General features: G+C 48.9%; 1 protein-coding gene across 1 annotated transcript; it reads left to right on the top strand.

Annotated features, from left to right (window-relative positions):
- Positions 1–11,640: 11,640 nt before the first annotated feature.
- Positions 11,641–109,936, top strand: PHF2 (PHD finger protein 2). Its single transcript, XM_066257436.1, has 22 exons — positions 11,641–12,174; positions 66,534–66,619; positions 71,673–71,787; positions 78,349–78,509; positions 82,351–82,492; positions 85,677–85,863; positions 87,354–87,516; positions 88,427–88,514; positions 88,918–89,024; positions 91,137–91,228; positions 92,824–92,913; positions 93,934–94,302; positions 95,167–95,286; positions 95,803–95,921; positions 97,491–97,669; positions 97,801–97,871; positions 98,630–98,793; positions 104,048–104,322; positions 105,918–106,013; positions 106,470–106,579; positions 107,328–107,775; positions 108,563–109,936. Exons 1-22 carry the CDS (start codon positions 12,077–12,079, stop codon positions 108,649–108,651), a joined length of 3,369 nt encoding a protein of 1,122 aa, XP_066113533.1. The 5' UTR covers positions 11,641–12,076; the 3' UTR covers positions 108,652–109,936.
- The last annotated feature ends 22,289 nt before the right edge of the window (positions 109,937–132,225 follow it).

Here is a 132,225-nt window from a genome sequence, read left to right as displayed (position 1 = left end):
GTCCCATCTCCTCAGGCTCTTGTCTGTGATTGTTTCTCAGACTGTCCTTGTTTTTGACAGTTTTGAGGAGGGGCTTATATATAAGGTATTTTGTTGATTGTCCCTCAGTTGGAATAGGTCTGATGTTTTTCTCATGGGTCAGTTAGGGTATATACACAGTTAACACTACTTACCACCTTTGAGTGACCTTGGTCATCTGGCTGTGTTGGTCAGGTTTCTTCGCTGTAAGATTGCCCCCACCCCTTTCTCTCTTCTTTGGAAGAGTCAGTGCAGGGCCCACACTGGGAGTGGGGAGTTATGCTTAAGTATTTACATAAATTATTTGGAGTTATTGTGCATGGTAGATTTGTGTCTTCTCCCCCATTTCACCATGTGTTTTTACATCAGTGAGTGCTGAGTGCCTGGCACAAAGACAGGGTGACAGTAGGCACGAAATACGTTTTTCCTGGTTCCCGTTTTCTGACACCTCAGTTGTCAATTTCTCATGTCCTAATGACTTCAATAATGGTGCTAAATTGGAAATGCTACCCTAGGAGCCCTATTGTGGGTGTATTAGCTCATTGAATCCTTAGAGCAAGCAATCCTATCAAAACGACAGTCATCACCAGTAAAGACGCTTTTGAACCTCATCTATGGTGACCCGGCTAGAAAGCGGCAGAGGCGGCACCCAGTCCGTGCTGCCGGCTCGAGCCCACACTCAAAGCCGCAGAGCTGGACTTCCAGGATGTCCCGTGCCCTCGGCCTGGCCTGCTGAGCTAGCCCTGAGCGAACCTCTGGTAGGTCGCTCTTGGCAGTGTGGCTGTGGCGTCACCTCTGCACCGACTACGGGCACGCGCTCGGCGCCTGCTGCGCGGAACGCGAGGCCGGAACAGAACCTGGCAGGACCAGCTAGCAGAGACGCCTGCCTCGGCTCCGGCTGCTAGGCAGTCGGAGAAGGATGCAACGCGAAGCGGCCAAGGCCGCCTGCTTCCTCCCACTGCGCTGAAAAGTAGTCCCACGTGGGGCGGGGCCTGCGAGGGACGGGGACCTGCGTCAGATGGGCGTGGCCTGCGTAGGGTGCTGCAGGGCCTTTGCCTAGGGCGGGGCGGGGCGGGTCCGTACGCTGACTGTGCGGAGCCTTGCGTAAGGCGGGGCGTGGCCGGCGCGCGAGCGGGCGGGGCGGGGCGGGGCGGGGCGGGGTGGCTCTGTGAAGCTCCCTCCGCCCTGCTGGCGTTGCGCGCGCACTCTCCCTGGAGTCCCGCGGTCTTGCTCCCCTTCTGCGCACCGCCCCCCTCACCCTCCTCCCCGGTTGCTGCTCAGGCTAGGTTGGCTGAGGCGGTGGCGTCGTTCGCACCCCCGGGGCCAAAGTAGAGCCAGACGACAGTCCGACAGTGTTTTCGGGACGGTAGGGGCGGGTGGGGCCCTTCCTGCTCCGTCACTGCTCAAGTCCTAGTTCCTGCTACCCTGCCACAGAAGACCCGAGCCGCTGCACCGCCCCGGCTTCGGGGTGGCGGTGACAGCTGGGATCGATGGGGACCCGTAGCTCCCGCCGCTTCTCCCTGACCCGTTGGTTTCGGTGCTGGTCCCGCCACCGTTCAGGGACGAGGGTTTGAAACCCCGGCGCTCACACTGCGCCATGTCCACAGCCCCGCTGTGGCAGTTGGGGGGCCCGGCTCCGTCCACAGACCCTCAGCTAGCTGGACGGCCACCTCGTCCGTGCAGTCCCCCTTCAGTCCGGTGTCACCGCAGGCCGTCTGTGGCGGACCGTGCTGCCGAGGCCTGCATGCCGCCCTGCCACGAGCCGCGCGGCCCTCTCCCTCTCAGGGCAGGGCCACCGCCTGGAGAGCAGCCCGCGTGGTGCAGACCCGGCGGGAAGCACAGGGACTGCCCACATCACCAGGACTGGACCAGGGCTTGGACGGAATTCTGACTCGGCATTGACCCTTTCTTTTCTTCCCTTAATAAAATAGCTTTTACTGATTCTTTTTCTCATTTCACAAGTAATATTTATTGTAGTAACTTTTTAAAATATAAGTAAACAAAAGGGAAAAGACGTCACCGGTAATTCTTCCATCCTAGGACACTTGTTAATATTTGCTCTTTATTTTTCCCTTTTCTATGCAAGATATAGATGTGTGTGTGTGTGTGTGTTTAAATGCTAAGAAAGAGTGACAGGGAGAAGGTGAGAAGCATGAACTCGTAGCTGCTTCTACTTTCCTTGTGCGTTGAGCTTCTGGTTTGTTCCTTGACAGGTGTGCCAGTGTCCCCTGGCCCGAGCCAGCAATCTGGCTTTTCGTGCCAGCAATCCCACAATAAGGAGCACAGCTCAGAGCCAGCAACCTTGGGGTTTCAAACTGCAACCTCAGGGTTCCAGGTGAATGGTTTATCCACTGTGCCATTACGTCAGTTTTTGTTTCCTTTGCAGAAAATAATCAAGTTGTCCATATTTTGTAATATTTTTTTCCTACATATCATGGTTTTGACTGTCTCTTCCTTTCATGCCATATTGTGTCACCACCCACAACTCTAGTGGTGGCTGCACCATGATATACCGGCCCTGCCCACCCAGTGTGGCTGGGCATGGTTTTACTCCAGCATTCCCAGTAGTGATTGTCCATGTCAGGCCCAGCTCCAGGCCCAGGGTGCAGAGACAGGCAAGGGTCCTCACTACATGGCCTTTATGGGGGAGGGGCAGTATACATGTGTACGAATAAGATTATTTCAGGTAAAGTGAGGAAAATCAAATGAGGTGATATAGCGTTTGGCAGGGAGGACCTATGGGACCAGGGGTCCTAAGAAGGGTGATCTGTGTGGAGAGAAGTCATACTCAGACCCAGGTGGGAAGCAGTAGATGGAGAGAACCCAGGAGTGAGTGGTGAAGCCACCATTGCAGGGTGAGGGTTCTGGGCTTTCGAGTGGCCCTTGGAAGGTTATAAGTGGTCTCCAAGTGGTCACTGAAGGGGGGTGAATGTATGCCCTGCAGGCAATTAGCATTTTGACATAAGGAATGCAGAGGGTGGGAGGCTTTGGGAAGGACCTCTTGGTTCTCAGCACTGATGACACCTCTCCCATGTCTTTGTCAGGATTATGGAAAAATGATTTCTGGTTCTCACATGCCTCCATTGCCAATGAGGGTGGCATTTCCCTTCCTATATTTACTGTGCCTTCAGTTTCTCCATTTTTCAATCAACAGAGAACCTCTAATGCCCTGGTTCTTTTATGAGGCTAAAATCCCAGGCCAAGGTGTGAACTTTAAGAAACAATTCACCGTCTGTCCCCTCATTTATATCATCACCTGCAAGGACACAGAGAGCGTGCCATCCTTTCCTGATGTGAGTATCCTCATGACCGGCTCTCTTCCAGTGAGCTTATTTTACCCTCAGTTCTTCTGAGAATGTCTAACTTATTGCCCTTCTTTACTCCTTACTCTGTACTTGGTAGGGTGACCCTTGTAGAGGCGACTTTGCTTGGACCCACCTTCACTTTCCCCACATGGGTTCAGTCTGTGGGATGCAGGGCTTCCCTTCATGTCCTGTTAGCTTCCCTAGCACAGCCTGGGCCACAGACCTCTGGACAGGGCCAAAGCAAGCTGTGCATGAGGCACCTCACCCTGGTGCTGTGGGCTGGACTATGTCTCCCAAATTCATGTTGGAGTCCTGACTGCAGTCCCTCAGAATGGGAACTTAAATAGGGTTGTGGCAGGTGTAATTAGGCTGAAGTCATTCCAGAATGGGGTGGGCCCTAATCCAACAGGATTTGTTTCCCTATAAAAAGGGGGAATTTGGACACAGACAGATACACACAAGGGGACAAAACAACTTTGTGAAGATTGGAGTGATGCTGCCACAAGCCAAGAAACTGCTAGAAGCTAGAGAGTCCTGGAACAGACCCTGCCTAGCACCTCTGGAGGGAGTGAGGCCCTGCTAGCACCTTGATCTCAGACTTCTGTTGGGTGGGATAGAGGAAGGTGTCAGGGAGTCTCTTTCGAGGAGTGACCTGAAGGTCAGGTGGGAATTACCCGGGCAGAGCTCAAGGCACTTAAGGGCAGGGGCCTGGACAGACTTGACCTGCTGTGGCAGCTCATGAAGCAAACAGCTGGAGGCACCCTTGGCACACCTAAAATATCACACTGTGCCCACTCCTGGGATTTATGCCTGTCTATCCCTGCAAACATGGCAGACCCCAGTATGGGCTATGGGAAGGTCATTCTGGTCCCAGTTTGCCTGGAAAAGCCTGTTTACATGTGTTCTGGTATTTTATTAACAGCACCCTTTTGGATAGTAAATTATATGGTCACCCAGCTGGGGAGATTTTGTCTACAAATTCAGTACTTCCAAACACCACAGGGCCATCCTAGAGGTGGTCTACAAGAAAGGGCAAATTTTCATGCCTATAAGGAAAATAAGGCTTCCAGAGTTCCCATGGATTACTGTTTATTTGAATCAGTTCTGTATCAAGCTTGACTGGTCTGGTACCTCAAGAAGGGCCCACTCTTAGAACTCTTTGTATTCTCTAGATGGATTCTTCTGTTATAAAAACACACATCCAGCATTGACCTAGTATCTTTTTTCTGACATTTCCCCCTACCACACAGACAGTTATTGGCTGTCTGTCTTCTGCTCTGGCATACAAGGTCCTTGGAGGTAGAAAATGTGTCTCCCTTGTTCACTGCTCTAAAACCTGCACTAGTTGTACACCAACACATCAGATAACTTAGATGAAATGGACAAATTCCCAGAAACACACAACCTACAAAACTGAATTGTGAAAAAATGGAACATCTCAATAGACCTATTAAGGAGAGTGTAGCAATAATAAAATAACTACCCCAAAAGAGAAAAGCCCAGGACCAGATGGTTTTACTGGTGAATTCACAAATAAAGTTAACACTAGTCCTTCTTAAACATCCTAAAAATTGAAGAGGGAATCCTTCCTAACTCTTTCTATGAAGCTCACATTACCCTGACTGATAGAAAAAGCAGACAAAAACTCTACAAGAAAAAGAAAACTGCAAAACAATATTCCTTATGAACACTGATGCAAAATTCTCAACAAAATACCAGAAAAACATATTTAATAGCATATTAAAAGAAATGTATACCATGACCAAATGGAATTTGTTCCTGAAATGTAGGAATAGTTCAACATCTTTTAAATCAATAAAAATCAGTCAATGTAATCACACTACATTAATAGAATGAAGGGGAAGAAATACATGATCATCTTAATTGATGAAGAAAAAGCATTTGACAAAATTCAACACCCTTCCATGATAAAAAATACTCAACAAAAATAGAATAAAACTTTTCAACATAGTAAAGGCCTTATATAAAAAACCCTAAGCAAATTTCATAATGGTGAAAGACTATAGACAGCCAAAGAAAAACCCCTTTCCCCTAAAATCAGGAATAAGAAAGATGCCCCACTTCTATCAACAGTATTGGAAGTTTTAGCCAGAGCAATTGGGCAAGAAAAAGAAATAAAAGGTATCCAAATAAGAAACGAAGAAGTAAAATTCTTTTCATAGATGACATGATTTTATATAATGTAAAATCATCAAGATTTAGGAACTCTAAAGATTCCACAAAAAACTGCTAGAATTAATAAATTCAGCAAAGTTGTAGGATACTGCATCAACACACACAAAAAAATGAGTTTTGTTTCTACACACACATTGGAATGAACAATCCAAAAAGGAAATTAGGAATATAATTCCATTTACATTACCATAAAAAATGTAAAATATTGGCCCTGGCTGGTTGCTCAATGGGTAGAGTATCAGCTTCTCTTCCCTTTCCTCTCCCCCTTCTCTCTTTTTTCCTCTCTCACAGCCAGTGGCTTGATTGGTTTGAGCGTTAGCCCTGGGTGCTGAAGATAGATAGCTCAGCTGGTCTGAGTGTCGGCCTCAAGCACTGAGGATGGCTCCTTTGATTTGAGCATCAGCCCCAGATGGGGGTTGCTGGGTGGATCCTGGTGGGGGTGCATGTAGGAGTCTGTCTATCTCCCCTCCTCTCACTTAAAAAAAACCCCAAAAACATATATATATACACACACACACACACACACACACACACACACATACATATACATATATATAAATACCTAGGAATAAACTTAACCAAGGAGATGAAAGACTTGTACACCAAACTCTACAAAATATTGCTGAAAGCAATTAAAGAAAACAGAACAAATGGAAATATATCCCATATTTATGAATCATAAAACTGTTTAAGATGTCAATACCACCCAAAACCATGTCAGATCCAATGTGATCCCTGTCAAAATCTCCATAGCGTTTTTTTGCAGAAATGGAGAAGCCAATTCTCAAATTCATGTGGAACTGTAAGCCAAAACAATCTTGAAAGAGAAGAACAAAGTTGGAGGACTCAGTTCTTGATTTCAAAACTTCCTACAAAGCTACCATAGTCAAATGCATCGTACTGGCATAAAATAGACATACAGGTACAGACCAATGAAATACAATAAGAGAGCCCAGAGATAAACCCTTGTCTATATGGTCATACTATTTTTAACAAGGCTGTCATGACCATTCCACAGGGAAAGGACAGTGTTTGTAACAATTGGTGCCAGGAAAATTGGATATCCATGTGCAAAAGAATGAAGTTGGACTCTTGCCTCACACCATATACAAAAATGAACTCAAAATAGATCAAAGACCTAAATTTAAGAACTGAAACTATAAAACTCTCAAAAAGAAACAGGGTGGAGGAGAAGAAAAGATATAGATGGCCAATAAGCTCATAAAAAGATGTCAATGTCACTAATCATTGGAGAAATATAAATCAAAACCACAATGATTATGGAGTTCTAGTGAAACCAAAAAACAAATGAAACAAAAATACCACAATTTTCATTGACAACAGTTCACACAATGGTAGAATGGCTGTCATAAAAAATAAACACACACAAATGAGAAAATAGTGTTGATGAAGATGTGGAGACATGAGAACCCTTGTGCACTGTTGATGGGAATGCAAAAAGGTGCAGCTGCTGTGGGAAACAGTATGTGGTTCCTCAGACAGTTAAAAATAGAACTACCATATGATTTAGCAATTCCAATACTGGGTATATATATGTACACACAAAAGTGAACACAGGGACTTGAGCAGATATTTGTGCACCCATGTTTACAGCAGAGTAATTCACTATATCCAAAACGTAGGAACGATCCAAGTATCCATCAACAATGAATGGATAAATCAAATGGGATATACACATACAATATAGGACTACTCAACTTTAAAAAAGCAAGTTCTGACACATGCTAACAACATGGATGAACCTTGAGGACATTAGACTAAGTGAAATAAGCCAGTCATTAAAGGACAAATACTGTGTGATTCCACTTATATGAGGTAGGTAGAGTTGTCAAGGTCATACAGAGAGTAGAATGGTAGTTTCCAGGGGTTAGGGACAGGGGGTGATGAGAAGTTCGTGTTTAGTGGGAACAGTTTCAGTTTGGGAAGATGCTCTGGAGATGGATGATAGTGATGACTGCACAACAATGTGAATGTACTTAATGCCACTAAGCAGTACACTTAAAAATGGTAAATTTTATGGTGTATGTTACAATTAAAAAAAATTCCTGTACTAGCATTCAGTGCACTTTGTTGAGTGAGTGACTGGAACGTGCTGTTTTCCTTTGGGCAACGTGAACAGGTCTTGGCTTCAGAGGCTCGTGGCTAGATACACAGTACTACAGTTGTGCTTCATTGGTGTGCCAGGGTCAAGGGCAGCTTGGGAGCCCACCCCTTCGCTCCTGCAGCAGGCCAGGCCACTTGGAATGAGTGGTGAGGTCTTGATGCTCAGACTCCTGAATGCTGTGCCCTGGGGAATGGGGCAGACTTGGCGAGTGGGTATTGAGGCAAAGGCAAACCACGTGAAGAGGCCACCAAGCTCAGGGCAGCAGAGTTCCAGCTATACCTGTGGCCAGAGAGGATGTCTGGACCTCTGAAGCTACAGGTCTACTTTCTGGGTCCCCCTGGGAAGTTCCCTTTGCTGTACTTCCCTTCTCTGCATGGCCTTGCCTGGTTGGTCTAGGCCTCTGCTCCAGGTCACCTCTGTCCACCCCTCAACTTGGGCCAGTGTCCCCAGGACACAGTGGCACCCAGTCCACGAGTACTTCCATATGTATCGCTGTCTCCCTTTACTGCAGTACGAGCTCCACAGGACTTGGGACTGCTCAGTGCTCCACAGGGCTACAAAGTGGATAGCACTGCTGGGCACACAGCAGGTGCTCAATACCTGCTTAAGTAAATGAATGAGACACAGGGGCACATAGGGAAAAGGAAGGCTTTCTGATGAGAGAATAGGGAAGTCATAGGGAGAAGCCCAACTGAGGAGGAGTTTGGGATCCATGAGCAAGGCTTATTTTAGTCCAGTGGTTCACAAAGTGTGCTTCAGGGCGCACTGGTGTGCCTTAGAAGATTTCCAGGTGCGCACTGTGGTATTCCAGAGAAGTATGTGCCTGTTTGGGACCAAAAAATCCAACAGGGTTTTTGGAGTTTAGATTTTTGGGGACAGAGGTGTGGGGAATTGGCTGTAAGCTGACAGTCTGCCCAATCCCCCACCTTACTTGCCTGAGTAGGTTGCAAAAGGCTGTTAAGCTGTGGTGCTGGATTGTTTATACTACCCTCCATGTTCCCCAGAAAGACTGGAGGCAAGTTTCTTCTTTGTTTAGTGTAAAGTTAAGATGATATGTATGGTGGGGGTTTTCAGCACTCAACACAATTAAGAGTAAAAAGAGAGGAATTCTTCAATGTATTGACAAGGAAATAAGAGTTTGCCTTTCAAATATATGCCCAAACACTGAAGAAATCGCTAGGACACATCAGGCTCATGTTTCTCATAAACGCAAGAATGAAAAAACTTAACACATTTGTGCCGGGACCTGCTGAATTTACTAAATCTTACTAAGAATATATCTATATATATAAAGAGATAACTTTTTTGTTGTTTTTAAACTTTTAACCCCTTTTTTATGAATTCTAAAAAGCATTAACTCAAAAAATGTAACATAAAAATGTTTTCTAACATCAGAATAAATTTAATTCTATTGTATTTATTTTGTTTAGTTACCTTACAGCACGGTTGGACTTTATATATATTTTTTTAATATTTGACTTAATTATTATAACATACTTCTCAGAAATTTGTATATAATGTGCCTACAACTATTTGTAGGATTTTAAATACACCCGGACTTCAAAAGTTTGAGAAACACTGTTTTAGTCTATATAGTCAAGCAGGCAGCCATAGAAGAAGTCTGAATAACAGCAAAGTCTCAGTTGACACTTTCAGATGTAGGCAGACTCTACAAGGTCAGCAATGAATGACTGGGGGTGGGATACAGACTCCCAGGTTATTTTGTGTGCTTAGGGCAACTTGGGGGTGGTCAAGGGGTGCAGCATTGGTTCTGGTTCTGGATTTAGCCTCGGTCTTGGCTTGCTCCCCCATCACCCCAACCAGCTGACCTCCTTCGTGAGGCATTTAACTCCTCTGAGCCTTAGTTTTCACTTCTGGAAATGGCAACAATCCTATCCAATTATGACAACTATCTACATACTTATCTCTAAAATGGCAGCACTAACACCTTAGGTGTCAGTGTGAGAGTTGAGTATGTAATCACCACCCAGGGGACATTCTAAGCAGTTGGGTGAGTGCCAGTCTGCATCTGCGAAGAACTAAGCACAGTGCCCTGTACCTACCTCGTGAGCATTTGATAAGTGCTGGGTAACTTTATATTACCATTATGTGTAAACAAGGAAATGGAAGTGTCAGAGATGAGGACTGCCCACAGTCAGGGTGGCTTCCCTGGCACCACAGTGGCTTCCAGAAGTTTCTGGCTTTAGTGGACCACACATGGGTGGATGTGGACCCTGCTGGTTTGAGTACTTCAGTACTGCGGGAGGGGAAGGTAAGGGCAGGCAGGCTCTCTTGGGTCTGCTTGAAGACTCGACCTGCAGGCTGAGCACTGTTTATCTACCCTAATTCACTGCAGGGTGTCAATGGATCAATAATTATTCCCTTTTCAGGGCCATTCTGGTAGGCTCTAGGAGGAATAACTCAGGAGGGGAGGGTAACAGCTGGAATTCAGGTAGGAAGGTCTTGGCTTCAGACCTTGAGCAGCTCACCAAAGTATAAAAGGGTGAGGGGAAAGCTTATCCCTCTCCCAGCTTACTCTTTCTCCAGCTTCTTTTTCCCACTCTCACCTTGCTCATGCTTGACCCTTCCAGCTAAGGCACTGCTGAGATTGTGGTCCAGGAGTCACCTGTTGGGGGAGGATGGCTGACTATGTGAGGGCAGATTTTGACGCAATTAGGAATGAGGACTTCAACTGAGCTGCTTGCAAGTGGAGCAAGTGGCCCTTAGAGGCCGCTGGCTGCAGCTGAGGGCCTGTCAAGGATACCGCTGTGAGGTGGTCTGGACCAGACTTCCTGGCCCAGGTCTGTAATTCTGAGTTTGCAGTGGCCAAGACAGAACAGTGAGAGGGAGCACATATACAGGTTTCTTACTCCAGTTTAGGAGCCCACTCTGCTCTGGCTCCCTGAGATGAGCATGGAGAACACAGCGTGCAGTAGCTGGGAGGGGCAGGAAGGGGCTGCCAAGGGATGCTTTGAGAAAAGATCCCTGCCAGCTGAGGGCCCACCCATACAGGCCCAAGACCCTGACCAGCCAGGTGAAGAGGGTGGACTACTTCAGGGCAAAGGCTAGGGTCCCCAGAGTATGGTTACAGCACCTCTACACCTTCCCTCCCCAGCCACCAGTGTGGCTCAGTTATCTGGGACACAAACAGGAGGCTGAGGACCTGCTGCTGTCCCCGCCCCTTAGGTCACCCAGGCCCTGGGGGCTCTGACCAGTGTTCGCTGGCAGCTCAATTTTAGATGATCGCTCTTTTTACAGAGCTGACATGTGCCAATGCTCCTGGGACCCTGAGTTCTGTCCTCCTCTTGGGCCATGCATCAGGGAAGTCCAGAAGTAGTACAAGGTAGGGTGGGGTGTCCCCAGCCAGGAATGCGGGGTGGGGGAGAGTGGGGGGAGGCAGGAGCAAAGAGAGCAGGAAAGAAGGCATTGGAGAAACCTCCTGCCCACTGCTGGGTCAGACCAAAGTTAGAGACAAGTAGTCTCTCCTCTACTTTCTCAACAGAAAGGGCATCCAGTGGGGATCTCGCCAGGCACTCAAGGGTTTCCTGTACCCCCAGCCCACCCTCTCACCTCCACCCCGTGTCCCCGCCCCCTTCTCTCCATCCCAACGTTCTTCCCCACATACCCTGGCCCACCTTTCCCTGGCACGGTACCCTGTCCGCCTTCTCCTCAGGAAGTCTCCAGGGGTCTATTTCTCCCCCACCCTTTCCTTCCCCCGTGGGTCCCCGGGCGCACTTTCTCTCCTGGAGGGTCCCCCAGCTCACCTTCTCTCCTGGGGAGATCCCCAGGCCTATCTTCTGCCCTGGCAAATCTCCAAGCCCACCTTCTCCCCCTTCCCAGGGGTCCCGGTCCCACCGTTTCCCCCGGACGAGTCCCCAGGCCCCCTTTCTCTTCTCCGGCTTCCCGGCCCATCTTCTCCCTCGGAGGGGTCCCCAGCCCACCTGTCCCCTGTAAGGGTCCTCAGGCCCACCTTCTCCCCTGCAGGTTCCGGACCCATCTTCTCCCCGGCAGGTCCCCGGCCCGCCTTCCCTGCGGTCCCCGGCCCGCCTTCCCGCGGCGGGAGCGGCGGCCAGGCCGCGGGCGGAGGCGGCGCCACCCGGGGCGCTGACGTAGAGGCCGCTCGGCGGCCGGGGGTCCCTTCGGTGGGGCTGCGGCTCCCCGCCCGCCCGCCGCCCCCGCGCGTCCATTCCCTTTTGTGTCCCGCGCGCGGGCCCCGCGCACACTCGCGCCCTGCGCCCCCGGGCCGGCGGGCGGCTCCCGTGGCCTGCGCGCGCCCCGCTTTGTGTGGACGCGCCGCGGGTGCGCGCGGGCTGTCGTGCGCCCCCGGCCCGTCCCCGGCCCCGGCCCCGGCCCGCCCGGCCCCCGCCCGGCCCGGCCCGCCCGGCCCGACCCGGAGCGCAGCGCGGGCGGCGGGCGGGCGGGCGGCGCGAACATGGCGACGGTGCCGGTGTACTGCGTCTGCCGGCTGCCCTACGATGTTACCCGCTTCATGATCGAGTGCGACGCCTGCAAGGACTGGTTCCACGGCAGGTGAGCGTGGTCCGGCCCCCGGCCCCGGCCCCGGCTCCTCGGCCCGGCCCGTGCGCCGCAGGCCCGGCCCCGCCGCCGCCGGCCGCGCGCCCTTTTGTGCCCGGGGCGGGGGCCAGGCCTGCGGGCGCCCCTCGCCGCCGCGCACAAAGCGGGCCTGGGGGCCGGGAGACGGGCGGGAGTCGGGGCGCCGGCTGCCTGGCGGCTGACCGCGGGCTCAGGCCGGCTCCGAGGCCCAGGCCGGCCACTGCCTCCCCCGCGAAGTTGCAGGAACTTTCCCCGCGCGGCCCGGGGAGGCGCGAGCCGCGGGCTTGGACGCCGGCGGGGCTTGGCTGACGCGGACCCGGGGAGGGGGCGGCTGGCGCGCCCACCCTGCTCCGCGGCTGGAGCTCCCGGGCCTCGTTTTAGCCGCGGGACCCCTGCCCGGCCCTACGGGCTCCTGGACCCGGCGGCCTGCTCGTCCCTGGTTGGGAGTGGGTGACAGAACGCTGTCTGTGCGGGTGGGGGTGTTGTGGCTTTGCTGCCTCCTCCCTGGCCGGCACCTTTCCCCTTACTCCTCTTGTCTGCTCCAGACAGGGACACCCAGGTTTTGACTTGAACCTTATGCTCTCTGAGGAAGATAGGGTTGAGGAGGTGAAGTTTATCCCTTGCCCATGGCCATGACCTGGCCCTGCGCCTAGTTTTCAAAAGCCGAGGTCCCTTCCCACCCAGAAGTTAATGGAGGGGAGGAAGAGGAGGCAGCACTGCTGCCCAAACTGCTCCAACAGGTTTTCATGTGTTTGGGCCTGGGCAGGAAGGGCTAGGGGCTGGCCAGGGCTGTATGCCCTCTGAGACCGCCAGGAACAGGGCTCTGGGCAAGAGAGGACTATGTGCTAGTGGGTGGTCCCTGATCCCCGAACGTGAAACTATGTTTAAACATTGGCTGCGGGGTCTAGTCCTGCCAGTTCACATGTGCAGAGCCAGGCAGCCAGATGTAACAGGGCCTGTTCAGACTGGTCAGCACCAGGCCTGAATCCCTGTGACAGGGACCCTAGTGAGGAGAGAAGCAGGGATACCTACTGAAATCTCCTGGGCCTCCCAGGCTACCTTCCTGCCGGTGTCCAGGGCTAGAGAGACTGCCCCCCCTCCCCAGAGCATCAGAGCCTGGGGTGTGAACTCTGGGCTATGCACACCCACCAGTTGGCATCCTCTCAAAGTCCGTAGTCAGACCAAGGGTGAGAGCTGCCATATGATCCCTCACATCTCTACATCCCTTCAGTTTCAGAGAAGCTGAGAAGGTAGCCCTCAGTGCCCTCTCCCTCTTCCCTACCCCAACTGGGGACTGCAGAGCTCCCAGGGTGCCCAGGTTGGGGGCAGTGTGAAGGCCTGGGTGGACTTTTGTCTGGTTGGTCAGGGGCCCTCTCCAATGCACTGGGAAGGCAAGGCCAGGTCTGAGCTAGACTTTGCAATAGGGAGGGCAGGGGATTGTGGCTGGCGGCTGGCCTGAGGGGCTGGTGGCATTTGCTGGATTGTCCTGGGTTGAGGCCAGGATAGATATAAGTCCTAACACCTTAACAGGGCTGTTTTAGGGAGGCTTTATCTCATTATTTCTGGCCTGAGGTCTTTGATTTGATCCCACACAAGCACAGATTATTTGATCAGCACAGATTCATGTCCACTTATGTGGATTGGCCTTGGGACCTGAAAGGGACACCCCCCCCCCCCCGTCAGAGGGGGCACATCTTCTGTACATCTCATTAAGGGTCACTTGCAGAAGTGAGCCCTGAGACTAGACTGCCTCCTGGGGTCCTCTACCCCTCCACCCACAGCAGAGCCCTAACAGTCCTAGACCAGGAAGGTGTGTGACATGATCCTGTGTTTCCTCACCTCCAGATATTCCTGGATGACCCTCTGCTCTGTCCAGAGCCACTTACCAACTGTACTGTTGTTTACTTAGTATTCAACAGCTCAACTCACTTCTTAAAAGTTTGAATACTTTGTAACTTTTTATTTAGAGAGAATTTTAGACTTACAGAAGAGTTACAAAAATGGTACAGTTTCCCCATGTCCCATCTCTCCTGAAGTTAAAGTCTCACTAGATCATGGTGCGAGCATGGAAACTGAGGTAGAAACACAGGGCAGTATGTATCCAGACTACAGGCCTCAGTGGGTTTATTTCACCAGGTTTCCCCCTAACTGTCCATTTCCTGTTCCAGGGCTTACAGTGCCTTTCACATCCATGTCTCCTTACTCTCTGGAATATTTCCTTTAGAAGGAAGCTTTGTATCATTCCCTGAAGTGGGACTTTAGTATCATTTGCCATAAATAGTACCTGTAAGAATAAGGGTAACTCTTAAAGTAACAGGCTCTTCTTGTCCTACCTATGGTCCACCACGTCTCTCCATCATACCACATTTTGGGGGGAGGTTAGAAGGGGGGCTCTGAGGTTACCCACATCCATGCCAGTGGAGCATGCCAGCCAAGAACATGGTTGTGGCAGCTCTTTTGTAGGGGCAAAGCCCGTGCCCATGGTACAACCCCTTTAGCACCCAAGTGCCCCTGCCCAGGTTCCCTGGGGAGGCCTCTGCGCTGGGTGGGCTAGAAGTGTGGTCAGTCAGGAAGCCAGGAGTCCATGTTCCACCCCATCTTCACTGTGGCTGGTCACTCTTGAGTCAGGGCACCTTGTCAGCCCATCTAGCCATCATGAGCTTTGACTGGGCCTCACCTGGGAGTTGGCTTTGACTGGGAAGGGATGGATTTTGTTGCTAGTCACCTGGTGAGCTGTTTCGTTTGTGTGTTTAGTAGGGAAGTGTGGCACCACATCAGCCTTAGGGAACTCCCTCCCCAGTTAGGGTGCCACAGAGCCACTTGGGCCAAGCACTGGACAGCTTCTTCCGTCTTCCACCAGACCCCCTGCCCATGGTGAGGTGTCTGGCCTCTGTGGACCAGTCGCTCTAAGAAATGACCCAGGTGGCTTCTCTTGTTACTATCCTGATATGAAAAGTATCTGTCTCTGGGAACAGGCTGTTTCTGTTAAAGCATCAGACACCCTAAAGCTCCCTCCCTGGCCCTCTTTCAGTCAGTCGCCTGTTCTGTTGGGTGTGAAGGGCTTTTGGAGGCAAGTCAGTAAAATTGATTTTAAAGAGTTTGAAAGCTGAAGTTGCTGTGTAAGTCCTTCAGTGACAAGTTTCACTTATTACTCGGAAAACATTTATGGGGCGCATGTGCTGTGTAGGCTGCCCGATGGGCTGTGGGGTCCCTGGGATAACAGGGTCCATCCCTTGTCTCTTATGGAAGTGAGACTTGTTGACTGGGAGTTCCAAGCCTGCCTGTGGCCCCCTGTCCAAGTCGTGAGGAAGAGTGGTGGGGGTAGAAAGTGGGGGTAGGCAAGGAGGTCCCATCAGGGACAACCTGCAGTGTGGCTGGGAGGCAGGAGCCATGTTAGAGGCTCTGAGAAAAGGAGTGGCGGGAGGGGACTAGGATTTTGCAGGGTCCCTTTGGTTGCCATGGGGACAATTGGTGGGTGGCAAAGGTAAGGGTGAGAGACACTCCAGGTGAAAGATTCTGGGTAGGCCGGGGGTGGAGGGGACTAGGGTGGTGAGAAGAGGCCAGGTTCTGGCATGGACCCCCTCCAATCCCTGTGTGTTCGTCCATGTGTCTGAGCTCTGCTTGCCCTCCTTGCCAGGGCCCTGTCTCTGTGCCCATTGCCTCCCCAGGGCTTGTCAGCCTTTCTGGGATCTTGCAGCACCCCCACTCTACCCAGCCTTAAGATTCTTGGGGGAGAGGCACAACTGGAGGTCCTTGGCTTTCATAGAGGCCTGGTGACACAGTGGGGCTCATGGCCAGCTTTGTTGGCCAGCGTAGCATGTGTGTGCTTGGAGGGAAAGGAGGGCCCACCAGAGGTCAAGCTTCAGCATCGCAATCTGGGTGATCAGATCTGACAGTTAAATCCTAGAACCTGAGATTCCTAAATACCAGGGGAAGGGCCATCCACACGAAGATGGAATTGTGGCCTGGTTGATGTGTTTAGAGATAACAGTCATTTTAAAACAAAGAATTCTTACTGTGTAAGTTTAAGAAGTTCTGGAGGAGGTGGGAAAAATGCCAACTTCTAGAGGGCAGAGCAGAGGCGCCCTGTCCATTTGCCCTTTCCAAGGGAGGTGAGTTCGAGTAGGTTCTTTATAATTACCAGACTGTGTGCTTTCATTGACAATATTGGGCTAGAAATGTGCTTGATGGGAACCTTTCCCCTGCAGCCCACATTTATGTGGGGCCACTTGGGCTGAGGTGTGGCTGCTGATGCCCTGAATTGGGGCAAAGGTTTGGGGATCTTGGTATGGACCCTGCCACCCCAGGCACCCTCTCTTCTGGGGCCATCCCCTCGCCTCCGTATCTGTGGCACCTGGCCACAGGGCAGGCCTTATTCTCAAAGAATGTGGAGATTTGCTGTTGGGAGTGAGTATTGGCCAGAAAAGAACGTTCCACACTGAATGTGCTGGAAGAATCTAACTCCTGAATTCTGTGGGAAAAGCAGAGTGGTCACTTGGCTTCTGAATGATTGATATGATAATAGTGCTGCAGGGCTCACACTGGGGCTGGCCTTTCTGGCCTCAGAGTCTACTGACGGTCATCCTCTTATTGGTTCTCAGAGTGACCTGGGTGGTAGGCCGGGTGGGCCATGGTGTCCTCCCTTCTAGCAAAGAGGGGGAGTCCTGCCTCCTCACCCTCTGGAGGTAGAAACTCCTCTGCCACGGTTCAGGGGCAGGGATGACGTCTGGCTTAAGTTATTCTGGCACAAGGGTCTGAGAAAATACCAGGTGCTGACAATGCCATTCGTGTGCATGGTTCCTCAAATAATGTGAATGGGAACATCTTTACAGCAGGAAGGTGACATGCAGTGCCAGGTGAGAAAGTGAGGCTCTCTATAGTGCCATCTGTGTCTCTGGTGTGCCCAGCGTCCTGCCAGCCTCTCACTGTATCTCCATCTATGCACCTCTCCTCTTGCTCCACTGTCATTCCCTGCTGCTGCCTGCCTTGCTTCTCAGCTTTTTGACTTTGTGGGTGAACCTAACCGTGGAATGGGTTTGGCCCTGTGCTTTAAGTGTTTAGTGTCTGGCCTATCTGGTGGTGGCACAGTGGGTAGAGCATTGACCTGGAATGCTGAAGTTCCAGGTTGGAAATCCTGAAGTCGCCAGCTTGAGTACAGGCTCACCAGCTTGCACTCAGGGTCACTGGCTTGCATGTGGGTCATTCAAATGATCCCATGGTCACTGGTTTGTGCCCGAGGTTGCTGGCTTGAACCCAAGGCTGCTAGCTTGAGCAAGGGGTCACTGGCTTGGTTGTAGCCCCCAGGTCAAGGCACGTATGAAAGCAATCAGTGAACAACTAAAGTGACACAACTATGAGTTGATGCTTCTCATCTCTCTCCCTTCCTGTCTGTCTGTCTCACTTAAAAAAAAAAGTTTAGTGTCTTTTCATTTCTTTTCAAAGTGGTGGATCATCCATGGAAAAACATAGAATTCCAATCAGTGCCTGGCTTTGACCTCAAAACGTGAAAACTGAAGGTTCTTGCGGTGTTTGTCCTGGCAAGTGGAGAAACCAGCCTTTTATCTCTTTTTTAAAAAATTGGGGTGAGCCCTGACTGGACAGCTTGGTTGGTTAGAGCGTCGTTCTGATACTAAGAGGTGGTGGGTTCCATCCCTGGTCAGGGCACATATAGGAACAGATTGATGTTTCTATCTGTCTCTCTCTCCCTCCTCTCCCCCTTAAAAAAGTCAATAAATAAATTTTTAAAAATTGAGGTGAAATTCACATACCATGAAATTATCCATTTTAAAGTGTACAGTTTATGGCATTTAGTGCATTCAAAGTATTATGCAACCATGACTTCTATCTAGTTCCTAAACATTTTTATCACCCCATAAGAATACCCTAAACCCATCAAACAACAGCTTCCTATCCTCTTTCCCACAGCCCTGGACGACTATCTGTTTAATGTCCCTATAGAGTTATCTATTCTGGACATTTTATATGAATGGAATCATACAATGTGAAACCTTTTGTGTCTGGCTTCTTTCACTTAGCATAATGTTTTTTAGGTTTCTCCATGTTGTAACATGTATCAGAAGTTCATTAATTATTTTTTTTGTGGTAGAATAATACTCCATTGTATGGGTAGACCACAGTTTATGTATCCATTCACGTGTTCATGGATATTAGGGCTTTTCCCACCTATGGCTGTTGTCGATAGTGCTGCCATGAACATTCACATACAAATATTTGTTTGAAGACCTCTTTTCAATTTTTTTAGGGATTGTTGGGTCATATGATCATTACCTTTTTGATAATTTTACATTCTTAACCACCAATGTAGGAGTGATCTGATTTCTTCCGATCCTCACCAATACTTGTCATTTTCCATTTTAAAAATGATAGCCATCCTGTGGGTGTGAGGTAGTATCACATTATGGTTTTGACCTGCATTTTCCTAATGATTAATGATGTTGAACATATTTTCATGTGCTTGCTGTCCATTTGTGTATCTTCTTTGGAGAAATGTCTATTGAAACACTTTGCCCATTTGTAAATTGGTTTATTTTGTCTTTTTATTTTTGAATTATAAGTGTTCTTTACATAGTCTAGAAACTAGATTCTTATCAGATATGTGATTTATAAATATTTTCCCATTTGTTGGTTGTCTTTTCACTTTTGTGGTAATGTCCATTGATGCATAAAAGTTTTACATTTTACTTTTTCTTTAGTTGCTTATGCTCTTGGTGTAAAATCTAAGAATTCATTGCCAAACCCAAGGTCATGACAGTTTACTTCTTTGCTTTTTTTTCTAAGAGTTTTATTGTTTTAGCTCTTATATTTAGTTTTTAAAGTTTATTTTCAGTTAATTTTTGTATGTGATTTGAGGTAGGATCCAATCTCATTTATTCGCATGTGGATATCCGGTTGCCCGAACACCATTGTTGAAAAGAATATTCTTTCCCTTTTGAAATCTTGGTGGCTTTGTTGAAAGTCGTTTGACCATCCGTATAAGCTCGGGACTCTACTCTATTCCATTGGTCTGTATGTCTCTCCTGTGCCAGTACCACGTTGTCTCAACTACTGTAGCTTTGCAGTAAGCTTTGAAATGAAGAAGTGTGACACCTCCAGCTTTTTAAAATATATTATTTTGGCTTTTTGGGGCTTCTTATAGTTCGCTATACATTTGAGGATTGCCTTCTCCACTTCTACAAAATAGGCTGATGGAATTTTGATGGGGATCACATTGAAGATCACATTGTAGATTATGTGGGGTGGTAGTGACATGTTAACAATAGTATGTCTTCTGATCCATGAGCATGGGATGCCTATTTATTTAGATTTAGGTCTTTGAGTTTTTTCACCAATGTGTTGTAGTTTTCATTGCTTGAGTCTTTCATGCCTTGATTAAGTTTATTTCTAGGTATTTTATTCCTTTGAATGCAGTTATAAATGGGATCATTTTTGTTATTTCCTTTTTGGATTGTTTATTGCTGGCACTTTTACCCTTTTTTGTTGTTTGTTTTAAGATTTTATTTATTGATTTCAGAGAGAGGAGAGAGAAAGGTGGGGTGGGGCAGAAGCAGGAAGCATCAACTCGTAGTTACTTCTCATCTGTGCCTTGACTGTGCAAGCTCAGGGCCTCAAACCAGCAACCTCAGCATTCCAGGTCAATGCTTTATCCACTGCGCCACCACAGGACAGGCACACTTTTGCTCTTATTAAAAAAAAAATCACCTTTTAATGTGTGGTGACTGATTTTCCAGAACCAGACAGGTGCAGGGTGCAGGTGTTTGTGTACATGCTGGGGTGTGCACACATTCAGCTGCGTGTCTGTAGACGCTATGTGACCAGAGTGTGTCTGCATGCCTGGGGGAGGGGTACTGCTTTCCTTTTTAACCTGAGTATTTGTTGAGCCTTGCCTCTGTTATATCCTGGGCTAGGGATTTTCCCTACACATGTGAGTGGCTCCTTGTATTGTATGTGGGTGTCTATCTCTTTTACCCTAATTATAATATTAAGAAAGCCATGATGTGGTGGATCAGGGACCACTGCTGGGTGTGTTGCATGTGGCTTTTCTACTTCCCACTGCCCCTGGGGGCTTGGTGGTAGATGGTTGTTGTGGTTGGGAGGACCAGCAAACTGAGGCTGGAGAGGTCAGCTTGCAGAGATCAACAGGACAACATGATGGGCTGGATGGCAGTGGTATGTCTGTCCCAGAACTACCCTACTAGCGCCCTTTCGCTGGTGAGACTGATGGGGAAGTGCCAGGGACCCCAGCAGGCAGGCGAGTCCCAGCATCCCAAACCTGCAGGATGGGCCAGCACTGGCCCCTGGGCTGAGCTGTGTTCCTAAGAAAGATTTGGGTGGCCTCTGTCTGTGTGCAGCCCAGGCTGGGTACCGTGCGCAGGGTGCCATTTTCTGCTTCAGGCAGATATGCACAGCAAGCCTCATTTCTTCTTATGAGACACACCGTGAGTTGAGCACGAGTCCCACGGTGCTGGACAGTGAAACAGTGTGAACATCCAGATGGGCCTTGGAGAGGTCTGAGCCCCATTAGTGCCAACTCCTGGGGCAGCCAGACTCAGCTTGGTTCCCCGACCGCCTCCACCCTCAGCCACAATCCCAGATGAACATGTGAGTAGCCCATAGCCTAGTTTTACGAACTCTGGTACTTGAAGATCTTGTTACTTTTCAAATTTGCCCCTTGTTTTACTTTCCCCTTAGAAACCTCCTTAAGGTAGAGTATGGGTGCAAGTCTCCAGGAAACTGAGCTGAGCAGGAAGGGCAGTGAGAACGTGGAATGTGAGTGTGGCCCAGCAGGGCACGGGCCCTTCCCTGCCCAGGACTCATCTCCTGTGCTGACCTTCCTTTGGCTGGAGAGATGACACCGATTTGGGGACTCAGCCTCCATTTTCCTGCAGGAGAGACTGAGGCATGGGTTCTGGTGCAAAGTGACACTTAGCACCCTGAAAAAAATCCAGACTACAGCCTGATCCAGTCTGCCTCCCAGATGAACGGGGTGGGGGGCCGGTGGGGCTTCCCGAGAGCTGCCCGGACCCTGTGGCACCCCATGAAGCAGCGCAGGGGTTCATGTTGGAAGGAGGTGGGTTCTGCCTAAATTTCCTTCTGCCTATGTTTGTGAAACTTGGAGAATTAGTTGCCCTTGGTGCTTGTGAGAGCCTCTTTCCTAGAATTCCTCACAACTCTGGCTAATCTCTTCCCAGCTGTTTGGAGGGGCAGCTCATAGAGAAAGAGGAGGGGCGTTTCCTGCCACTTGTTGCACCCAGCACCAGGCACTTTCTGTTGTCCCTGCCTCTTCCCTCAGCAGCTCCTAAGGGCACTGTGCATGGGTCTGCTGAGGAGGACCTGTCTGGGAGAGGGCCAACAGCTGGCCTGGGTCACCAGCTGATAACTGGTCCAACAGGCTTTGCCCAGATCTGGGGAGCCTCCCTGCTCCACTCTTCAATCCAACCATAGTGAGCAGCCATGGCTGTTTTGTGCTGTTCCTGGTTGTGCATGCATACTGTGCTCACGTTCAAGGCCAGAGTAGCTGGGAATCCCCAGTCTCAGGAGGCTAGGGCGTTGCACACAGCCCGCAATGGGAGTCATGGGGGTGGTGCCTCGCCTGCCAAGTGAGGGAGCCCATCAGTCTGTCCAGCTAAGCACCTTGGGGTGCTAGGCTCCGGTCTTAGCATCTGGATCCAGACCGAGGAAGGCGCTGTGTCCCTAGGCAGCACATGCCGGCGGCCTGCCAGAGAGACTGAGGCCTGGGGTTCTGGGGCGTCAGGGCAGTGGACACCGGTGACTCAGAATGCGTTGTGCAGGAGGGCAGATGTGGGGATGCACCTGGGCTGTAGGCCAGGAGTGGGAGTTCCCATTGTATCCTCAAGGCAGCATCCAGATGGGGGCATGACATTGTCTGCTTTTCCAAATTCTCCTAGAGCACTGTGTACCCTGTATGTAAGGGCTGGATGGAGAGACCAGAGATCAGCGAGGGGGCCTGGGGATGGTAAACCAACAGGGGAATGTCTGGCTCTGGCTCTCCACCTTGCATGCCCCTTGGAAGGGTCAGAGCCAGCCATACATCGCTCCTGCCCCAAGCTCCAGCCCTGTTCCTGGAGGGTGAATATTACCTTCTGTGTGGTTCCCAGGTTCCATGTCATAGTGGTGACCCTCTGATCCCATCTGGAGGCTTGTCTGGTTCTGGCACATTAGGCATTTGTGTTTCGGTCCCAACCCTGGACGCAGAGGTGAGCGTGGGAGGCGGTGCTGTGATCAGACATCTGAGGGCTGAACTGTGTCTTCCCCTTCTCTGAACTGCAGCTGGGTGCTGGACTAGGGCTCTGAGAACCTCTTACCTGGCTTCCTGCCTCCAAGGACAGGAGCAAATGCTTTCTGTCTGAGTTTGAGCCTCCAAAAATCTCTTCAGGGCTCTGAAGGCAGTGCTGGCAGTGATTCAGTTTGGAAGTCCTTCTGACTACCTGGGGTGGGTTGAGGAGAGACCTTGGAGTAGGCAGCCGTGAAGCCACTGTCCCAGGACCCTGAACGCCAGTCCTGCCCCTTCTGTGTCCTCCTCCAGTGATACAGGGCATGTGGCTTTCCTCTCCTCTCTGTGAACCACGTGCTCACAGAGACATGAAACAGAAGAGGGACCGGAGTGCACCCTATGATTTTGCTCCTACTGGTACTTGGCAGCTGTCCTTGCCTCAGGCTATGAAGGAACCTAGGGCTGGATTAAAGCTTAGAAAAGGAGGCAGACAGATTTGGGTTCAGTTTGAGAAATAACTTGAATAATTGAAATGGGCCCCAGACCAGGCAAATGCGGGGGAATAATATGTTGTTAGACCAGGGTTTCTCAGCCCAGCCCTGTGGACCCTGAGGCTGGGGAGGCTGCAGGCAGGATGTGCAGCTGGCCCTGGCCGCCACCCACTGCACTAAACCAGGACAGTGTGTCACCTGTCCACTCTGCTGTTTCTAGTTGCACTGGGAGCAGGATGTGCGAGTGGGACATCCCAGAGGGCACTGGGTCCAAGCCCCTCTTTCACAGATGGGAAACGGAGGCTGCACACCAGTCTCCCCTCAGCCTGGTGCCCTTTGCAGACCCTACAGTGTCCCTACAGAAGGGCTGGACCCTCGGGGTTTGTTCCGTACTTGGGGAAGGGCCCCCAGGCTCCAAGCAACACACATTGAGTGTGGGATCCTGTGTCTCCTTGACTTTGTGAGTGATGCCTGGGGGCCCCCACTCTTGTATCCTCAATATGTGACCTGGCTACCTGTCTGCAGGGAGGCTGCGCCAACTGGACTTGAGGTTCTGGGAAAAGGACATGGCCTGGTGCCTGTACGAGTTCAGGCTTGCCGCAGTCACCCTGCTGGGGCCCTCTTCCCTGCTGGCTGGTTTATATCTTTCAAGGGGCCTTTGTGTTACCAAGGGACCCAGCCAGCTCTTTGAGGTCCTGAGCCCTGCTCCCCCATTGAAACTATGGGTCAGGAGCCAGCCTATTATCAGCCTTCTTTGGAGCCAGTGGCTGGAGACTTAAAGGGCCACAGAGCTGGCCTGGTTGTCTCCTGACTCGCATGTCCCTTTGGACACTCTAGGACTCCAGGATTCAGGTCTGTTCTTATATTCCCAGGGGATCCCTGTGCGGACAGTTCTTATGCTGGAGCCTCTGGTCTGTCCCAGTGGATGCAAGAGGACATACCTGAGTGTCTGCTCCTGGGGAGTGTACTGTCACTCCTGTCTCTGGCATGTCAGTGTGACCTCCACGTACACTGGTTGGTGAAGGAGAAGGCTCTTGATGAAGTCACCCAGTGACACTTGGCAGCCTTCCCATCTTACCCACTACTTGGCAAGAGAATCCTTTCAGGCCCTTCCAGAAGTGTCCCATCTTCAGTGTGGAACGTATGGATGACGCATAATTCTGTGCTCTTTGGTGTCTGATGGTGATTGTCCCTTGGATGGATGGAAGGCCCTGGTGCTCCCTGTGCATGAGGTCTGTGTGTGGGCCTGGTCTTGTCCTCCGATGGCTCTGCGAGCCCGTGGGGTCCTGAGATAGGGATGGGAGCACTGATGCTCAGAGCAGCTCAGGAGCTGTAGGCACACGCTGCTAGGTTGGAGGTGGCCTGGCACAGCCAGTGTCCTTTCACCACACTCACTGGCTCTTGGCTGGTGCTGCCTTCTGTCAATGTGTCCCCGGAGGCCCAGCTTGTGCCATCCTAGCCTTGGAGTCCCTGTGACCTTGGGGCTGGGGACCCATCAGAAGGCACTCACCCCAGGGGGCCACAGTGCTGCTTCTGCTCCAGGTCTCACACCCGGCAGTTTTGGTCTCTGGGGTCTGGAGCAGGGCCAGCCAGAGCCCGTCCACGTTGCCATATCTTCATCTTTGCTTTTCTTGTTCTTTGGAGGTGGGCATGGGGATGTGGGGGTGGGGAGACAAAGAATGCATCATAAAGTGTTCCAGTAGGACAGGACCTTGGAGAGCACCAGTCTCTCCCCTCTCCAGATGCAGCAGCTGTGGGGACCCAGCCAACCTTTCTTTCCAGGGCTGCCCCCTGGATGTTCGCAGCCTAGAGCTGGTCCCCTGCCCCCACCCCCAAGCAGAAGGCTGATGCCCTCAGGGGTGTGGTGGAACCTATGGACAGGGGCCTCACCTCCCTTGGTCTAGAGTCTGTATTTCTGTTTGTATAACCTTGGATTACACTTATTTGCTCTTGGGTCAAATTTGTCTCCCCAGTGACCTAGTGTGTCTCTCGGGGCTTTCAGTCCGGGTGGAAGGCTGTGATTCCCGCAGCTTCCAGGCAGAGGTGCTTGCTCTGCGTCTGTACACAAGTGATTTCCCTAGAAACTGCCGAAATAGATATTCTGAAACCTGCTTCTGGTTGGTGTTTAAAGCAACCCGTGTCTCCTCCCGGAATATCTGTTCAAAATCCACTGAAACAGCTTTAAAAATATAGGAAGAGACATTTAAACATTTATTTACTGTATCAAGGATTCTGGACTCTTAGATGATAGAGTTTAGGGGATGATTAAGTAAGTCATGACATACACAATAGAAAATTATGTAGTCAACAATGAATTTTGCAACCAGGTTTTAATGATATATGGAAACGTTTGTCATAACATTGAATGGGAAAGAAAAAAGCAAAAGCAAGATTCAACATAATCTCTATGGTCTGATAGTTGGTGTCCAGTAGTTAAAATAGGAAAATACTGGAAGGAAAGGTGCCCACATGCCAAAGGGCTAAGAGTACTTTTTTTTCCTATGCTTTTATGCCTTTCCTCACTTTCCAACTTGTTTTTCAGGAGGATAAAATTACTTTTATAGTCAAAACTAATATTTTCAGAGTGTATAGGCCATCTTGCCCAGCCTCCCTCTTTACAGATTTTTGTAGACTGGGGGTTTTATTGACACTGTGGCTGAGTGTCTCCCAACTCACAGCCACCAAGGACAGGAAGGGGATGTGTAGTTCAGGACTCCTTATTCTAAAGGCTGGGGTGGGGATGTCTTTGCCCTGTGGGCACCCCTTCTTCTGACCCTCCCAGTAATACACATTAGCCTGGCCTGTAGCCTGTCTGCTGAGAAGGGGCCCCATTAACACACATGGCCAGAGCTGCCCTGAGGGTTCCTGTGCAGGTGTAGTTTTAAGGTTCCAAGGACCCTGCCCAGTCAAAGCCCCATCCCCGCCTTTGGGACCACCCCAGGGGTGGGGGCCTTAGGCTGATAGGTTGGGGATAGCACCACCGCTACATTGGGTGGAGCAACTGAGGCCCATGACTGTGTGCCAGAGCAGCAGAACCATCCTGTCATCAGTTACTCTTGTGCCCAAGCGTTACACCCAAGTGCACAGCCAACTTATAACACCACAGGCTTAGGAGCCTGGCTCCCTCTGGTCGTCCTGACATTTTCCTGCTCATACCGGCAGCTAAGCTCCAGTTGCTGCCTCCACACAAGGGGAGATTGTGTCTGGCCTCCTCCGCAGAGTGGGGTCTGACCCCAGTGGGGGCCCTTGGGGAGAGCCCGTCAGACACCAGCCTCACCAACAGGTGGAAGGCCTGGGCCAGTACAGGTTAGTTCCAGTCTGAGATGTTAAAACACTGCCCTGGCCCTGGTAGATTGGCTCAGTGGTGGAGTGTTGGCCTGGCGTGCAGATGTCCTGGGTGTGATTCCTGGACAGGGCACGCAGGAGGGGCGCACATCTGCTTTTCCACCCCTCCCCCTCTCGTTTCTCTCTCTTTCTCCCTCTTCTTCTCCCCTCCTGCAGCCTTGGCTCAATTGGAGCAAGATGGCCCCAGATGCTGAGGATGGCTCTATGGCCTCCGCCTCAGGCGCTAAAATATGTCTCTGGTTGCAATGGAGCAAGGGCCCCAGATGGGCAGAGCATTGCCCCCTAGTAGGCTTGCCGGGTGTATTCCAGTCGGAGTGTGTGCAGGAGTCTGTCTCTGCCTCCCCTCCTCTGACTAAAATAAATAAATAAACAAACAAATACATAAAACACTGCCTTGAAGGTGGGGAGCCCTCCAGCATGGGCCATTGAACCATTAGGTATAGATACAAAACTGTTACTTGTATACATTTGGATACTTACAGAAACTAAATTATTATCTATAAGTGCTCCACCTGGAGGTAGAGAGTAGGGCAACCTAAGGTCTAAATATGGGGAGCCACGTCCAATTGGATCTACTTTGGGAATGACAGTGAAGAATTCTGAAAATATAATGTAAACCCCGAGGCATTTAGGATTTTATGTCACAAAAGATAATCTCTGACCACATTCATGGTGTGGCGATTCATTTCCGCAGTGCGCATTCTGGAATGCCCCAAGAACACTATGACTGTTTGTGCACTTGTCCTTTCTAAGTGTGCCAGGTGTACTTTGTGCCGCACAGGGATGCACGGGGCTGCAGATGCACCATTGGGCACAGAAGTTTAATCCCGTGCGTGTCCACACATCTGGTCTGCACCACACCTTCGTGTCCTAAGATACCGTTCTTTTCTTTTTCTTACACAGATTACAAGGTTTAGTTTTATTTTTCCAGCCTTATTGAAGTATACTTGACAAATAAAATTGTAATAGGTATGAAGTGTACACCGTGATGGTTCAATGTCATTGTACATTGTGGAAGGATTCCTCCCATGTCACCATCACCACCCTTTCTATTTATTTATTTACTTACTGATTGATTGATTGATTGATGAGGATGCTAAACTTTTACTACTGCCTTGGCATTTTTTTTTTTTTACAGAGACACAGAGAGAGTCAGAGATAGAGACACACAAACAGGAACAGAGAGAGATGAGAAGCATCAATCATCAGTTTTTTGTTGCTACACCTTAGTTGTTCATTGATTGCTTTCTCATATGTGCCTTGACCACGGGCCTTCAACAGACTGAGTAACCCCTTGCTCGAGACAGCGACCTTGGGGCCAAGCTGGTGAGCTTTGCTCAAACCAGATGAGCCCGCTCTTAAGCTGACGACCTCGGGGTCTTGAACCTGGGTCCTCCACATCCAGTCCGACACTTTATCCACTGCGCCACCACCTGGTCAGGCTGCCTTGGCATATTTTAAGCACATAATATAGTGTTATGAACTCTAGGCTGCATTTCTGTACATCAGATCCTCAGACCTTATCTTGTTGCTGAATGTTTGTGTCTCTCCCCATGTCCCTCCCCCCCAAAGGTGCCTCGTTTTTAGTGGACCTAGGGTTCTACAAAGGATTCCAACATACGGGGTCAACATCCTGAAGTTGACCTGGTTGCTTTACTTCACTGAGCGTTGTATTAATTTAGTTTTACTCGCATCATGCAAGACAGGGTCGTACTGTGGTATTTCAGATTTGACACGTCTTCTCTGTTTGAATTGTCATGTGCACAGTGGCCAGCAGCGTGGCACATTTCCCAGTGACTCATTTACCAGCTGTCCAACCTGCTGGGCAAGGTTCCTGACCCTTCTGTTTAGCAGGGCTGCACCTCCCCTGTTTTCTGGTCAGTCTGGGGTCTTTGCTGAGATAGCTTTAGGATACTTTTGAAGCCTAAGGTCAAGTGGGTGGTAGTCCTGGAGGGCAACTTTGGACAGCTGCGTCACGGTTTCCTTGTTTTTGTTGGGATCTCGTGCCCAGAGCAGGTTGTATTTTTTTTAAATTATTTTTTTAATTTATTAATTTTAGAGAAGAGAGCTAGAGAGAGATAGAGAAGTGGGGGAGGAGCAGGAAGCATCAACTCCCATATGTGCCTTGGCCCGGCAAGCCCAGGGTTTTGAACCGGCGACCTCAGCATTCCAGATCCACTCTTGATCCACTGCGCCACCACAGGTCAGGCAACTGGTTGTATTTAACACCTGATGGCACCACCTCTCAGTTTTGGCACCTCCTGTATAGCTCAGTTCACTGGCTGCTGCACTCCGCTCCCCTCCCCCCACTGCAGTCCCCCCACCCCACTGAAACCCTCAGTTGCTCATCCCCTTGGGTAGGGGGCTTGCTGCCTGTGGTGACCACCAAGCAGAGGGCCCTGGAGAAGTCCAGATGCCACTAAGGGGAGATGGGAAAGCCTGACTTACCTGGGCTCCTGTTTATCCCGATAGGTGGAATCAATTGTGTCCATGATGCCACAACTCCCCTGAATGTATCCCAGTGTTTGATGGGTGCCTGCCAACTTCCTTGTCTCCAGAACCTTGAGACTTGGCTCCCATCCCACTGGAAAGGCTATGGGGAGGGATGTTGGGTATTTTCAAGGGACAGGCAGTCAGCGGGTGTGCAGGGGATGGACTGAAACTTCCACAAGGGGCAGTGTTGAGCAGGAAGGCTGGAAGGGGCAGTGCCCATCAATCCCAGCCCTTTCGGCCCACACAACTGCTGAATGAGGGTCCTCGGGTCCTGGCACTGCCTGGAGGGACCCACTGCCTTGCAGACTGTGGGAAGGCCCTCGAGGTTGGTTCTGAGGCTGGGAGAGTGTCCTGCTGGTTGGGGAGGGTCTTCCATGAGGCCTTCCAGGATGGGGTGGCTCCACTGTGGGCATGGGTCTTGGCTTCCAAGTGGTTGTTCTCAGTGTTCAGGTGCATTCTGTCCCTGAGAGCAGCACCCCTGCTGCTGGCCCAGGTCCCTGGGTTTCTCTGCCACAGGATTGGCTGTGGTCCAGGACAGCCTAGCAGGCGTTCTGTTGGCCCGAAGCCTCAGGAAGTGCAGCCCTTCTCAGAGGAGTCACCTGAGGGTGTGTGCCCCTGGAGCGTGTTGGGGTGGGCTAGCCATCAGGACGCCAGCAGAGAGCCCGCACAGCAGTCCTCATGCAGGGAACTTGAAACCACAAGTTTCAAGGGGGTACTCGGGAGGGCATTTCCCTGGGAAGCTGGATCCACTTCTTCCCGTTGCCCCCCCCCCACAAGCCCCCACTCCCCCATGTGTTTGCCCTTGGACTCAGTTTTATTGTACATGTTGTTCCTGAGTGATTTCATCTACACCAGTTGTTCTGTAGCCCGTTTCTTCCCTTTCACACAGGCCTCAGTGAGCCTATCCTCTGGATACTCTCGTTGTGAGGTCCCAGGGGTGGGGTCTGTTGAGCATCCCGCTATGGGGAGGTGGGGTGGCTCAGGCACTCGTCTTCACATACCCTGCAGAGGCTCCTGAGGGTGGTGCCAGGGGCTCTGGAGGGGCTGGGGATGTGCTCAGGGCCCGTGAACAGTTGTGGGGGACTTGGCTACCCCCGGCAACACTTGATGACCATCCTTGCATTTCACCTTTCCTGGACTGGCCTAAAGCAGGAGACATCACAGCTGGACAGAGGATCCGTCCTTCACTGCATCTCTAAGAGACTTAGAGATGCAGATAAGGGTACCAGATAAACACCAGAGTTTGTTTATCTGACATTCAAATTTAACTGGATGCCATGTATTTTATATGCTAATTATAACCTAGGGGCAGACCAGCCCTGTATCTTTGTCAGTAAGATGACACAAAGGAGGGACTTCCAGGGCCCCAGCACTTCTGGGGTGGGGGTGGGGAGCCTGGCTGCTGGGAAGTCCTGTGCCGCTCAGCTCTGTCTAGGCTGCATTTTGTGAGAAGAACCCTGCAGTGTGTGTGTGTGTGTGGTGCATGTGTGGGGTGTGTGTGAGTGATGTGTGAGTGATGTGTGGCAGCCAGAGAGCAGTGGGGTAGGACGTGGTAGCCTGTGTTCGGCATTTGGAGGACAATTTGGGGGAGGCCCCGATGAACCCTCAAGCCCATTGAAGCCACATGCTTTGTTCTGAGAGGAAAGCAGCCGCACTAGCAGGGGTGGGTCCACTTTCCTGGAGCTTCCCCTGTGTGGTTCTCTCAGTCTGAACTCTGTCCTGACTGTGGGAGCCCCGCACTGCAGACCCGCCGCTCTGTTCGTCTTCCTGCAGCCTCAGATCCCAGTGGCCACCTCCAGCATGAGGCCTGTGTGAGCCCCTCACCGGTCCAGCCTCTGCCTTCTCACCTGTAAAGTGAAAATGACAGGGACACTTTGCAGTTTGCAAAGAGTATTGAGGCCCAGGTCAGTGGCCACTCTGTGGCTTTGTCCTGGCACCCCATTAGGCCCAGCGCTCTGGTAGGAAGCTGCAGATTGGGATGGACAAGGTCTCAGTCCTCTTCCCCACCCAGGCCCAGAGGTGCGCTTCCAGAGTAGATGGCAGGAGAGACAGGGAAGCCGGTGCCCAGCCCCTGACCAGCTGGGGACTCGTGCTCTGTGGGGGAGCTGGACCTTCTGATATGAGTATTCATCTGCTGTGTTTGAGGGACAGTGACTCGTGTACTCCAGGATTCATGAGAGAATATGAAGGATGACCTCGGATAAGTAATTCTCTTGCAATAATTATGCAGCTGCATTCAGGTGTTTCTAGAACTTTGTGGAAATCATGCATATTGGCCAGTGTGGGTCCCCGAGCAGAGCCTACCTGGGATGGGCTGTCCCTGTACACCAGCCCGGGGAAGGAGCTGCTCTGTTGTCAGAGGAGAAATTGTAAGGAGCATCACTTTGTAAAATAGTTCATTTAAAGTTAAAAAACAAAATTTAATTGTAAAATAGCTCAGGCCTGAGAGAGGAAAGGAATACCATGACCGAGGAATGCTGAATTTACAGACAGGCTATGACTGGTGGAGAACACACCAAAGTGGCCCAATCTTCCCTGCCCCCCCCCTCCGTCCTTATTTGGTAAAGAAGAGAAGTTAGCTTATTATATGGTTAAAGAGTCAGTGTGTGTATTACTCAGCATTTTATACTTAAGGAGTCTGTATTACTCAGCATTTCGGGAGGGGTATTTGTGTCCAGGCAGGAGGGCTCATACCCTGGCTGCTCACACTGTTGCCAGGAGGTGCTCTATGGCCCTGAAGGGATGTAGGAGGCAGAGCAGCCCCTGCACCTAATGGACACGCTATAGGGGCCTACCAGCTGTTCCGGAGGACAAAGGGCTTGCCCCAGTACTTTCCAGGAGGGAAGATGGAGGCAGCAGCGGCAGGTGTGTCGTGGAGAATGGGAACAGGGCCCTGGTCGAGGCATGCAGCGGTGAGATCGGGGTGTGCTTCTGCACCTACTTGACGTCCCTCCCACTGCGAACTGAGCCAGGTCTCCCCTCAACGCTGGGTAGCCCTTGGCCACATCTCCCCTGACCTCCTGGAGCTGTTTTGACTTGTGTTGGGCTTTCTACTTCTCTTCCATTTACCCTGCTCTCTCTGTGTGTCACATTCTGGATGACTCCAAGTTCACCAGTTCTCTGAACTTGATGGAAGTATTACACAAATGTATTGGATGTGTTGCTTAAACAGTTAGTGGAGTTTTAGTTTTTAAGGTCATTTTTCATTTCTCCTTTAAAACTTTTATTTCAATTTAATTTTTTTCATTTTTTATTTCTATAAGTTCTTGTTTTCTAGATTTATCTCATCATTTTTTAAGCATATGTTTTACACTTTTGAATCTTCTTTCCTACAATTCTTTAAAACAACTTTATTTCCTCTATTAGATCACTATTATGTGGTGAACTTAGGGATTTAGTCCTACTTTTGCTTAGAGTTGATCATCGTGTGTTTGGAAATTTGAGACTTGGGGAGAAGGCCTGTCCTCTTGCAGTCCTGATAGGGAGGCCACCGCCCTCACCCAGGTCTCTCCAAGCACGGCTCGCACACACCTGCCCCAAGCATCATTTCTCAGGGGGCACTGGAGCCTCTGGCACGGTCCCCGAAGGCCTTCAGGGATTTGGTACCACAGTGAGCAGTCTGGGACTGTGGAAAGAGGTATTGGTCAGCAAAGTTGCTGGCATCGTGGTCAGGGGAAATGAGGCCCAGCAGCATGTCCACCCACGGCCCACTGTGGCCTGTGGCCCCACTTTTCCTCCATGGCATTTAGGTGCACATGCCGTGTCCACACAGCTGGACACGTGTCCCCGTGTGCTACACATTTCAGCATTTCCCCACAGCCTCAGGTTTCCTGGGGTGTGACTGCCCAGGAGTCCCTAGGCTTGAGGCAACTCTGACTCGGGCCTCCCTTTGTGGGGCAGCGGGTGCATCAGGAATCACCAGAACCATCCTCTTCTGTGTTTTTTGAATCACTGTCTTTGGGCAGAGTCCCTGCAGTGAGGTTATTTGGTCAGAGGGCCTGAGACTGGTTGGATAGCTCACGTATGGCGATGTCGCCCTGCAGGGCTCTCAGGTGTGGCGCCTGTGCTCTGACAGGCTGCTGAGGCTGGGGGAAGAAGGAACTTTCTAGTTCTCCCAGAGCTGGGGCAGCAGACCCTTCTCAGGAGTCTCTCCAGTGGGGACGGGGGACTGCAGAGCTAAGGGGATCCTGAGTCACCTGGGCCACTGGGGGCACAGCTGTGGGAAGGAAACCAAGAAGTGGATAAGGACACTCAGGACTGCAACCCCCCCACCCTGGAGGCCCCTGCAGAGGCAGCTGGCCCTGAGGCTGGTTCTCAGTGCACAGGTAGGACAAGGCCCGACCTGAATCCCCCCCCCCCCCCCCCCGGGCCCTTCCGTTCTTGGTGGGAACAGCCAGGTCTGGAAAGGCACAGTGGTTCCTGGCTGGAGCTGGCACTTCCAGCCACAGACCACAGATGCTCTGAGGCGGTGGACACAGTCTGTCCTGTGGTTGTTTCTGAGGTGCCATAGGCCCCTCAGAGGTACTGCTGGTGCCGGATTCCTGCTGTTCACACAGCTGGGTTATGAACCACCCCATCCTCCAACTCACACCCCAGCCTGGCCCTCACCTCTGCTTCTGGGGCCTTTGCAGTTGGTATGCATCTGTGTCCACTGCCAGAACATTCCCCTACAGGGCCCACCCCTGGGGTCCAGGATGCTCCCATCATCTGGAAATTCAAGTGGCAACCTCGTCCTGTATCGGGTCATGCTGGCTGCACCCAAAGTCCCTGCCAGCCTTTTGGGCCAGAACCTCACGGGCTTATTGGTGTACCCTGCACCTTTGCCCTGTGGTGCCCCCTACTTGCACACCTGCCTGTGGAAGGAGGCCTTCCTCATTTTCTTCTGCAAGCTTGCCCCAGATGCTGCTCTAATGTGACTCTGCTAGTGTCCCATGTGGTTGTGTGTGGGTCTGGCACATTGCACGCACCTTAAATGCTCAGCTTGATATCACCCATCAGTCAGCACCTGGTGCTGTGGCAGCCACCTCTGCATCCCCCAGCCCGAGACCAGGCTGTCTGTGCTTGTCCCAGATGCCCACTGGACAAGGGGCATTTCTGCTGACTCGGGAGAACACCCTGGTCCTGGTCTGGGAGCAAATGGGGGAGTGTTGGGAGCACCAAGGGGGAATCCTGAAATAAGGAGGCCCCTCTGAGATGGGTGAAAGCTGACGGTGCTCCCGACCTAGAAGAGGACTAGCCAGGAAGGGGTGATTAGGAGTGGTAGGGGTGGGGCGGGGGGTAGAGGTCTCACTTGCCAGGGGCTGAGCACCTCCTTGCCTAGAGCCTGAGTCCTGCTCCTGGTGTCAAGGAGCAGGAGAGGGGTGGCCTTGGTGGGTGGCAGGGAAGTAGGAGTCCTTGCTTTTAAATTTAGAGAGATGACAATTCTGTACTTTTGCATAGGATTCTAAAATTAAATAGCAGCATGCTTCAGGATCTTATCAGCCAGCCAGCCAGTATTTTGTATGTCCTAGTCGTTCTTCATTTGCTTGCTTCTAAGTGTTATCTGGAACAGATATTGTTCCTGTAAATTTTTATTGGTGTTTTTGTTCAGAATGTTTTCCCATTTTGGCAGCTTTTCCCCAGAATTCTCACCAGATGACCCCACATGTTTCTCTAGGATCTCTGTTACTAAGTGTGCAGACACACATGGAACTTTTCCTTTTTGATTAAAATAAGTGGACTTAATTTTTTAGTAGTTTTAGGTTTGTAGAAAGATTGAGTGGCAAGTGCAGAGTTTCCGCGTACCCCTTGCATCAGTGTAGTACATTTGTTACAATTCATGAGCTGATGTTGGTATGTTATTATTAACTAAAGTCCACAGTTTACATGGGGTCACTCTTGATATTGTACACTTTGTGTGCTTGGTCACATGGATAATGACATGCTTCCTCCCATCATTATATCATACAGAATAGTTTCACTGTCCCCCAAATCCCACGTAGTCCTTTCTCCCAATCCCTGGTGACCACTGACCTTTTTCTGTCTCCATAGTTTATGCTTTTCCAGAATGTCATATAGTTGGAATCGTACAGCACATAGCCTTTTCAGACTGACGTTTTTCACTTAGTAATACGCATTTCAGGTACCTTCCTGTATTTTAAAATCTTAATAGTTCATTTCTTTTTAAAAATCAATAACATTCCATTGTTTGGGTGTACCACAGTTTATCCCCTCACCTACTGAAGGATGTATTGGTTGCTTCTATGTTTTGGCAATTATGAACAAAGCTTCTGTAGACGACCATTGGCAGGTTTTTGTGTGGTTATAAGTTTTCAGCTTATTTAAGTAAATATCAAGGAGTACAATTTCTGGATAACATGTCAAAAGTACATTTAGTTTGGTAAGATGTTGCCAGCTGTCTTCCAAAATGACTGCACCATTTTGCATTCCCACTGGCCATATATGAGAGTTCCTGTTCTACACACTTACCAGCACTGGGTGTTGTTGGTGTTCCAGATTTTTGCCATTCTAATAGGTGCATATGGCACCTCATTGTTGTTGTAATTTGCATTTCCCTGATGATATATGATGTGAAGCATCCTTTCATATATTTATTTGACATCTGCATATCTCCTTTCCTGAGGTATCTTTTAGGTATTTGGGCCATTTTTAAAGTTGGGTTGTTAGTTTTTTTGTTGTTGAGTTTTTAAGAGTTATTTTTATATTTTTGGATACTAGTTATTTATCAGATACAAATATTGATCGACTTACAACCTATGCAACTTATGACCATTTGACTTTACTACCACAATCACTAGCCACGACTGCTCTGCGTCTGGCAGCACAAGCGGTGCCCAGCTGGGCGTAGGACAGGGCGGACCAGCTTCCGGCAGCACTACCATCTCCGCGTGCGCTATTTCAACTGTTATCCCAGACTCGGTACAGCAATTTGTGTTTTGTGTCTTGGATATTTTTCATCAAACCCCTCCCAAGATGTCTACCAAGAGGAAATTGTCTTTGCAAATATTAAACCAGTTGTACTGGTAATGCAGTGTTTTACTTAAACCTGACGAATGTAAAAATAAGAAACAAAATGGTGTAGAGATGATACAAATGGCATAAAATGAACAAAGAAAATTATGATATATAACAATAATGAAAGAAAATTATGATAAAATATGACTTAAAGATTTTTATAATATCATTTCACAGTACTGTACATATAGCCTACTCAACTTACGACCAAATCGTGTTACGACCAGTCTGTCGGAACCAATCGTGGTTGTAAGTCGAGCACTAGCTGTATATGTTTTGCAAAGATTTGCTGTGTAGCTTTTCTTTCATTCTCTGAAAGACATCTTTTGGCCCTGGTGGGGTGGTTCGGTTGGTTAGAACATTGTTCTGAAGTGCAGAGGTTGCTGGTTCAATCTCTTGTCAGGGCACATACAGGAGCGGATTCTGACAATATTGACTCTTCCTATCCATGAATATACACATCTCTCCATTTATTTAGTTCTCTGATTTTGTTCATCAGAGTTTTGTAGCTTGCCTTATATAGATCTTAATACATATTTTGTTAGATAGTTATATAAGTATTTAATTTTGTGGGTGCTAATGTAAAAGGTGTTGTGTTTTGTGTTTTTTTAAATTTTTTAAGACTTTATTCATTTTAGGGAACAGAGAGAGAGAGAGAGAGAGAGGGTGGGAGGAGCAGGAAGCATCAACTCCCATATGTGCCTTGACCAGGCAAGTCCAGGGTTTTGTACCTACAACCTCAGCATTCCAGGTTGACGCTTTATCCATTGCGCCACCACAGGTCTGGCAAAGGTGTTTTGTTTTTTTTTAATTTATTTATTAAATTTAATGCAGTGACATTGATAAATCAGGGTACATATGTTGAGAGAAAACATCTCTAGATTATTTTGACATTTGATTGTGCTGTGTACCCCTCTGGCTCAGTGGAAAGGTGTTGTTTTTAATTTAAAATTCCAGCTGTTCATTGCTGGAAATAAAAAATGGAAAATTTGCTTTTGTATATTAACCTTGTATCCCACAACCTTGTTATAATCACTGATAATCACTGATAGTTCCAGGACTTTTTTGGTTGATTGGGATTTTCTACATAGAAGATTTGTCATCTGCAAAGGAAGACAGTTTTTATTTCTTCCTTTCCAATATATACATTTTTTATTTTCTTCTCTTGTCTCATTTAATGAGCTAGGACTTCCTTTACCATGTTGAATAGGAGTAGTAATAATGAATATCCTTGCTTTTTCCTGATCTTTGGGGGAAAAAAATCTAATTTCTCATACTAAGTATAATGTTAACTGTAGGTTTCGGTAGTTTTCTTTTTTTTTTTTAAGAAGTAGAAGAAGTTCCCCTCTATTTCTAGTTTGCTGTGAATTTTTATCATGAAGGAATGTTGGATTTTGTCAAATATTTTTTCTGCATCTGTTGATATGAGCATATGATTCTCTACTTTAGCCCGTGTATGGGATGATTTACATGAATTGATTATACATCATGATCAAGAGGGAGTTATTGCATATCTGGAATAAATCCCTCTTGACCATGATGTATAATTCATTTCACACAGTGTTGAATTTTAATTGTGAATGTCTTGAACAAGATTTTTGCATTTATGTTCATGAGACATATGGGTCTGTAATTTTCCTTTTTGTCTTTGTCTGGTCTTCTTTCTGTCTGTCTGGTTTTCCTTTCTCTGTCCTTGTCTGATTTTGGTATTAAGGTAATGCTGTGCCTCATAGAATGAGTTAGGAAGTATTTACTCTACTTCTAATTTCTGCATGAGATTGTAGAGAATTGGTATGATATCGTTCTTAAATCTTTGGTAGAATTAATCACAGAACCCATTTAAGCCTGCTGTTTTCTGTTTTCGAAGGCTATATTAATAATTGATTCAATTTCCTTATTTAGTAGAGAGGCCTAATCAGATTCTTTGTTTCTCCTTGTGTGAATTTTGATAGATTGAATCATTCAAGGACTTGGTTAATTTAATCTAGGTTATCAATTTTGTGACCATAGAATTGTTAATAATAACTCTTTATTGTCCTTTTAATGTCCATGGGATCTGTAATGATCACCTCTCTTTCATTTCTGACAGCAGTCATTTGTGTCCACGTTCTCTCTCTCTCTCTCTCTTTCTCTCTCTTTTCTATTAACCTAGCTAAAGGCTTATCAATTGATTGTTCTTTTCAAAGAATAATCTTTTGCTTTCATTGCTTTCTCTGTTTATTTGCTGTTTTCACTTTTATTTATTTCTGCTCTGATTTTTTTATATCTTTTTCCTTCTGCTTACTTTGGATTTAGTTTTATTTTTCTAGTTTTCTTAGATGGAAATTGAGATTATTATTTTATTTATTTATTTTCTGAGTGAAAGCAAGGAAGTGAAAGCAAGGAAGGGAGAGAGAGAGAGAGAGAGAGAAGTATTAACTTGTTGCTCCACTTAGTTGTGCATTGATTACTTCTCATACTCAGAAATGTCTTAAGACACAGTCTTAAAAACTGTGTCTTAAGACAGTTTTCCACAGTAGTTGCACCAGTCTGCATTGCCACCAATAGTGCACCAGGGTCCCTTTTTCTCCACATTTTTTGCCAGCACTTGCCATTTGTTGATTTATTGATGATAGCCATCTGATAAGTGAGAGGTAGTGTGGTATCTCATTGTGGTTTTAATTTGCACTTCTCTGGTGATTAATGATGTTGAGCAACTTTACATATATTGATTGGCCATCTGTATGTCTTCTCTGGAGAAGTGTCTATCCAGGTCGTCTGCCCATATTTTAATTGGATTTTTTGGAGGGCATTGAGTTGTATGAGTTCTTTATAATTTGGATATTATGAGGTGTATTATTGGTAAATATGTTCTCCCATTCAATAGGTTGTCTTTCTGTTTTGTTAATGGTTTCCCTTGCTGTGCAAAAACCTTTTCGATATAGTCCCATTTGTTTATTTTTTCTTTTGTTTCCCTTGCTCAAGGAGATATGTCTGAAAAAATATGGCTAAGAGTAATGTCAGAGATCTTACTGCCTAGGTTTTCTCCTAGAAGTTTTGTGGTTTCAGATCTTACATTTAAATCTTTAATCCATTTTGAGTTTATTCTTGCATATGGTAAAAAATGTTGGCCTAGTTTCATTTTTTGCATGTACCTGTTTGATTTTCCCAACATCATTTATTGAGTAAACTGTTTTTTACCCCATTGTATGTTCTTTCTTCCTTTTGTCATAGATTAATTGGCCATATAGGCATGGGTTTATTTCTGCTTTCTCTCTTTTGTTTCATTAATCTGTGTGTCTGGTTTTATGCCAGTATCATGCTGGTTTGATTACTATATATTTGTATTATAGTTTGATATCAGGTAGTGTAACACCTCCCACCTTGTTCTTCTTTTTCAAGATCGCTATTCAGGGTCTTTTACATTTCCATACACGTTTTTGGATAACTTGTTCTAGGTCTATGAAAAACTTTGTTGGTATTTTTATAGAAATTTTATTGAATCTTTGGATCACTTTGGATAGTGTGGATTTTTGAATGATGTTAATTCTTCCTACCCATGAGCACAGTATATCTTTCTATTTATTAGTATCTTTGACTTCTTTCTCCAGTGTTTTATAATTTTCCAAGTACAGGTCTTTTACTTCCCTGGTTAAATTTATTCCTAGGTACTTTTTTCTGATGAATTATAAATGTGATTATTTTTTTAGTTTCTCTTTCTGATAGTTCATTATTGGTGTATAAAAATGCAACCAATTTCTGAATATTTATTTTGTATTTTGCTACTTCACTGAATTCTTTGATCAGTTCTAGTAGCTTTTTGGTAGAATCTTTAGAGTTCCCTACATATAATATTATGTCATCTGCAGATAGTGACAGTTTTATCTCTTCCTTCCCAATTTGGATACCTGTTTTTTCTTTTTCTTTTCTGATTACTGTGTCAAGTACTTTCAGTACTGTGTTGAATAAGTAAAATGTGGTGAGAGTAGACATCTCTGTTTTGTTCCTGATCTTAAGGGAAACGCTTTTAGTTTTTCCCTATTGAGTATGATGTTAGCTGTGGGTCTGTCATATATGGCCTTTATTATATTGTGGCATGTTTCTTCTGTTTTTACATTACTGAGTTTTTTTTTAAATCATAATTGGGTGCTGGATTTTGTCAAATGCTTTTTCTTAAGTATTTAGTTCCTTTTGCTTACTTTGGGATTTTTTTTTAAGTAGTTCATTTAGGTGTAAGGTTAGATTGTTAATTTGAGATTTTTCTTTCTTCTTGAGGCAGGCCTGTGTTGCTATGAATTTTCCTCTTAGGACTGCTTTCACTGTGTCTCATAGATTTTGGGTTGTTGACTTTTCATTTTCATTTGTTTCAAAGTATCTTTTGATTTCTCCCTTGATCTCATTGTTTACCCATTCATTGTTTAGTATACATGTTATTTAGCTTCCATGTATTTATATGTTTTTCTGTGTTGTGTTTTCTTATGTAATTGATTTCTGGTTTTATACCATTATGGTCAGAGAAGATGCTTAGAATAATTTCAATCTTAAATTTATTGAGGCTTGTTTTTTTTTTTTTTTTTTTTTTAAATAATTTTATTTTTTTAATGGGGTGACATCAATAAATCAGGATACATATATTCAAAGATAACAAGACCAGGGTATCTTGTCGTTCAATTATGATGCATACCCGTCACCCAAAGTCAGATTGTCCTCTGTCACCTTCTATCTTGTTTTCTTTGTGCCCCTCCCCCTCCCCCTTTCCCTCTCCCATTCCCCCCTCCCCCCCGTAACCACCATACTCTTATCTTTTTTATTTTTTTTATTTTTTATTTATTTTTTTTATTTTATAATTTTATTTTTTTAATGGGGTGACATCAATAAATCAGGATACATATATTCAAAGATAACAAGTCCAGGTTATCTTGTCGTTCAATTATGTTGCATACCCACCACCCAAAGTCAGATTGTCCTCTGTCACCTTCTATCTTGTTTTCTTTGTGCCCCTCCCACCCCCTATCCCTCTCCCATTCCCCCCTCCCCCCTGTAACCACCACACTCTTATCAATGTCTCTTAGTTTCACTATTATGTCCCACCTACGTATGGAATAATACAGTTCCTGTTTTTTTCTGATTTACTTATTTCGCTTCGTATCATGTTATCTAGATCCCACCATTTTGCTGTAAATGTTCCGATGTCATCATTTCTTATGGCTGAGTAGTATTCCATAGTGTATATGTGCCACATCTTCTTTATCCAGTCATCTATTGACGGGCTTTTTGGTTGTTTCCATGTCCTGGCCACTGTGAACAATGCTGCAATAAACATGGGGCTGCATGTGTCTTTACGTATCAATGTTTCTGAGTTTTTGGGGTATATACCCAGTAGAGGGATTGCTGGGTCATAAGGTAGTTCTATTTTCAGTTTTTTGAGGAACCACCATACTTTCTTCCATAATGGTTGTACTACTTTACATTCCCACCAACAGTGTATGAGGGTTCCTTTTTCTCCACAGCCTCTCCAACATTTGCTATTACCTGTCTTGCTAATAATAGCTAATCGAACAGGTGTGAGGTGGTATCTCATTGCTGTTTTGATTTGCATTTCTCTAATAGCTAAAGAAGATGAGCATCTTTTCATATATCTGTTGGCCATTTGTATTTCTTCCTGGGAGAAGTGTCTGTTCATATCCTCTTCCCATTTTTTTATGGGATTGTTTGTTTGTTTGTTGTTGAGTTTTATGAGTTCTTTGTATATTTTGGATATTAGGCCCTTATCTGAGCTGTTGTTTGAAAATATCATTTCCCATTTAGTTGGCTTTCTGTTTATTTTGTTATCAGTTTCTCTTGCTGAGCAAAAACTTCTTAGTCTGATGTAGTCCCATTCATTAATTTTTGCCTTCACTTCTCTTGCCATTGGAGTCAAATTCATAAAATGCTCTTTAAAACCCAGGTCCATGAGTTTAGTACCTATGTCTTCTTCTATGTACTTAATTGTTTCAGGTCTTATGTTTAGATGTTTGATCCATTTTGAGTTAATTTTAGTACAGGGGGACAAACTGTAGTCCAGTTTCATTCTTTTGCATGTGGCTTTCCAGTTTTCCCAGCACCATTTATTGAAGAGGCTTTCTTTTCTCCATTGTGTGTTGTTGGCCCCTTTATCAAAAATTATTTGACTATATATATGTGGTTTTATTTCTGGACTTTCTATTCTGTTCCATTGGTCTGAGTGTCTATTTTTCTGCCAATACCATGCTGTTTTGATTGTCGTGGCCCTATAATAGAGTTTGAAGTCAGGTATTGTAATGCCCCCAGCTTCATTCTTTTTCTTTAGGATTGCTTTGGCTATTCGGGGTTTTTTATAGTTCCATATAAATCTGATGATTTTTTGCTCTATTTCTTTAAAAAACGTCATTGGAAGTTTGATGGGAATTGCATTGAATTTGTATATTGCTTTGGGTAATATAGCCATCTTGATTATATTTATTCTTCCTAGCCAAGAACAAGGTATATTCTTCCATCTCATTATATCTTTTTCAATTTCCCTTAACAATGGTTTATAGTTTTCGTTATATAAGTCCTTTACATTCTTTGTTATGTTTATTCCTAAGTATTTTATTTTTTTTGTTGCAATCGTGAAGGGGATTATTCTTTTGAGTTCCTTCTCAGTTGTTTCATTGTTGGCATATAGAAAGGCTATTGACTTCTGAATGTTAATTTTGTATCCTGCGACCTTACTGTATTGGCTTATTGTTTCTAGTAGTCTTTTTTTGGATTCTTTGGGGTTTTCGATGTATAGGATCATATCATCTGCAAAAAGTGATACCTTTACTTCTTCTTTTCCGATATGGATACCTTTTATTTCTTTGTCTTGTCTGATTGCTCTGGCTAGAACCTCTAGTACCACATTAAATAAGAGTGGAGAGAGTGGACAACCCTGTCTTGTTCCTGATTTAAGGGGGAAAGCCTTCAGTTTAGTGCCATTTAATATGATGTTAGCTGATGGTTTATCATATATGGCCTTTATCATGTTGAGATATTTTCCTTCTATACCCATTTTGTTGAGAGTCTTAAACATAAAATTGTGTTGTATTTTATCGAAAGCCTTTTCTGCATCTATTGATAAGATCATGTGGTTTTTGTTCTTTGTTTTGTTGATATGGTGTATTACGTTAACCGTTTTCCGTATGTTGAACCATCCTTGAGATTCTGGGATGAATCCCACTTGATCATGATGTATTATTTTTTTAATATGTTGTTGTATTCGATTTGCTAGTATTTTGTTTAGTATTTTAGCATCTGTATTCATTAGAGATATTGGTCTGTAGTTTTCTTTTTTTGTGCCATCCTTGCCTGGTTTTGGTATGAGGGTTATGTTGGCCTCATAAAATGTGTTTGGAAGTATTGCTTCTTCTTCAATTTTTTGGAAGACTTTGAGTAGAATAGGAACCAAGTCTTCTTTGAATGTTTGATAAAATTCGCTGGTATAGCCGTCAGGGCCTGGACTTTTATTTTTGGGGAGGTTTTTAATGGTTTTTTCTATTTCTTCTCTACTGATAGGTCTGTTTAGGCTTTCTGCTTCTTCTTGACTCAGTCTAGGAAGGTTGTATTTTTCTAGGAATTTATCCATTTCTTCTAGGTTGTTGAATTTAGTGGCATAAAGTTTTTCATAGTATTCTACAATAATTCTTTGTATATCTACGGTGTCCGTGGTGATTTCTCCTCTTTCATTTTGGATTTTGTTTATATGAGTTCTTTCTCTTTTTTCCTTGGTAAGTCTTGCCAAGGGTTTGTCAATTTTATTGATCTTTTCAAAGAACCAGCTCCTTGTTCTATTAATTTTTTCTATAGTTTTTCTGTTCTCTAATTCATTTATTTCTGCTCTGATTTTTATTATCTCCTTTCTTCGGCTGCTTTTGGGTTGTCTTTGTTCTTCTTTTTCTAGTTCCTTAAGGTGGGAAGTTAAGTGGTTCACTTGGGCTCTCTCTTGTTTGTTCATATATGCCTGAAGTGATATGAACTTCCCTCTTATCACTGCTTTTGCTGCATCCCATAGATTCTGATATGTCGTATTGTCATTTTCATTAGTCTGTATAAATCTTTTGATCTCCGCACTTATTTCTTCTTTGACCCATTCATTTTTTAAAAGTATGTTGTTTAGTTTCCACATTTTTGTGGGATTTTTTTCCTCTTTTTTGCAGTTGAATTCTAGTTTCAAGGCTTTATGATCAGAAAATATGCTTGGTACAACTTCAATTTTTCTGAATTTGCTGATGTTGTTTTTGTGGCCCAACATATGGTCAATTCTTGAGAATGATCCATGTACACTGGAGAAAAATGTATACTCAGTCACTTTGGGATGAAATGTCCTGTAGATGTCTATCATATCCAGGTGCTCTAGTGTTTTGTTTAAGGCCACTATGTCTTTGTTGATTCTCTGTTTGGATGACCGATCTAGAGCCATCAGCGGTGTATTGAGGTCTCCAAGTATGATTGTATTTTTGTCAGTTTTTGTTTTAAGGTCAATAAGTAGCTGTCTTATATATTTTGGTGCTCCTTGGTTTGGTGCATATATATTAAGAATTGTTATGTCTTCTTGATTCAGTGTCCCCTTAGCCATTATGAAATGGCCATTTTTATCTCTGAGTACTTTTCCTGTCTTGTAGTCAGCATTATCCGATATGAGTATTGCTACACCTGCTTTTTTTTGGATGTTATTTGCTTGGAGTATTGTTTTCCAGCCTTTCACTTTGAATTTGTTTTTATCCTTGTTACTTAGATGAGTTTCCTGTAGGCAGCATATAGTTGGATTTTCTTTTTTAATCCATTCTGCTACTCTGTGTCTTTTTATTGGTGAGTTTAATCCGTTTACATTTAGTGTAATTATTGATACTTGTGAGTTCCCTATTGCCATTTTATATCTTGCTTTCTGTTAGTTTTGTGTCTTGTTTGATCCTTCTCTTTCGTTTTTCTATCTTTTGTTTTTATTTGGTTGTATTCCATACATCTTTCCTCTGTTGCTATCTTTTTTATCTCATGTGCTTCTGTGGTGGTTTTTTCAATGGTGGTTACCTTTGAGTAATGAAAAGGGTCCCTACCCTGTTCATTGTAGCAAACTATTTTGTGAGTACTTTTGCACTCCATTGTCCTTTGCTACTGTTAATCTCCATCTTCTCCCCCTCTTTCTTTTTGTTGTTGTCATAGTTTAAATTTGGTTTTATTGTGTTCTTCTTGGAGCTTTTACTTGTGGCTCTGTTTTTTTTTTGTTCTTTGTATCTGATTGGAGAACCCCGTTTAGTAATTCCTGGAGTGGGGGTTTTCTGATGATAAATTCCCTCATCTTTTCTGTATCTGTGAATGTTTTTATTTCTCCTTCATATTTGAAGGATAGCTTTGATGGGTATAGTATTCGTGGCTGAAAGTTTCTCTCTTTCAGGACTTTAAATATTGGGGTCCACTCTCTTCTAGCTTGTAGAGTTTCTGCTGAGAAATCTGATGATAATCTAATGGGCCTTCCTTTATATGTTGTATTCTTCTTTTCCCTGGCTGCCTTGAGAATTTTTTCTTTGCTGTTGGTTTGTGTCAATTTCATTATGATATGCCTTGGAGTAGGTTTGTTGGGGTTAAGAAAACTCGGTGTTCTGTTTGCTTCTTGAATTTGAGGCTTTAGTTCTTTCCACAGGCTTGGGAAGTTCTCATCTATTATTTGTTTGAGTATGTTCTCCATTCCATTTTCTCTCTCTTCTCCCTCTGATATACCTATTATTCTTATGTTATTCTTTTTGATGGAGTCAGATAATTCTTGTAGGGCTATCTCATTTTTTTTAATTTTTGAGTCTCTTTCTTCTTCTCTCTGTTGTGCCTCAAGTTGCTTGTCTTCTATTTCACTAATCCTCTCTTCTATCTGACCTGTTCTATTAGCTAAGCTTGTTACTTCGTTTTTCAGCTCGTGAATTGAGTTTTTCATCTCTGTTTGATTTGTTTTTATAGTTTCAATTTCTTTGGACATATATTCTTTGTGTTCATTGAGTTGTTTTCTGAGCTCCCTAAATTGCCTTTCTGTGTTTTCTTGTATATCTCGGAGGATTTTTAGGATTTCTATCTTGAATTCTCTGTCATTTAGCTCCAAGGTTTCCAATATATTAAATTTTTTCTCCATAGATTTTTCCTCATCTAGCTGTGTTACCTCTCTTTCTTTTGTATCCATGATATTCGATTTTCTCTTCCTTAATGGCATCTGAGGGTGGTTTTGTTGGTAGTATTAATGAGATTTAATAAAGAATAAAAAGTTAAAAAAAATAAAAAATCAAAAAGAGTTGTTTTTTTTAAAAAAAAATTAATAATGAAATAAAGAAAAATAAAATAATAATTTTAAAAAAAGGAAATTATTCCCCCCCTCCTTTTTTCCTCTCCTCTCCCCTTTTTCTTGAGAAAATCTTGTGGTGAACTGTGAATTATAACAAACAATGCCTGTGATGGAGGTCCTGAATTGGGGAAAAGTAATAAAGGGGCAAAAAAAAAAAAAGAAAAAAAAAGGAAAAAAAAAAAAAAGGAGGGCGGTATGGACCCACAAAAAGCAAATAAGGAAAAAATTTGGGTCAAGAATAAAATGATTTGCTTTTAGGTGTTGGTGTTGTCTAAGAGTTATGATGAGAGGAATAAGAGAACAGAAAAATGGGGGGACAAATTAAAAAAATACTATTGTATTTAGTGGAACAAGAACTAGATAAAATGGAGAGCCAGGGATGGGAGCACTGCTAGTGAGTTAAAAAGGTGAAGTAAAAAACCCCCAAAATGCCACAAACATAAGTTTGAGTCCCAGATAAGATAATTTGTTTGTTATTGAGGTTTGAATGAGAGGAGATGTAAAGGAGAAAGGAAGAAACTAATATAGAGGGAGAAAAGAAAGAGAGAGAGAGAAAAAAAGAGGGAACCAGTAAAAGAAGAAAAAAGAAAGGAGAGAGAGAGAGTTAAGGGTTTTGGAGTGCAACCCTCATAGAGAGAAAGGAAGAGGAGAAAAAAGATAATGGGAGATGTAACACTTATGGGTAGTGTAGTTCAAGGAGAGGAGAGAGTAAGACCGGCAGAGAGTTAATCGGCCAAATTGGAGGAGGAAAAAAAGTATCAAGAATGAAGATAAGAGAAACAAACGAACAAATATAATAAAATGGGATAGGTTATAAAGTCTGCAGATTATTCTTGATTTTGAGAGGTTATCTTCTTGTTTTTTCTTTTCTCTCCCTCTTCCTGGTCGGTGACTCTGTACCCCAGGTTCTGCCCCTTTGGCACGCTCAGGTAGAGGTTTGCAGTTGATAAGTCTCTATGGCAATGTCATGTATTGTGCTTTAGTCTCGTTGGGAGTCAAGGCTCATTAGCTTTCATAGGCTCCGCCAGTGAGAGAGTCCGTGTTCCTGGAGCCTTTCTCCTAGTCTTTCCTTCCTCAATTAGTAGCCTGATAATCCAGCTATGGGGTTGTTGCTGCCTCTGCCTGGATAGTAAGAGGTTCAAAGAGCTGGCAACTCCCCACTCTATTTCCACTCAGCACAGGGCTCTGGGTAAGGCTCAGTCAGTCAGAGCTGCTAGCATAATCAGGCGGGCTTTCCGCCCACTCAAAGACCTCTGGCTCTGCCACTCTGTCTGGTAACACAGGCGGGCACCCACTTCCGGGGTGCTTGGAGGAAACTCTCATTCACTATCTGCGCGCGCAGACCAGGATATCCGGCCAGTAGTCTCACGCTCTGAGTGAAACCCCCAACCGCATGGAAATTTGCAGCGCTGGAATTCACTCTCGCTCCGTCCCCGTGCGCGGCTTTTGCAAGGCGCTGGGGCGGCTCGAGATTCCGCTTTTGCCCACACAAAGGCCCCTGACTCTGCCCCTCTGTGCGATAACACGGGTGCGCCCTGCCGAGGCACTGAGAGGAATCGCTCACTACCTATCTGTGCGCGCACACCAGGATATGAGGCCGGCCGCGTTTCCCTGAGTGAAACCCTCACCAGCACGGAAAATTTCCACCGTTGGAATTAGTTCTCGCTCCCTCCCGTGCGCGGCTTTCCCAGGGCGCTGGGGCTGCCCAGAGATTCTGCTTTTGGCCCACAGAAAGGCCTCTGACCCTGCCTCTATGTGGGGCAACACGGACACCCACTTCTGGGGCTTAGGAAGAGATCTCTCGCCCACTAACTGCGCACCAACCAGGAGAACGGGTAAAATGGCTGCCCCGCTTGTCTTTCTTTGTTTGGGTTTGGCGCGAGTGTTAGCTTGTATTGCCCGGCTTGTATTGAGGCTTGTTTTATGGCCTAACATGTGGTCTATCCTGGAAAATGTTTCAAGTACACTTGAAGAAAATATTTTGGGGTTCAATGCTCTGAAAATATCAATTAAATCCATTTGGTCTAATGTGTCATTTAAGGTCACATTAAGGTTCCTTGTTTTTTTTTTGTTTTTTTTTTTTTGTCTGGAAGATTTATTCATTGATGTCAGCAAGGTGTTAAAGTTCCCTACTAACGCCTTACCAGGCGGTGGCGCAGTGGATAGAGCGTGGACTGGGACGCGGAGGACCCAGGTTCGAGACCCTGAGGTTGCCAGCTTGAGTGTGGGCTCATCTGGTTTGAGCAAAGCTCACCAGCTTGGACCCAAGGTCACTGGCTCAAACAAGGGATTACTCGGTCTGCTGTAGCCACACGGTCAAGGCACATATGAGAAAGCAATCAATGAACAACTAAGGTGTCACAACGTGCAATGAAAAACTGATGATTGATGCTTCTCATCTCTCCGTTCCTGTCTGTCTGTCCCTGTCTATCCCTCTCTCTGACTCTCTGTCTCTGTAAAAAAAAATAAAATAAAAAAAGTTCCCTACTAACTATGACTGTGTAACTATTGGTCTCTCCCTTTATGTTTACTAGTATTTTTTTTTTTTTGTATTTTTCTGAAGCTGGAAACGGGGAGGCAGTCAGACAGACTCCCGCATGCACCCAACCAGGATCCACCTGGCACGCCCACCAGGGGGTGATACTCTGCCCATCTGGGGCGTCGCTTTGTTGCAACCAGAGCCATTCTAGCGCCTGAGGCAGATGCCACAGAGCCATCCTCAGCGCCTGGGCCAACTTTGCTCCAATGGAGCCTTGGCTGTGGGAGGGGAAGAGAGAAAAAGAGAGGAAGGAGAGGGGGAGGGGTGGAGAAGCAGATGGGCGCTTCCCCTGTGTGCTCTGGCCGGGAATCGAACTCTGGACTCCTGCACGCCAGGCTGATGCTCTACCACTGAGCCAACCTGCCAGGGCCTACTAGTATTTGATTTATATATTTAGGTGCTCTTATGTTGGGTACATAATTGTTTACAAGGTGTATTTCCTCTTATCAGATTTATCCCTTTATGTAATAATGATCTTCTTTGTCTCTTGACATAACCTTTGCTTTAAAGTCTATTTTTTCTGATATAAGTATTGCTACCCCTGCTTTTTAAAATTTTTGTTGGCACTAAATATTCTTTTCCATCCCTTTACTTTCAGTCTGTGTGTGTCTTTCATTCTGAGATGGGTCTCTTGTAGACAGCATATATTTATATATGGGTCTTGTTTTCTTATCCATTGAGCTGTCCTGTGTCTTTTGATTGGAGCACTTATTTCATTTACATTTAAAATGTAAATTGATTGCTACATAGTTATTGCCATTTTATTCTTTATAATTATGTTCTTTTTCTTATAAAAGTCTCTGCATTTCTTGAAATACTGGCTTATTGGTGATGAACTCCTTGAGCTTTTTCTTGTCTGCAAAGTTCTTTATTTCTCCTTCAATTTTAAATAATAATAGCCTTGCTGGGTAGAGGTGTCTTGGTTGTAGTTCCTTGCCTTTTTTTTTTTTTTTTTTTTTTGTGACAGAGACAGAGTCAAAGAGAGGGACAGATAGGGACAGACAGACAGGAAGGGAGAGATGAGAAATATCAATTCTTTGTTGCGGCTCCTTAGTTGTTCATTGATTGCTTTCTCATATGTGCCTTGACCAGGGGCTACAGCAGACTGAGTGACCCCTTGCTCGAGCCAGCGACCTTGGGCTCAAGCTGGTGAGCCTTGCTCAAACCAAATGAGCTCGCGCTCGAGCTGGTGACCTCGGGGTCTCGAACCTGGGTCCTCCACATCCCAGTCTGATGCTCTATCCACTGCGCCACCACCTGGTCAGGCTATAGTTTCTTGCTTTTTATCACTGAATATTTCTTGCCAACCTTTCCTATCCTGAAATGTTTCAGTTTAAAAATAAGCTGACAGTCTTATGCCAGTTCCCTTGTAGATAACTGTCTTTCATTTACTAACTTTCAGGCTGGTTGAACACATTGTAGCAGCTTCTGTGTGGGGACTGCCCGACAAAACAGAATTTGCCCTAGCAGGGTCTGGCTCCTGTCAGGCTCTCTCTTTTGGTGGGCTGCTTGTGGAGTTAATTGGGTCATGCTCTGGTGTGGTCTGAAATTCACCACTCAGCGTATTGGTTTTGGGGACTCTTGAGAGGGAGTGCACTGCAGGTTAATATCATGTAACCAGCCTTGGGCTACCTGGCTGGAGCTACCAAGGACTCTGCAGTTTGTGACCTGGGTGTGGGCGGGAGGGTCCAAGCTGCATACCAGCTTCAAGCCCAAGGCACTCTGAAATCTGCCTCCCCCTGCCAGCTGCCTATTAGGCTCAGATACTGGAAGAGCCTCTGGCAAGTTGCCTGAGATAGGTTCTCTGTGAGCCACCAGGTACAGACGGGTGATGTTTACTAGGTTTAGACTCTGTGCCCGTGCTGGGTCTGAGGCTATTCGGCATAAGTCTCAGGGTACAACAAGTCTAGCAGCCACCCACCTGGGACCCATGGCTCTTTTTAGTGGGGTAGGGTCTCAGGAAGGAGTCAGGATAAAGCCAGCAAAGTTCACTAGGCTAAAACAGACCAAGATTTGGCTGTGTGCAGGGGGTGCTCTATACAATATCAGAGGCGCTGCTTGGGCACATAGGTTGGGTTCAGGCGGAATGGCCCTCCCCTCCAGTCCCGAAACTCAGTCTCTCCCCGTGTGACTCTGGCACTGTTCCAGCCTTCCTGAAGGTCCTCCAAACTCCTCAATAAGCTTTGCACCATGGGTGCAGGTTGGAGTTCGCTGAAGATGTTCCCATCAGAATGAATGCTGGCAAGGCAGGACCTGCAGGAGTTAGCAGGGGGAGGTATGCATGGAGGGGAATGCCCAGTTCAGGAAACATGGCATCCATGGGCAATGTGGTAGAGAGACTCAGCACAGGGATGCTTGCTGCTGTCACTGTAGCCCTCTCCCCACAGCCACATCACTCATTTCTTCCTTTCTGACTCCGGTCCACTGTGATCTGCCATCCCTCTGCTCGAATCCAGGGTGAGTGCTGCAACTGAGATTCTGTGTACTGGCCGTTCAGGAGAGCTGACCCCTCCTCACCAGGGCTGGAGGAATCCCTGCTGATTTTCACAGCTAGATATTATGTGGGCTCTTCTTCCCAGCTCTAGTGCTCTGGAATTGAGGCCCCCTGCTCCTCTGGGGGAACCTTCGCAGCTGGGGTAGCCCTCTGGATTTTTACCCACTTCTCGTGGGGGCGGGGCCAGACCCTTTCAGGTCTCTGCCCTTCCTGCCTGTCTTGGTGTGGGTGCCACCCTAAATCCTTAGTAGAAGACTTCTGTTCTGCTAGCCTTCAGATGATTATTCAGGCTGATTGTTCCGTACTTGAGCCACTACTCTGATATGGTCCAGGGAGGAGCCAGTGTAACTTATATGTACTTTGCTGCCATCTTGCTGTCCCCTAATCATAGTTATTTTAATTCCTAGTATGATAATTCCATTATCCCTGCCATATCTGAGAGAGCATATCTTGTGCTTTCTCTGTCTCTTCAGGCTGGTTTGTTTTGGGTTTTTATTTTATTTTAATATGCCTATTTTTTTTTTGTTGCAGAGCAACTATTTTATTTATTATTATTATTTTTTTTACATAGGCAGAGATAGACAGGGACAGACAGACAGGAACGGAGAGAGAGATGAGAAGCATCAATCATTAGTTTTTCGTTGTGCGTTGTGACTTCTTAGTTGTTCATTGATTGCTTTCTCACATGTGCCTTGACCGCGAGCCTTCAGCAGACCGAGCAACCCCTTGCTGGAGCTAGTGACCTTGGGTCCAAGCTGGTGAGCTCTTTGCTCAAGCTGGTGACCTCGGGGTCTCGAACCTGGGTCCTTCTGCATCCCAGTCCGACGCTCTATCCACTGCGCCACCACCTGGTCAGGCGTGAGAGCAACTATTTTAAAGGCAAGACAACTGTCCCCCTTATATGCCACAATCCAGAGATGCTCACTTTTAACTTCTGTACCTTTTTGCCTCTCTTTTTTTTTCTATGTGGATGTTGGGATGATTCAGTGTGCTGTTTTCTGTATTACTGCAGGAACACGTCCCTATCAGTACAACTTTTGGCTGCTCGGTGGTCTGTTAGGTAGATACTGACCTTCTAGCTCCCCTAATGCTGGATGTTTGGTTTGTGAGTTTTTAAATCTCTCCTGGCCCAGGGAGGCTACAGGGCAGTTATTCTTGCTGCAGTTTATGGACATGGAGGCTGAGGGAGGTCCAGAGGGGCAGTGCCCTGGCTGACCTCTTCCTTTCCAACCATCTCAATGCTGCTGCAGGCCTGGGTGTGACCAGAACTCTGTCCACGGGAGCCTGGCATCTCAGCATGCTGGGCTCACATACCAGCTGTGCTATTGGTTCTGCAGGTGGCTGTCCCAGAGTGGCCTCAGTCCTTGAGCCTCTATTAGCAAAGGTGTGGTTCCTGGGCCATTGGACTGCCCCTCAGTCAGAGTGTGTGCAGACTGTGTTTACAAGGAAGGAGAGGCTGCTGCCCCAGACATCACCAGTGAGGCCTGGTCATCCTCAGGCATTAGTGAGACCTCTCACCATCCTGATGCCAGGCTGTGCAGGAGGGCCTCGAGTGGGTTTGCCTTCCCAATGCCAGGGGGGCACATGATGACTGTGGGAGCAGGGGCAGAGGTTGCAGACTGTGCACTGGCTGGCCACACTGGGCTGTAGGCATCTGCTGGGCCCATGATACTGGTACACACAGGGTTGGAACTGTCAAAAACAGTTCTATTAGCTGCAATATACTAAAATCAGGGGTTTTTACCTAAAGATGTGCATTTCCAGTTTCTCTTGAAAAATGAGGAGATCTGACAGTGCTCAGTACACATCCACAGTGTGCCCCCATGGGCCTGTGCAGACCTTGAGCTGCCATCTCCTGTCTCCCATTCCTTATGAAGCTGAGCAGGAACCCTGTCCCTTCACACCTGCCCACTCCTTCCCTGGGGGCCACGCACTGCATCCTCAGCACACAAGCAGGCCCATTTGGTGTGGTGTTCCAGATGATCACCAGGTCTCTGCCATGTGGAAACGTGGTGGGTCTCTGAGGGCCCGGCTGTGTGGAGACCTGTGACTGCTGGGGCCTCTGTTGTTTCCTTTTCCACGTTTCCTTAGAGTGCTTCAGGGCAAGTTCTCCTTATGCATCGGATCTCCTGCTTTCCGCTGTGTCCCAGAATAGCATGGACCTTGACTGATGGAAGGAGTGAAAGTATGGTGGGCAGGCCTACTGCCCACTCTTGGCCTTTGTATCCTCATCTCACAAATGAGAGGGCTGGAGAGGATGGATTTTTGCTGAGAGTCCTTTCCTTCCTGATGCTGCAAGAGCCTTAAATTCTTGTCCACTGAGGCACTCTCAGGAAGTCCTGAGCACTTGGCATAAGTGCTTGATTTCTTTTTTTTTTTTTAAGTGAGAGGAGGGGAGATAGTGACACAGACTCCCTCACATACCCCCACTGGGATCCACTGGCAACCCCTGTCTGGGCCAATGCTTAAATCAACTGAGCTATTTTTAGCACCTGAGGCTGACATACTCGGATGGACCAACTGAGCTATCCTCAGCACCTGGGGCCAGTGCTTGAACCAATTGAGCCACTGGCTCTGGGAGGGGAAGAGGGAGAGTAGGGGGAGAGGGAAGAAGAGAGAAGCAGATGTTCGCTTCTGTTGTGTGCCCTGACCGGGAATCGAACCTGGGACATCTGTACGCTGGGCTGACACTCTATGCACTGAGCAAACTGGCCAGGGCATAAATGCTTGATTTTGACCTGCAGTCTATACAGATTTATTTTTGAGAGCCAGAGAGTATTATTTTAAAACCATGTTTGTGTATACTTTTAAAAAAGCGTATAGCTCTGATTGGAATCAAATTAGTTTATTAAGATTGTAATTGTTCTCTAAACTCTTTGAAAATGGATAGCAATATGTACACATAAGAAAAAAAATTCAACAATCAATAATTTGTCTCCAATAACAAGTCTGTTCCCTCCCCTCTGGCCACCTGACTTCCCCAGAGGTGGCCACTGGGGTTAGGTTTCTGAGTCTTCCCAGAACGTTCCAGTCACAGAGGAGCATGTGTATGCATTCCCTTCAGTGCCTCACAAAAGAATGGGCATGCATCTTACACCCTTCTGCAATGCGTGTTCTTTACGTTTAAAATAATACATCCTGGAGATTGTTCCTGATCAGTAAGTGTGGGGTTTGCACTTCTTCATGACATTCCATACATTTACCCAAGTGTCCCATGGATGGACCCCTGCTTGCTGCTGCAGTGACTGTCCTGTGTATACCTGTGCCGGGATATCTGTGCATTCTGGGAAGAGAGCCACAGACGAGTGAGCACGTGCTCTCAGCACCAGTGGCTCCACTCCAGAGGCTTTGTGGTCAATGCTTGTGTGGCTGCAGTGTCAGCATGCCCTGTGCTCCCAGCCTCCTAGTTCTGTGTCAGCTGATTGGTGCAATGGCTCACCGGTGTTGATGCGCTCTGTCCATATGCTGAAAAATCACTTATGTCCTTTCCTGTGAGCTGTTTACTTAAAGTCATGATTTAAATCATGGTCAGGCAGTTCCATTGTGTTTTTTGCTATGAGAAAGAGTCCTGTTTTTCACGCAGTCTTTCACAGGGAGACCGGGCCTCCCAGTGCCGCGTAAGACTCCGCAGAGAGCAGTCATTGATTTGGGCACTTATTATTATTTTTTCTGGTGTGGCTGTTTGTTGTTTGGATTCTTGTGTCAGTGAGACTGGCAACAGAGCGCCTTAGCAGGGCTGTGTGGGGTTGTCCCCCTGGTCTGTGTCTCCATGGGGTGCAGGAAGGAAGGGCCACATCTCCGTCGGGGGCCACAGCCAACCCTTGCTTGGCCTTAATTAGAACCACGAGCCCAAGCACCTTCTTCCCGCTCTCCCACAAACACCTATCTAAACCAAACCTGCAGATGGGGGTTGTAACTTTTAGATGGTTTAGGAGTAAGACTTTAAGAAGGCAGCCCCTAGGAATGCATCGTTTCAGCTAAGTCGACATGAGGAACTTGGGTGTCCGGGGTGCTGTCCCCACTCTGGTCCCTCCAGCTGTTGTTTAAACAGGTCACAGGTTGGGTTCTGCTCAATATTGTGTTCTACACTGGAGTGAGTGTGCCGATGGGAAATCAAGGACTTCCATGATTCCTCTGGGACCAGGCGGCCCTTAGGTTTCTAGGTCAGGGGGTTTTAATGCCTCCAGGATGTTGGAGGTGAGCCAGGGGGAACTATTCCCTTAGAGCTGAGCAACAGGCTCCAAAGGTGAGTGACTATGCCCCACTGATGGGGGGCTTGTCTTAGGTCTTAGTACATGGTTTCTACCAGTCACACCTGGGGTTTCTTTTAGCAGATAATAGTCCAGAAATGCAGCTGAGTAGTAAATTCCTAGACAACAAGGCTAATCTGGCTCCTTGGCACAGACTGTGGCTGAGGCCCGAGGATGCTAACGAGGAGTGAGTCTAGGACGTGGGCTCCATGTGTGGGCTGCTCTTCTGGAAGAGGTTCTGTGTTCTCCTAAGAAGGGAGTTATAGCCCCAGGTCTCGAGGGCTGACGGGGCACAGCTCCAGCCCCACCCAACACCCCAAGGGCCCTGCTGCAGCAGCTCCTGGTCCTGGCTTGTGTTTTCAAACGGGTCTGACTCCAAACCTTTCCAGAAGCTCTCTGCTCCAGTCTGGACCTGTTGCCAAGATAGTGTAATTGCCAGGACATATTGTTAAATAAAAACCTCCCATGGCAAAACTAATTGCTGCTGGATCATCTCTAGATTTTGAGGCCACAGGTCAAAGGTTGTGGGGGAGGAGCAAAGTGACCCCTCACAGAGTCCCTTTTTCATCACCTGAAAGGGGCTTGCCTTGGCTAGGAGACTCCAGTCTTTGTGCCTACAGGGTACAGGCTGGCCTGTGTCTGAGCCACACCAGCACCACTCCTGGGATATCCACACCAGAAACAGAGGCCAAAGGAGGTTGTACAGGAATGCTGGACAGTCCAGGATGTCTCTCTAGGGACCACTGGCCAGGAGCCTGCGTAAGGCAGCTCTGCCAAACACAAAAAGCCTGTCCCATTTAAGGAACCTTGAGACCCCACAGCGGTGCCATGCAGGAGCCTGGGTCCAGGACAGCTGGAAGGAATGTTGGGACACCTGGGGAAATGTGACTGTAAACACCGACGTTAGGATACATCTTGGTGGTTAACTTTGATGCTGTGGTTATAGTGCACCTGGCCCTGGTTTTAGGAGACGTCAAGCTGATGATTTAAGGGGGGGGGGTCAGAGACATAAAACAGATGAGGCAAATTACCAACCATCAGAGAATGTGAGTGAGGGAAACGCAGGTACCCATCCTACTAATTTGTCAACATTTCTGTAAATTTTAAATTTAAAAAATAGAAATTAGGTGTAGAGAGCCCTCTCAGGCAACAGTGACATTGAGCAGGCAGAAAACTGTCACCTGTCTGCCTTTGCCCGAGTCCCTCTCTGTGCCAGAGGAGGGCCTGGGTCCTTTCTATGCCTGATTTGCACCCATTTGTAAATGCCTCAGGGCTGCACTGCGCCTGACTCAGGGCTCTTCCCTTGGACCTGTGCTGGCTCCCTGCCCACCCCCTTCTTGTCCAGTTAATCTCCACACCAACCCCCCACACTACCTTTGGTGCCCCTCTCCAGGCGAAGGACTGAGATTAGGGATGTGAGTCACCTGCCCCAAGGCAGCCAGCAGAGAGGCATGTGGATGGATGTTGGGGACCTTGCCCTCTACCTCCTTCCACTACAACAAGCAACATTGGTTTATAGTCATGACTGGCTTTTTTTTTTTCTTTCGGAAGTGAGAAGCAGGGAGGCAGAGAGACAGACTCCTGCATGCGCCTGACTGGGATCCACCGGCATGCCCACTATGGGGTGGTGCTCTGCCCATCTAGGGCATTGTGGTGTTGCTCCGTTGCAACTGGAGCCATTCTAGCACCTAAGGCGGAGGCCATGGAGCTATCCTCAATGCCTGGACCAACTTTGCTCCAATGGAGCCTTGGCTGTGGGAATGGTAGAGAGAAATAGAGAGAAAGGAGAGGGGGAAGAGTGGAGAAGCAGATGGGTGCTTCTCCTGTGTGCCCTGACCGGGAATCGAACCTGGGACTTCCACATGCCGGGCCGATGCTCTACCACTGAGCTAACCAGCCAGGGCCTGGCTGGCTTTGTTATTGAACTAGGAGAGAGGAGCAAACCCACGTGCCCCACATGAATGTATGCTTCTGTTGTAGCTGTAGATGTTTGTGTTTATCTTGTGGACTGTGATAAATTGAGAAGTTAAAGAAACGCAGCTCTCTGGGACCTGCTATCCTCACTCTACCCCTGGGCCTTCTCCATATTCCCACGAGCAGCATTCTCAGGGAGGACATAGAGGACAGTGCAGGCTTCTCTCCAGCCAGCTTGCCCGTGGCTTCCATCCCCCTGGCTTCTGTCCACCTATGGCTTTCGTTTCTCTCTGGTGCTACATCCTACTGAAGGGAAGTGTAGAGAAGCACCGAAGAATGTGCCATGGCCAGAGAGACAAAACCTTGGGTGAAGTTGGGGTATGGCTCAGCTGATTTGAGCTGATCGTCTCCTTGTAGATGGGAAGGGCCTGAGCTGGGGATCCACTCACCTCAGAGGCCTGGTGGAGTGTGGGTGGCACATGTGGGAAGAGAGAATGAATGGGTGTTGACATTCTTCCCATGCAGACCTCTGTGATTCTATCTGGAATTTTGTTCTTTCTCAGCCACTTGCTGCCAGGAATGATAGCTTATGTAATGGTTCATTAGCCCAGCAGGGGAATGTGATGATGGGACTGATGGTGGTGGTGATGATGATGTGATGGTAATAATGATGGGGGTGATGTGATGTAATGGTAATGATGATGGTGATGGTGTTGATGAAGGTGATGGTAATGGTAGTAACGATGATGATTTTGGTGGTGGTGATGATGGTAGTGGTTGTGATGATGGTGGTGGTGGTTGTGATGGTGGTGGTGGTGATAGTGGTGGTTGTGATGGTGGTGGTAGTGATGGTGTTGGTGATGGTGGTGATGATGGTGGTGGTGGTGGTGATGGTGATGGTGGTGATGGTGGTGGTGGTGGTGGTGATGGTGGTGGTTGTGATGATGGTGGTGGTGGTAATGATATGGTGGTTCATGATGATGGTGATGGTAGTGATGATGATGGATATGACAAGCCGTAAAGTGCCTTTGAAGGCTCCTGTTGTGTGCCAGATATGATGCTGGACATTGTACGTACAACCCTTCTTGAGCTTACCTGCCCCACCAGCAGGGTCCAGAAGGACAGTTATCCTTTGCATTTCAGAGCCTGTTTTCATCCCTCTGGGCATCTAGTCCCTCCGCTTAGTCCTGGTTATCTGTGGCTGTGTAATAGTTACTCCAAAGCGTAGTGGCTTCTGACAGTAATCACACTGTTTTTTATCGTGAGTCAGCATCTTGGGCTCATCAGACAGACCTCATCTAGCCCCCAAAGCCCTATCATCACTCTGTGGCCAGGTCCCCCTGGGGCGAGGTGGAAGCCCAATGGTCTATGCAACTGCTCTACTGAATCCCCAGGCTGCTCACCTCCAGGAGGGAGTGAGGTCCCTTCTCTGTGGGCAGTGTCACCTGCCATCCCTGGGCTGTGTCAAGTACCCCACCCCCTGCACATGTGTCCCCAGGCCAGCCAGGTGCTCCTGGCTGTTTCCCACTCACTTTTGTGACTTGTCCTATGGGGACCTGGCAGTATCAGAGGTCCAGCTTAAGAGGCTTCTTTGTGGAGTGCCAGCACCCAAAAAAGACAGAAAGAAGTGAACTGAGAAGGGACACTCGGAGGCCATTCCAGCCTTAAAACTAAAGCACAATTTTTGCTGCCTGTTACAGAAGGAACAAACACCCTTTTTGGTGACTTAGCAAAGTATAGAAAAGTATGAAGAGCAAACGAGTGTGTCTTCATGGCACCAGCAGAGCCCTTCTGGGTGTCCCTCTACACCAGGGCTATGTAGTTTTAGTATCTGTAGATCTTAAACATCTAAACTCAAAAATGTATACTACCTGCATTTTAATGGCTGCATAATATTTCACCATGTGAGCGCAGCATGAACTGGTATCTGATCTCCTGGCTGGAGGTAAGTAATCTTGGGTTGACCCACCTTGCACATGAACCTTGTGTGAATTTTTATTTTTTGCCTTAGACTAGGTTTGTAGATGGGGCGTCACTGACCTGTAGTATAAAAACCTTTTTAAAGCTCTTGCATACATAACTATATTTCGGGAGCCTCCTCCCATGTTACCCTCTCCACAGGCAGGTGAGCACTTGGTCTTTGCAGCTGCGTCCCCATCATGACCATTATGTACAGATCAACTGTGCCACCACTGAGCTCCTGGGGGCCTCCCACTGGTGCTGCAGGGCCAGCCACATGAAGGGAGGCTCTACCCGTCTACTCGGGGATTGAAAGGGGCCACTTCCTTTTTTTTGAGGCTCCTCCTGTAACAAAAGAAAAAAATGAACGTCAGAACAGGGTTACAGAAGTTGTGGTTTACATTAAATCAACACCCTTGACAACAACATTAGAAAAAACATGATGCGATCTAATTGTGGAGTCAGGACATAATTCCACCCTTGATTCACAAATGCTAAGCAGTGGAATGTGGGGAGACCAGGCAGGACCATGGGAGCCTGTGCCCTGGGGGTGCTACTGTCCTGAAATTCTGTCCTATCTCCCCACAGGAGGGCAGAACAGGGAGTAGAGCAGGGATTCCTGTGAGATGCTGCTTTCTCTCTTGTCCTGGTCCTTGGTGCTGCTAGGGTCTCATAACCATAGCAGCTCTGAGGGGCAGATCCAGGTTGCACACAAGGAACAGGCCTTCTCTGAGGGTGGAGAGGCTACTTGGGCAACTCTGATGAACTTTTGTGGCCTTGCAAGCATCTGAATTCTGCATTCTCCCACCCCTTCAGTTTCTTTTTCTTGGCCTTTTTTGTTGTTGTTGTTGTTGACTCATTCCCCTACCTCACCCACTTCCACCTTTGAAAATTCTGTTATCTTTCTACTTCCCAGGATCTGGACAGTAAGTTAGCTTTTATTTTTATTTAGTTATTATTTTTTTTAAATGAGAGGAGGGGAGACAGTGAGGCACACTCCCACATATGCCCTGACTGGGATCTACCCAGCAACCCCATTGATGGCTGATGCTTGGGTACAGAGCTATTTTTAGCACCTGAGGCTGATGCACTCCAATAGAGCTATCCTCAGCACCCGGGTCCACGCTTGAACAAATCAAGCCACTGGCTGTGGGAAGGGAAGAGGGAGAGAAAGAGGAGAGTGTGAGGGGAGAAGCAGATGGGTGCTTCTCCTATGTGTCCTGACTGGGAATCAAACCTGGGACACCCATATGCTGGGCCGATGATCTATCTACGGGCCACCGGCCAGGGCCAGTTAGCTTTAACCTTGTTTGAGGTTGACTCAGGGCCAGGTTTCAGGGTTACTGGTGACTGAGATCAAACCCATCTCCGGCCTCACAAGGTCATGTGCCACTAAAGATGCAGTGTCCTCCCTCCCTAGTTCTCACCCCCTGGCTCCTTTAGCAGGGTTCACTGTATGAGCTCACAGACAGAAATGCACAGGCACACACACCCACATGCATTACACACTTATGTACACGTGACTCCCACCCACATCTTTGTATTGGGTTTTCCATCAAAAGGAATTATACTATACACATTCTCCTGTTTTTTCCCCTGAGTTTTTTCCACCTCACGATATGTTGTGAATTTCTTTCCATGTCCGTATGTAAAGATCTTCATTCTTCTTATTTTAAAGTTAGTTTGTCAGTATCCTGGCCACGCAGTGCACTCTGCACTGTGTGTGCTGTGACGTACGTGGTGATAAGACACGGCGGTTTTCACATGCTTGATCACTTGCCTGACTATCTCAGCCACTGTGTGGCCACACTCTCAGAGCTGTGGGTCCTAGCTGTCAGCTCATGGTCCACAGTCCATGGTGTGTGGGGCCTTGTCCCCTGTGCCCATGATGCACTTGGAGTGTCTTGCCCCCACTTGGGCTGCGATGTACTACTCCCCACACGTGTCACTAGGCCAGATGGTGGCCTCCACTTCTCCTTTACTGCGTGGGGCCTGGTTCATTCTTGGTCTCTGTCCCTGCTTTTCTCTCAACTGTCACACAGGCAGCGCGGTCCCTGGGTTCTTGGGAGACCTGCATGTTGATGGAAGCAACATGTGTTCATTTGAGTCAGCCTCCTAGGGCCCTGGGGCCCTGGGTGCTAGTGATCGGGATTCTTGGCTGCAGGAGGAACAGGCAGAGCCAGCAGAGTATCTTAGGAGATATCTTAGGTGGCACCCGTGACCTGTGCCCCTACCTGCTGACCACAGCCTTCCATCAGGTCGCTGGGGATGGGCGGCCTGGATTTGACCCCTGAAGCTCCTATATTCCAGGAAGGCCTGCAGCTGATGGGGCCACTGCAGTTCATTGGCTGTGTCTCTTTGCTGAGGTGTCAGAGCCATTGAGGTTTTAATTGTTCTGTTTTAGAACCGATATCTGATGGTTTTTTCCTCTCTTGTCCTCTCTTGTGGCCTCATAATACCTCCCTCAGCTCCTGGTCTTTTCCCCTCTGCCCTGAGTTCAGTGCCTGGGCTCGTAGCTCTCTCCCTCTCTTTCTCCCTCTCTCCCTCTCTCCTCTCTCTCCCTTTCCCACCTCTTCCTCCACATCCTCTTCCTGCCTTCCCTGGCCTCTAGCCCTTGGCTTTGCATAACCACCTAGGTGACAGTCTCCGTGTGGGCCCATCTTGGGTCTGGACTGCTTTGTGCGGATGTGGTGATCTTGGGGACACAGATGTAGCTAGCTAGCTGGCACCCCTCACCTTCCATATGTACTCAGACCTTCAGGAGGTAACTTGTAACCCCTGCTGGGGCCTGGAGCATGGGGCGGGCTCTAGGCCTGCTTCCCAGGAGGTTGGGCTTGGTGCTGTGAGGACCATCCTCCCTACTCCTTGGCACACCCAGGCCCTCACCCAGCTGCCTTTGTCCACACAGCCCCGGCACACACACCACCTGAGGCCAGGGGCAGGCAAGGCCTCAGCCACCCTGCTGCAGACATGGTAATTTGAGTAGGCCAGGCCAGGAGTGCTGAGCCCCCACATCCAACCCCCTGGTGGGGAACCCCTGCTGCAGCCCCGCAGCCCCTTCCTGTGGCCCAGGCCCTGAGCATCTCTTTCAGGTGAAAGATGGCTCCAAGTTGTTCGGGGCAGAACAAGGGACCTACCATCGCTGCCTGTTACTTTCCCTCTCAGTCCTGGGCTACCATCCCGTCCAGGTGAGACCTACACTATCAGTGGATGGTGGTGTGAAGAGGGAGCCCCAGGGGGTGAGGTGTCAGCATGCTCACAGTCATGACCTCTGGGACTCAGCTTCTCACCTGTCACGTGGGCTGGTCCCCTCTACCTTCCAAAACACAGTGGGGTTTCAGGGCAACAGTGGTGCTTGGGGAGCCTGTCCTGGTAACCAGGGCTGAGGACTACCCACTGGGGGGGTTGTATTTTAAGGTGTGTTGATATCCTTTCTTTTGATTGACCTGGAAGTCAACCCCTATGCAGTCTTTGGGGGGTTGGCACTGAGAGCCTGGTGAGAGAGACTGCTGCTCTCCTTGCAGGCCCCAGCGCTCCTGTGGCCGGGGCAGACACAGTACAGGTTAGCCATGGGTATGTGTGGCCCCTACTGGGACAGAGGCAGACCCATCAGGGAGGTAGGCTGTCCTGAGTGTCTGTCTGTTCTAGGAGCTGCCAGTGAGAAGACAGCCTAGAGCCACTGCTGGGTGTGGACCCAGGGTGTGGATTTAGGGTGTAGACTTGAGGTGTGTACAGGTGTGTAGAATTTGGCCATGGACATGGGGTGTGGATTTTGGGTCCAGCTTCTGTTCCTGGCCGATCCTGACCAGGTGCAGGGCTCTGCTCTGCCTCTCGCTCTGGTCCATGGCCCCTGGTGCGTGTGGGCAGTGCGAGCTTACCGAATGCGCAGCTGTGCACTGCTCGGCCTCAGCCACCTCCGTCCCAGTGTGGTCACTCGTATCATGAGGCCATTTGACGGATGAACAGACTCAGGCCGGCCAGCCCATGTCAGTGCTGTGGAGACAGACCACCAGTGGTCTGGCTGCCATTGCCTTCCTCGTGTGCCTTCGCTAAGATGGGGTGTTTGGTTGTGATAAATTTGTCAGGTGAAACTGATAGGGTGTGATTTTACTGCACCTTCAGTGGGTTGGTAAGGGACGTCTCTTTCCAGCAATTGTCCGGTGCCCGTTCTGTCTGTGCCCTAATCTTCCACGAGGAAAAGGGTAGGACCACTTCACTGTATTTCTTGTAAATGTTTTTTATATCTTGCCCTTGAAAGTTTGTGTTCATGATTTGGAGCACTTTCAATCCATCAGTGTTCTCTCTGATGTCTTCTCCGATTTTCTGTGTTTGTCTAGAAAGTTACTTGCGTCGTGAGGGCAAACACGTCCTTACGTCCAGCTTCCCTGTATTCTTCAGTGAAGAGTTGACACTTCAGACCACTTTCTTTATTTCAGGGTGTGTTCTGAGGTGGAGTGAACTTCATGACTTTAAAAACATGTGCCAAGGTCTTTCTGGGCTGCAGGGTCTGTTCCCAGAACTGCGGGGTGTGGCAGCTGCACAGGTAGCATTCTGCCTTGGTGGCCTGCAGCGGATCCTGTCTGTTTAGTGTGGGACCAGGGCCTGGCATGAGGGGAGGGCTGTCCCACTGAACAGTGAGGGAACCTTTGGGTCTAGGCAGACATCTAACTTCTCGTGCTTCAGTTTCCTCATTGTACAACATGGCTAGCACTAATCATCCCCATTGTGGCAGGGTTCTTCCAAAATAAGACATTTAGAGCACTTGCTGCTGCCCAATCCAGACCGAGCGGTCAGCCAGCATTAGCAATAATGGGACTTGTGCTGGAAACGGGGTAGTGTCACTCTTACAAGGTCAGGGTTTTTTGTTTTTTTTTGTTATCATCGAGATGAAATTCATGTAACATAAAATCAACCATTTAAAGTGAATATTTCAGGACATTTCAGAGTGTTGTGCAACCATCTTCTCTATCTAGTTCTAAAACATTTCATCCCGAAGGTGACCTCATGACCACTAAACAGTCCCTGCCCTTTCCCCTCAACCCCTCACCCCCAGTACCACCAGTCAGTCTTCTGTCTAATATGGGCATTTCATATAATTGGGGTCATACAAGATGTAGCCTTTCATGTCTGGCTTCTTTCACTTATAATTTTTTTTTTGAAGTTCATCCATGTCATAGCATCTGATCACTCTCCATTTCTCTTTTTTTTAAATTTTTTATAGAGACAGAGTCAGAGAGAGGGACAGATAGGGACAGACAGACAGGAAGGGAGAGAGATGAGAAGCGTCAATTCTTTGTTACAGCTCCTTATTGTCATTGATTGCCTTCTCGTATGTGCCTTGACTGAGGAGGCAGGGCTACAGCAGAGCGAGTGACCCCTTGCTCAAGCCAGCGACCTTTGGGTTCAACCAGCGACCATGGGGTCATGTCTATGAGCCCACACTCAAGCCAGTGAGCCTGTGCTCCGTCTCCCAGTCCGATGCTCTATCCACTGTGCCACGGCCTGGTCAGGCCATCTTCCATTCCTTTTTAAGGTTGAATAATACTCCCTTTAATGGATACACCATAGTTTGTTTATCCATTTATCAGTTGATGGACGTTTGGCTTGCTTTCATCTTTTGGGTATTGTGACTAATGCTGCTATGACGTTTGTGTAAAAGGATTTGTTTGAGTACCTGTTCTCAGTTCTTTTGGGTATGTGCCTACAAGTGGAATTGCTGGGTCACATGCTAATCCTATCTTTAACTTTTTGATAAACCACAATACTGTTTTCATAGAAACCACACCATGTTACATTTGTACCAGCCATGTTAAGAGGGTTCTAATTTCTCCACATCCTTCCCAGAACTTTGTTATTTTCCTGTTTTGTTTTTGCTTTTTTAAAATTATAGCCATTCAGCCCTGTATGATTGGCTCAGTGGTAGAGCGTTGGCTTGATGTGTGGATGTGCCAGGTTCGATTCCTGGTCAGGGCACACAGGAGAAGCGCCCATTTGCTTCTCCAACCCTCCCCATCTTTCTTCTCTCTCTCTCTCTCTCTCTCTCTCTCTCTCTGTCTCTCTTCCCCACTCCCCTCCCTCCTGTAGCCATGGTTCAACTGGAGCAAGTTGGCCCCAGGCACTGAGGATGGCTCCATGGCCTCCATCCACCTCACACAGTAAGAAGAGCTCGGTTGCTAAGCAATGGAGCAATGCCCCAGATGGGCAGAGCATCACCCTGTAGTGGGCTTGCTGGGTGGATCCCAGTGGGGCACATGTAGGAGTCTGTCTCTCTGCCTCCCCTCCTCTCACTGAATAATAAATAAATAAAATTATAAGATGGTATGTCATCAATTTGACTTGCATTTCAGTGGCATGCAGATGACTAAGGATGTTGAATATTTTTGCACAACCTTGTTAGCCAAGTGTATCTCATTTTGGGGGAAATACCTATTCAAGTCCTTTGACTATTTTTTAATTGGTTTGTTTGTTTATTTTGTTATTGTTATAGATTTTTTTATGTATTCTGGATGCTAGATCCTTATCAAGCATATGATTTGAAAATATTTTCTTCTGTTGTCTTTTCACTTTCTTGATAGTGTCCTATAATGTATAAAAGTTTTAAATTTTAATTATATCCAATTTATTTTGTTGTTTTTGCTAATGCTTTTGGCATCATATCTAGGAATCCATGATCAAATCCAAGGCTATGAAGATTTCCCTCTGTTTTCTTCTAAGACTTCTGTAGTTTTAGCTCTCATATTGAGATTGTTATTCCTTGAGATTGTTATTCCATTGTCAGTTAATTTTTATATATGGTGTAAGAAAGGAGTTCAGCTTTAATCTTTTGATATCCAGTTGTTCCAGCACGATGGTGCTGCCTCCTGGGAGATTGGTGGCCGTGTCCCCCAGGGGTTCCAGAGGATCCTGACCCTTAGGCTGCCTCCAGTGAAGTGACCCCCTTAGCCTCCCTGAGCTCTGTGGTGACAGGACAGTGACAGCTTTCATAGATTCAGGCCTGCTGGACCATCTGGTCCCTCCCCTCTCCTGGTTGTGCAGTGGTGAGGCCTTTCTTGCCCCGCCCTCCCTCCCGCCTCCTTATCCTCTGACTTGTTCCTGTGGGCCACTGACCCCACACACACTCTACCCCATCTGCGCTCACACTGCCCTGGCCCTTCCTAGAGGTGAGCAAGAGCTGCCCGGGAGCTTTGCGGGGGAAGTGCTCATGGTGGTGTTGAACACCAGTGATGTCTGTTTCCTGCATTTCAGCTGTGTTGGAGTAGAAGAGGAGGAGGCCCCAGATATCGACATATACCACTGCCCCAACTGTGAGAAAACCCACGGGAAGTCCACTTGTAAGTATTGCACCACGCAGCTGCCTTTTGGGTCTGATCGACTCCCAGCATGGCTTGTTGGGGTAAAACTCCCTGGTGGTCACAGCCTGGTGCTTGGGGACCACCTCTGGCATCCTTTACCACCCCTTATGGCCTTGTCGGGCCCACTGCTGCCCTTCCTGATTGGCTCCTGCACTCACAGCCACTGTGCAGATACTCCGTTGGCTCTCAGAGGCCTCAGTAGGGGCTGTAAACTCCAGCACCTGCAGGCACCAAGCTCGTCTGACACAGGGGCATGATTCAGGGCTGTCCAGGGGGCTGCTCAGCTCAGCCCTGCCCAGTTGACCAGCCTCCATGCCGAGATCTTAAAATTGGTATCATGGGGATCTGATAGTTCTCCTTTCTCCACCCCTGCAGGGAATCTTAAGCCATTTCCTGCTGTTTGCCCACCCCAAGGGTTTTATCCCCCCTCTTCCTCTGGTCTTTTGGGGGTGTGGGGTTCCTTTGGGGGATCCCCAACGTGCAGGCTTATCCAGGATGGCTCCAAGGTATCCATGCCACAGCTGAGAGATGAGTTCCAAGGCCGAACTCACTGAAGGTGGGGTGTTATGGTGTGCAGGGAAAACGGGAGGGACTGGCCTGGGGGCAAGACAGATGGCATGGGGGGTGTTAACGTGGCCTCTGGTTTCCAGCCTGGGGGCTGCTCACAGAAGGTGTGGGCTGGTGGACACTGGCCTTGGCTATTGACAGGTCACGACCTGCCATCCTGAGGCCAGAAAGTCTGCAGTTTCTAACTTACCCTCATACCCCGGGTACTTGACAGCACTGGCGTCTGCTCTAACTACGTGGTCATTCATCTTGTCCTGTGCTCAGCAGACACAGGAGGGTGACGACCACCCTGTGGGTTAACCACCTGGTGGCATTCATGGCACCCCTTGGGTCACTGGGAAACCGCAGGCCTGGGAGAGATGAATGGGGTAGGGACTTGGGGTTCTACTGCGTGACCGTGGGGGCAGGGATCCAGGGACAAAGCAGGGCTGGATAGAGAGCCCAGTGTCCTGGGAGGCACAGTCTTAGGGGGCTCGGGAAGGATGGAGCCCCCTCTGTGCAGTTCGGGGCTGCATGAATTGGGGCTGGGACTGGGTTACAGCAGGGTGTGAGGTGGGCACTGGTGTGTGCACAGTGCAGTTTCTCCATTGCCCTGCATGTCCTCAGAAGCACCCTGTCCTGATGATGACAGCTTGCCTGCTGTTGGGGGTACATGCGCCTGCTTCACCCAGCCCCTGTTCCTGTGCTCCTGGGTTTGGACGGAGGTCCAGTTGTCCACAGCGGCCTGTTACTGCCACTTAAAGTCAAGTATAGGTGTTTGGGTGCAGGGACGGCAGCCTGGTGGGACCCAGCAGCCCCTCTCTGGTTGTGCATATGTACATGTGTGTTTGTGCGCATGTGTGCACGCACGTATGTGAGGGTATGCAGGTACATGTTGTGTGTACCCGAGCGTTTGCATGTGTGTCCATAAGTGTCTGTGTGTGTTCATGTGTGTGTGTGTGCATGCATTTTTGCTCTGCTTGTCTAACGTTATTGGTGGTCATATGCTACCAGGGAAAAAGGTAAGGTTCTAGCACCTTCCACCAGTGTGTACTTCAGATTGCCCATCATTCTCTATTTAAAACTAGTCTGTGATCTGTCTGAGCCTGTCTGTGACATTCGCATTAGTTTTTGCCACATCAACTCAGTCACACCCTTCACAGTAAGGCCCCTGGGGACAAGAGGCCCCTCAATGTCACTGTGTCTCCAGGGGAGCCCCAAACTATGGGCTGTGCTGGAGGCCCTCGAGGCTCTAGGCCTGCCTCCTCCCCTCCCCTGCGTGGGGTTTGCGGCAGGCAGGCATGGTGAGGAGGGGGAGCCCACAGGTTTTCCCTGTTCACATAGATTTGGTGCAAGGCCCAGTGGTTCCCATGGGAACTCAGCAAGCTGTCCCCTTTGCTAGTTGACATGAAGGCTCACGGAAAGCAGGTGGCATACCCTTAACGTGGTTCTGACCCAGCATTGCTTCTCCTTAGCTCTGTGGCTGCTTAAGAGGTTCCTTTACTCACTGACTCCTCACTGACCCTCCCTGCGGCTGGCCTCACTGTCACACAGCCAGGTGGTGTTGCCCCACCCTCCATACGTCCCACTGGGCAGCTGTCCCCAGGGTAATGCATTATCAGAGAGGGATGTTGGGGTGCCACAGGCAGGAGGACTCTCAGCCCCTAGGCTTGGGGGTGTCCCAGGTTCTGGAGAGGGGAAGGAGCCCTCTCGCCAGAGCTGCAGGGGGCCGGCAGAGCTCAGACCCTGCCTCGCAGCTCTGTCCCTGGCTGCTGTCCCGCCTGCGTGCTCCAGCCACAGTGTCAGGCAGGGTGGTCTCTCCACAGGCTGGGGGAGTTACTGAGTCCTGTGTGAGGGTCTGGAAGGCCAGGTGGCCCTGGACGGCCCCAGCTGCCAGGCAGCACGTGCTGCTCAGGCCCAGCTTCAGCGGGCACAGGGAGCTGCCGCTTTCTCCTCCTGCCCACTGCAGCCCAGCGCGTCCCGCCCCCTGGCCTCATGCTCCCTCCAATACTCAGCTTTCCCACATGGCCTCCTGGGACAGGGCACCCAGCGCCAGGCAGTCTGCATCCTCGTGCCTCTGCATCCTCTCCTACGAGAGACCTTGAGATGGCTCCAGCCTCTGTCTCCACCCCCGGAGGTGGGGCTGCCCGGGGACCACACTGCCTCGTGGAGGCAGGGGCAGATGCAGGTGCCAGATCAGGCATTCTCAGGCCCTTCTGGGAGAACAGCGGCTGGGGAGCCTGGGGGGTGTCCCCACCTTGCCAGCCAGGAGGGGCTCACATGGAGTCTCCTCCTCAGCACCTCCTTTCTCCTCCTGTGCCCTCTTGCCGGCCCCCACACAGCATTAGGATCGCCTGTCTCTTGTCAGTCAGCCTCTGCTATCTGCAGTGTCATGGCTGCTACGGTGTGTCCTGGGCTTCCCTTCTCATCCTGCCTCAAACCCTGGATGCACTGGTCCCCCTCATAGCTGGGGACCCCCTTAGAGCCAGGCTCCAAGGGGCCAGCAGCCCACCCCCACCCCCCTGATTCATGTGGACGGCCTGGACCCAGGAAGCTGGGCATCTAAACCCTTGTGCATCACTTCTTGGCCTTTGGGCTAAGGTCAAGCCTTGTACACACAGGATGTCCCAGGGTCACTTTCTGATGCAACTACAGGCCCAGCAGAAAGGACAATGACGTTTAGGTTATTTTTAGAGTCAGGGAGCTGGGCTGTGATTGGGGTGGTGTCCACACTCCAGGGCCTTGCCTTTGCTATGAGCACCTACTCTAAGCCCCCTGGGCTCATTAGGAAGCTGTGATGACCCCAGGGCATCTGTTGCTTTGGTGACCCTTGCACAGAGCTGGGCTGCTCAGTGGGTACTTGCGAATTTCTGGGGAGAACGGACCTGAGATGGGGTAACCAAAGGGCAGTGGGGAATTATTTGTGGCCCTGGCAATGCCCAGCTTTAGTGGGCATCATGGGGCAGGGATGTGGGCCGAGCCCTTTCTGTCTGGAGTTCATCTCTGGATGGAGGGGCACAATGGGGCACCTGGGGAAGAGCTTGTGGATCTGGAACAGGTGCTGAATTTGCCTGTGGACCAAGCAGCTGTGAGAAAAGGGCCTATGCTGTGCCCTGCAGACCTCCCCAGAGCAGTCACGGTGCCAAGCACCATTCCTTTATTCCATCTCACAAGGAGCCCAAGAGGCCGGAGCTAGTATCTCTCTATTAAAGATAAGACACAGAGATGCTCAGTAACTTGCTCAAGGTCTCACAACAAGGTGGTGGGGAAATGAAGATCCGAGCCCTTTGGATCTCCTGCCTGTGCCTGGTGCTGCCTCTAGAGGTTGCAGTTTGGGTCTTGCCAGGTTTCCATAACATCCGCCCACAGCGTGGCCACGGAGACAGGCGTGACATACCCTCTGATGTTGGAGATAGTCTCCAACTTGGGAGATGGAGAAGGGGTGGTGATTGGCACAGAGGCCAGTTCAGCCACCAGCCACCCAGAGCCTTCCCCTTTCTGCTTTAGGTAAGTCCTTCTGAGGGGAAGTCATTGTCACTGGGCTGTCGTCAGCTGCCCTCATCCCTACAACCAGAGATGCAGGAGTCCCAGGGCTCACCTCCCAGCTCCTTCCCCATCCTTGTCTGGGAAGGACAGGCACCCTGAGGGCCCCACCATCAGTCCTTCGTTTCCAGTCTCAGTTGCTGCAGGTCAGCCTCACTCATCGAGTTAACCTGTGGTTGCCCTGAGCCAGGGGTGAGGGCCACAAGGAAATTGCTTTTCTCCCTGGGGGCTCACAGTCTAGCAGAGGTGTGTGTGCATGTATGTGCATATACATATGTGTGAGTGCACATGTATATGTGCAAGTGTGTCACAGTCCATTTGGGGTGTGTGTACCTGTGTTCTTGAATGTGCATGCATGTGTCATAGTCCAGCAGGGGTGTGTGCACACTCATGTTAAAGTGTCTGAGGTGTGTGTACCGATGCTCTGAGAGCATGCATGAGGACAGGGCTGCCGCACGGAGTGGGCAGGGCACTGTGGGCAGGGGAGGCTTTGCAGACGGGTGTGAGGTAGGCACAGCACAGCCCAGGGCTGGAGAGGGCAGGGGTGGTAGCCAGCTTGCTCTGTCTGTGAGCTCTGGGCTACTGAGACAGGAAGGTCCCAGCAGAGTGGTGACAGGGTCTGTGCTATTTGAGGATAGGTTTGAGGGGAGAGGGTGTCCTGAAGGCCGACTTTGGTGGGACCTTCTCAGGAGGTGCCTCTGACAAGTTCTTAGCAGACTAGGTACCGAGTAGGGAGGGATCCTGACCATGACAGCGCAGGGTGATGGAGGGCGTGGGAGGCCGAGTGGGCTAGGCCCGGGGCCCCCGAGAACTTAGCCTGAGAGGGTTGAGTGGCTGCATTCACTATGCCTTGACTACCCTCCTGGGTGGCCTCTGGAGGTATGAGGAGTGGGATGCAGGGAGGGAGACAGTGCGGGGCACTGACCCACCTGTTTCCCCGCAGTGAAGAAGAAGCGGACCTGGCACAAGCATAGCCCGGGACAGACGCCCGATGTGAAGCCCGTGCAGAACGGCAGCCAGCTCTTCATCAAGGAGCTGCGGAGTCGGACCTTCCCCAGGTGGGCATTTAGCCTCTGCTGCCTGCTCACTTCAGGCTCAGGAGCTGTGGGCTTCCCTCCAGGGCAAAGCATAATTCCCTGAAACCCCAGGCACCGCGGGGAGCTGACCTCTCCTTTTCTCAGACCTGCTGGCTTAGGGAGGGAAGAGGCCCATGTCCCCACCAGCTGTGTCCTTCCCATGGGGCCTTAAGGGAAAGGACTTGTCCCTGTTTTATGAATGAGGAATGGGGCTAGTGTCCAGCCTAAGACCACCCTCCTGACGTGACAGGCCCTGGCCCACAGGGTCAATAGGTAACCCTGGTGTCCCTGGGTGTTCTTCTAATCCTCCCTATCTCCCTCACCCCTGCGTGAAGACACAGGTCAAGATCAGGGTGTTGGGAACAGTTTCTGGTAAGAAAGGGGCATGGTGACATGGGACCCTCTCTGAGCCATTTCTCAGCCCTTCACGCTGAATGATGGTGTTTTTTTCAGACAGTGTCACTTCTGTGTCACCCCATTCTTTTTATCATGTGTGCCTTCTAACAAGAATTCAGTGTAACTCTTATCCTTGACTCTCTATTAAGGTAGTTATTCCCCTGGCTTCTTTTTCCTTTTCTCTTTTCCCTACCTTTATTGAGATATAATTCACAGACCATTCAAATCATCCAATTAAAGGGTGCAATCAGTTGTCTTTGATATAGTCGCAGATATGTGTACCACCATCATTCAATATTAGAACATTTCATCATCCCAAAAGAAACCTGTAACTTTATCACTCCCATTGCTCCTCTCCCTCCTCCCAGCACTAAGCAACCACTATTCTGCATTCTGCCTCTGGGTTTGCCTATGTGGACATTTCGTCTAAATGGAATCATACAACCTGTGGCCCTCTGTGTCTGGCTACCTTCACTCAGCATAATGTGCTAAAGGTTCATTCAAGTCATAGCATGTTATCAGCACTTTGTTCCTTTTTCATGGCAGAATAATATTCCAGGGAATGGATGGACCACATTTTGTTCATCTGTTCATCAGTTGGCAGACATTTGGGTTATTTCTGATTTTTTAATATTGTGAATAACTCTGTTATAATCATTCTTATCCAAGTTTATTTTATGTGGACATATATTTTATATTTTTAGGAGTAATTCTGTATTTAATTATTTGGAAAACTGCCAGGCTGTTTTCCAAATATGGTTGTTCTATTCCTACCAGCAGCATGAGGGCCGCAATTTCTCCATGTCCTCACCAGCACTTAGTATCTGACTTTTTGATTCTAACTATCCTTGCAAATGTGAAGTGGTCTCTCATTTGCATTTCTCTGATCATTAGTGATGTTGAACATCCTTTTGTGTACTTCTTAGTCATTTGCATATTTTTTCTTGGAGAAATGTTCAGATCCTTAGCCCATTTAAATTACTGTTTTTGTCTGTTGAGTTCTGAGGGTTTTTACATATTTTATCTACAAGTCCTTTATCAGATATATGCTTTCTGAATACTTAACCCCATTTTGTGGGTTGACTTTTTTTTTCTTCTTTTTTTTTGATGGTGTTCTTTGAAGCACAGATTTCTATAATTTTGATGAAGTGTAATTTATCTTTCTTTTCTTTTATTGTGTGTATTTTTACTGTTGTATCTAAAAGTCGTTTGTTAAATCCAAGGTCATGAGGATTTATTCTTGTGTTTTTTTTAGTAGTTTCATAGTTTTATGTCTTACAGTTTGGTCTTTGATACATTTTCAGTTAATTTTTACATATGGTGTGAGGTAAGGATTTAACTTTTGCTAGCAGCTGTCTATTTGTCCTTGCACCATTTGCTGAAAAAGATAATTCTTTCACTATGCAGTGGTCTTTGGCACCCTTGTTGAAAATCTCTCAGCCATAGATATATGCACCAATTTCTGGACACTTACTCCTATCCCACTGACCTCTGTTTATCCTTGGTCCAGTATTCCACTATCTTGGTTACAATGGCTCTCTAGCTTTGCAGTAAGTTTTGAAATTGAGAAATGTGAGTCCTCCAGATTTGTTTTTCTTTTTTCAAAATTGTTTTGATCATTTTGGGTCCATTGCAATCCCATATGAATTTTAGGATTAACTTGTCAGTTTCTACAAAGGGGTCACCCGAACTTTGATATAGATTGTGTTGAATCCTTAGGTCAATAGAATCAGAGTATTGCCATCTTAATGTTAGGTCTTCTGACCCCATGGATATGAGATATTTTTCCACTTATTGAGATCTTTTACATTTCTTTCAACAATATTTTATAGTTTTCAGAGTATAAGTTTTGCACTTCTTTCATTAAATTTATTCCTAAGGCCCTGGCCAGTTGGCTCAGTGGTAGAGTGTCAGTCCGGCATATGGATGTCCCAGGTTTGATTCCCGTCTGGGCACACAGGAGAAGCAACCATAAACTTCTCTTCTCCTCCCTCTCCCTCTTTACTCTCTTCTCCTCTTGCAGCCAGTGGCTTGATTGGTTCAAGCATTGGCCCCAGGCTCTGAGGATAGCTCTGTTGATTCAAGCATTGACCCCAACAGTGGTTGCTGGGTGGATCCAGTTGGGGTGCATGCGGGGTGTCTGTCTCTCTATCTCCCCTCCTCTCACTTAAAAAAAATTATTCCTAAGTGACTTATTCTTTTTGATACTCTCATAAATGTGTTTTCTTAATTTTATTTTTAGATTGTTCATTGCAATTGAAATACAATTGATTTTTATATATATTGAGCATATATCCTGCCACTTTAATGAACTAGTTTATTCTTATATTTTTTAGTAGATTGCTTATGGTTTTTTTATACACAAGATCATGTCATCTTTGAATAGATAGTTTTACTTCTTCCTTTTCCTTTTCTGGGTTACTTTTACATTTTTCTTTCCTGCCTATATGCTCGGGCTAGGACCTCCATAGAATGCTGGGTAGAAGTGGCTGGGCAGGGATGGTCAGGGCCCCAGCATTCTCAGGGTGCATGTTCAGGGGAGAGCCTCAGTTTCACAAGTGTGGGCTAGCTGGAGGAAGGGAGCCCCATCTCTTGGCAGCCCTTGCCCAGGACTGAACCTCAGCAATAGACAGCTGGGGAGGGATAAGAAAAGTTGACATTCTGTTCCTCCAGGAAAAAAGCCCTTTCCTGGGTGCTGGAGGGGAGCCTTCATTCAGCATTCCTGTGTCCTTGGCTGCAGCCCTTGGGGGGGGGGGGGCTCCTCCTCACTGAGCCAGGAAGGTATAGGGAAGGCATATCTTTGGGTCAAATATCACATAATCTTCTCACTCTTATACCGAGCTTTCGTAGATTTTTCTTGTGTAGATGTTTCTTCTTTTGCCGTTGGCTCTTAGGACCAATTCCAGAGGCTTTGAATAAAATAACTTTCACCCATTTCACTGGGGTGCAGGTCAGTAGAGCCTTTTGCGCTGTCATGCCAGAAGTTGATCTCTTGCATCTGGCTTCTTTTAAGTTATATTCTTTGTCTTTGATTCTCTGCAGTTTGAATATGACATGTCTAAGTGTAGTTTTGTTTTTCTCATTTTGTGTGTGTGTGTGTGGGGGGGTTGTATTTATGCTGCTTTGTGTTGTCAGAGCTTTTTGGATCTGTGGTCACATATCTGTAATTAATCTTGGAGAATTCTTAGCCATTATTCCTTCAATTCCTTCAAACATTCTTCCCTCCTTTTCTTTCCTTTCCTTCCCTCCCTTCCTCCCTCCCGCCCTTCCTTTCCATCATGTATATATTATGCTGTTTGTAATTATCCTACATTTCTTGGATATTCTATAGCTTTTGAAGTTTTTGTTGGCGTACTTCAAACTTACTGATTCCTTCTTCAGCTGTGTCCAGTCTACTGATGAATGCTTTTTTCATTTCTGTTAGTTTTTTGTATTTCTAGCATTTTCTCTGGATTCTTAGCATTTTTGTCTCCATTTGTATTATCTATCTGTTCTTGTATGTTGTTCACTTTTTCCATTAGTGCTCCTAACATATTAATCATAATTATTTTAAATTTTCTCTCTGATGATTCCAAATTTTATGCTTTATCTGAGTCTTGTTCTGATGCTTGTTTTGTCTCTTCGTACGATGGGTTTTCTTGCCTTTTATCATGCCCTGTAATATTTTGTTTAAGGCTTGCTAATAGGAACTGAAAAAATTAGGTATTTAATATGAGGTTTTCTGTTGCCCCGACTTCCTAGGAGCTGGACTGTTACTGTTTGCTGTAGCCGTAGTGCCAGAGGCATCACTTTCTTCTAGTTTCTTTATGGTTTTTTTCCTTCTGTTTTGTTTTCTTTGTGTTTCCCTAAGAACTCCTTCTTAAGTAGTCTCTGTCTTATAGCTCTCTCACCTGTTATTATACTGTTCCATAATGGTAAGTTTTTGGAAAGGGGACATGTTCTATAAATTAATGATTAAAGCTCAGTGTTTTAGTGAGCCCAAGGCTCTTGGGCTGTTTACTTTCTGAAATATTTCTTGGCCTTTTCTTTGCCTCTCCTTACCTGAGACAGGAAGGCTCTGGGGCTGCAATTGTCTTCTTGCCCTCCCCCATCAGATAAGGGTCTGGTCAAGTAAGTTCTCTTGGAGGTAAGCTTTATTATGGAGAACACTGAATGTATTTAAACATAGTTACTTCTCCCACTCCCCTGCCTGAAATAGGAGCAGATTGTCATCATGAGAACCTGGTAGAGTTCCTGGAGGTAATTTCCATGAAAGTGTGGGTCTTCTCTGAGGCTGGGCCACCACGAGTTTTCCACTATTAAGCTAGTCCATACTCAAGTTCCACACTTTGTCAAAAATTACCATTTATGTATGTATTTATTTATTCATTCATTCTGAGGTTGGAAACAGGGAGGTAGTCAGACAGACTCCTGCATGTGCAGACCGGGATCCACCGGCATGCCCACCAGGGGGCGATGCTCTGCCCATCTGGGGCGTCGCTCTGCCGCAATCAGAGCCATTCTAGCGCCTGAGGCAGAGGCCATGGAGCCCTCCTCAGTGCTCGGGCCAACTTTGCTCCAATGGAGCCTTGGCTGCAGGAGGGGAAGAGAGAGACAGAGAGGAAGGAGACGGGGAGGGGTGGAGAAGCAGATGGGCGCTTCTCCTGTGTGCCCTGGCCGGGAATCAAACCCAGGACTCCTGCACGCCAGGCTGACGCTCTACCACTGAGCCAACTGGCCAGGGCCAAAAATTACCATTTAAATATCTTTTCCTACCAGTTACTGCCTCCAGCAACTTCTGCTTCAAGTAAGGTAGTCTTAGTTGTGATTTTTCTGTATTTGCCTGTCTCTCCAGGTTTTGGGGTGGCTGTTTTCTCTGTAATCCTAGTTATCTGATGGATGTAAGAAAAGTTATTGGTTTTCAGTTCGACTATTTTCTTGTTGTGAAGACAGGAGTGGCAACTTGCAGGCTCTTGACATGTAAGATTTGAAACCAGAAGTTTAGGTTCATGGTTTGTTTTTATTAACCCTTCCTACTAATTGGGTTGTCTTTTTATTGTTGAGTTATAAGGGACCTTTACATATTCTGGATACTCGTCACTTATCAGGTACTTTTTTTCATTCTGTGAGTTGTCTTTCCACTTTCTGGATAATGACCCTTTGAAGCACAAAATGTATAAATTTTGAGGAAGTCTAATTTCTTTCTTTCTTTTGTTGTTTGTGCTTTTGGTGTCTAATCTAAGAAACCAAGTGCTACATTCAAGATTGTAACAATTTATACCTATGTTTTCTTCTCAAAGTTTTATACTTTTAGCTTTTATATTTGGGTCTCTGACTCATTTTTGTGTATGATGTGGAGTAGGGGGTCCAACTTCATTCTTTTGTACTTGGATATCCTGTTCTCCTATGCACTATTTATTGAAATGATTATTCTTTCTCTATGTATTTGTCTTGGCACCCTTAATAAAAGTGGCTGACCAGAGATGTTTGAGTTTTCTTTTTGGATACTCTGTTATGTTCCATTGATCTCTATGTCTTTTTCTTACGTTCCTGCCACATAGTCTTGATTACTGTAGCTTAGTAGTGAATTTTGAGATTGAGAAGTGTCCTTCGGTTTTGTTGTTCATTTTTAAGACTGTTTTGGTTATCTGGGAACCTTGCGTTTCCATTCAGCACTCCCAGTTTAGCTTATCAGTTTCTGCAACAATGTCAACTGGTATTTTGATAGGAACATGTGGAATCTCTATATCAACTTATCATTGAGAAGGGCTTTGTCTCCATTTGCTGCATCCTTGGACCCCAGACCCACCATGTGCAGGGTCTGCTCATCCATTAAGGGGCTGGGGCGAGAAAACTGGGACAACCAGGGAGGTAGGGGCAGATCTCAGCCTTGGTAGGAGGGATGGGTACTAATTGCCCCCCTTTCCTGCTCACCATTTACCTCAGCCCTGGCCAGGCCTCTCAGACTTTGAGGTTTCTGTCTGTGAAGAGTACGCAGGACCCTGCCTTGGCTGCCCCGAGACTCCTGAGCATGGCACTGTCGGGAGTCTTCCACTTGGGGCTATGGGAGATGGGTGGCATAGGCTCGGGCTCCAGTCTCCTGCCCTGTCACAGTGTAGGGAGTCTGGAACTGGGCTGACGTGACCTCTGACCTGCACTTCCCCACAGTGCTGAAGATGTGGTGGCCCGTGTGCCTGGCAGCCAGCTCACACTTGGCTACATGGAGGAGCATGGCTTCACAGAGCCCATTCTTGTCCCCAAGAAAGATGGGCTGGGCCTGGCAGTCCCGGCGCCCACCTTCTATGTCAGCGATGTCGAGAACTATGTGGGTAAGTGCCCCACACCCGCCCTTTATGTGGCTGTATGCACTCACGTCTGCTGGCCTGGAGCCCTGCTTGTGTCCCCATGTCATGTGAGTGGTGTGACCCAGTGTCTCTGTTCTCTGTTCTGGGTGCTCTCCTTAGAATTAGACCCCACGTCCCACCTAAGTGGCATGTGACCCTGGCTCCTCTCCTTCTCAGTTACTCTGGTTGCAAAGTAGAGTCTGTTTTGGAGGCCACTTGGTTCTTCCAACTGCAAATTCCATTGCTGTTGGCATTTGCCAGGAGGGCTCAGCTGGGTAGGGATAATTCCCCCGAGGCTTGTGCTTTGTCCTCAGCCTCCTGGTGGCTGGTCTTGCTCATATGCCCCAGGACGAACCTTCCTATGGCCCAGAACCACCTCTCTCCTGTGTCCCTCTGGGTTCCAGCTGATGCCATCAGCAGCCCAGTCTCATTTCCCCGGGCAGTTCCCAGTGCTGTAGATACCCTCAGGCAAGACACTTTGGTAGAGGGAGGTGCCCATGTGTGCTGAGGCATCGTTCATGAGGCCGCTGGTGTAGAGAGGCCTGCACACACCCGGCAGTGACCCCAGCATGGCTGGTGGCCACACGGCCCTAGCTTTGTGGCTATCTGGGCACCAGGGCTTGACATGTTTATAGGGATATCTGGGTAGCCAGTAGGGGAAAAGGAAGGACCCTGAAATGGCAGGTGCTCAGGCTGGCACTGGCCGGAGGCTGGACAGGTGAGGGTGCAGGCACCAGGAACGCAGAGGAGTTGCTCCATTGCCCCAAACTTTACCCTCTGCACCTGTAAAGCCTACAGTGGGGGCAGGCATGGGGGCCTCATGTGTGTGTGAACCAGAGACCACACCCCTCTCTAGCCTGGAGTCTCCAGGGGCTGGCTGACTTGTGCCTGGGGAGGAGAGGAACTCACATCCCAGCTTGGCAATGACCGCTGTCCGGATGTGTGCCAGGCCTGTAAGAACCTGGTGAATGCCTCCCAGGAGCCAGGCATTTTTTTCTAGGCCCTTCCCACATGGAAGTGAGTGTCATCCTGCCTGTGGCTCTGTCCTCCAGGCCCCGGCCTTGGGTCTGCCTAGACCCTGCTGCCTGCACCACAGCTATTCCACGTGGGGAGGTGGACTGAGAGACTTTTATTGCATCTTTCTTTCCCCTCTTAATTGTCTTATTATGGAACTTTTCTCTCTCTCACACACACACACACACTAAGAGGAATCAACAGTGGGCCCCCACTTGCCCCGTACTGGCCGCAGAAACCACCAGCCTTGAGCTGTTTTTCTGTCTCCTCCACTTTTCCCTGACCACCCCCCCCCCCCACCTCGAGCAAAACTTCGGTACATCCATCATGTCACCGTGATGACTCTAACAGGTGGTATGTTTTTAAAAATGAGATCACAATTCTATTCTTGCACTCTTTTTTTATAAATAAATTTTTATTTTAATGGGGTGACATCAACAAATCAGGGTACATATATTCAAAGAAAACATGTCCAGGTTATCTTGTCATTCAATTCTATTGCATACCCATCTCCCAAAGTCAGATTGTCCTCCGTCACCTTCTATCTAGTTTTCTTTGTGCCCCTCCCCCTCTCCCTCGTTCCCTCCCCCCGCCCCTGTAACCACCACACTCTTGTCCATGTCTCTTAGTCTTGTTTTTATGTCCGACTAATGTATGGAATCCTGCAGTCCTTGGTTTTTTCTGATTTACTTACTTCACTCAGTATAATGTTATCAAGATCCCACCATTTTGTTGTAAGTGATCCGATGTCGTCATTTCTTATGGCTGAGTAGTATACCATGGTGTATATGTGCCACATATTCTTTATCCAGTCTTCTATTTTTTTTTACAGTGATTAAAGCCTTTAAGCAAACTCTTGGCCAATCCAGCAAGAATCCATAAAAGAGTAGTGTCCTTAACATGTTCACCAAGTCCAAGTTGGCCCCAACACCATGCCCAATCCCTGAAAAATGCAACCCAACCCCAGTTCAGTTTGTTAGGAGCTGTCACAAGGAGCAGGAGTCCAGGAAAAGTCCACATCCAGGAAAATTCCGCATGGCACTGGGATCGTTGTCACAATTCTATACTTTGCAGCTCATGTCCAAGTCCCAATGACCGCTGCTTCTAGCTGGTAATGATTCAGGTAGACTGGAAAAGCCATCTGCAGCATGTGTGGAGATGGAGCTTCTGTTCTTCTCTGCCTGGAGAGATGAGACGAGGTTGCTTTTCCCTGGAGCTCTGCGACTGTGGCGTGGTAAAGAGAACCTTGGGATACACTAAGCTGGGTGGCAAAGGTAGATTCCTAATAGAAGTTGGCAAAGGGGGGAAAGAGAGCTCTAAATTAGGAGTAGGTCCCAGCCTGAAATATGAGTGGGGCATTGAAGTAGGAGGAATAAAGGAAACACTATATATTAAACAAAGCAGCAGAAAATAGGACTATCAACACCCACAACTGAGATCTTCGAGGGAAGAATAAAAAACCTGACTATTCAGGCAAGACATAGTTAAGTGGCCCTTGTGCAAATGAGATCAGTTTACCTGCTTTTTGGAAGAAATACCCTAGGCTCATCCACAGTGTCGTAGATGGGGCCGACAGCCCTGGGCACCTTCAACCTTCAGTGGCAAACCCCAGCTTTCTGGGCAAGGTTAGGTCCTAGGTGGCTGGAGCAGGGCTGGAAGAGACTGAACCCTCCCTTAGAGGAGCGAGGGGGAAGCCTACTTTCCAGTGTCCCTATTCTTGCACTCTTATAACACAAATGATCATTCCCTAATATTGTCTAAGACCCACTGCAATTCTCCCCGATTTCCTCAAAACACCATTTTTACATTTGGCTGTTTGAGAATACAAAGGAGACCACGCACTGCATTGAGTGCTTATGTCCCTTTGATGTCCTTCAAATGTCTTTTCTTCTGGAACAACGCCCTCCCTTTCTCATTCCCTTGGTTTGCTGGAGAAATGGGGTAGTTGGTCCTAGAGAATTTCCACACTAGAATTTAGGAAAATCGTACACTGGGGATCTGGCCAGCAGCACTCCTGTGCTGTCATGTAGCATGCTCCTCTGTCCCCAGGAGCTCTTGCACGGCATGGTGAGGGGCTTGCTCAGATCTGTGTTCAGGTGTCGGTAGGATCCCTCCCAGTAGGGGGTCCTCCGTTCAGCTGGAGGCCTGGGATTACCGGCCACCCACTTTTAGGCGGTGATCCAGGCAGTCCAATCACATTTGTCCTCATAAACTCTCATCGGCCTTTTCAGCTCGAGGTCTGAGCAGCCATGGGGTGCTGTTGGGAAGGAAGAGCTGGCTAATCCTGCCCTTCCTCCCTCTGTTGTTCCCTGTGAGTCTTGTACAGAGAATCGCCCTCATTGGTGACTCGGTTGTGCTGAACTTCCTTTTGATCATCAGTGATACTTATCTGCACTTTTCCTCATCAACTATAGAAAACATAGGTTAAACTGTTTTCCTTCTATTTCTCTGTTTTCAGAATAATGACTTGGTACCTGGAAATGCAGAAGTTTCTTGATTTTTTTTTTAATTTTTAAAGTCTGTGGGTGCCATTAATTATTTGAGACTTACACTAAAACATCTTTATTATTTATCTCAAGTTCAAATTTTTCCGGAGTCCTGTGTTTTTCATTGCTGATCTGGCTACCTTAGCTGAGGCTGTGACTCTGCCCACCCCGTGCACTGTGTGCTGGCGGGGATGTGGGGCAGCGGAGACCAGAACCTCAGTGTGCAGTCCCCTCAGTGGCCTCCCCCTCTGTGGTCCTGGCCCAGCTCCATGAGGGGCCAGGCCACCTTCCCCTGGGGCACCGACCCTCCTCTCCCACCTCCCCAGGCCCAGAGCGGAGTGTGGATGTGACCGACGTCACCAAACAGAAGGACTGCAAGATGAAACTGAAGGAGTTTGTGGACTATTACTACAGCACCAGCCGCAGGCGGGTCCTCAGCCTCACTAGCCTCGAGTTTTCTGACACCAGGTGAGCGGGGTGTGCAGGGCCCGGGGCTGGGTCCTCCTGCTCTAGGGAGGCACACACGTGGCAGGTCTCAGGGAGTGGAAGGTTCCACACATAGCATTATTTTGCTGTCTGTATTTACAATATGAAAGTTATGCATTGTGAACAGTTCAAACAGAAAATAAGAAAGAGGACACCAACTCCTCCTCCGGTCTGCCCATCCTGCTCCCTGAAAGGAATCATTGGTAACAGCCTGGATGGAGTACTTGCCTCCAGAATGTGTGTGCTCATGCATAACACACTCATGGCACACACATGCAGCACACACATTCACTCAGCACACACATTCACTCACTGAGATGCCAACACTGACTCACTTACGGGGACATACCTACACACAGGCGTACAATCTCACTTGTTCCTACACTGCACTGACACATGCCTGCATACTTACGTATCTGCTCATGTGCCTACACACACTTTATTTGTCACCTTTAACACAATGGGTTTATGCAGTTGTAGCTGCTGTGCCAGCCTTAGCCACCCTCACCATCTCCCCACCCCCACCATCTCCCCACCCCCACCATCTCCCCACCCCCACCATCTCCCCACCCCCACCATCTCCCCACCCCCACCATCTCCCCACCCCCACCATCTCCCCACCCCCACCATCTCCCCACCCCCACGTTAGGGCCCTGCTGTGCTGGCTGCTGTTCTCCGGGACGAGGTCCCTGCACAGGTGTCATGGTATCTGGGGTCACCTAGGTCCAGGCTTCTGTTGCCAGAGGTTGGTCAGACTCGGGCTCTTCCCTGTGTCTTTACGACCCTTTTCTCTCAGCACCACCTGCTCAGCCACGCCCACCCATGGCTGTGCCCCTCCTGCTCTCTGTCGAGTCCCCACTGCTCCCCAGCTGGCTCTTGGGATGATTCGGTATACTCTCTCACCACAAGGTATGAGTCGATAATGGTTTGGTTTAAGAACAATTTCAGGCCCTGGCCAGTTGGCTCAGCGGTAGAGCGTCGGCCTAGCGTGCAGAGGAACCGGGTTCGATTCCCGGCCAGGGCACATAGGAGAAGCGCCCATTTGCTTCTCCACCCCTCCGCTGCGCTTTCCTCTCTGTCTCTCTCTTCCCCTCCCGCAGCCAAGGCTCCATTGGAGCCAAGATGGCCCGGGCGCTGGGCATGGCTCTGTGGCCTCTGCCTCAGGCGCTAGAGTGGCTCTGGTCGCAATATGGCGATGCCCAGGATGGGCAGAGCAACGCCCCCTGGGAGGCAGAGCACCGCCCCTGCTGGGCGTGCGGGGTGGATCCCGGTCGGGCGCATGCGGGAGTCTGTCTGACTGTCTCTCCCTGTTTCCAGCTTCAGAAAAATGAAAAAAAAAAAAAAAAAAGAACAATTTCATTTTTGGATTATTTCCACCTTTTTAGTTCTAGAAAGCACATGAGATACCAAAATAGTCCATGTGCAAAAGGTCAGATAGGAAAGAAAAAAGTTGTTGAAAACCACATTGAGAAATAGAAAACAGAACTACCAGGAGCCATAATGAAATAATGTAATTGGATGCTGGGTTTCATTTGAGCTTCTTGGCAGCAAAGGCAAAAAGGGAAATAAAGTGGATTATGGTATCTAGAGAAAACAGCCTCTTTCTTATCTATGTGTTTACCAGAAGGACTTTCTCCAAGGCTGAGTTCTGAGGAGTGGGTTGCTTTAGTGCTAGAGAACACAGACATGCCGCAGTGACTTGACTGACCACCCCAGTTGGAGGGATCTTCACAGAGTGACACTGGAGTGAGGGAGCTAGGCCTGAGGTTTCCCCTTGGGCCTCTCAGGGCCACCACTTGCTAGCAGAAAAATGTGGTGCCTCTGGCATTCTTTAGCCCTATCCAAGGACATTGTGGGGTGCGGGGAGCAGGGACATGTGCACCTCAAACCAGGCCGTCATTGCCTTGGTGCCACAGCTAGCGAATGCCCTGGTTCATGCTGTATACTGTTTGACCAGCAAGAGGTATGGTCTCTGCTTCATCACTACAGTCTGTCCCCAAAGATGTCTTCTGGGGCCGCAGTGGCTGGGCCCAACCTAGGGGTGTCTGGGGCTGCATTCAAGGCATCCATGGGGGCCTTCTGTCACCTTCCCTTCTCTCTGAGGGTCTCTGAAGGGCTTTGGGGAGCAGCTGGCATTGGCAGCAGGTTTTGTACCTGCGGAGCCAATAAACAAGGAAAAAAGACATTTGGGTCCATGTGGGGAGGTGGCAGTGGCCTCACTTCTGTGGTGTATGGTGTATGGAGGATTGTGAGTGCTCCAGGCTGGTGGAGCAGGGGCCCTTGCCTGTGGCAGTGCTCCTCCTGGAATCTGGAGGGCCTGGGAGGTGGCCGTGGGTACGGGTGGGCGAAGGGGGCTCTTATGGGGGATGGGGTGGGAATCTAGTTTGGAAGAAGCCAGAGATTTAAAGAGGAGGGCTAGTGACTGAGGCCATGGCGCTCAGGTGGGCTGACCTCGGATGTGTGCTAGTCTTATATGGGTGGCATGGCCCTCAGTGCAGAGACGTGCAAGTCCATCCTGCGTGAGGCAGCAAACGTGCTGTGACCGGCCCGGGGCGGCTGAGGTGTTCCTGCGGCTGGGGTGTCCCTGCACAGCTGCTGCTGAGCTGGGCGTTCTTAGTGTAGCACTGTGCATTTTCTCCAGGACGGGGACATTTAATTGAAGCAAAGCCTGCCTTCTCCTTTTTGCACATTCCCTGGAAGTAAGCTAATGAGTCTAACAGTGACAATGTTGCAGAAGGTTCCTTTTCTTCAGGTGATGCCAGGAGGTACCTGGGCTGTGCGTGAGAAGTGATACTTGCTCTCAGCTGATCGTGCCAGCATGTCGTGGAACAGCCTGGGGAAGCTCCCTTCCTGGGACTCCAGGATAGGGCTGTCTCCAGAGTGGATGGTCCTCAGGCCTTCTCTGTACCCGATCTTTGGGTGGGTAGACTACTGTTAGACACTTGCCACAGCCGCACTGTTAGACACTTGTCTCAGTGGCTAGGCTTGCTTTGCCTTCTGTGAGCCTCAATTTGCTCATCTGTAGGACGGGAACAATGCCTTATAGCTCGAGGTGAGAAATGTATATGGAACATGCATCTCAGAGCACCTTTCCCGCCCTGCCCAGGGCATAACAAATGTGATACTTTCCCACTGCCGCTGACCCCTCTTCCTATCCATCCCACAGAATGTCCAGCTTTGTGGAACCGCCTGACATTGTGAAGAAGCTGTCCTGGGTGGAAAACTACTGGCCTGATGACGCGTTGCTGGCCAAGCCCAAGGTGACCAAGTACTGCCTGATCTGTGTGAAGGACAGCTACACCGACTTCCACATCGACTCAGGGGGTGCCTCTGCCTGGTACCACGTGCTCAAGGTGAGCCTCGGGGGCTTGCCCACCTTTGGCCAGATCACTGCTGGTCTGCAGGAGTGTCTGCAGTTTTCATTAGCCATACTGGTGGCCACCACAGGAAGGATGAGGGACAAGGTGTTTCCCCTCTGGCAGTGAGAGGAACAGGGGCACATCATGACCCAAGTAGCATGTGTGCACTGCCTTTTTCTAAAGACTGAGATGTGTGAGGCCATCAGAGGAGGCCTACTGGGGTGGGCACTGAGTGCTCAGTGGTCACTCTTATCCAGGGAGGGGGGAGCAGTGCTGGAGAAAATTCCTGCAAGAGAAGATGAGGGGGCCGACCCACAGCCCCCCAAACGTACACAGAGTGTGAGGGATGGGCCAGGTTGTGGGGGTGGCAGCCTTAGGTGCTTCTGAGCTGCATGGAGGGCAGGGGGTTCCCTGGCTGCGGGATAAGAGAAGAGAAGCCAGGTGAAAGGGAGTTGTGAAAATGATAAAGGAGGCCCTGAGCTTTGGAGTCAGCTTGGTGGTGGGGTTCAGATCATTCAACAACCGGTTCTCTGCCCTAATGACTGTTTATGTTTTAAAGAAAACAATACACTGAAAAGTAGTTGATTATTTCATGCATTTAATACTTAAATAAGAACAATAAATATTCAATAATACCTGACAAAAAACAATGAAACTGTTAATTAAGATATTCCCATATTGCTTCTTGATTGGCGTCCTCACTTGCAATTTTTTTCACCTACGGATGGAATGAACATGACTACAGGTGCTTAAAATATGCTGTTGTGCAGATGAACATTAAAGAGTAAGGAATGTAAATTTATGATTTCCACACTGGGCAGCTGCCCAGGCGCCCACCTTAGAGAGATCCCTGGTTACAAGTGCCAGTTGAACAACTGGTCCGCTGAACGCAACAAAAAATGAGGCATCAGTTCTGGTGAACTGGTGCGAACCCGCTGAATCCCAGCACTGGGTGAGCTGCTCCACTCAGGTGTCTCCAGACTGAGCCGATCCCATTGTGCACATCCCCCAGTCTGTCTGCCCTGAGAGGGAGGGTCTTCGTGTCTCCTGGTCCCAGTCCCAGCATGGGGTTGGCCAGGGCCTGGCTCTGGACCCTCCTTCCATCCCCAGCTGAGGCACAGGCTGCTCTCAAAGTAGAGCTTTCCTGTGACTCAGGAAACAAAGGGAGTCACAGCTTTGCTTCCCTCTGCTGCTGCAGAGTTACGGTGTGTGGGGTGGCAGGGGTGCCCTAACCATTCTGGGGGCTCCTGTGCCTAGAACCTTCCAAATGCGCTGACTTCTGAATTGTGAAGCAGATGTGCTCCAGCGTTCAGGAGCAGTGGGTCTGGGAGGATGGTGTTCACCCGGGACCCGAGTGTCTCCAGGACATGGAGGGCCCTGCCCCCCGGCATCCCCAGGATGCCCCCAGTGCCCTGGGGTGTCAGGCTGTGTCGTCACTGCATTGACAGCACATGGCAAGCACTGCCCGTGGCTTCTCGTTGCAGGGGGAGAAGATCTTCTATCTCATCAAGCCAGCCTCAGCCAACATCTCCCTGTACGAACGCTGGCAGTCGGCCTCCAACCATAGCGAGATGTTCTTTGCCGACCAGGTGGACAAATGCTACAAGTGCATTCTCAAGCAGGGCCAGACACTCTTCATCCCCTCCGGTGAGTGCCCTGTCCCCCCCGCCACGTCCCCACTGCTGCAGCCTGCCCTGAGAAGGTGCGTCCTGGCTGTCGGCTGCCTGGGGGTCACCTTGGGCCCGGAGCCCGGGCGGTCCCCAGCCTGGCTGTGCCCACAGAAGCCAGCCAGAGGCATGGGACTGTGTGGCCTGGGAGCCCATCCGTGCTGTCCGAGACTGGGGTTTGCTGACCTTGACATTTCAAACATAACAGGAGGAAGCAGGACATGAGCAGATAAATGCTTTTTCCAGGGGTCATGTTGCTTCATCCATAAATATTTCACCATCTCTGGAAGGCTTCCTTTCAAAAATAATATAACTGTTATCACACCTTACAAACAAATATTTTAAAAGTCCTTAGTGTCACAAAATAGCCAGTTGATGCTCAGAATTTCTTGCTGTCCTATGTAGAGGCCTCATGTTTCTACTACTTACATGCCTTTGAGACTTCTTGATCTAGGTCCACCCCCACACCCAGTTCCCCGTAATTGGTTGTCTCCCCAAGTCTAGTCTAGGCTCTATCTCAAAGGATGATGTAGGGATGAACCTAGCTCTCCAAGAAGGTGTGGCATCCTGTGTCATCTCCTCTGCCCTGCGTGTGGAGATCGGGGATGGTGGGTAACCTGACCCTGGGTGGTCTGAGCAAGTCCCCTCCCTCCTGGTCCTGAGTTTCCCCATCTGTACTGTTCAGGGCTGGATTGAACAGACTGGGCCAGCTCGGACATGGTCTCCTTCCTGGAGGGCCCACCCACTCAGTACACGAGGTCAGGACAGGGTTCCATGGGTATCAGGTGGACGAGGGCACTGAGCCCGTGCTGGCCAGAGACAGGCTAGGCAGCCGCCAAGAGCCTGGCATGAGAATGCCGTGAAGGGCTAGCCACATCTGTCTCCCCCAGGCTGGATTTATGCCACACTCACGCCCGTGGACTGCCTGGCCTTCGCGGGACATTTCCTCCACAGCCTGAGTGTGGAGATGCAGATGAGGTAGGGGCCACACCTGCCCCGGGCTCCACCAGGCTGGGTCCCCACCTCCCCTGAGTGGCTGGGCCTCCGTGACTGTGGGAGGAAGGAGGAGATGGGCCCTCGAGGTGCCTAGTTTCTGGATGGCCTTCGTAACCGGGGTGGGTTTGGAGGGAATTGAGAGGCCGAGAGGCCTTCCTAATAGGCGCTGACCCAGAGGGCTAAAAACCACAGCCAGCAGGGCTCACCCTCACAGGGGCCCTCATCCCAAAGTGGTCCCCTGGTTCACCTCACCACGCAGGGCCTAGCAGAGAGGCCCGAGCTGGCGTGGCCTTGTCTGGCCACGGTTGTGGTGTGGACACGTCCTCCTTCAGTGCCGCCTGCTCCGGCCACCCTGCACTAAACAGTTCTCTGCTGTGGCTTCCAGAGCATACGAAGTGGAAAGAAGGTTGAAACTGGGCAGCCTGACTCAGTTTCCTAACTTTGAAACTGCCTGCTGGTACATGGGAAAGCACCTGCTGGAGGCCTTCAAAGGTACGTCCCAGCACTTGGTTCTGAAGCTTTGGGTCGCGTGCGCGTGCGTGCGTGCGTGCGTGCGTGTGTGTGTGTGTGTGTGTGTGTGTGTGTGTGTGTGTCAGACCCTGGGGCAGGCTGAGCACTGCCTTCGGGGGGCTGATCAAGTGCCCTCAGCTCCCAGGCCTTGGTTTCCCTGTCTGTGCCCATGGGGCTGGACTGGATTCTTGCCTGCCAGACCATCTGATATTTCAGAAAAAGTGCTGACTGTGTCCCCAGGCCTGGTGTGCTTTCTTTTCTGCCTGGTGTCTGTGGCCTTGTGTGGTAACTGACAGGGCTCAGTTGGGACATCCAGAGGTCTGGGGGTTTGACTGGCCCAGGGCCACTGGCAGAGGGACCTCTGAGGCATCGTTGCTGTATGGGGTTAGGTGTGCCTGTCAAGGTCCTGTAGACAGACCAAGGGGAGGGGCAGGCTCCACCAGGTTCCTGACCTCCGAGAACATGGTGCTCTCAGTCCTAGGCCCCGCCAGCCACGTGTTGGGTGTCAATGCTGGTGCCTTCCCTTGGGTCCATAGACTTCCTGCAGCCTTGTGAGGGAACACAGGAGGTTTGCTTTGATGCTTTCCTTTCTCAGTGGTGCCTGTCTGGAAGCTGGGTTTTTTTTTCTTTTCTTTTCCTTTCCTTTCCTTTCCTTTCCTTTCCTTTCCTTTCCTTTCCTTTCCTTTCCTTTCCTTTCTTTTCCTTTTCTTTTCCTTCCCTCCTTCCTTTTCTTTCTTCTTTCTTTCTTTGAGAGCAGGGAAGATAGCAAGGCATAGTCCCACAAGCACCCTGACTGGGATCTACCTGGCCACCCCATCTTGGGCCAGTGCTACAGTACTAAGCTATTTTTAGTGCCTGAGGCTGGCATGCTGGGACCAACTGAGCTATCCTCAGTGCCTGGAGCCAATGCTTGAAGCAATTGAACCATGGCTATGGGAGGGGAAGAGGGAGAGAAGGTGGGGAGAAGCAGGTGGTCACTTCTCCTGTGTGCCCTGACCGAGAATTGAACCCAGAACCTCTGCATGCTGGGCCAATGCATAGGGCCTTTCTTCTTCTTTTTTTTTTTAAAGAATTTATTTATTTTTAGAGAGACAAGAGAGACAATGAGAAGGGGGGAGGAATGGGAAGCATCAATTTGTAATAGTTGCTTCCCATATCATGCCTTGACTGGGCAAATCTAGGGTTTCGAACCAGCGACCTCAGATTCCAACTCGAATGCTTTCCTCACCGTGCCACCACAGGTCAGGCTTAATGCTGCCCACCTATTGAGGTCCCCTGGACTTTGGTTCTAGTTTGAGAAGAGGAAAGTGAAAATGGTTGTTCATCTGAGCTTGCTAGGTTTCAATGAGATTTTTCCGTTGATCCCCAAATTCAGAGCTCTGAGCTATGCCTAGCTCTGAGCTAGGTGCGTGGTGGGAGTTAGGGTGGGGAAGTGTGGGCAGGGCCACACCCAGCACTGACTAACAGAGTCCAGGTGACTCTGGGGCACCTCAGCCACTCTGCCTCAGGCCCTCCTCTGTGAACAGTGACAGCATAGCTGTTCAGGTCCCGGAGGACCCAGGAGCTGCCTCCTACGAGGCAGATGTCCCTTGGTTACCTGGTGATGTCAGAGTTTTCCAGCAGAGCAGCAAATGCTGTCCCTTTTTTATGAGGATGACCCCAAGGGCATCTCTGAGATGGGCCCCAGTAGGAACCAGCCTGTCATTCCCATCATTCCCAGTGTCCCTCAGTTGAGCAGGGGCAATGTGGGGGTGGGAGTCAGAAAGGGGGATGCTTGGGGTGGGGCACAACTCTGACCTTTGCTGAGGTGGCTTGGCTGGGGGCCAGGCAGAGGGGAGGGCCAGGCCACCAGGGCAGGAGGCCTGGAGTGTGGATTGTAGGAGGCCCAGTTCTACCCTGGAGGGCATCCTGGATGGGAGTCCTCCAGGTTCCAAGAGGAACCGTTGGCAGTTGGGCAGGTGGTGGTGGGTGGAGGCTTCTGGAAGGCCTAGCCCACTGCCACCCTCCACCCCACCATGAGTGTGAATTCGCCTGTGGGCCGCAGGGGATGACAGGCCAGCACCCACCTGGGCAAACCTCTCCATCTTTCCCCAGGTTCTCACAAATCCGGGAAGCAGCTGCCCCCTCATTTAGTCCAAGGAGCTAAAATTCTCAATGGTGCTTTCAGATCATGGACAAAAAAGCAGGTAGGGGAGTGTGCCAGGTGTGACCAGGGCGGGGGGAGGATGGCCGGTAGTGAGCCACCGCAGGCCTCGTCCTCCTTTTGTGGGAACTAGAGTATGGAGAGCAGGCGGTCACCAGTCCAGGTCAGGTACCTGGGCGGGATAGGTGGTGGGGTGCGAACAGGGGGAGCCCTTCATCTCGGAGCCTGGCCTACACGGGGCTGGGACCGAGTGGGAGGAAGACTGGCAGTGGAGACAGCGCTGGGTGCACCCCAGAGGTCAGGGAGCAGGGCTCTGAGCAGCTGCTGGCCGGGTGACTGAGTGTTGAGCTCTGGACAGGAGGGCAGGGATGTCCTCTCAGCCCCTCCCAGCCCAGGCATCAGCTCAGCCTGGCCTGCCCTGTGATGAGTGCAGGCCCTTCCTCCTCGGACCCGTCCCCTACCCCACGGCCACCCACAGTCGCACCATCCTGTACCTGCAAGGCCCCTGCAGTTGAGTGTTAGCATTTCATGAGCACCCATGGAGCAGCTCTGTCCAGTGGAGGCCCCAGAGAAGTAGCTTCAGGCTTCCCTTGGCGTTTTGCTTGGATTGTTAGTACAGAGAAAGGGGCGGGGCCCAATCAGCTTCAGGTACTCTGGGGAGGTGTCCGCTGTCCCAGTCAGGGAGTCAGCACTGTCTGAGCAGGCCCCCCAGGAGGCTTTGGGGTGGGGGCCAGGAGGGAAACCTGTGTGCTTCCGGCCTCTCTCCCGGTGGGCCTGGTGGGGTGGGTGGGCCAGTGCTGTCCTGTGGCCACATCTCATTTAGCCTCAAGGCTTGGAGTGAGCAGTGCAGGGTGTCCCTCCCGCCCCACCTCAGCCAGGTTGCCAGGAATAGCAGCCTTGTGCTCTGGAAGAGCAGACAGCCTATTCACACTGTAGTTGGTGGTAGCGTTGGTGGCCTCGTCCTTTCTGGGACTCAGTTTCTCCGTCATGGCAGAGTTTTCTGTCAGGGTAGCATCTGGCCAGAGTGAGCCGATTTCTCCAGGACCCCATGAAGCTAGTCCATACCCAGGCAGCCCTACCCCATGCCTGTCTGGGTTGTGGTGGGTTCTGGGTCAGTAGGCAGGGCAGGGTCTGGAGGGACAGTGAGGGTTAGTGAGGAATCACAGAGGCTGAGCATGCTCAGGCCCCTGCGGGTGGGAGGCGGAGTGGAGGTGGACATGGTGCGGAGAGCAGGCATCCCTGCACAGACTTGGTGGCGGAGCATGCTCGGGCCCCTGCGGGTGGGAGGCGGAGTGGAGGTGGACATGGTGCGGAGAGCAGGCATCCCTGCACAGACTTGGTGGCGGAGCATGCTCGGGCCCCTGCGGGTGGGAGGCGGAGTGGAGGTGGACGTGGTGCGGAGAGCAGGCATCCCTGCACAGACTTGGTGGCGGAGCATGCTCGGGCCCCTGTGGGTGGGAGGCGGAGTGGAGGTGGACGTGGTGCGGAGAGCAGGCATCCCTGCACAGACTTGGTGGCGGAGCATGCTCGGGCCCCTGTGGGTGGGAGGCGGAGTGGAGGTGGACGTGGTGCGGAGAGCAGGCATCCCTGCACAGACTTGGTGGCTGACGCACTGACCCTGGGCATGCTGTCCTGCAGGCTTTGGCAGAGCATGAAGACGAGCTCCCAGAGCACTTCAAACCCTCGCAGCTCATCAAAGACCTCGCCAAAGAGATCCGGCTCAGTGAGGTAGGGCTGACCGTGGGGCCCACTGACCCTGGTGGTAGGGGGCCTCTGTCTTCTCTGACCCTCCCAGAGCTGCCTGCCAGGGACTGCTCGCCATGTGGGTCACTTGCAAGATGTGGACTCAGACTCCTAGACTCCTATGGTGTGCCGCAGTCTCCTGGCAGGCGTTCAGGGAGAGATGGAATGAGGGCTCCCCTGGAGCTCCCCATGGGGGTGGGGGAGGGTGACTCTAGCCCCTCGAACAGTACACACCAAGTATGTAAAGGGGTCAAGTGGCTGATGGTGTAGATGAATGTGGCCATGTCATGTGGATGGTGTAGACAAGTATGGACATGTCACACGGATGGTACAGACAAATGTGTGTCACATGATGGTGTAGGTGGATGTGAGCATGCCGCATGATAGTGTAGACAGATGTGCCCTTGTCACATGGATAGTATGGACAGGAGTGAGCATGTCACACAGGGTGTAGATAGATGCTAGCAGGTCACAGGGATTGTGATGGATGTGCCATGTCACACAATGGTGTAGATGGGCGTGAGCGTACCGCCTGATAGTGTAGGTGGATGTATCTGTGTCACATGGATGGTATAAACAGATACGAGTTTTTAACGCATGGATGATATAGGATAGGTATGTGCATGTCACATGGATGGTGTAGGTTGATGTGCTAATATCACGTGGATGATTTAGATAGATGCGACTGTGTCACATGGATGTAGTAGAGATGTGAATGTGTCATGATGGTGTAGACAGATGTGAGTGCATCACACAGATAGAGTAGAAGCATATGTCCACGTCATATGATGGTGTAGATGGGCGTGCTGTCACATGGATAGTATAGATGGATGTATGTCACATAGATGGTGTAGGACAGCATGTCACACTAAGGTATAGACATGCCTGTGTCACACAGTGGTGTAGATGGAGGCTCCTTTTCTGCCTGAGTGTCTCCCATGGCCTGAGGCCATTAGCCCCTTCTGGCACAAGGTGGTTGGTTACCTCTTTTTCTCCTTTACCCAGACTGCTTCCAAGTCTGCCAGACCAGAAGTGACTGCAGCCATCTCCTCGAATGAGGTCTGTTTCGGGGACCGAGAGAAGGAGGAGCCCCCGTCCCCCATTGAGGCCAGCCCTCCTCGGTCCTTCCTGGAGAAAGTGTCCAAAAAGAAGACTCCCAAAAGCATGAAGATGCCCAAGCCGTCCAAAGTCCCCAAGCCCCCAAAGTCCCCCAAGCCTCCAAAGCCCCCCAAGTCGCTGAAGCTCAAGGATGGGAGCAAGAAGAAAGGGAAAAAGTGCAGGGGTTCTGTCTCACCCACCATCCCCAACCTTGACCTGTTGGAGGCCCACACCAAGGAGGCACTGACCAAGATCGAGCCACCCAAGAAGGGCAAGGTAAGTGGTCTTGCCCTCCCCACCTGTGGGCCTGCAGACACCTTTGGGGGCCAGGCCTGTGGGATGGAGCTGTGGCTTTCATGTTATTGTATTAAGAGACCCAGGCAGATGAGCTCTACCCCAAGCTTGGCATGGTGGGCTGGGGCAGGGTAGCAACCCGGAGGGTCACCTGGGGGGTGAGCTGGCTGAGTCTTCCTGGGGCCCAGGCCTTGGCTGAAATCAGAAGGTGGGTGAGGCACCAAGTGGAGAGCAGTGGGGAGGCAGGAGGGACACTGGCAGTGGGGCAAGGTGCCCTGGGGGCCTGAGCCCCTGTGAGCAGTGAGAGGCAGGCCTGGCCCTTAGGACCCACCAGTGTGATCAGGTCTTAGATACGGGATTCAGGGACCATGAGTGTCTGAGACCAGGTCTCATTGAGTGAGTTGCTGCCAGTGGGAGGCTATTAACCTTCCAGAAGGTTGGTGACCACCAGGGCCAGTGTTCCCAGGGCTTCAGTGGGCACAGTGGTTTTTCCACTTTCAAGGCAAAGAGGGAAGATAAATGAATGAATGAACAAATAGATGGAAGGAAGGATGGAGGGAGGAAGAAAAGCTAGAAGGGTGGATGGATAGGTGGATGTGCAGATAAATGGATGGTTGGTGGATAGATGGGTGGGTGGATCACTGGGTGGGTGGGTAGGTGGATGGATGGATGGTTGGATGGATGGGTGGGTGGGTGGATGGTGGATGAGTAGAGGATAGATGGATGAGCTGCTGTGTGTGGGCCAGAAGGAGAGAGGGACTTTATGGCTCTTGATTTGTCCTGAAACCTGAGGTGTCCCCGCTGCTCTCCTATGTCCACCACTGGGTCATGGCTTCTGTTTTTCAGGCCCCAAAGAGCGTCCTGAGTGTGCCCAACAAGGAGGTAATCAACACACAGAATGATGTGGAGAGGCTGGAAATCCGAGAGCAAACTAAGAGCAAGTCGGAGGCCAAGTGGAAGTACAAGGTGCGATGTGTGCACATGGGTGTGTATGTGTGTGTGCCTGTGGCTATACCAGTGTGTTTGCATGTGCACGTGGGTAAATGAGTCCACTTTCAGGGAGGCCTGTGATCATGAGAGAAGTTGAATATGAAGTGCACGTGGGCCTGGTGTTGTGAGCAGAGGTGCACACCTGTGCAACTATGTCTGAGTGTTCTTATAGGGCACGTGCAAGTGTGTGCCCTGTCCCTAGTCAGCCGTGCTGTGAGGGTCTCGGGATGTGTGTGGTCTTGGAGGGGCCAACTCGCCTGGTGTTGTTATGGGAGCATCCTGGCCTAAGAGGCTGAGCACGTTGTCCTTTGAGTTGACTGACAACATTGTCCTTCCGCTGGCACTGGTTTGAGCCCACACTCCCAGGGCAGGTCCTACAGGTCCGGTGGTCCCACGGTGGTGTGGTCAGAGGGAGGAGGCTCGCTGGTTCTGCGGCCTCTCCTGCTGACATCCTGTGTGGGACTTAAGGGCTGTCCTGGGTTTGCTTTTCAGAACAGCAAACCCGACTCTCTACTGAAGATGGAGGAAGAGCAGAAGTTAGAGAAACCTCCTACTTCAGGGAACAAGGACACCAAATTCTCGTTTTCCTTCTCCAATAAGAAACTTCTGGGGTATGTGATGCTTGTGACAGGAGGGGTTGGTCTTGCTTGCACCTCTCTCTCTCTCTCTCTCTCTCTCTCTCTCTCTCTCTCACACACACACACACACACACACACACCGTGCCGTTGCACCCCCCCCCACATCACACACGCACTGTCTCCTGGGGGTCTCCAGGGTGAAGCGCCCCTCCTGAGCTGACATTACCGGGAATACCCCTGGGGCAGCCATGTGGGCAGATCTCCTTCTCAGCCTCCTAAGCCAGTAGCTTGTGTGGGTGGGGAGGGGACAGTATGTGTTGACAGGGGTGGGAAGAGTGTGATTGGGTGGATATTAGCCGAGTGACTGTCCTCTGCTGGCAACAGAGGATGTAGTGGGGGTCAGGGCCCTGGCCTTGGAGCCCAGAGGCCAGTGTGGAGGGGCTGGAATGAACCCGGTACTCTCAAGTCCCCCTAAAATTATGATTGTGGGTCCTAGTGTGCCTGAGGGAGGTGGGCCGGCTTCCAAGAAGAGATAAAACTGAGCTGAGACGTTCAGGTGCCCAGCCTGGGAGGGTGCGTGTGTGTGAGCCAATGTGTCTAGGTTCCAGACTATGGGACAGGTCTATGTCTGATGCCCAGCATGGTGGCCCAGCCCGGTGTGAGGTATATGGGACACAGCCTCACACCAGCTGAGAAGCCTCTCACTGGCTGTGATCCCACAAGTTGCTTGCTGAGTCAGAAGTTCAGGTTGGGTGCCCTGAAGCCAGAAGCAGTTACATCCCAGTAGGAATGGGGCCGCTTTTCTATGGTGGGCCTGTTTCCTCATCTGTGAAATGGGAGGGGCAGGCCACTTCCAGGTGATGCAGAAATGGGGCAGGCCAGTGTCTGGTGACCAGGCAGAGCCTGTTATCCCCAAGAACTCACAGCAATGTGCTGAGAACCACTCAGTGATCAGGGGACATGAGGCTGGTCTGTGGGGCCCTGTGGCCCTGACTTCATGGCTCTGAGGATGTTCTTGATTATCTTGGGGTCCTGGGGAGCTTTTAAAAGGCATTAACTCTGTGACGCACCATGGTGTAGAGTTTAGAAATGGAGAGGAAGGTAGACATGACGCTGTAACCACATCACTCCTGTGTGTATGTACATGGGTGTGTGTGTGTGTGTGTATTTGGTGTTAGGTGTTACCTAGCTCATACCTATACCAGCAGGTTTTCAGATGGTCAGCCTCTGTGGTTGGGAATTGTGGATATCTCTGCCCCAGCCTGCTGTCCCATGGCTGAGCACGTGCCCAGGCCCAAGCCGTCGGGGAGGCCGTGGCCAGATCCTGTGGGGCAGGCTGAAGGATGCCATGCTGGTCCAGTGGCCAGGTTGGGGCAGTGAGGGGTCCACCCTGAAACAGCCCAGGGAGAGGCTGAGTGAGGTGGCTGGGCCCCCACCTCATGGGCTGCGCACTGTCCTTGCTCGGGTCCACGGCATCTGGAAGGAAGCCATGGGGTGGGGAAGCATGCAGCCTGACTGCTGACCCTCTGAGGCCTGTGGCCGGGTGCTGGGGGCACTTGCCGGGTCACGTGGACCCCATTGACCAGCCCACTTCTATCCCAGCTCCAAGGCCCTCAAGCCGCAGCCAAGTCCAGGGGTGTTTGGGGCCTTGCAGAACTTCAAGGAGGACAAGCCCCAGCCCGTTCGGGACGAGTACGAGTATGTGTCGGATGATGGGGAGCTCAAGATCGACGAGTTTCCCATCAGGAGGAAGAAAAACACTCCGAAGAGGGACCTGTCCTGTGAGTTGGGAGGACATGGGGAGGGGCAGACCCGGCCCTGTCGGGCCACCCTGGAGCAGGCAGGTGTCAGGTGTGGCCAGCCGGGCCATCCTTCCAGAGCCACCGCCAACTCCCGTCTGCTCTGTCCTCAGTCTTACTGGACAAGAAGGAGCCGTTGCCCACACCCACTACGAAGCCAAAGCTGGACTCGGCGCTGTACAAGGTGAGTGCTGTCTGAGGCCCCGATACTGTGGCCGGTACGCTTTCTGCTTGGGATGCGAAGGGACCTCTTTATGCCCTACCCTTTACCTGGAGTTTTTGTGTGAGGGCTGGGCTCCAGAGGGCAGGCTGTGAGCCCAGAGCCCTGCCCAGGAGGAACAAAAGCAGGTGTGGGGTGTGGAGGGTATGCAGGTTTGTGTGAACAGGGGGGATTTGGGGGTGCCCAGCCAGACCTGCTGTGAGTGTAATGCACTTGGTGTCAAGGGCTGGGCTGCTGGGGCAGTCAGTGAGCGAATCTGTAAGGTCTTGTTCAACCAGGATGTGGTGGTTGTCTCCAGACAGACTGGAGGGTCTCTGTGGGAGTCACATGCTTCCTGGGGTGCCATGGGGTGTCCCCTCAGAGCCACCTGTTCACTGGGGCCCTTGGCTGTTGGTGCACCCCCCTGCCCACTCCTCACCTGACCACGCCAGCTCCTTTGTACCTGTGTCCAACACTGGGGCTTTTGTGCAAGGTCCTGGGGACCAGGGCTCCTCCGGGAGACAGTACTGGGTGTGATGGCACCCGGTCCTCTGCAGGGTGGGGGCTCCGCAATCCCCGTGGAAGGCTGTAGCACCCACACCAGCATGCGCCTGGCCGGCCAGCCCACGGGCTCATTACCAGGCAGGCTCTTAGAACTTTTCAAAACTTCTTTTTCTTGTCAAGGGGAGCAGTAGCCCTGTCCCTCCCCCAGCTCTGTTCTGACTGGCCCTCTATCCTCACAGCCAAGTGACGATTCCTCAGATGAGGGCTCCCTTCGAATCGACACGGACACCAAGCCCACCCGCAACGCCAAAGTGAAGAAGGACAGTGGGGGCTCGGCTGCGGGCATCCTGGACCTGCTGCAGGCCAGCGAGGAAGTGGGCGCACTAGACTACAACCCCAACAGGTAGGCCCGGGCCCAGAGGTGGCCGGGGTGTGTGGGTGCTTCCACGTGGGCTGCTCAGATATTTGTGGTGGGGCGGTTTGCACACAGGGGGCTCCACGGGCCCATGTCTCAGAGGCTGAGCAGCCAGAGTAGGACCCCTGCCCAGTCAGGTGGTCGGGGAGGTGCGTGTTTGCTGGCCCTCCGGTCCTGCATGTCTGTGGAGGTCCTGATGGAGGACACAGAGCTCCGAGGATGGGACCCCTCCCCACCACAGTTCTAGATGCCTGGGCAGGGAGGCATCTGAGTCTGAGGGGCAGTTGTGGGTAGGGACTGGCAGGGGAAGTTGAGAGGCTGCTGCGCCTGTGGGGCTGCAGGGAGGCAGGGCTGGGCCAGGCACCGGCCTGGTGTCAGGGCTGGGCCAGGCTAGGACGTCCAGCTGTTTCTGTTGTGTCAGTTCCTGAACACCATAAAAATAGTGTCAGAAAATTTCCACGGTGTGTGCCCGCATTCAAGTCAAGGGCATTTTATGAGCCTCTCCGGGACCTTAAGACTGCCTTCCCTGCAGAAGTCTGACCCCAAGGAACAGGAGGCAGTGGCCTCAGAGCACAGAGACGTGAGAACCTGCAGTCTGAGGGCAGGGTTGGCACCAATGGGGGCAGGCTGTTCAACTGGGTCAGGAACCCACTTACACAGGTGTGGGTGATGTTCCATCCTAGAGGCCCTGAGATTCTGGGCAGACAGGCAGGTGCTGCAGGATGAGTGTCCACTTATCTCGGGCCAGGTGGCCGTCTCTGCCCAGGCCTGGGCAGCCCCAGTCCCGTGATATCTGAGAAATGGATTCATCTGGACTTTGCATTGGAGGAAGAGCTGGGGTTTGTTTCTCTCTCAGTCCCAGTTCTGTTTTTGTTTTTTGTTTTTTTGTATTTTTCTGAAGCTGGAAACGGGGAGAGACAGTCAGACAGACTCCCGCATGCGCCCGACCAGGATCCACCTGGCACGCCCACCAGGGGCGACGCTCTGCCCACCAGGGGGCGATGCTCTGCCCCTCCGGGGTGTTGCTCTGCCACAACCAGAGCGACTCTAGCGCCTGGGGCAGAGGCCAAGGAGCCATCCCCAGCGCCCGGGCCATCTTTGCTCCAATGGAGCCTTGGCTGCGGGAGGGGAAGAGAGAGACAGAGAGGAAGGAGGGCGGTGGAGGGGGGGTGGAGAAGCAAATGGACGCTTATCCTATGTGCCCTGGCCGGGAATCAAACCCGGGTCCCCCGCACGCCAGGCCGATGCTCTACCACTGAGCCAACCGGCCAGGGTCATCAGTCCCAGTTCTGTTTTTAAGCATTTCAGCCAAATATTTTTTTTTTTCACATGGAATTTCTATAAGTAAAATGAGGAATTAGGGGGTGTGGAGGTGGAGACTTCCTTTCTAGTACTCAAGATAGCCGCAGATTCCTGCTGCATAGATGGGGAAACCGAGGCTCAGAGGACTCGCTCACAGCCACACTGCTAGGAAGCAGCAGGGGAGGACCAGAGCCTCCATCTGCCTGATAACAGACCCTGAGCATGGGAGGCCAGGGAAGCTGACCGTGCTGGGTGGTGACATCCAGGCCAGAGTGACGTGGCCTGAGGAAGGTGGCACCCATGTGGCCTGCCTGGTGCCCTCTCAGTCCCCCAGGTCTGCTCTCCACGTGTCCCCTCCTCCCACTGAGTCCGCGTTTACAGGGTTGAGGTATCCAGGACTGCGGAAGTCCATGGAGGCCATGCATTGACCCATCTTAGACAAAGGGGCTCTCAGGAGGCAGAACAGGGCTTGATGGGAAAGGGCTCTTGCTAATCAAATAGCTGTATTTTTGTTCATAATTTACTATTGTTTTTGTGCAGTGTTATGTCTTTTCATGGGTGTAGGTACGGGTCCCTTGGTTTGCTTTAAGTGATTTCTGTGGGTGTGAAACCGAAGCCCCTTGCTCAGAGATGCCCTGCGTGCCTTTGCCAGGAGGAGAAGCCCGGCCGTGAGCCCCGTTTCTGGAGGGTGCGAGTGCCCAGAGTCATCTCCGGGCCCCTTGGGGGTGCCCTTTTCTGAGGAGAACGGTAGCTAGCCCACACCTCAGTAACTGGTTGACACTCAGACCCCGGAGAGGAGCTCTAGATGTCCTGGGCTCCTGCCAGGCCCAGGGAGAGACCACTGGGATGAGGACAGACAGGCCGGTGCCCAGGACTCGTGGAGCTGGGAGTATGGGTGCCTAGGTCTGGGCTCCTTGCTGACCCAGGCAGGCCCACCCCCAGGAGACATCCCTCTGGCTGACGTGCAGGCATGCTCACATGTCTGCCTTGCACGCCCGCCCGTGCTCTGCAGCTTGCCTGCTGGGCCGCCCCTCCCCCTTGTCTGCCACAAGCAGTTCCTCTCCGGAGTCTCCCGTTTGGAGCATCGGTCAGTTTTTGATGGTCCGTTTGCTCTGTTTTAAGTATTCACTGTTTGGGGGGTGGGGTGGACAACAACAGCTGAAGAAAATAGAGGAAAATATGTTAATTTCTGTTTGCTTGGTGTTTACTGCCAGGGGGAAGGAGAGGATTTTGATATGATAATTGGGAGATTAAGGTATTACTTCCCATGTGCACTGGTTAGATTGTGCTCCTTGATCTGCCCCTGGTGTGGACAGACAGCAGCCCCGACAGTGTCCCTGGGCCCTGTGGCCCCTTCCTGGGTTGTAGCTGAGTTGGACCCTTGAGGTCCAGCTGGTACAGGCAGGTGGCCAGCGTCTAAGGGACCCTCAAGGGGGGTATCCTGGTTCCCACCTTCCCATCCTTTTTGGAAGCCTGGTGTCTGTGCGGTCTGAGGCTGGGTAAGGTACCTAAATCTTTTGGGCCAAGCCAGACCTCGTCCTCCTTCCACAAGTCTGGTGTAGAGGGCGGAGGGCCAGCTGTGGGGTTGCTAGCTTTCATGCTGGGTCAGGAAACTGTCCCTGCCAAATGCTGCCCAATGCTGTGTGCTCCCAACAGGGTCGGGCAGCCCTTCGCTTGTGCTTTGTGCACAGGGCAGGTCATGGTGTTGTGGGGCCAGTGCTGTGGGCGTGGGCACTGGGGCAGACAGGACCCAGCTGGGCTCTTTGAAGAAGCAGGGTGGTCTGACACTACTTGATTTTCCCATTGTTTGTGGCTTAGGAACACAATCCTTTTCAGTTCCAGTAAAACCCCCAAACACTTGGGTCCAGCGTGTCTAGGGTGGGGCTGGGGAAGTGGTATTGGAGCGGGGCCGCCCAGAGAGGAGCCGCCATCGCCCCCTTCAGCCCAGCAGCTCCTCTCGCAGGACGCTTCTGTCCACACTTGCCGAGGTGGCCCCGGGACTTCAGGCGTCTGTCCCTCTGTGGCAGCTCCATCTCTCCACCCCCTCCGGTTCAGGCTTGGGAACCTCTTGTTTCTGAGCAGGTATTCCTGACCCCTTCCCATTTCAACGGTCTTACTAAATGTGTGTCAAGCACTTGGAAGTGGAGATGAGGACAGAGAGGGGGCAGTGTGAGAGAGGATGGCGCACGCCCCTCAGTGAGGCCGTGTGGGTCAGCAACTTCTGCTGCTGCATCGGGGTCACAGCGGCCCTGAGAGCAGGTTTGTCCCCTGCGGGGGCTCATGGGGTGGACAAGAGGGGGCCTCTACATCAGACATAGAGGGTGGCACTCCTACTGCCTTCCCCCGAGACTCCTGGATCTGCAGTAGGAGGAGGGATAGTGGGGCTGTGGTCTCCCCAACCGCATGCCAGGGCCCCGGGGAGCAGAGGGACAGTCGCCTCTCTCCCAGGCCCTGACGCAGTGAGAGTTGTGGCTGGGCCCATAGGCAGGGTTGGCCATCCTGTCCCAGTGATGGCCAGAAATGGGCCTGAAGGGAGACACCCCACTAGGCCAGGTCTCCTTATAGGGATGTGGGGGGTGAGCAGGGCAGGGTCCTCTACCCTGGCTGCAGGGGTACCCAGAGCCAAGGCCAGTCCAGAATCTCTGGGCAGTGCCTGGGTATTGGCATTTGTAAGCTACCCAGGGATTTTGGCTGTGAGAAGTGTGGGCTGGGGTACGGACAGGCAGAGGGCATGGATCCTATGGGAGTGTCTGGAGTGACGCGCAGGGGCGGGAAGCTGCTGGGGGAACCCAGGATTCAGCCTGGAGAGGCCCACTGTTTGCAGCTCTCTGCACCTGGCTCTGTGGGAAGGTGCCACCTGCCTACCCCTTCAAAAACCAGGACAGCACATAATAGGGTGTTGGGCAGTGGTGCTGGTTACATTGAGTGTTTCAGAAGCCAGAGCAGATCCTTCTGGAGGGAAGGGAGCCAGGGCAGCCAGGGGAGATAGCAGGAGCTCAAGCATGGGCAGGGGACAAGGACGCAGCCGGGAGAGCGCAGCCAGGACCATCCTCCACGCAGCTGCAACATTTTACACCATTATTTCGGCCTGGGCATTTCAGAGCTGAGGTGTGATGGCTGTGGCTGTCAGGTGGAATAGGGGTGCAGGTGCAGAGCAGGTGGAGTTGCAGATGCAGCTGTAAGTAGGGGTGTAGCTGCAGGCAGATGTGAGTATAGATCCAGGTGCAGGTAGAAGTATAGGTGTAGGTGTGGGCTGGGGATAGATGCAGGTACAGGTGGAATGTACATACAAGTGCAGACGGGGTGTAGATGCAGGTGCTGATGTGAGTGTAGGTCTAAGTGTAGATGTGGTTGCAGGTGTGGGTGCCAGTTAGACATGCATGTAGGATCAGGTGTAGGTTTGGGTGAGGGTGTAGTCATAGGTGCCAGTGCGGTCCTGGAGAGAGCATGAGTGTCGCCTGGGCAGAGCACGGGCTGTGGGAGCCCCGTGTCAGGGTGCTGGGTAGAAGGGTGTCCTTGAAGGTGCTGGGGGAGGAGCCCCTGAGTTGGAGCTGAGGGCAGGGGTCCCTGTGGGAGAGCAGCCCTGGGGGGATGCTGAGTGCGCAGAGCCAGCTGAAATGGAGGAGGACCAGCAGCTTGGGGCCTTGGGCTGCCAGCTACCTCCCTCTGTCCCTCTTTCTTCCCTTCCTCCCCTTCCTCCCCTTCCTCTCCCTGTGTTCCCTGTCCAGGCCGCTCTCTGTCCAGACACCGCCAGCCCTTCCTTTGCAGTGGGGTGGGGATAGAGTGTAGGGGAAGGGGTGGCTGGCCCCTTCCACAGGGAAGTCATCAGTCACCATCCTCCTCCTTTCCACATCCTCTTCTGATCACTGGACGAGAGGACGTGCGGTTGCGGGCCGTGGACTCGGACTGGGTCTGAGTGCCTGTCTCTCTGTGCCTCTAGCCAGCCCCCAGCCTCCCCCAGCACGCAGGAAGCCATTCAGGGAATGCTATCCATGGCCAACCTGCAGGCCTCCGACTCCTGCCTGCAGACCGCGTGGGGAGCTGGCCAGGCCAAGGGCAGCTCTCTGGCAGCCCACGGCAGCCGGAAGAACGGAGCCGGCGGCAAGAGCACAGGCAAGCGGCTGCTGAAGAGGGTGGCCAAGAACAGCGTGGACCTGGATGACTATGAGGAGGAGCAGGACCACCTGGATGCCTGCTTCAAGGACTCGGACTACGGTGAGCACCGCTGCAGGGACAGCTCTGTGGGGCTGGCCCTGTCTTGAGATGGACCACAGACATCACCCTTTAAAAGTGTGCACCTTGGTGGTGGTTAGTATATTGAGAGGAGGTGTCACTATCACTACAGCCAATTTGAGACGATGTCACTGCCCCTTCCCCTCCTCCCTGCCCTGGCCCCTGGGAACCACTGGTTTACTCTGTGTCCCAGATATCCTGGGACATGTCTAGTTCACAGCAGCCGACGCTGCTTGGTCCTTCACGTCTGGCTTCCTTAGCATACCTTCAGGGTTCAGCCACGCTGTGGCCTGTGTCTGCACTTCATTGTCTGGCTAAATATATAATATTATACAGTGTGGACACACCGCATTGTTGATGCCTTCGTCCACTCAAGGACACTTGTGGGGCTTCCACCTTCTGGTGACTGGATAGTGCTTCTGTGAAAGTTGGTGTGCAGGGGGTTTGTGTGGCCTGTTTGCAGTCCCTAGGTGCATATGCAGGAGGACCGTTGCTGGGTCAAAGGTTATAGCTTATTTCACCTGCTGAGGACCTGGCCGACTGCCCTCCATGCAGCTGCAACATTTCACTCTAGTAGGTGCAATGAACTGCGTCTACCCTGTCTGTCTCCATGTGGATGGAGCAACAGGCTCGGGGGTGGCCCTGTGGACTGCATCTGAGGTGCACCGTGAGGAGGAGCTGGGCCCTGGGTATTGTCTCCTCCCGGGGACATGGCCCTTCACCCCCCCCCCCCCCCCCCAGCATGACTCCTCTAGGCTCCAGGCTCTAGAATATGAAGAGCTGCTGTCAGCCTTACGGGAGGGGACTTGGAAGCAAGGAGCTGCCTAGGGACGTCTTAGTCCCCCCGGGGCACAGCATGCTGACACGGGTCCCTCCTTACTCAGAGTGAGGAGCGTGCTGTCTCCATGCTGTAGGGCCTGCCTTCAGCACAGTCCTGATGGGCCAGGGGCCACATGTCGTGCCCCCATCCCCAGACAGCCCTCTGGCAGTGTGGCTGACCCTGCTCTATGGGCGCATTTCTGCCTCACTGTGAGCCTGCCCTGGTTCGACGGAAAGTGGAGTGAACAGCGTTTTCTGGGCACGGGCTTGGTCCTGTGTGTTCAGGTGCCACAAATCCTGGTGTGTGAGTTTCACAACCTGTAGTGTGGGGGGGTGGGAGTGGCACACGCAAGTCACCTGGAGATACTGTGTGAGGCTTCCTCCTTCAGAAGCTCCCTGAGGTTGGTCTGGGGTGTCAGAGCCACCCAGCTCCATGGACACTTGACGTTTTCTGATAGCAGCAGAGAGTGAGACGTTGTGAGGAGAGCTGGGCGTCCAGTGGTTGCTGCAGCCAGGCTGGGGTGGGCAAGGCTGTCCAGGTGCCTCCCCCAGGCTGGGGGCCTCTTGGCTGGCCAGTTGCTGCCCCTCTCTGAACCTAGAGGGGGCCTGGGCGGGACGATTTCTGGGGCACCCTGTGCCCGGTGCTCTTCAACCCAAGGATAGCTCTGAGGACGTCAGTGACCAGTCCTGCCAGGGCCTGTGGTGCTCACCCCCTTCGCTGGCCCAGCAGCTCAGCCTTTCTGCCCTTGCCTCTCTAGTGTACCCCTCTCTGGAATCTGACGAGGACAGCCCGGTTTTCAAGTCCCGGTCCAAGAAGAGGAAAGCCTCAGATGATGCTCCCTATAGCCCAACAGGTAGTGCTGGGACAGGAGGACCCCGTCCACACCTGACAGGGTGGCCACGGGCATGTTGGTTCTGTGCGGCGCTCAGATGGGTGTCACCTGCCTGCTTCCTTCCTGAGACCTGGAGCCCAGGTGCTCCTGGGGGTATGCTGGTGTGGTGCCCCGAGGTGGGCCAGCCCTCTTCCTAGTTCCTCCTGGGTGAGCAGCCCTGGGAGGGCCGTCTTTGCACCTGGCCCCCGTTGTGGAAGCCAGTAGGATGGGGCCTTGTCCGCTTTCCACTTGACCCCCATCTGCCCTTTCTTGTCTTGCGGAGTGGGATCCCCTACCCCGTTGAGCCTCTCACTGACCCTCCCCAAGTTGTGACGTATCCCTGGGACTTAGGAACAGACTGGGGCAGGTCCGGGGGAGCCTAGGGGTGCCCACAGTGGCGGGCGGCCAATTGAGACAGGCTGACCTTCTTTCCCAAAGCGAGGGTTGGCCCGTCGGTGCCGAGGCAGGACAGGCCTGTTCGAGAGGGGACCAGAGTGGCCTCCATCGAGACTGGATTGGCGGCCGCCGCAGCCAAGCTGTCCCAGCAGGTGAGGAGGGGACCCCCAGCCCGTGCAGAACCCACCCAGACTGGGGTTGGCACAGGCTTAGGGGAGTTTAAGGATTGCTGACCCCTGTTCCTCTGGGCCCCTAAGTCCCTGAGGCTGGGGAACTGGTGGTCTGGGCCCCTGACACTGACTGGTATCCTGTTAGTGAGGCCAGGTGTCCTAGCTGCAGGGAGAGCCCTGGCCAGCGGCTCCTCTGGGGGGCCCTCCCCAATCCCTGGACCCAGTATTGTCTTCCTGTCCTCTTGGAGCTGGCAATGGGCGCTCCATCTTCTGCCCATCTTGTTTGCCACGTCAGCTCCTCCTCGTCCCAGCTCCCTCAGAAGAGAGGGCCTCGGCCTGTCAGGTGCTTGCTGGACCAGGCTCAACCCTATCTGGGTAACTGAGGAAGTGAACGGGGCCAAAGTGAATATTCTGGAACCAAGAATCCCAGGGCAGCCTTGAGTAGGGTGACTGTGGTGGGGGCTGAGTGCTGGTGCCACATCCTGCTGGTCCCACCGCACTGAGGGAAGCGTGGTCCCTCTGGGGCCCAGCACTGCTCCAAGGGGCTCGGGCATTGGCCCAGCCCTCCCTGCTCCCAGAGCACGGGCAGTCCAGCCCCGCTGGGGAGGCCTCGTGTGCAGGGACCCGCCTCCCTGGGTCCAGGGTCGCAGGGCTGTTCATTGCTCTGACAGCCCAGCCTCTGAGGCCCACCAGCCCTGCTAGCTAACTGGCTCACATGCTTTGTTCAAAGGAGGAGCAGAAAAGCAGGAAGAAAAAGAGCTCCAAGAGGAAGCTGACACCCAGCACCACCTCGGCCTCGGCCTCGGCCTCGGCCTCAGCCTCGGCCAGCACGGCCTCGGCCAGCACCACCTCAGCCTCCACCACCTCGGCCAGCACCACCTCGGCCTCCACCACCTCGGCCTCCACCACCCCGGCCTCTGCCACCTCGGCCTCAGCCACCCCAGCCTCTACCAGCACGGCCTCCACCAGTACTGCAAGCAGCCAGGCCTCACAGGAGGGCAGCTCGCCCGAGATACCTCCCGAGGCGCACAGCAGCAGCCTGGCTGACCATGAGTACACTGTGGCCGGCGCCTTCGCTGGGGCCCAGGCAGGCCGCGCCTCACAGCCCATGGCCCCCGGGGTTTTCCTCACACAGAGGAGGCCCTCCGCATCGTCCCCCAACAACACTGCTGCCAAAGGTACCGTACCTGCCAGCCCTAAGCAGCCCAGACCTGCAGACTGTCCCCGTAGATGACCACAGGCATCCTTGGTGCCGCTGTAGCTGCGCACAGCTGTGGCTGCACACTCAATCAGTGTGGGGAAGAAGTGGTCTCTTTTGAGCCTGAGAGCCACAGAAGTGGTCACACACCAGGGACGTCTAGTTACCCTGGAGTTTGGTCCAGCTCATCAGACCCCGAGGGCTTCAACCTTGGGGCCCAGCTTGGAGTTGGGGTGTGATCAGTGGTTTGCAGAGGGCTCTCTGGGAGGGGCCCAGGGCGACGGACCCAGGGTCCTCTGTGTGAATTGGGGTGGCACGGCTATTTGTGTCTCTGCTGTCAGCCCCCTGGCCACCTGGCCTGGTGAGTGGTTGGCTCACTCCTTTTTCCTCGAAGGACTCGTTCTCCCAACAGAGCCCTTCACCCTAGCCATGAGATCCAGGCAGTCATGGACACGACTAGTGTGGCTCTAGGGGGCCCTCCAGCCAGGGTGTGGGGCAGAGGGCCTCACTGCATCATAACAGCGTTGTCCTGGCTTGTCCCACACTGGCCTCAGTGCCCCTCCATCACTGCTCCCTTTCCATGTAACCCCTGAGCTGGGAGCGGGGCGGGGCGTGCAGAGCCCGCAGGCTCGGGGGTCACAGGCTTGTTTTACAACAGGATGGGGGAGTCAAGGAGGGTCTGCAGACTGCCCCTCCCACACACACACTACCCCTCTTGCCCTCTCACACATCTATCTGCCTTCTTATGTCCCCTCTTCTACCCCCAGGAAAACGTACAAAAAAGGGCATGGCCACCGCTAAGCAGAGGCTTGGGAAAATTTTGAAAATTCATCGGAATGGAAAACTGCTCCTTTAAAGTTTGGAAAGCCAGGATCCTTCTGCTCCGCTCAGGACCCCTGGAGCCCCGCCACAACATCAGCCCCGGAGGGTGGCCTCTCCCCGGGGAGCGCCTGGCCTCCCCCGGCCACTCCTCCCCACGCAGAGCAAGCGTCTGTTGCTTCCGCAGGCGGAGCTCGCCGATACGGACAGATGTCCTTTCTCAAGTTGCTTAGAGTGACCAGTTCCCGAAACTCGGCCCCGCCAGTGTGAGGACCATTCCAGTTTCAGGACAGCCTCTAGGCACCCCCCGAGCGTGGCTGTGATTGCAGGGCCTCTGCAGCTCCGCTGGGAGCACGAGTCCTTCGAGGAAGGAGGTGTGAGCAGCCACTCACCAGGCCCAGAGTCTGAGCCGGCCACAGGCTGGTAGCCTCCAGAGGCTTAAAAAAAGGCAAGGGACACTAGAGAGGAAGCGGAGGAGAAAGCAGGGTCTTTATGTGCCCCCCATCTCTTTCCAAGTGATTCTCAGATACGTCCAGAGAGCATTCAGCCTGGCCAGGAGAGGGGCCTCCAGGCTCCCAGGCCAGTGGGTCGTAGGCCAGATGGCGGGTGTCACCCCTTGAATGCCCAGGGCATCTCTAGGAATGACTGGGGCCGGCAGCAGGGTCAGTGTGTTAGTGGACAGGGGAGCCACCGTGGGGTCCCGAGCCACGATGTGGGGCCCAGGCAAAGCTAAGTGGGGGGCCCTGCGGCTCCCCTGGCTACTCTCCCAGAAGCACTTGTCAGCCAAGGCACCCTGCGGACCTGGGGGGGCGGCCGGCGGCTGGGCGGCCTGAGGGTGCGGGGGGCCTGGCACTTCTGTCTTGTCGCCTGTCACTTGGTGTCAAGTGCGTGGGTGGCTCCTGGACCGCGTGTCCACCCATCGACACGGAGGGGCTGGATTTGTTTCTCAGGCAATCCTGTATTTTAATTTTAGATGTATTTCCTGAAGCATATTTTTTCATAGAATGTAGCATGTAAATAGCTTTTTAAATAACTTCTTTTTTATAAGAGTAAAAGTATCTTTAGGAATTTCTTTCTATAGAGTCCTTCATTAACATTTATACAGGTTTTTTGCCGAGTCCGATGAACAGTTGGGTTTCCAATGCTTTTCCTTTTCCTCCTCCTTTTTTTTTATTGTTATAGTTGATTTTTTTTTTTTTAGGGACTAAGGTATTGCCTGAAAAACAAGTGATGTCTGTGCAGCCTTATATCTGTCTTTACAGAAGCGAACAGTACACAAAAGATCTATTTCAGACATGTTTGAAGATGCGTCTTCAACTTGAATACCAGCTCTTTCTTTCCTTCTTGTTGATGAAGGGGGTGGGGGACAGTTATTTTACTAGCACCTTGTGAAGTGTTCTGTGTTTTGTGATGCTGTAATTTATTAATGTTTGTAGCTTTTTATATTTGTACATTTCTTATGAGCTTTGTTTATATGCCCATCCCTGGGTGTTCTGTCCACGTGGAGAGGCAGCTTCGCGCAGGCTGGGCCCTGGCCCTGCCTGCTGATGGAGACGCGGCCGCCAGGCCTGCCCGTGGCCCGGCGACGCTCATGGACCCGACTATTCCAGCCCCGCGTTTTGAAGGTTTCCTTGCCTGTCACTGTTGAACATTTATATAGTCTAACCCAGCCATCAAACTGTTCTCTCTCGCTCTCTTATTTTTTTTAATTTTATTATTATTTTGGCAACATGTACATTTCTAACAAAGTTTATCGTGGCTATTAAAGTGTTTATTTCCCAATTCATATTACTCTTGTATCGAGTCCATGAGGTCTAAGGCAACTTAAAGTTTTAAAAGAGTAAAAATATTTCAGGTTTTGTACAGAACCATGTCTGTGTTCTCTCTGCCTCATCTGCCGCCGTCCACCCTGGCAGGGTGGGGGGTGGGGTCCTCAGCAGGGTGGGGGACGCTGTGGTCTAGGGTCAGTTCTCATGCACCCCGAGGACTGGGTGTGGGTGTGGGCAGTCAGGCCAGCCACCCGCGTTTTCCTCAGAAATCCCTGATTGCCTACAGGGCACATGCACTGCCTGGTACCCCAAGCCAGCCTGCAGGAATGGGCAGAAGGGACCTTGGGGGCAGGCGACCTTGAGACCCCAACTTTACTAACCCAGCCCCAAGCATGCTTGAAAGCTTTAAAACAATGAAGATTAGAGACCCACTGGTTATAGACTCTATGATCTTCACACAATAGCAGGGTGGTTAACTCTTTCACGGACTAGCAGGGAATTTCTGGCGGACCGGCACTGGTCCATATACCAGCTGTTGAAAAACACTTCTTATGGCTCACAGGTGGGCAATTTAGCCGAGTCCAGTGAACACAGAGCCAACACCCAGAGGCACTCAGGAACAGATACAGGATTTCAGTCTAAATCTGATGTTATTCATAGCAAATAAAAGCAGAATTCACCACTCTCCCCCCGCAAACCCTCACAGACACACAGTGCAGGCACAGTGAGGATCAAGGATTAGGGGGCCAAAGAAAGACCAGCTGGCTGGAGGGGCCGCTGCAGAGGCGCACTGCGGCTGCCTGGCTGCTGGCGCCGCGGGCATGTCTGGGTGCTGGGACACTCGTTCTCCCCAGGCACCCACTGCTTGAGTCCATTCCACTGGACCCTGCGGGAGGCGTGGCCCCTTCACATCCCCAGGCTGGGCACCCAATCTGTCTGGGCCGCCTTCCTGTCCCTACTCAGATCCAACCAGATTCTACCTCATGGCTCCCCACACCTTCACCTCACAGGCCTTAGGGGACCACGTTTGCCCTTGGCCGCTCTCTGCAGCCCCTCCAGGCCTAGTTCGGGGCCCACTACCATGACCAGGCCTCCAGGTCCGGGAGGCTTGGCGGTCTGAGTGTTCCTTAGACCCTTAGCTCTTGGACTGGACTTCCAGAAGGCTATCAGGAAGCTGGAAGCCTGGACCCAGGGAAGGGCACCCAGAGGCCGCCCAGAGGCTGCCTGGTTCGGGCCTCGTCCTGGTCTGCACTCATGCAGTCCTGGTGCTGTGTGGCCTGGCCGTGCCTTGGGACCTCACTCTGAACCCATATGCAAGGCGTTCGGGCGTGTCTGTGCAAAGACCTGAGACTCAGTCTCTGAATGTACCTGTGGCAGGGGCAGCAGTTCAGTGAGAGCCCATGCCAGTGAACTGGGAGGGGAGGGGCTGGGTGAGTTCCAGCGTGGCCCACAGGCCCAGCTCATCATGGGACAGGTGAATATAATGAGCTTCAATTCCTCCCCCCCCCCCATAGTGGTCCCACTCCAAGGGCAGGCTGGGGCTAAGTCTGAGGGGCCTGGCAAGCCCATCCACCAAACACCCCCAGGAGAGTTCAGTTCAAGCTATTCCTTCATCTGGGCCTTCATTACTGGCTTCCATGAGTGGAGGTTCCTCCCCTGGGGCCCTCTTGAGGCACCCGGGACCCATAATGTGCACAGACCACTCTCTGGGTTTCAAGGACCAAACCCAGAGCTGTGTCCCTAGCATGGCGGATCCATGGCACACTGACAGCCACAGGACAAGAGTCCCTAAGGGCTCAGAACCATGACACTTTCTCTCCATGTCCCCCTCACCAGCCTGGCTCTCAGGTGTCCTGATGCAGTGCTCGTGATCCTCATGGTGGAGGACATTGGGTTGCTGCAGCATCCCTTGTCAATCATCACTTTGCAGTCCCCCCTACCCCTGCAGCAGGTACCATCCTGTTGAGGTTACCCCAGGGCCTCAGGATGCCAGTGGGTGGGATCCTGGAGTTACCGCTGCAAGAAGAGCCGCCCATCCAGCAGCTCTTTGCAGGAAAAATACAGACTGGCGTGTCAAACCTCAGAGACGTGCAGGCTTTGATGCGGTACCGCATCCTATGCACTGAACGTTACATAAATAAATGGGATTCACTCAGCTTTCCAAAGTTCATTTGGAATCCAGAGTCCATTTTCTGAGCACCTGCTGTGTGTTGGGCCATTGAAAATCTTCCAGAGCCTTCATCAAAGCTGACAACAAGCCCACTTTACCGAGGACACCAAGCTGAGCTGAGGGCCTGCTGCCCCATGCCTCACAGTGAGCCCACACTCTGTCAGCTCTGGGACCCCCACCCTTGCCTGCTCCCTTGCACAGTCGGACATGTGTATCCTCTCACAACCCCAGGTAGAAGGGGAATCTGAGAGGTCCCAGGAGCCATCCATGGGAGATGAGTGTCTTCAGCAATGTGAGCAAAGGCCCTGAGGCCGATGGTCAGGCCTCAGGGTGCTCAGATGGTGTGAGGTGAGGCTGGGGCCGGCTCAGTGAGGACTGAGGGCATCCACACAGGGGATGTGGCAGGCCCTGAGGAGGCCCTGCAGGCTAGTGAGCAGAGGCAGTGTTTCTCTTGAGGAACAGTCTACTAGGGGAGGCCCTCCTCTGGGGGCCCCCACTTCCCTTGCCCTGTGCCTCTCATGGTCTCTGCATGGGTGGACAGCTCAGGCTTGTGAGCAGTCGGGTCTGTTTCTCAGGGCCCACCTCTGGACAGAGCCAGTTCCCAAACCTGTAGGAAAGGGTCTTGCGGGCCCTTGGGGCAATACTGAGAGCTACCAGTAGGGGGCAGGGGAGGGCCAGGAACGAGCTGTCCTTCTGTGGCAGCAGCCAGAGCTCATTCAGTGTCTGGTGTTGGGCAGGCTGAAGGGGGGGGGGGCAGTAGAGCTGAGAAATAAAGTTATCGGAAGCTGCGAGTGCTGACAAGAAGATGATAATAATCAGATGAGCTTCGTTCTGAAAGATTTAAGTGCCAGATGTGCCAGATCTGTGTGAGCACCAGGCACGTGTTAGCATACTCTGAGGAAGGGCCTAGGACTGTCTCTATCTTACCAATGGGAAAACTAAAGCATAGTGTTACAGCTGGTGGAGCTGGGGTTCAAGTCCAGGCAGGCCAGCTCCAGGGCCCTTGGGCTTAGGAGACAGACCCCCAGAGAGACCTTCCTATAGAAAGTGGCCAGGAGGGCAGCTCCTCAAGGCCCCAAGAGAAGGAGCTATGCCAGAGCAGAGAGAAGGGAGCTTCCATGCAAAGGCCCTGAGGTGGGGACAAGATGAAGTGCCTGTTTTTGAGGAGACAGCTGAAGTGAGGGGCTGAGCACAGGGCAGGGGAGTAGCAAGGTGCACCAGGCAGCAGGCCAGGCCACACTGCTGCACTGGGAGCTTCTCCAAAGGGCAGCATCCCTTTGCCAGGCTCTCCCCTCCATCACAGAGGTCTCCCTCTTTCCTAACTGCACAGAGACCCTTGGGACCACCATCTCTCACCGCTCCTCCCCTTCTGGGCCCTGCACATCCTCTGTGCACAGCCCTCAGAAAGGAGCCCTCTTGCAGATGTGAACAGTGAGGCAAAGTTTTGTACAGAACACATAGCTGTGGGGGGCAGGGTGGGTCTCTACCCTGTTTGTCTATTACTGAGAGTCTAGACAGGGTGTGGGAGAGTCAAGAGAGCTCCCCATCGATAGTTTAAAAAGAGGCCCTGACCAGTTGCTCAGCGGATAGAGCGTTTTCCCGGCATGCCAAGATCGTGGTTCGATCCCAGGGCAGGGCAGGTCATGGACAAGAAGCAACCAATGAGTGCACAACTGAAAATGAATCAACTGAGTGGAACAACAAGCTGATGCTTCTTTCTCCTTTTCTCTCTCTCTCTCTCTCTCTCTCTCTTTCCCTCTCTCTAAAGTCAATGGGGAAAAAAAGTTTAAAAAGAGATGCTGCTGATGTAAAATCTAGGCTGTGTTCCCAACCCTATGAACAAGTCTCCTTAATGGTGTGTGCGAGTCATGTCGAAGGCATTAGACAGCAGTGCTAACTTTCACGGATTTGTGCAGTGACTAGGCTGCCCGTGTGGCCACATCTCCCGAGCGCGCACTGTGCACTGACTGGGCGGGGTCCTTAGGCTGTGCCCCCTGATGTGAGAGGCTGCACTGCTGGCCCAAGTTGCTGTCAGCTGGCTCCTGCCCAGGTTGGCTGTGTGACCTGTTTTCTCACCTGCAGAGCTCGTAGGTGGCAGCACCAACTCCACACAGAGGTGCTGTAGGGCCAACTCTTTCTTGCAAGCCTGCATTCCCTCCTGGTCCTCTGCTAGGGCACTGCTCCTCACCCTTCACCCCCACCCCAGCCTGCCCTAATGACCTCCTCACTGTGTGATCTCCGCCAGGTCACTTCCCCTCTCTGGGCTTCTTCCTCCGACTGCCTTCTTGGTGATAAGGAGAGGGATGGATGAGAGGCCCCACCTGGAGCTGAGGGGGCAGCTTGTCCCACCCAGCCTGGCCCACATCCTTTGTATTGTGGCTGGCAGAGGACTGCCCAGTCAGGAGGTGGGTCACAGCAGGACGCAGAGTGGCCTCTGGCAGCTAGGCCTGGCCCAAGAAGTCGTCAACGGAGTACAGGAACCCGCGTTGCTGGGCTTCAAAGCTACTCCCTGCAACATGTTTGGCTGTATCGATGCTCAATAAAACATCTACTCCTTTCCAGCATGTCATTTCCTTCTCATATTTTGAAGGGAACCCTTACTTTTCACAACTCAGTGTTGTGTTCCTAGAACCCAGTGGACAGAGGGACCTTGGGTGGGGCAGCTGGGCTGAAGAGGAGCGGTGGCGATGGCGGGAGGGGAGTCCAGGCCAGGCTGTCGGGCGGCCTGACAAATGACCTCCCTCCTCAGCCGCCAGCCTGCCTTTCCCAGGCTGAGTCCTGCCGGCCGCCTCATCCAAACATCTCTGGGGATGCCACCTCGGCAGAAAAATGATGCTGTTCCATTAACATCTGACACGGATTTGCAGGCCCCAAACAGACGAACATGCATGTAAACACCCAGCCTGGCCAGGCCCTCGCCGGCTCAAAGAGGGATCCTCATAATTGATCGTCCCTCTGCTGGCCCGGCAGCCTGGGCCCACACTCCAGCCAGTGTTATTTCAAGATTGCAGCTCCTCCTCACCTCCTGCAAACAGCGTTTACCAAACAGCGGATGTGCTGGCGCTTATAGGAAGGAACAGAGAGGGGATCCTGGCTCTCTGAGCACCAACTTCTTCCTGGTACAACAGAGCCATCACCCTGGGCTCCCAGTGGTCATGAGAACAGGGTTCACGTGCCTGTCAGGGGCCAACCCTGAGCATCTCAAACCCACTAGCATGCTGTCTTGGGCTATCCGTTGAGTGGGCCAGGTGCTGACCAAGTCCTACAATGCTCCCAATATGGCTCGGCAGGCCAGCGCCGCAGTTCAGCATTTCCACACAGTCTGTTTGATTTAACAAGTGTGTGAAGCTTGCTTGCACACAGTGAAGAGGGAGGATTTGCTCTAGAATTCTGCTCTAGAATGTTGTTTAGAGTCAGTGATACCTCATGTACATATGTATACCAATAATACCTTTTCCATTTGTCAAAGGGAATCTTTTACTCATGGGTAACAATTCTCCCCATACTTTATACAATAAGTTTTGACCTGCTATTGGCCCACATTTATATTTCCTTCCTTCCTTCTTTTCTTTGGATTCTTTCTTTCTTTCTAAATATCTTTTCCTCCCTCCATCCCTCTGTCCCTCCCTTCCTCCCTCCCTTCCTCCTTCTTTTAGAAATTAAGAAGATCGCCTGACTTAGCCTGTGGGCCGTCAGGGCCTTGCTGCTCGGCACGTTGACGTAGGTAAAGTATCTCACCCTCAGCGTGCCCACAGGATCACAGGGACAAAGCACAGATGTGTCCCTCCCACCCAGGGTGTATTGAGATCAGTACTTTAGCCCTCCAAATAACTTATTTTCCCTGTAAATCTGGGAGAAAAAACAGTCCTACTTCCTTGTTCTTTACTTTTTAAAGCACCCAACTCAAATCCCCAGAAATTTGTTGTAATTTGAAGCTGAGGCCCGAGACCCCGAGTTTGTCCTCCATCCAGGTGTTCGTGGCCTGTGTCACACAGACAGTGGGTGGAGGATTTCTCCCGGTGGCCATGTTTCAGGCTCTGGTAAAATGTATCTTCCTCGGTCTGTTCCTGCTAGGGTTTCCAGGAGCTGTTTGGGCAGGGGGTTCCTTGAGAAGGGGGCATCTTGGGCTCACGGCAGATGCAAATAAGGACACTATCTGGGGAACTTTTTCTTCTTGTTTCTCCATCCTATGTTGTTTTCTTTCCACCTCATGAAATCCTCTGTGTGTTCCTAGAATGGAGACGCTGCACTCTCCAGAATTCTGCAGGTGGGTAGACGGGCCTCGTGCTCCATCTACAGTCTCCACTTGGGGAGGAGGGCAACTCCTCATTTGCTCAACCCCCCCCCCAAATACAGGTATTCTCTGGGCTTAGCTCTCCCTTGTCCCCACCACAGTTTCCCGGAACCCCCAGAGCCCTGGACCCTTCCATGGGGTGCCCCATGGTCACATCCACTCTGCCGCTCTAAACTTTCACTCCCGGGTTCCTTGGACCTTGGGGAATCGTCTCTCCTACCCTTCCCCTACAATCCTAGACTGGGTCAGTTGGACTCTGTCAGATCTCAGACACCTGCTGCACCCCCCCTAACCTCCCTCCCCAGGATCCCCTATATTAGCCCTGCCCTATCTCTGTCACTCTGATTATCTTCTTCTTATGGTCCCCAAGTTTAGTCCAAATACCATCTCTTTTGGTCATTCTGAAGTTCAGACAGCTTTTGTAGCTCCCCACTAACTGCCCATGGGACCCCCATATTCCAAACTCTCCAGTCTCTCGGGCCTCAACTCCGGCAGCCCTAGCAGAAATGGTCAAACAGCTCCATCCTGGCCCGTTTCAGTCCTTAGGATAGTCCCTGCATGACCCAACACTGGGCACTAGAGCCACGAGGAGTTCCCAACTCTGGGCAGGCAAGTGCAGTATCTGGTGGGTGGGAAAACAGGCAGAATGAAGGACGAGGAACCCTGAGGGGAGGAAACAGAAAGGAGAGGGGAAAGCATGAGTGGGACCTTGAGAAGAAGCGGTGCCTCCAGAGCAGGGAGGGGAAGGGGGCTCCACGTAGAAGATACACGGCCTGTGTGGGTGGGGCCTGCACTCCCTGAGTTGTGCAGGTGGGGTCAGGATTGGAGGAGGCTATATTGATCCTTGCCTTGCAAGGTGGATTAGAGCAGACTAGCATCCAAAGGGCTCTTCTAAGGCCTGAGGTTATCGCTGCTTCCTTTAATGAAGCTGCTGCTGATTCATGGTGAGGGCTGATGGGCAAGGCGTCAGGGGTTAAGGACATGACTAAGCCAGCGGGAATGGGTCTAGCCATTCCCTCTGTAGTGGCCTGGATTGACATGTACCTGCAGTCCTGGGGCATCTGGAAGACCAGATGGCAGACAAGACTCCAGATCCCCCTGCCATAGTCCTAAGCCATTTCACACAAGTGCTGTCAGACCTCAGCCTCATACACCCCTTGATAGGGAGCTCATGACCTACCAGATCCTCTGTCTCACCCCAGACTTGGCTGGCCTCAGAGAGCTGTAACCCAAGAGGCTCTGTTGGGCCTGGAGGGAAGGTTTCTCTGGGCCTTGGCTCTGGGGTTGAGGCCATACACCAGGCTTGAGAAAAACTGGTATGCAGACCAGTGGGTGACTGAGACCAAATGACACAAGTGACATGAGTGTCCTGTGGCCCATCTAAAACCATGGCTCAGCATTCTTATTCCCCCTGAAAGCTCAGCCTGTACCACACCTCCAATGGGAGACTCATTTGATCTATCCTACCACTCCTAGAGGCCCTGCCTGCTGAGCTTGCTCCTGCTGAGGGGCTGGCTAGTTGCACCAAACTAAAACTGGGTGTACTCCCTCTGGGGGTGCTAGAGTTGGAGATTAGGGCAGAGACTGGCTCTGGAGTAGGTGCCACTTCCCCTCATGGGGTGCCTAACCACACTGCTGCTAAGCAGAAGACCCACTAGCTCCATCCTCCTGATATCAATCACCCCACCCTACTGATCTTGCATCTTGTGGTAGGGTCTGTGGATTGTGGGAAGCCTGGGCCCACTCTACAGTCTTTCCATAGAAGGTTCTGGAGGAAGACCAGGCAATCTCAAGGTGGGGAGTGAGCAATAAGAGGAGGTGAACCTCAGGGTGCCTTGGACATTTCACTAATCTGCTCCTACCTCAGAGCCAGAGAAAGCCAACCTTTGTACACAGCATGACCCTTGCCATGTATACCCAGGCCCAGTAGTGGCAGCCACAAATAGCAAATAGCATGTTAGCTCCAGACAGGTAGGCCAAGGTTGATTACAGGTAGCATCTAACATGACCGGCACCACGATCCTGCCAAAGTTGACCCAACACAACCAGTGGAGAACTTCAGATCACACCAGAGCTCAATCTAACTAACCACCCAAAGAGAGATGCTTTGAGGGAAAGTCCCCACATAGCGGCTCATACACTGTGATAGAGGTCTGTCTTTATAGTCAGTCAGCCTGAGGATTAAGCCCACCCACAAAGAGACCAACAGCTTTCAAGACTCAGCTACAATAGGAGGGCACACACAATCTACAAGAAAGACATTCCTGGAACATCTAGCTTAGGTGATCTGGAAGATAACACAGCTAAGCCACAAAACACACCTATACCTACAACATAAAACCACCATAACAAGTTTGAAAGTCATAGTAGAGCTACCTAATACAGAGATACAAACACAAAAAGCAGACAAAATAGGAAGACAAAGAAACAAGTCTCAAGTTAAAGAACAAGAGAAATCCCAAGAAAAAGAAGTAAATGAAATGGAAGTGACCAAGATACCAGATATAGAGTTCAAAACAATGATTATAAGAATGTTCAAGGATGTTCAATGGTTATAAGGATGATCTTATGGAAATAATTGATGATCAGTGAAAAATTAAACAAACAGATAATAAGCATGCAAAGGGACATAAAAACCATGAAAAGAACCAGTCAGAAATGAACACAATATCTGATATTAAGAATACACTAGAAGGAATCAGCAATGGGTTAAATAAAGCAGAAGATTGTATTAGTAATTTAGAGGACAAGATAACAGAAAATAACCAAGCATAGCAGCAAAAAGAAAAAAAGGTTTTTAAACAAAGAAGGAATGACATCAGAGTAATGATGATGGAAGAGAATACCCTTGATCTGTCCCCTTAAAATTTCAGCAAATTGAACAGCCATAACTCAGCAAAGGAACTCCAGCTGGGCTCACATGCTTGCCTGAAAGATCTGTGTATCAAATCAACTAAAGGTGGGAAAGGTAGAGATGAAAGTAAAAGATAAGAAGCACTTGTGGTGGAGCTCTGGAGAGGGGAAAAGCCCAGTCTGTCTGGGCTTTCGTTTGCCAAGGTTCTGGAGAGAGGAGAAATCCAGAGTGTCCTCTTCTGTCAGGAGAAACAGAAATTGAGGGGGCATGTAAAGGAGTGCAAAACCAAAGCAGTGGCTGAGCGCCAGACAAGGCCAGTGTTCTCAGTCTGCCAGCAGCCTGCACTCAGGACAGAGACAGAGAAATACAAAGTGCAGTCCTGTAGCCTCCCAGATCCCAACTCCCTACTTTCGTGGGATACAGTGAGTAATAGAGGTATATCCCAGAACTAACTGTGCAGAACCACTGCTTCCCATAAAGAACAGCGGTGCTCTCTGCCTGGCCCCTGGTCTGCTGAAATGTAGGAGGTACATGTGGAGGCCTGAGATGGCCATTGCTGAAAGTGAACAAGAAAGCCATAAAGTCCTCACAGCACACCCACCCATTATCGTGACTGCAGCTTCTCAGCAAAGGTCAGCCTGGAAATTTTACAGAACTAAAATTTGTAATCCAGCATCACCTACTATACAATAATAGAAAAACCTCTTGCAAGTGCAATACCATGCTCTCTTTTTGTTTTTTTATTCTCTTGTTTTTTCTTTGCTTGTTTTTTTTGTTCTTTGTTTTTCCTTTTATTTTAATTTTTATTTCCTATATTCATTTTTATTATCTTTAAGTATTTTTGTTGTTGTTTGATTTCTGAATAATACTATTCTCAAATGCCATCTAGGCAGAAAAGAAAAACTAACACCATGAATGAACAAGAAAGAGACACAGTTCAGAAAGAAAATGGAAAATCTCCAAAAAGCAATCTCAATCACATGCAAACTTTGGTGTTAAACAATAGGGAATTCAAAATTGAAGTTCTGAAAATACTCAACGAGATGCGGGAAAACACACAGATGACTTAATGAGTTCAGAAAACAGAATAATGAAAAAAAAATGACTACTTCACCAAGGAGATTGAAACTTTAAAGACAGAGATGAAGAACTCAATCCCTGAACTTAAAAATGAGCTAGCAAAAAAAAAAAAAAAAAAAAAAAAAAAAAAATGAGCTAGCAAGTTTAGCTAACAGAACAGGCCAGATAGAGGAGAGAATCAGTGACATCAAAGCAAGTCAAGTAGAAATGCTATAGAGAAAAGAAGAGAGAGGCTCATGAATTTTTTTAAAAAGAGAGAGAGCAGTACAGAGAGTAACAGAGGCATAGTCTGACTCCATCAGAAAGAGCAATATAAGAATAGTGGGTATATCAGAAGAAGAGAGGGAGAAAAGAATGAAGAGCCAATTCAAACAAATAATTGATGAAAACTTCCCAAGCCTATGGAAAGAGATCCTTGAATCCAAGAAGCAAACAGAATGTCTAGTTACTTTTACCCAAACTAACCTTCTCCAAGGTACATTATAATAAAAGTGTAAAGAAAAAACAAACAAAAACAAAACAAAACAAAAACAATGACAAAGAAAGAATCTTCAAGGTAGCTAGGTAAAAGAAGACCATAACATATAAAGTAAGGCCCATTAGGTTATCATCAGACTTCTCAGCAGAAACTCTACAAGCCAGAAGAGAGTGAACCCAAACATTCAAAGTAATGAAAGAGAGGAATTGCTAGCCAATAATACCATGTCCACTAAAGTTATCTTTTAAATATGAAGGAGAAATAAAATTTTTTCTAGACATACAGAAGCTGAGGGAGAATTTATTTCCAGAAAACCCTACTGTAAGAAATACTCAAGGGGGTTATTTTACCTGATACAAAGAACAAAACAACACAAAACTACAAGAAAAAGCTTTAACAAGCTTACAATATAAACAAGGACAATCTGTGACAACAAAAACATAAAAGGGGAAAAAAATGAAGATCAAAGGAGGATGGAGGGCAGAAGCACTCATAAAACAAAGGACACTTGTATATATGAAGCTTTTTTTTTTAATAACCGAATGGTAACCACCCAGAAAAAAACCAAAACTGAAATACATAGCTTAAAAAAGAGGAAATAGAGGAAAGATGTATGAAATATGCACCACTTAAATAACTGACAGAAACACAAAAGAAAAGAACCAGAGGAGACACAGAGCTACCAGAAAACAAAACATAAAATGGCTATAGAAAATTATCATGCATCAATTATTACCCTAAATATAAATGGACTGAACTCACCAATTAAGAGGCACAAAGTAGCAGATTGCATCAAAAAGAAAAACTCAACCACATGTTGCCTTCAGGAAACACATCTAAGCTGCAAGGGAAAAAGCAGACTCAAAGTGAAAGGTTGTAAAACAATTCTCCAAACAACATCCAAATAAAAGTGGGTATAGGCATACTAATATCTGACAATACTGACTTCAAGACAACAAAAGTGACAAGAGACAAAGATAGACATTTCAAATGATAAAGAGGACACTACATCAGGAAGACATAACACTCTTTTATATGCACCAAATCAGGGAGCACTAACATATATAAGACATCTGCTAACAGAATTAAAACAAGAAACACAAAAACCACAGTCATAGTTGGAGTCCTTAATATATCATTGACAGTTTAAACAGATCATCCAAAGAGAAATCAATAAATATCAGCCTTATGTGACACACTAGGCCAAATTGACAGAATTGACATTTCCAGAACATTTCTTTCCAGAACATAAGATTATACATTCTTCTCCAGTGTACATGGAACATTATCAAAGATAAACCATACGAAGGGCCACAAAACTAGCCTCACCAAATTCAAGAAGATTGAAGTTATACCAAGCATATTTTCTGACCAGAATATTCTAAAATTAGAATTCAACTACAAAAAAGAATGAAGCCCACAAAATGTAAAAATCAAACAACATACTTCTAAAAAATGACTGGGTCAAAGAAGAAATAAAAGCAGAGATCAAAAGATATATAGAGACAAATGAGAATGACAACAAGACATGTCAAAACTGCTGGGATGCAGTAAAAGCAGCAATAAGAGGGAAGTTTATATCATTATAGGTTTTTATCAAGAAAAGGAGAGATCCCAAGTAAACAACCTAATATCACATCTTAAAGAACTAGAAAAAGAAGAACAGGGGCAACTCAAAGTCAGCGGAAGAAAGGAAATAGTAAAAATTAGAGCAGAACTAAATGAAGCAGATAACAACAACAATGATGACAAAAAGAAAAACTATAGAAAGAATTAATACAACAAAGAGCTGGTTCTTTGAAAAGATCAATAAAATTGACAAACCCTTGGCTAGACTCACTAAGGAAAACAGAGAAATGACTCGTATCAACAAAATATGAAATAAGAGAGGAGAAATTATCACAGGCATTATAGATATACAAAGGGTCATCCTGGAAAACTATGTGCCTCCAAATTCAACAATCTAGAATAAATGGATAAGTATCTAGAACTGTACAATTTTCCTAGACTGAGTCATAGAGAAGTGAAAAACTTAAATAGACCTATAAACAGGGAGAAAATAGAAACAACTATCAAAAACCTTCACAAAAATAAAAGTCCAGGATCAGATAGCTACATTAGTGTCTTCTACCAAACAATTAAAAAAAATTTGGTACCTATCCTTCTCAAAGTCTTCCTGCATATAGAAGAAGAAACAATACTCCCTAACACATTTTATTAGCCCAGCATAACCTGATATCAAAACCTGGCAAAGATAATACAAAAAAAGAAAACAAGGGACTAATATCTCTAATGAACATAAATGCAAAAATCCTAAACAAAATACTACCAAATTGAATACAACAATACATTAAAAACAAAACACATCATAACCAAGTGGGATTTATTCTAGGGGCACAAAGATAGTTCAACATACATAAATCAATCAATGCAATACATCACAACAACAAAATAAAGGACAAAATAATATGATCTTATCAATGCATGTACAAAAGTCATTTGTTAAGATTTATTTTTAAACACTCAATAAAATGGATATAGAAGAAAAGTACCTCAACACGATAAAGGCCATATATGACAAACCATCAGCCACTATCATACTAAATGGTGAAAAACTGAGAACTTCCCTTATAAAGTCAGGGACAAGACAAGGATGCTCACTCTCTCCATTCTTATTTAACATAGTACTGGAAGTCCTGGCCAGAGCAATCAGGCAAGAAAAAGAAATAAAAGGCATCCATATTGGGAAAGAAAAAGTAAAGGTATCACTTTTTGCAGATGACATGATCCTATATATAGAAAACCTCAAAGCCCCACTGAAAAACTATTAGAAACAATAAAAAAAAAATACAGTAAAGTTGCAGGATACAAAATCAATATACAAATTCTATTGCTTTTCTATATGTCAATAACAAAGCTTCAGAAAACTAATTTAAAAAATTTTTTTTATAATTGCAACAACAGCAACAAAATACCTAGGAATAAACTTAACAAAGAATGTGAAGAACCTGTATACTGAAAAATATAAAGCATTATTAAAAGAAATTGAAAAAGGTACAATGAAATTGAAAATTATTTTAGGTTCATGGACTGGAAGAATCAATATAGTTAAAATGGACACTTCTCTAGTGAAGACATACAAACAACAAATAGATATTTGAAGATGTTAATCTTTGCTAGCTATTAAAGAAATACAAACCAAAACTACGAGATACCACTTCACACCTGTTAGATTGGCTGTTATCAACAAGATATGTAAACCTGACCTGTGGTGGCTCAGTGGATAAAAACATCTGTGTGGAATGCTGTGGTCGCTTGCTCTACACCTTGGGTTTAGTCAAGGCACATACAAGAAGAAACTACTATGAGTTGATGCTTCTTGTTTCTTTCTCCCATCTTTCTCTCTCCTTTCTCTAAAAAGTCAATAAATAAAATCTTTAAAATAAATAAAGAGATAGATAAATAAAAAAATAAGATATGTGATAGCAAGTGCTGGAGAGGTTGTGGAGAAAAAGAAATTCTCATTCACTTCTGGTAGGAATATAAACTAGTACAGCCATAATGGAAGACAGTATGGTGGTTTTTCAAAAGATTAAGAATAAAGTTACCATATGACCCAGCAAGCCCTCTACTGAGTATCTATCAAAACAACTCAAAAACCTTGATACACAAAGACACATTCATCACAGTATTATTCATGGTGACCAAGACATAGAAACAACCAAAGTGTCCCTTGATAGAAAATTGGATAAAGAAGATATGGTATGCCTGACCAGTGGTGACACAGTGAATAGAGTGTCAACCTGAGGTTTGAAACCCCAAGATTGCTGCCTTGATCATGAGCTCATCTAGCTTGAGTAAAGGCTCACCAGCTTGAGAGTGGTGGTGCCTGTTTGAGTGTGGGATCATAGACATAATTCCATGTTTGCTGGCTTGAGCCCAAAGGTCACTTGCTTGAAGCCTAAGTTTGCTGGCTTGAGACCAAGGCTGCTGGTTTGAGCAAAGGGTCACTGGCTTGGCTGGATCCCACCCAGTCAAGTCATGTTTGAGAAGCAATCAATGAACAACTAGATGTGCCACAACTATGAGTTGATTCTTCTTACCTCTCTCTCTTCTCATCTGTCTGTCTGTCTGTCCATCTGTCTCTCTCTCTCAAAAAAAGTTGTGGTACATATATACAATGGAATACTACTCAGTCATAAGAAATGATGACATATTGACATTTACGACATGGATAGGCCTTGAGAATGTTATGCTAAGTGAAATAGTAAATAAGAAAAAGCTAAGAATTCTATGATTTCACATGTAAGTGTCCATGTTTATGTCATGGACATAGACAAAAATGAAGTGGTTACCAGAAGGAGAGGTGTGGTGGGGTGGGGAGTAAAGAGGGACAAATATATGGTGACAGAAAATTATTTGAGTTTGGGTGATGGGCACACAACACAATAAACAGTTCAAATGGTATAGAGATGTTTACCTGAAACTTATGTATTCTTATTGACTAATGTCACTCCATTAAGTTTAATTTCTAAATTAAAAAAATATATATATAAAAGTCTAAGGAACCTCTGGGACAACATCAAGCACAACAAGATCCACATTATAAGGGTACCAGAAGGAGAAGACAGAAAGCAAGGGATTGAAAACATGTTTGAAGGAATAATGGCTGAAAATTTCCCTAACCTGTTGAGGGAAAAAGATACACAAGTCAAGAAAGCACAGAGAGTCCCAAATAAGATAAACTCAAAGAGGCCCACACTATGACCATTATAATTAAAATGGCAATGGTTAAAAATAAAGGGAGAATCTTAAAAGTAGCAAGAGAAAGACCTATAAGGAAGCTCCCACAAGATTGTCAACTGATTTCAAACAGAATCACTTCAGACCAGATGGGATTGGCGTGAAATATCAAAGTGATGAAGTAAGTTCCTATAACCAAGACTACTCTACCCAGCAAGGCTATTATTTAAAATTAAAGGTGAAATAAAGAGCTTCCCAGACAAAAAAAAATTGAAAATTAAAACAAAACCAAAAAAACCCTAAATGAGTTCATTACCACCAAACCAGTATTACAAGAAATGTAAAGGCTTTTTTTTTTTTTAACAAAAAGAAAGGAAACAGGGGGGGGCATAGATATAGAGGATAAAGTAGCAATAAATAAGTGCTTATCAATAATTACTTTAAATGTATGTGGATTAAATGTACCAGCCAAAAGAAATAGAGTAGCTGAATGGATAAGAAAACAAGACCCACATATATGCTTATCTACAAGAGACCCACCTCAGAGCAAAAAATACATGCAGACTGAAAATAAAAGTATAGAAGAAGATATTTCATGCAGATAGACACAAAAATAAAGGTGGGATAGCAGCACTTCTCTCAGACAAGAGAGACTTCAGAACAAAGGTCTAACGAGAGACAAAGAAGGATATTATATAATATTAAAAGGATCAATCCAACCAGATGATATAACACTTGTAAATATATAAGCACCTAATATAGGAGCACTTAAATATATAAAGATAATCTTGGTGAACCTAAAGGGAGAGATCCACAGTAATACAAACATAGTAGGAGATTTTTAACACTCCATTGACATCAATGGAATGATCTTCCAGACAAAAATCAAAAAGGAAACAGCAGCCTTAAACAACACTAGATCAAATGGATTTAATCTCTCTATCTCTATAATCAAACAAACAAACAAAACAAAACAAAATAATCTTTAAAAGAGAACAGACTCTTAGAAGTAATAAAGTAAGTTCAGGAAGGTTGAAAGAAAAAGATGAAAATATAAAAGTTGATTGCATTTGTATATATTAACAAGGAACATTTGAAAATTAAAGTGAAAAACACTCACTCCAAAAAAATAATATACTCAGGCATAAGTGTAACAAACATGTACAGGATCTGAAATGCTGACAATTACAAAATATTGGTGAAGAAATCAAAGACAACTTTAAAAAATGGAGAGTCATACCATGTCTATGGATTGAAAGACTCACTGGTGAAGAAATCAGTTCTCCCCAAATTGGTCAAGAGGTTTAATGCAATTCCTATGTAAACCCAAAGAGAAAAATGGACAGACATGGATAAGTCCATTCTAAAATTTATATTAAAAATCATAGTTCTTAGAGTTGCATTATAGGTTGAATTGTGTTCCCCAAGATGCATACGTTGACATTCTAAATCCTAGTATCTCAGTATGTGATCTCATTTGGAGACAGGGTCTTTATAGAGGTAACCAGTTAAAGTGAGGTCATTACTGTTGGCCCTAATTTGTGTCCTCATATAAAGGTGGAACTCAGAAACAGGTACATTTATAAGGAAAACAGTATGAAGATGAAGACAACCATCACAAGCCAAAGGAAAAAGGAAAATGATTCTTCTTCACAGCATCAGAAGGAACCAACACTGCAGACACCTTGCTCTTGGACACAGTCTCCAGAACTAGAAGAGAATAAATTTCTGTTGTTTAAGCCTCCAGTTTGTGGTACTTAATTATAGCAGTCTGAGCAGGCTAGTACAAGAAGCTGAAACAACTTTGAGAAAGAACTAGGAGTGAATGAAGAGGGAGGACTGACTCCCGATATTAAGGATTCTTCTGTAGCCACTGGAAAGAAGAAAGTTTTGTGCTGCTGGGAAAGAGACACAGAGATCATTGGGACAGGAAAGAGAACCTACACAGAAACCCACAAAGTACAGCCAACTTCTTTTTTGACAAAGGTACAAAAGTAACTCAAAGGAGGAAAAGACAGCCTTTCAACAGATGGTGGTGGAGTGATTGGACATCTATAGACAAAACAATAAAGCTAAATCTAAACCTCATATCTTATATAAAAATTAACTAAAAATTCACCACAGATTTAAATGTAAAACTCAATGGCTTTTAGGGGAAAAAATAGAAGAAAATCTTCAGGATCTAAACTAATCAGAGTTCTTAGACTTGATATCAAAAGAATGAACCATAAAAGGAAAATCAGTTGAAAATGAAAACTTTAGCTCTCTGAAAGACCATATTAAGAGGATGAAAAGATAACTACAGAATGGGAAAAATTTTTTGCAAACCGCATATATGACAAAAGTCTAGTGCCAATAATAAATATATAAAGACCCTTCTAAATCTAACAGTAAAAAATACTCCATTAGGAAATGGGAAAAATACATGAATAGACATATAGAAAATGATACACAGATGGTATATGAACTCATGAAAAGATGCTCAGCCTCAGTAACAAAGAGGGGAATGTGTTATTATTACATGCCTGTCAGAACAGCTAAATAAAAACTTGTGACAACACCAAATACTGTGAGGATGCAAAGAATTGTATCCCTCACACATTCACAGTCAGAATGTAGAAATAGCAACCCTGAGAAATATCTTTAAACCTATTAATGAAATTACTAGAAGACCTAGAAAATATTATGAACAATATATGCCAACAAATTGGACAATCTGGGTAAAATGAATAAATTCCTAGAAATATATACTCTCCCAACAGTTAATCAAGAAGAAATGGGAATCTGAACAGACTGTTACAAGTAACAAAATCAAAGCAGTAATCCACAAACTCCCAACACACTAAAGTCCTAGGCTGGATGGTTTCAGAGGTAAATTTTACCAAACATTCAAAGAAGAAAAAGCACCTATCTTTTGCAAACTATTCCAAAAAATTCAAGAGGATGGAAGTGTCCCAAGCTCATTATATGAGGCCAGCATTATCCTAACTCCAAACTAGATAAAAACCCTACATAGCAAGAAAATTATAACAATATCCCTGATGAACACAGATGCAAATATCTTCAACAAAATATTAACAAATTGAATTTAACAATATACTAAAATAACTATACACCACGATAAAGTAAGATTTATTTCTGGGATTCAGGTTTGATATAATATCCACTAATTGATTAATGTGATAAACCACATTAACAAAATAAAAGATAAAACTGGTATGATCAAATCTTTTTTTAAAAATTCTGGGGTTGTAAGTGTCTTCATATTGCAGCTATTAGACCCTTATGAGATGCATGATTTGTGAATATTTCTTCCCATTCTTTTTTTCCTTTTTTTTTTTTTTTTTAGAGAGAAAGAGAGGGAGAGGGAGAGGGACAGACAGGAACAGACAGACAGGAAGGGAGAAAGATGAGACGCATCAATTCTTCATTGCAGTGTTCATTGATTGCTTTCTCATATGTGCCTTAATTGGGGAGCTACAGCTGAGCCAGAGACCCCTTGCTCAAGCCAGTGACCTTTGGGCTCAAGCCAGTGACCTTTGGGCTCAAGCCAGCAACCGCATGCTCAAGCTGGTGAGTACATGCTCAAGCTGGATGAGCCTATGCTCAAGCAGACAACTTTGGGGTTTCAAACCTTATATGATCAAATTAGTATATGCAGAAAAAGCATTTGACAAAATCTAGCATCCTTTTATAATAATAAAAAAATCTCTTAGAAAAGTGGGAATAGAGGGAATATGCCTCAACAAAATAAAAGCCATATATGAAAAATCCACAGCTAACATCATATTCCATGGGGTAAAACTAAAAGCATTTCCCTTAAGATCAGCATTAAGACAAGGATGTTCAATTTCAACATCCTTATTCAACATAATACTGTAAATCTTGGCCACAGCAACCAGACAAGAAGAGAAACAAAAGGCATTGAAATTGAAAAGGAAGAAGAAAAACTGTCCGTTGCAGATGACATATACTGTATATAAACAGTGTTAAAGATTCCACCAAAAAAGTACCAGAACTGATCAATGAATTCAGTGAAGTAGCAGGATACAAAGTAAATATTCAGAAATTGGTTGCATTTTTATATACCAATAATGAACTATCGGAAAGAAAATAATTTCATTAACAATTGCATCAAAATAATAAAATACCTAGAAATAAATTTAACCAAGAAGTTATAAGACCTGTCTTCAAAAAATTATGAGACACTGAAGAAAAAAACTGAAAAAGACACAAATAAATGGAAGCATATACCATGTTCCTGAATGGTAAAAATTAACATTATTAAAATGCCCATATTAGCCATAGCAATCTATAGATTAAATGCAATTCCTATTAAAATACCAATTTTATATTTCCCATAACTAGAATAAGTAATCCTAAAGTTTATATGGAACCACAAGAGACCCTGAATAACCTCAGCAATCTTGAGAAAGAAGAACAAAGTTGGAGGAATCACACTACCTTATACAGTATACTACAAGGTCAATGTAATCAAAACAGCATGGTACCAGTATAAAAACAGACACATAGTTCAGTGGAACAGAATAGAGAGCCCACAAATAAACCCACACTATATGATCAATTAATATATGACAAAAGAGGCAAGAGCATATAATGGGTATAAAGACAGTCTATTTGATAAGTGGTGTTAAAAACATTGGACTGATAAATGTAAAAAAAAATGAAGCTAGACCGCTTTCTTATACCATAGACAAGAAAAAACTCAAAATGTATTAAGGATTTTAATGTAAGACTTGAAACCATAAAACTCCTAGACCAGTGGTAGTTAACCTGGTCCCTACCTCCCACTAGTGGGCGTTCCAGCTTTCATGGTGGGCAGTAGCGGAGCAACCAAAGTATAAATAAAAAGATAGGTTTAACTATAGTAAGTTGTTTTATAAAGATTTATTCTGCCAAACTTAGCGAAAATCCTACATAAAGTAGTTGGTAAGTAATTATTATTATATGCTTTAACTTGCTGTAACTCTGCTTTATAAATTTTATAAAGTTACTTCCCTACTTTATAAGTCACCATTACTGTGGAACCTGTGGGCGGTTAGAAAATTTTACTACTAACAGAGATACAAAAGTGGGCAGTAGGTATAAAAAGGTTGACTACTCCTGTCCTAGAAGAAAATATAGGCAGTAAAATCTCCGCTATTTCTCTTAGCAGTATTTTTTCTGACATATTTCTTCAGGCAAGGGAAACAAAAGAAAAATGAACAAATGTGACTACATCAAACTAAAAATTTTTGCACAGCAAAGGAAACCATCAACAAAATGAAAAGACAACTTACTGAATGGAAGGAGATATTCATAAGTTATACATGTGATATGGGGTTAATATCCAAAATTTATAAAGAACTCACCCAAGTTAACACCAGAAAGCACCCAAAACAATCCAATTAAAAAATGGGCAGAAGATCTGAATAAATAGTTCTCCAAAGAAGTCAATAGACATATAAAACAATGCTCAATGTTATTAATCATCAGAAAAAGGCAAATGAAAGCCATAATGAGATATCATCTCACACCTGTCAGAATGGCTATCATCAATAAATCAATAAACAACAGTGTTGGTGCAGCTGTGGAGAAAAGGGAACCCTCATGCACTGTTGGCAAGAATGCAGACTGTTGCAGCCACTGTGAAAATCAGTATGGAAGTATCTTAAAAGATTAATAATTAAACTGACTTATGACCCAGCAATTCCCCTTATAGGTATATATCCAAAGAAACCCAAAACACACATTTGAAAGAGTATATGCAGTCCTATATTTATTGCAGCTTTATTTACAAAAGCCAAAAGCCAGAAGCCAAAAAAAAAAAAAAAAAAAGGGAAGCAATACAAGTGTTCACCAATAGATGAGTGGGTAAAAAAGTGGTAACACACACACACACACACACACACACACACACAGATATATGTTGGAATATTACTCAGCCATAAAAAAGAACAAATATTGTACTTACCATTTGCAACAACATGGATGGACCTAGAAGGTATTAATGCTAAATGAAATAAGTCTGTCAGAGAAAGACAAATATCATGATTTCACTTATATGTAGAATCTAAACAGCAAAATAAGTGAGCAAATAAAATAGAAAGAGGCTCATTGATACAGAGATCAGACTGATAGTTTCCAGAGGGGAGGGGACTTGGGGGGTGGAAAAGGTGATGGCATTAAGACATACAAATTGGTAATTATGGTGCCAGGAAGG

This window comes from Saccopteryx bilineata, chromosome 2, assembly GCF_036850765.1.
Source record: "Saccopteryx bilineata isolate mSacBil1 chromosome 2, mSacBil1_pri_phased_curated, whole genome shotgun sequence".
Lineage (NCBI taxonomy): Eukaryota > Metazoa > Chordata > Mammalia > Chiroptera > Emballonuridae > Saccopteryx > Saccopteryx bilineata.
This window is presented reverse-complemented; position numbering and strand designations above follow the sequence as displayed.

What these genes read in the sequence shown, in the direction of transcription:
- PHF2 (XM_066257436.1), top strand. Translation starts at nt 12,077, where the DNA reads ATGGCGACGGTGCCGGTGTACTGCGTCTGCCGGCTGCCCTACGATGTT. An exon ending in CGATGTCGAGAACTATGTGG is followed by an intron (nt 78,510 to 82,350) that starts GTAAGTGCCCCA and finishes CCACCTCCCCAG; the next exon opens with GCCCAGAGCGGAGTGTGGAT. An exon ending in AAGAGATCCGGCTCAGTGAG is followed by an intron (nt 92,914 to 93,933) that starts GTAGGGCTGACC and finishes TCCTTTACCCAG; the next exon opens with ACTGCTTCCAAGTCTGCCAG.